Raw genomic sequence first — 144,179 nt, forward strand, 5'->3', positions numbered from 1 at the left:
CTTAAATACTATTTTCAGCTAAAGACAAAAGATGGTGGTGGGGCGGGGAGGAGGGATCAGTTATGGACAGTTACCAGGGAAAGCACAGTCAACAAATGTGAGGTTGTTATATAAATTTAAGTCCTCACCTTCTCTGAAAAGTTTCTAGAGATTGGGTCACGTTGCTCTTGGTACAGCAGAGAGACATTCTTACAATGGATCTCCCTTATAAACCCAAGTATCTCTTACATAAACATTAGCCTTTACTCCGTTTTCAGAGCTTCACCTGTGCCTTGCAATTTCTTAAAAATAACCAACTTAAGTTAGCAAATTCTACTCTCCCAGCAACAGCCATTTTTATTGGATCTTACATGCACAGCACTTGAGTATGTCCTACTCATCCTTAATTATTACTTCTAAAAGCAATGGACCACTTTTTTCTTTGTATGGCCACATCTGCAGCACATGGAAGTTCCCAGACTAGGGGTCAAATAAATCAGAGCTGCAGCTGCTGGGGCTACACCACAGCCACAGCAACACAGGATCCTTAACCCACGAGTGAGGCCAGGGATGGAAGGAGCATCCTCAGAGACGATGCTGGCGTGTCACTCCGCTGAGCCACAACAGTAACTCCACTCTTTTCAGACTGAGAACAAGTCAAACAGACCAGGATATTCCCTGTGAGGCTCTACACTTCCTCTATGAATGCTGCTTTGGTGCAAAACATTTTTACAACTTAAATTTGGAGCTGTCGTCAGAATGAACTTGGAGAGAATTACATCTCATTTTACCATCACCTCATGTTGGATGGAGGGACAGACCCCCACACACATTACCCACCTTCTGTATCAGCTGGGCTCCGGATGATGCCTTCGGCCATTTCCACAATATCAAGAGATAAGCAGCCACCCCGACAGAGGACCATTCTAAAGAATGTGCCAGAGGGATGCTTGCTAAAATCAGCTTCTTTACCTTATAGACATCTATTTTACATAGAGAGAAATTCTGCTTAGGCTACCTGTCAGTTAAAATTATGGGAGAAACACTACAATCACAAGCCCACATTGCCAATAAAATATTGCAACCTTTATTTAAAATAAAACACAAGTTGGCAAGCCTTGTGAGACAACAGGCAGAGAGCAGTCCCCTTTCAAGGGCCTCATTTATTTACATCAAGTTTAACACTGTTAGCAGTTCACAGTCAGACGACAGGGTGAAAGTATTAAATTAGAACAATAAAACACCGGAAAATATCCTACAATAACAATTAAGAACAAATACCTGACAACACTGGTAGTGTGACCCATAAGTGATGTGTTTTCAATTAAATCCCATACTGTCTCACTGTGTCCCCCTTAGTAACGCGCACAGGGCCAGGCCCCGCAGACCTCTCCGTTCTATGCACCCACCACACACACATCTGCAGAGCCTGACCTTTGGTATGAACAAACAAGTTTTAAGGAATCTGAATCATGTGTTTTAAGGTCAAAGTTCCATATCAACCACCATGAAACGTTCAAATTTATTTTTGCCAAGTGAACATAAAACTGGGGCTTCCCCACTGATAGTCATGACAAAATCAGATTGCAAAGAAGGAAAAGTGTGGGGTCTACCAGGAGACCGGGGGTGGGGTGGGTTATGAGCACATGCGAAGAGCTCAGCCGGCCTCCTGATGCCAAACCCGTTAACCAGGGCACAGCTGCCGTTCACCACAGGCAAAGATCGGAGTGACTCCTCTCACGCTCACTCCCCTCCTTTGCTAGCTCAACGACAATGTGTGTACATAACGTGGACACCACATGTACCCTCTACACAGATCAGAAATAGGAGGGTTTTCAAACATACACCCTTCAAGAACTATGAACACCTCATTGTTCCTTCTAGTTGCTGAATACTAATTTCTCTGAAGGACGAACAGCCTCATCAGGGTGACTCCTCAAGCTCTCAGCCAACCGCCCCCATAATGGAGTCCAAGAACAGAGACCACAGTGAAAAATGGCTTGTCAAAAGCGAGGAAGGCTGGTTATCCAGCCCTCGTTTACCAGAAATTATATGTCCCTTGGCATTCTTGCCACACACAACACATGGTATGGCACTTCTGAATTGTACACACAGCGCGGGCTTCTTCACCAATGACCCTAAAGCATCAGGATCCTGCAGTCTCTTCTGAATCAAGGATAATTTGGCATACCTGCATTATTATTGTGTTAGAACAGCTAAAACTTAAGTATTTTTATATGTGATAATTTTAATAACCTCAAGTCTCGTTCTTCAACTAGAATTTATTGTTGCTTAAATGATTTAAAACATCTATCCTGAGGCTCAGAAGCAAATCTAAGCAAGCTCCAACAATACAGACTCTGTACTTCCTTTCTTAAAGCCTGCTGGCATTTGATAGTCCACCTTCACCATGTCCAAAAGAGTTAACTAGAAAGATCCCAGATCTCAAGCCCTGTATAAGCTCAGCAGCTTGGAATGACATGTAGGACCCAGAAACTTGCTGCTTCAAGTACAATGATGAACAAAGATTCTCACAGAACAGACACAGTGTGTACGAGTGTGGTCTGAGGACAATGTTGGGCCCGGCCTTTCCACTTAAAAGGAGACATCCTTTCCCTTAGATGGCCTACAGGGTGGAAAATCTGCTCTTGCTCCTGTGTTCAGGTCACACAGCAACAGAGAGGGTAAAAAATGTAATTGTTCTAGGAAAGGCAGACAATTTCAAATTTGTAACTTACATAGTGCACTCAGAGGGAAGGCAGGGCCAGTTAGAGCGTCCGCCCCCCACCCCTCCGCTTGCCAGGTGGATGGAGGAAAGTACAGCCAGCAGTCCACTAAATCGGCACCCCGTGTGGAGAGAACACCTGACTGACTAGGGCTCGGAGCTATGGCTACCCAAAAAGCTCCTTTCCAGCCACTCTAGTTCCATCATCATGCAACATCAACCTAGCTGTCGTCTTTTCCTGCTCTGCAAAACTCACGAAACCCATCTCTGAAGGCACAGCCCTCTCGGAATGACCTCTACTACTGCAAGGCAGTTCAGAACCATGATGACGTGCGTGCCAAGGCCTCCTCACCGGGGAGAAACACTGGATCTGCTTACCTTGTCCATCATAGGTGGTGTCTTCCCTAACTTCTTGGTCCTTTCTATCTATCTAGGCTATTGGGTCAGAAGTGAAGGAAGTATCATCTTGCACATTTGTTATTCAAGACAGAACATACACCTCAGGTGGGTGGCATGAAAAGCAGCAGCCCCAGAGCAGAAACTCATCTTTTTGGACACTGCAGTAAGCTTCACAAAAGACAAGCTAGAGCTAAGACAGTCACCGGGGCAGATGCTCTGGAGCAGGATGCAGCCCATTCCCAAGCCCTGAAATCCACCCCCACCACCCTTGGTTCTGCAGGAGGGCAGGGGATGGCAGGTGATTTCTGACTGTAACAGCTGCAACAAAGCAGGTAACAGTAACTATTACTGTAGGCACTGCTGGCTTGCAAAAAAAAAAAAAAAAAAAGCTAGCCTTGTATTGGATTTTTATAAGTTTGGTAGTTGGAAAACTGCAACTTTACCCAAAGAATATAAATATCCTGACTGTTAAGAATGGGACAAGTTTTAGAATCAGCCCAAGGCTTTGCTCTCTGACCAGTGAGGCTATACTAGCAGCAAGTTCCCTGTGTTGTCACACAGAAGATACAGGCAGTCTTAGCACTGCCTTTCTCTATTTCTGTCCTGCTGCCACATATCCAGGACTGAAGCACGCATTTAAAAAAGAACTGAGATACTGACTTGACAGAAACTAAAACAGAGATACAGAGAGCTGAAGACTACCACTACATAAGAAGAAACTCATGTCCAGAGAAACTTACCTACATAAAAAGAACTGGTCACAACAGATGCTCAGGGCACAGAGTTGGACCCCAAATCCAGGTAGAACAAGTTAATGCAAGATAATGAGAGCCCCAAATCAAAGAATAAAAATGCAGACAACCCTGTCAGCCCAAAGTGAACACCTATGGGGGAGTCATCTGATGGTAATGATGACATCAGTAGCAGAAATGGAGGGGAGTGGGAGGGATCAAAATGCTGTAACTCAAAAGTGGCAACCAATGCAATTTAGTCTTGAGTATTTTTATAATTTAATAGATGAGTTATGTTCAGCTACTCTTCTTAGGAAAAACAAAATCCAAAACCCATGGATGATGAATGTCAAATCATTTCTAACTGGCAGGAAATCCTAGAAAAATAATTCCCAAAGTGCACTGGTCCTACAGCCATCCAATCTCTGCCCCTCTTTCCCCCGAGAAACCCAACAAAACCACCCAGGACAGAGGTTAAAAAAGACACTGTCAACATGAACCGGTAACAAGTCTGCACCCACTATATTTAGGGTACTAAATGGCTGAGCATCTGGTGAACAAATGTTCAAAGGTGAGAGGGCCTCATTCTTCTTGAGTCAAGGTCCCTGGAGAACTTCTTTGTTCTGGAGTACACATTACTACTTTTTAAAGACTAAAATTAAACCAAAACATTGGTCCCTAGTTTTCTGCAGTTATTCAGTGCTGAGCTAATAATTTTAGCAAAACACTTACTATACCAGCACGTATTCGTTTAGCAGTTCCATGTTAATAAGTGTTATAAATTACAGAGCTGATTGTTTATATATTTGCGTTTTCAGGTCCTCCATAGGCAAAAGCTTCTAAGTCAATCAGCAACTCATTAACTGCTTTATCTTCTAAATAGACCATAATAATACCACCTTATATTACATTTGATACTTTTCTCAAAGTGCTTTCTTATACATTATCTCAGTTATTAAAATGACATGGAACAATAAAGTTTTGTTTTTAAGAAAAAGGAATGCAGACTAGCTTTTTTAAAACTTAAGTTGTTATTTCTTTATTACAAAGTGCAGATTGCTATGTCGCTGAGGTCTGTCCAAAAGAATGACCCCATATAATTTTTTAAATTACTGAGTTCTACTGAATGCCTACTTTGCTAGTATTACCATTACTCAACATCCAAGGCTCTTAAGGTCAGAGAGTGCCGGGAACGTGTGCTTCAGAAAGTGTGCAGCACCATGCAGACTGATTGTCTATCTGAGGCACTTTTTTTTTTTTTTTTTTTCCAGCGTCTCACAAGAGGCAGCAGCAATGGTGGCAAGACCCCACAAGAAAATAAATAGACCTGATCTCTAGACTTGGCTCTGCTGCTAATTAACTGCTCTGAGATAACGGGCAAGTAACTTAACCATCTTCTCTCCCAATTTCTTAAGCTGTAAAGCAAAGCTTTGGGGTGTTGCTAGTGTTCACATAGTGCTGGGTGTCTGAAATACCTGGAGAGATTCTTGGAAAATACACTGGCTGAGATTCAACCCCACAGGGAATTCTGATCTGGGGTGACACCAATGTATCAGGGTTTTTTGGTGGGTTTTTTTTTTTTTTTTTTAAATACCAGAAAAATTTTTTGCATATCCCTAAGACTCATTGCAGTAAATGTTAATAGTAGTAGTAGTTAACATTTATGGAGTACTCATTATGTGCCAGGCACTCAAGCTAAGTATCTTACACACTTTATCTCCTTTTATCCTTTGAACAATCCTGAGGTAGTTACTATTATTATCCCTGTTTTCTAGTGAGGACACTAAGGCCCAGGAAGGTTAAGTGACTTGCCTTCTTGACTGACTTGAGTCTGAACCCTTAATCACTACCAATACTATATCCTTAAATCTCTGTAACTGTGTTAAATAAATATGGGTGGTGCCTTAGCAAAGTCAGCATTTTATGAACTGGGCACTACTTTACTAACCAAATTTCAATTGAATTGTAAGAAAATTCTAACTTAAACCCAAAAATTCAGCTAGGGAAGAGTCTCCCTACCCAAGGACCTCCATGTATAGAGGTCATCTGGAAAAACACTGAATGAATTTCTCAGGGCGGACTTTTTAAGGCTACGTCTCTGAAAATCACAATGGAGATCTCTAGGAAAATAGACACATTTTAATTTCACCCAAAGCCTTTTTAAGAAAATACTTCACATAAAGTACAATCAAGATGTAGTCTACATAAAACACTGCATTTTAAGGTAGCAAATCTAAGGTGAAATCATATTATCTGTACATGAAAAGATTCAAGCTGTGGTACCCCAGAAGTATGCATACATATAACTGCTTGAGAAAGTTTTCAACACCTTATAGAAAGGCTTTTGTTCCTGCTATCTGCTGTTTTAAACCAGGTCGCATTAAACTACAATTTTAGTTTCTAAAAGCAGAAATTTTTCTCTGCTTTAAATTCAAACTTTTAAATTACATACGGTTATTTTAAAAATCTGGTCCTTTTCAAGTAGAAAAAGGAAAAACCCATATTATACTTTTATACATAAGTTGACAGTGCCTCTTTAACCTGAACCCTGAGCCCTCAACTCCTGAAGTTACACAGTTAAAGCATCATGTGGATGGGGCATGTGCTACAACAGTCAGCTACTCCTGACAGCGTTGAAAGAAAATCAATTCAGTTCATGAACATACTGTGCACCTACTGCAGACGAGACAGAGCCAGGTGCTGCCCCTGAGTAAGCCCCAGTCCCCACCCTCAAGGACTGTTCTATGGTGAGAAAACCAGGCAGCTTAAATACACTCAGTAGTGTTCCTCCAAGGCTTATTTTCAGAGCTCTCAAGGAAAGATCCCTTGTTTTTAAAAAAAAAAAAAAAAAAAAAAAACCTGAAAAACAATTATAATCCCTCAACTTGCATCCACAATGACAGGGATAAACTTAAAAAGCAGCATAATCATATCCTAAAGTATTAGCTTTCCCTGCCCCACCCTTAACAGGTTAATTGCTAAAAAGAGTTCCTGCTGTGGCGCAGTGGGTTAAGAACCTGACTGCAGCAGTGCAGATCACAGGTTCAATCCCTGGCCCATTGTAGTGGGTTAATGGATCTGGTGTTGCCACAACTGCAATGTAGGTTGCAACTGCAGCTCAGATCTGCCTCCCAGCCCAAGAACTCCATATACCGCGCACGGGTGGTCAAAAAAGAAAACAATTTCAAGTTTATGGAAATATATGAAGGAAAGTGGCAAAGAAGAAGGTAGGAGGAGGCCTGTTGGTTTTTAATTCCAAGTTAAAGGGAATTCTGTCTTCTCTTCCACCCATTACAAGGAGATTAGCCAGATCACTCACTGCCTGCGCTAATAGACAGCAATCACCCAACCCCTGAAGGGAATGCCCGTACTGTCTCCTCCCCCTTTGTATTCTTCTGCTGGCCTGGGACTCCTTTGGAACACGCAAGATAGGAATCAAGGTCTCCTTTCTTTCTAATGAAAACCTAATTTCCTCCTTGGTCAAAGATGCCAAACTGTGTCCAAAACAGTTTCCCCCCTTGGTATTCTAGCCCCATCAATATAATCTCAGCAGTCTTCATTTTCATTATCTGCAACTGAGCCAAAAAAAAAAGAAAAACTTGTATTCAACATAATACTGTACTAAAGAGCTTTCCCGAGAGGCTCTCAAAGGGATAACTATACACTTATTTGCAAAACACCCTTGAGAATATGTATCATTACCTCCACTTAATAGATTAAGAGATGGGGCTAAGGCCTGACAGTGGATCGATGACAGAGCCAGGAAGAAAGCTCACTGTTCATCAATGTTGAATTCTTATCTTCCTAACTTAATACTCCTTTGGGAGGAAAAAAATAATTTATTTTTTTAAACTGGGTACTCCTTGGACAGGGGGATGGAGGGGACAAAGTTTTAACAAAAGGAATGAAGTGGTCATTGGAATTAGACCTGATATCAAAAGTATTAGTATTTAACCAGTAAGATTTGGTTCCAAATTAGGAAACAATCCTAATTAGCTTCCATAATTACTAAACAGGGAAGGAAAAGGAATCATCAGGTTTTCAAAATCTGATGTCCCCTGAAAGTGACCTGCTCCTTTAATTATTCATTCTTAAAAGAGAGGTGAAATAATAAAATAAATATCAAAGAATATTCCCAAAGTGATCTTTACACACAAGCACAACAATTGGGGGCGAGGGGGGGACACGTGAGAGGAGAAAAGCATGTGAAGATAATTTAGAGGGATTCATTTGAATCCATAAAGAGTGAGTGAAGGATTCTCCCTACTCTTTGCCTAGACTGGGTCTGAGGTGATATGGGAGGGGAAAGGTTACAGAGGAACAGCCGTGAGAACTCAGCCAGCCTCTCCTCTCAGTCACGGACCCCTAGGCCGACCGCTGGGTTTCGAGAAGAGACCCTCTCCCTAGTATTTTAGTTGATAAAGAAATAGCCAGCTGCTCAAGTCCTTGGCCAGTATGTCGATGTGCAGGGCCACTGTATCAGAAAAGGATTTTCCTGTGAGACCTGTACATGACTGTTATTTTCAAATCAATGTTGGTTAATGCCCTGAATGCTGCCAGGAACAAAAGAAGACACCTGCCCAGCAAGGAGTACAGAAGAACCACCAAGGAGATCCTATGCCTATGGTTTACAGATAGGCATCAACAAGCAGAAAGCCAATCCTGATCCATTAGAATAGACTGGGAGAACTAACTTCTAAGCAACGTTTAAGATCTTAGGAGGAGATTCCAACCTCTCTGAAAATACTTCCTAGCATTCTTTACTTCCTGCACCAATTAACACACCAATGGAAAATAGGACAGGAGCATACAACTAAAGCCAGGTTTCCCAGTTTGGTATATATGGCCATCTGATTTGCAGTTCTTACTGCAGCAGTGACCTTGTGGAAATCAAGGTTAACAGCACTTCTGACAGCCTTGAAAGAAACGTCTCTTGGCACATTCCCAGCTTTCTTCTGTCCCACCCAGTACGTCAGATGAGTTGGAGCATAATCACAAGGACCTACTGGAGCCCCAAGTTAATTCCCTTCTGTCTGGTGCAGAATGAGTGCCACAGCCTATGCACTGTCTAGATAGAGTCCCTGTGGCCTTGCTGGGACAGCCCTGTCTAAACAGCTCACATCACTCCTGGTAAGAATGGGCTGGCTTTGGCCCTGATGTTCCAGTGCAGCTTCCAATCCTGCCCACAACTGCCCTGGCCCCACCTATTTTCCCTCTCCTATGTGTTTTGCTTTTTGTTACTTTTGAGATGAACCTGTAAACGTGAGAACTCAGAGATCTGAGGTACTTCACAGAAACACACTCAAATACCAGTCTTCCATTTTTTGAAAATGAGAACACAGGAAAACAAGTCACTTTCCCTCTTCCCTCAGAAATGTGTGCATCTTCCCCCTCGGCTAACAGTGGCTACCTCTGCACCACATCACTGATTTCCTGTACGCACGACAGTAGGTTGTTAAGGACGGGGTTTGCCCCGGGCACACCAGCAGCTGCAGAAGACACCTGCAGCTCCTGCAGGCTGAGTTCCAGTTTGCTCACGGCCTCTCGGAAGGCAAATTTGTTGCGAGTCTGGGGGATGCAGTCCACATAGCCTGAGCAGTAGTCGAGCAGCTGGTGTCCAGTGTCCACCAGCTGGCTGTTGGGCACAGGTTCCGTGATTGCACTCGACAGTAGGTCAGCACATTCCAGCAGGGCCTCCTTGCTGATCTTGTCAGCTGAGATTTTCTCAGCTGCCTGTTTGGTTTTTCTCAGAGCCACTTTAGTACCTGCTGTGCCGTTGGCCATCTTGGCTGGCGAGATGGAAGATGTGGGCAGAGGCACTTGAGGTGGAGGCATTGCAGGCCTCCCAGCTTTCCCACTGATGGGCACTGCCCCTGGAGCTGCCTTTTTTCCTCCTTCCTGTGTTTCTGACATGGGCTGTCCTGCAGTCGGGGCAGTCGACTCTTCCGTCGGGTCCGAGCACATGGACGGATGCGGCAGTAGTCTCATCACTGGTGGTGGGGGTGGGGCACACTTTGGTTTTACCCGGCGGGGTCGGTCCTTGTCTCCAGAGGAAGTGACCTGATGCTCCGATAAGAGCTTGAATTTATTCCCCTGAGAGTCTGTGCCAATGAGCTGCACATCAGCTGGAGTGTGCTTTAGAGTGGGTGAGATAAGGACTGGCACTTTGTGGTTGTGAGTGGTTGGAAGGACCACTGCAGCCTTGGCTGGAGAGGACCAGCCTGTCTGTTCGCCATCCTCTGGGACTCCAGCCATGCCAAGCCGTGCCCCACCATTTCTCTCCTTGCTCTTTGGGGCAGCTGTCACTCCAGCTACCCCCACCCCGGGAGAGTCCTTCTCTGTGATGGCTGGATCCCCAGAGGGGGTTTTGAGAGGAAGAGCTGTGGCTCCTCTGGGCAAAAGTTTGGCTTTTGGTCTCTCCCTGGTTGGAGCAGCACCTTCCTCTGATTTTTTTGGAAGAGTGTCATTGGCCCTGTCCCCATTCTCTTCTGGCTGAGAAGAGGTGGACACTGTCCTTTCCAGCTGGAGTTTGGACTTCTGGCAGTTCCTGGGAAGGGTCATTGCCATCCTATCCTGTTCTGGAAGCCCTGAGGACATGGAAGATGTAGAGTTTGACCTTGGAAAAGGCTTGGAAGTGTCATCACTGGCTGTTGGTTTACCCGCTCGTAAGCCCAGTGTCTTTTTGATTAAACGTGGTGTAAAGAAGCCTGTGATGCCAGACCACCCACCCCCACCACTGTCGTCATCACAGAGGTTCCTCTGTGCAAAGCTCCCCCCATAGCACTTGGGTGGCACCAGATTCGCCTCTTGCTGGGCAGAAGTGAAAGAGAACCCATCAGCATGCTGCAGAGAAGCAACAGATGAGAAGTTACCCGTGAGTTCATATTTCTTGTGGGGCTGATTCTCCATTTCTCGGAAGGAGCTGCTGCGTTTGGGGGGTGTGGGAGCATTTCTCTTTTTCATGAAGGAGCTGAAGAAGCCTCCCTTCCTATCTCTGGTGAAGCAAGTCTCTTTGGCATCTTCCAAGAGGCTGCTGGGTGACTTGTCTCTTTGCTTTCGAGGCAGTGCCGGGGACCCACTGGGGGCCTGTGCACTTCTAATGAACCCTGATGAAAAACAGCCAATCAGTAATGAGGAAGGTAAGAAATGACTCATTTGGGTTACTAAGGTTACACTGTAGGAGTTCTGTCAGCATCTATTAAATCTCAGGTATTAGCCGGACTCAGAAAACTAATAAACACTTTATCATTTCACACTGTTATTCCAACTTTGAGGAGGGATTTAAGTGAAAATAAATAACCCACAGTTTTTTACCGCGGCATTCATCTTTTTTTCTAGAAACTACAACACAACCTGGCCTCATTTATTAGGCTCAACAAAGGAATTTCTGCCGGAGCTGTAACGACAGTAACTACTTGGAAATGAGGAGCTTGGGGAAATGGGGTGGGAGGCAGAGCTCTATGCTGGCTGGGCAGATCAGGACCACTAACCCTGGCAGTGGAGAGTTGAGGACCGCAGTGGTGAATAAAGCAGGTGCCAGCCACACTGACCTCAGTGAAGATAGGCAGGAAAGTAGAAATAAAAACATCGTACCCCAAGGCTCCTTAAAGAAGGCAGTTTGGTTCTACTTGCCTAGGAACTCATACCTGGTGCCGAACTGGAAGCAGAATTTTCTGTGGCATCTTGTGCCCCTTCGATATTCTCCTTGTTCTCCCCCTGCTTCTTCAGCGTCCGGGTCTTGGAAGGAAGTGTAGGTAATCGAGGCAGATATGGAACAACAGATGAGGAGGAGGCTGCTCTCCCGAGCTCCTCAGCTACCTCTGTAAGTAAGACAAAGGGACCGGTAATAAGAACAATTTCATGACCAAAACGGGGGGAGGGGATTTTCTCTTTCAGAAAATGCATCCAGCTGAGAAGACTGGAGTCCTAAAATATGTTAGGTAAGTGGAGTCATAGAGTATGTGGTCTTTCTGTCTGGCTTCCTTTGCTCCACATGCTATCTGGAGATTCATCCAAGCTACTGTACATGGCATGGGTTTTTCTTGTTGCTTGCTCAAATGTGTGAATTTATCCATTCTCATCCTGGTGAATATTTAAGTTGTTTCCACTTGTTGGCTATCATGAACATACTGCTAATAACATCCTACTATGTGCCTTTTGCTTCACAATGGTATGTGCATCTGCTGGGTGTGCACATCTGCTAGGAAGTGGACTGGTGGGTTACAGGGAACACACAAGTTCAGCTTTGTTGGGTCTTACCAAACTGCCTCCCAAACAGGCTGTACCAGTCTACATCCCAACTAGCACTGCATGCAAATTCTGGTTACTCTGGATGCCTGCCCGAGTTTGAAGTTAGGGGTTTTTGTATCTTAGTTTTAGCCATTCTGAGTGTGTAGTGGTGTGTAGTGGCCATCTCACTGTTTTATTCTGTACTTCTTCATATGCTCATTGGTCATTTGGATATCCTTGTTTACTAAGCGTTTACTCATGGTTTGAACAAAGCAACCAGATGTCAAGCAACCAGATATTTTTATTTTCAGGTTGTGCTTTGCAAAAAAAAGAAAAGTGGATATGATCCATTCCATTTCATGACAATGAAGCAAATGAGGCTCCTGAAAATGTGTTCACCCCATTAGTAAGCCTCAACTGATCAAATTCGGCCATGGATTTTGTGGCTTTTACTAAAAAGGCAAAGACATGCTTTGCTACTCATTCCTGAACAAAAATCAAGTATGGATCAATTAAAGTGTGAAATTTTGTAACTATTTTACAACTTTTTTTGTATTTACTTTTCAAACCTGAACCCCCCCACACACACGCAAGAGGGGGTATATGGCACAAAACCCGAGCTCGCCAATGAGATTCCTTTTTTTTTTTTTTTGGTCTTTTTGCCTTTTCCAGGGCTGCTCCCGCAGCATATGGAGGTTCCCAGGCTAGGGGTCCAGTCAGAGCTGTAGCCACTGGCCTACGCCAGAGCCACAGCAACGTGGGATCTGAGCCGCGTCTGCAACCTACACCACAGCTCCCGGCAACACTGGATCCTTAACCCACTGAGAAAGGCCAGGGATTGAACCCACAACCTCATGGTTTCTAGTCGGATTCATTAACCACTGCGCCACGACAGGAACTCCTGAGATTCCTTTCTTATAATGCTTGCTATATCAGCTCCTAGAAGACAGATATGAACTATAAAGATACGGTCTCAAGGATGCTGACAACTGTGTTTCATGCCACTTGGAGGATTGATTTGGAGGATAAGAACAACGCAGAAACAAAAGTAAAGAGATATTAGGTGGGAGAAAGTGCGGGAAGGAGGAAGAGAGAAAGGAGACTTGAAGCTATTGGAGCCTGTGGCTTCGAATGACCCTAAGGTTAGCTCCATCCCTGCTTTTCCATGGTCTGGCTATGATGCAATAAATCCTCCTCTTAACTGCTTCAGAAAAATTTTGAGTTAGTTTCTTTCAGTTACAACTAATAAATACATCTTTGTAAGGTATGAACTGTATCTTATCTCTATGTCCTCAGTAGAGTGCTTACCACAGATTAAATACTTAATAAAATGTGGATTGAATAATACTGAATTTCTTGCTTAACAATTCTGAGTTGAAATTAGCTATGAAAATTTTAAGAGTTGGTTTTCTAAAAGGATATAAACATTTTCAAGAGAAGCAGAAATACTTAGCTAAGGATTCAACAGAAGTTAAAAGTTTACATAGAAGTACCGAAGAAATGGAACCTATCCTTTGACTGATATCCATGACTTCTACCACTTTGACTCCACTGGTAATAGAGCCACAGAGGAAAGAAGAATGCTGTGACAGACAGCTGCTCAATCTGTCCCAAAGGGTGAGCTGTGCCCTCCCCAACCTGCAGGCATTTCATAGATCAAATGACTAAGATGCAAATACTTTGCATTAAACCATGGTGCTGTACTTTTCCCTTTCTTCTTACCTAGACATGATAAATCATTCAGGGAAGCACACAAAACTAACTTGCCTGATTTCCTCTTCTAACATCTTTTGACTATGTTCAATTATGTTCTATGTTCAATTATGAAGGAAAAGGAAGATTTGAAAAATATGTATACAATTCTGGGAAGATTAACAAAATGTCTAAAAGACAGTATAATCAAGAATCCTGTGTTTTCAGCTTTCTAGGAATAATCTCTCTTTATTTGACAAGTTTATTGCTTGACTTTTGCAGATAATTTCAAAGAGGCAGTCTACACAAAAGTAGAAAACTGCCTCTATGTATCCATACCTAAGAGAAAGGTTCTCACTGTTCATAGCTTAACATCCGCATTTTAAATTCCTTTCTGTGGAGTTCCTGTCATGGCTCAGTGGTTGGTGAATCCAACTGGGAACCATGAGGTTGCGGGTTCGATCCCTGGCCTTGCTCAGTGGGTTGGGGATCCAGCGTTGCCGTGGGCTGTGGTGTGGGTTGCAGACGTGACTCGGATCCGGCATTGCTGTGGCTCTGGCGTAGGCTGGTGGCTGTGGCTCCAATTTGACTCCTAGCCTGGGAACCTCCATATGCCGCGGGAGCAGCCAAAGAAATGGCAAAACAAACAAACAAACAAATAAATTCCTTTCCGTGTCAATATAAACATATTGTTAAACATAACATATGTGTTAAACAACACGGCTCGGATCCCACATTGCTGTGGCTCTGGCATAGGCCAGCAGCTATAGCTCTGATTAAATCCCTAGCCTGAGAACCCCCATATGCCATGGGTGTGGCCCTAGAAAAGACAAAAAAAAAGAAAAAAAATCATTTTAACTACTCAGTTATATGGATATAATAATTAGCACATAAGATATTTAAGTTGTTCTTAATTTTTCAACATGATGTAACATCCTTACAGCTAAATTTTTGTTCATAAGATCTATTTCCAGAGATGGAATTTTTGGATCCTCCTTTTATGACTTGGTTCTGCTTTTGTAGGTATGGTTCAGGGACTTGAAATGTTTTTCACTCTCATTTTTTCCTCTTCTCTTTCCTTCATTGTGTTACTGCTTAACCACTGAACTTACTTTTCCTGAAAAGACTGAATTAATTTCTAATTAAAATATTTCAATATTAAAAATAAATATGGGAGCTCCCTTTGTTGGCTCAGCGGAAACAAATCAGACTAGTATCCATGAGGACACAGGTTTGATCCCTGTCCTCACTCAGTGGGTTAAGGATCCGCCATTGACATGAACTGTGGTATAGGTCACAGACGCGGCTCAGATCTGGCACTGCTGTGGCTATGGTGTAGACCAGCGGCGACAGCTCCAATTCAATCCCTAGACTGGAAACCTCCATATGCCCCAGGTGTGGCCCTAAAAAAGACCAAGAAAAAAAAAAAAAAAAAGAACCTAGAGATACAAAGATACACTTTAAAAGAGCAAAAAAGGTGAAACAAAAATAAAGGCCAAGAGTTCATTCAACATCCTGAAATGGAGTCCCAAATCACAAGCAAGAATCTATCATTTTTGAAATGTTATTACCATCACCAGCACCCAGAATTAGCCACCACCAACAGCAAATCGCCAAATCCTCACCTTCAGAAATGCTGGAGTCATGAAACATGGTTTCAAAAGCTTGATGTGTTTCAGCAAAAGAGGGCCTGTCAGCAGGGCTCCACTTCCAGCCTATATGACAAAAGACAGCATTAAAAGCTCTTCGGAGGAAATAAATATCCAGGGGCACACTTTGATGGTGAGTTTCATGCATCAGGACATGTACTTGTTGAAGAAGAGTTTACAGCAAGTTTGCAAATAATAGTGAAGCAGCTGCATCTTAGTTCAGACTCAGAGGTGTAATGAACCTACCCCCCTAGGGCCAGTCCTATGTAGGTACAGCTCCTATTCCCTCTACAATAGGGATGTGGGGGTGGGCGGGGTGTTAGAAAATGACAAGTTTTCTTCCATCTGGAAAGATGAAAGTAGTAAAAGCTATCTTCACACTCACTCTTATATAATCAGCTGTACACATTCAGAAACCTAACAGGACACTGGAAAGGAGGAGCTTGGAATTCACATTTGACAAAGACAGGGCAGTAGGTAACACCAATGTACAATGAGAAAGTCACAGGACTTACACTCAAACACACTGCAATTTAATCCACTAATCACCTTCCTACTTTCTCATCTTTAAGAACTCAGATGCTTGTGTTTATTCACGATCACATTCTCCATAGTCTTTACCATTTTATGTAGTTGAAAAGAGCCCTCCCCCTACCTAATCTTCAAAGTCAATGTCTTACTCTCCTATTAAATATGCAAATAGTTCAGGGAAATTGAGTATTTGTGCCACTGACAGTGATACTTAGGGTTCCAATAAGACTAATGTAGAGCATATGATATTCCAACTGGCTGATCAGTGACCGACTCTATGTCATGAGGTCGGACTCAATCTTACAACATTAAGAGGAAAATGCTGCAAGAGAAAATTGCTCACTCAAACTTGCACAATTAAAATACACAAAAATACTCACATGCTCTCATAAGTTCATACACCTTAGGAGGACATCCTTCAGGTTGTTCCATTCGATATCCTTTTTCCAGTAGATCATAGACCTGAGACAGGTCAATACCTGGATATGGTGACATTCCATATGTAGCAATTTCCCACAAGAGAACCCCAAAAGCTGCAGAAGGGATGAAAAAAGGAGTTTTATGTTTCTTCTTTCTCATTTACTTTATACCATTAGGTAACCACTCTTTCAAATTTTAAGTAACATTCTGTTATAACATTAGTATACTCCTGTAATTCTTTTTCTTTCTTTTCTTTTGGCCGCACCTGGGGTATGTGGAAGTTCCAGGGCCAGGGATCAAACTTGCGCCACAGCAGCTACCCGAGCCACAGCAGTTGATAACGCCAGATGCTTAACCTGCTGAGCCATGAGGGAACTTCTACTCTTCTAGATCTTATAACATAACTTGTTTTTCTAAGATATCTGCCATAAGAACATTTCAGATACAATCTCAATGGTTTTCTTTAAATTTCCCAATTTTTATTGGGATTTCCTTTACTACAATGAGGGAAAAGTAAACTATGATAATATAAGAAGCCTGGGGCATAATCATCTATTCTTAGAGCAATTTATGATCTATTTCATAAGTTTCACAATTTTTAAGTCAGCTAATACTAGAGGAGTAATATAAAAATGGACGCAACTTAAAATCAGATAAAAATCACACTTGTAAAAAGAATTTCTTGATTTTGTCACAAGTTATTCCTGAATTTGAGATTTCTGATAAACAAGACCAAGAAAAAACAAAAAACAAGACCAAGAATTCTACAAGTATTTCTATTGGTCCACAATCCAAACTTCCTGACTTGTTCTATTCCCTGAGCCTCTGCTAAATCACATTGCTTTTCAGGGCAACAAAAACAAGATCAGTTACACAGACAAATTCTAGATGAAACTTCATCATGCCTTCCTTGAAAAGAGTTTGCTACTCTGTATCACAGTGCTCTAGAAACAAGCAATAAAGCCTAATGTGGACAACAGGGAGCTTCATAGAGAGAGGATCATTGTTACTCCAGTGCAGTATAATACCTAGATTGTGAGTGCTCTGGAGGCAGAGACTTTTTTCTTTAACTTTCTTCTTTATAATTTCTTTCTATGGTAAGTGCCTAGCAGATACTAAGTATTTAATAAGTGCTTGCTGAATGACTAAAAGAAGGATGAATGTAAAGACAGAAGACATGATTATATAAAAGATAAGCTCTAAAGAATTTAGTATTTATTTATAAAGAAAATAGCACACAGGAAAATGTTCCTTTCACTCTTACCCCAGACATCAGATTTAATTGAGAAGGTATTGTAGGCAAGACTCTCTGGTGCTGTCCATTTAATAGGAAATTTGGCTCCAGCATGAGCAGTATAGGTGTCTCCAGTCATCAGTCTACTTAAGCCAAAGTCAGCCACTTTTACCACATGGTTTTCTCCCACGAGGCAGTTACGAGCTGCAAGATCTCTGTGGGAAAGAGAACTCTAAAATGTGATTCCATACAGGTGGTTGTAGAAAAAGATCATGAATGCTCTATTATCAGTTCCCTTACAGTTTGATAAGTGCTGACAGATATGGTAGTATTTTATGAAAATTACTAAGATGGTAGAAAGCCACTAATTATACATCACTTGTAGAATCCTCATCAAGAGGGAGTTACGTGATGCCAGAATAAAGCAGGCTTCAGAAAGGGGGTTCCTATTCACAAATACTTGGGATGGGCTTCAGAAGTGAGCAACAGATGCTTTTCTACACAGTTGTAAGTTCATTACTAGGACAGAAAGCTATTTTTAAAATTAAGCCACTAGATGGGGCAAAAGGATCTTGGATATAGTCCTGGGCAAAGTAAAGAGCTTTCTCTTCTGAGAATAACAAAGGCCTCGCATCAATACTTTAATCAGAGAACAGGAGGGTTTATAAATTGGCAATGTCATTACAATGGTGCCTGTAAAAGAGAAAATTCCTGAGTCATCTGAACATTGTTCCTAAAATTCTCACATTCTTTTATTTGCATGTCAATCAAGGGAGCTTCATGGTTAATCATAAGCAATAACCAGGTTTTACACACCTATGGATGAAATTCTTCTTTTCTAAATACTCCATTGCAGAAGAGATCTGAGTGGCCATGTAAAGCAGTACAACTGCAGTTACCTCTTCTCGGTTGCATTCTCGGAGATAATCAAGCAGGTTCCCATAAGGCATGTACTCAGTCACAATGTAAAATGGTGGCTCCAAAGTACATACACCTGATAGTTCAAATAGAGCTTGTTTTATTAGTATATATTCACACACTGCAAACCACTTCGGCAAGAAAAACTGACAATTTTTTAATGGCTGCATCCATGGCATATGGACTGAATCTGCACCACAGCTGCAGCAACTCTAGATCCTTTAACCCACTGCGCAATGCCAGGAGCAGACTCTCACCTCCTCGGTGACCTGAGCTGCTGCAATCAGATTCCTAACCCACTGTGCCACAGCAGGAACTTCAAGAATAATTGACAATTTTTAAAGTCTAGTTCAGCAGTAATCTTTTCCCGTCTTGCCATCATATTCCCTAAAAATGATATAAGCTAGTTGATAAGGGACTCTGTTCTCATTCTATCATTCTCTGGAAATTCATATCCATTTTGAGTAAGTGCCTATTTGGCAAAAGCAGAGTTGCTTGTACTAATTCCACACGGGGTCAGGACTACCAACACATCTAGAGTGCTGTACATGCCTACATAATCCCCATCCTCAACTGCATGCTGCCCATGTTTACCTAAAAGTAACAGCAACTGTGCATGTGGTAAAGCCTATATGTGAGCACGGTCTGTAATAATACTTTCTTTGTAAAAAGATTTTGACTATTTCCACAATCAAGGATTCCACTAACACATGGCAGATAACTTATCAAGAACCAAAAGAATCTATTTGAACATCCAAAGAAACTGACCCTATTTTTAAAAAAGCAATGGTTTTAGTCAACGGTTTTTCTGTGACCCAAACACATAAGATAGCAGTCTATTGATGGCACTTTCTGCTTGTAAAGGCAAACTGATGGATGGTCACAATTTTTAATCTGTTTATTTTCAGCAGTCCTTTGCTTAGTATCTCTTTATTTTGTAAAACTATTTTGTGACTGTTTTTGGTTTAGTATCACTTGGAATGATTCTGAACTTTGGATCCGGGGCAATTACCACAGGCTGTGCAGTTTCATATACTGCAATCAATCCAGGTTACTGCTTCTTGGGTAATTTTTAAATACAGAGATTGCTGATTAAAGTCATTTAAAGAAGTAGATTTGTACTGGGAGCTTCCACCCACAGTGATTCAAAAGAAGGATTTGGAGTTAATAGGGGGTTGGGGGACAAGCATCTTTGAGGAAAGCTATGGTTCAGGAAAGCTCCCTTACCTAATAGTTGTACCAGATTAGGATGCTTGATTTCTTTCATCACTGCAGCTTCTTTTAGGAATTCCTCCACCTCCATAGTATCCTCCTAGAAAGGTGGAAAGATAAGAAAGAAAAAGAGGGCAGGGACAAGCCCCCATCTTAATCATTTGAGTCAACTCACAATCCTAAAATTTCAGAAAAGGGAGTATCTTTTGACTATTTCAGCATTTACTTCAAGAAGTTTTATCATAACATAATATCCTCCAAGAAAAATGTCTACTTCAATTTATTATTTTAAACTATACAAAATTTTGTGGGGTGGAGTAAAATTCATCAATCATGTCCTATCACAACTGAAAGGTACAGAACAGTCAGCTGTCTTCCTAACAAATTCCTTAAGGAGCAAGGCATGTTTGCAAGACTATGAATATTGTTTCACACACTCAGAAAAAGCACTCAATAAATACTTGCTAAAAAAACAAAAACAGACTACTATTGATAGGTGAAGAACAGTCCTTACAAGTGACATGACAAAGCTATTGAGGCATATGAAAGAATCTTGAGAGAATGGAATGAGTGACAAAACGTATAACTTGATACCAGGATGCTTAAAGGAGAGAAAGGGTAGCATCAGGAAAAAGATATCTGTGAACATTAAGAACAAGAAGTGGTCGGAGTTCCCGTGGTGGCTCAGCGGTTAATGAACCTGACTAGGTATCTATGAGGACGCGGCTCGTGATCCCTGGCCTCGCTCAGTGGGTTAAGGATCCAGCATTGCCATGAGCTGTGGTGTAGGTTGCAGACGAAGCTCAGATCCCGCGTTGCTGTGGCGTAGGCCGGTGGCTTCAGCTCTGACTGGACCCCTAGCCTGGGAACTTCCATATGCCGCAGGTGCAGCCCTGAAGAGACAAAAAAATAAGAACAACAACAAAAAAACAACAACCAAGAAGTGGTCTAATCTCAGGGATAAGGGAGGAAATAGCAGCAGAGAGAAAAAGGACAGAAGAAGAAAGAGAGAACCCATCATTCTCTCACAGTGCATGAAGAATTGTGTCCAGCAGGGGTTGTTCTGAGGAAGTAAAACAGTTTGTTCTGTTTTTACAACTTACAACATGCATCTAACCTCCCACTAAGATCTACATCAACAGCCTCCAGAGACAAACCTTCTCCATCTGTGGGTTTCACTGCATTGCAGTGAGTAAGTTGCCCCCGCATTGTCAGCAACAGCACCCGTGGTTAATCATCACAATTTGCTGATGTGCTTGGCACCCGTGGGTGGAAAGCTCCGGAGTTAAAGAAAGGCATGCTGCTATTTCCACGTGATTCAGCACACAAGAAAAAGATGCCTGAGAACTGTAATTCTCAGCAACCCACCTTCAGCGTTTTCACAGCAACAGTAAGGCTGTATTTCTTCCAGACGCCAACGTAAACCTCTCCATACTGACCACCCCCAAGTTTGTGCTTCATGGTAATATCTGTTCGTTCCATTTCCCATTTGTCATGGATGGGGGACACACCATACACGGTAGGCTTATTACACTTGGGTGCTGGGTAGTGTAGTGTTGTCACGAGCCCATCAGCCACTGTTGAGTGATGGTGAACAAGCTCGGCCAAGGTGCTAAAGCGGCTCTCAGCAGTTACATAAACCTGATGAGGAGAATAGAGAAAAGCTACACCAACCAAAAAGGAGTCATTATTTCACTGATCTCAAGATAAGAAAATAAGGCATTATCTTCTTGAGGTAAATTTAGGAATTAAACCATGATGGCAAAGGGAAACAGAACTCCAGTTTAATCTCATTTAAACCACTCTTCCTATGATTCCTAAAGCAGTTCTAGTCTTGAGGGTGGGCAGGGGGAGTGAAGCTTCCAAAACCTCTCTCTTGATCATCAAGATCACTGGTCTTCAAATATTTTTAAGCAAAAAAGGACTAAAAAACCTGAATATATAAGATAAAAGAAGAGACGCATTGATTAAAATAGCTAAGAGGGGACTGGCTTCCTATAAAAGTTTATGAAATACCACCTCAGAATCTGTCTTAGAACATAATTTGAAAACCATCGATTTCCTTTTTTTTTTTGATAGTGCAAGGGTATTCAAACATTTTCTCATTTTTCTTTCATTAAGATATGCTTTTGCGTGTCTAGGTCATTAAAAAAAAAGGCCACAATTTTATTTCAGAGAGTTGCTAACAAAACAGTTAATTTATGATAGGCAGTAAGAAGTATAAAATTAGATAGCAAGCACCCTTTGGGCCTTATCTCCTAAGTGAGTTTATTTTTTCACAAAAGGAACTTCTAGTATATACAGAAGAGTATACAATAAACAGAGAATTGATGATTTTTTATTAAGTGAACTTACCCAAGTAAACAGCTCCCACACAGAGGATTATAGTATTACCAGCACCCCAGAAGGCTCCCTTGTGCCCTCCCCCCTGCTATTTACCCCATGTGCTGACTTCTAACACCTTAGATTAGCTCTGTCTGCTTGTGAACCCCACCTATACAAATGATATGGTTTGTATAGGTATGCTACACAATCAGAAAAAACTATGACCCACCAACTGCCTGCTTTTGTTAATAAAACTTTATTGGGATACAGACACACTCATTTGTTAATGCATTTTCTGTGGCTGCTTTCTCATTATTGCAGTTCATCTGAGTAATGACAGAGAAGGTATGGCTATGAGCCTCAAGTATTTACTGTCTGGCCCTCTAGAAAAACTTGCTGACCCCTGCCATAGGTGAATCTATGGAAGGGGTTAGTGATTGTCAGGGGATGAGGGGAGGGTAAATTACTGCTAATGGGTATAGGTTTCTTTGTGGGCTCATTAAAATGCGGAGTTCCCATCGTGGCGCAGTGGTTAATGAATCCGACTAGGAACCATGAGGTTGAGAGTTCGGTCCCTGCCCTTGCTCAGTGGGTTAACGATCCGGCGTTGCCGTGAGCTGTGGTGGAGGTTGCAGACGCGGCTCGGATCCTGCGTTGCTGTGGCTCTGGCGTAGGCCGGTGGCTACAGCTCCGATTCAACCCCTAGCCTGGGAACCTCCATATGCCGCGGGAGCAGCCCAAGAAATAGCAAAAAGACAAAAAAAAAAAATGTTCTGTAGTTAGACAGTGGTAGTAGTTGGACAACCAGTGAATATGTTAAAAACCACTGAATTGTCCACTTGAAATTGTGAATTTTGTGGTATGATATATGAACTTTATCACAATTTTAAACAGTTGAGTGAGGAGTTCCTGTCATGGCACAACATGAATGAATCCAACTAGGAAACATGAGGTTTCGCGTTCTATCCCTGGCCTCACTCAGTGGGTTAAGGATCCGGCATTGCTGTGAGCTATGGGGTATGTCACAGATGCACCTCTAATCTGTTTTGCTGTGGCAAAGGCCAACAGCTACAGCTCTGATTGGACCCCTAGTCTGGGAACCTTCATAAGCCGCGGATGCAGCCCTAGAAAGAAAAATAAATTAATACATAATAAAAAGTTGAGTGAAAGAAAGCTGACACAAAACAATACCTATGGTGTGATTCCATTTGTTGCTGTCTCTGATGCCATTTTGTGAATATACCACAATTTATTAGTTCACTCTACTGCTGTTGACAGCTGGGTGCTTCTAGTTTCTGGCCACTGCAAACAGTACTGATATGAATATTCTACTTTTTTGGCCACAACTGCAGCATGTGGAAGTTCCCAGGCCACGTATCAAACCCACACCATAGCAGTGACCCAAACCATAGCAGTAACAATGCTGGATCCTTAACCACTAGGCCACCAGGGAACTCCTGATATAACATTCTCATACTTGTCTTCTGTACACATAAGCACTTGTTTCTATTGGGTGTACAACCAGGAGTCGATCTGCTGAGTCTCTTACACATCATCACTTATCTGATTCTATTTGGTTTCATCAAAAGACAACATGTCTGTAAGGTGATGCAAAAGAAAAAGAAAATTAATAATTTACTATTTCCTACTTTTTATCAGCCATTATGTTTTACGGAAATTATCTCACTTGATCCTCACAAGAATCCAATAAAATGGGATGGGAAGCCAAGGCCTAAGTAAGGTCACAATGTTAATAAATGATGGAGTTACCCAGCACACTGGATTTAATTGCTCTAGAGCCTGTGCTTTTCCCTACTACACACATCACAAAGAGGGAAAGAATGGAAGAATGGATTCAATCTACATTTACTGTTCAAAAGAACTGACATGAGCCTATGCTTTACCAATTACAAAGTAAAACAGTTCTATTCTTATACAGCCATTCTTATAATGGCTAGTCTTTCCAACATGTAAACTGCTAGGTGACTAAATGATCTATATATTTGAACATACATTTAATGAACAACATCAGTCTCAGAAGCCTGATTTCTTACCCTGTAAACTTTCTGGTAGAGATTATTATAATTCTCAAAGGCACAAGGTTTAACTTATAAAATCTACACAATGTATCAGATGTCTACGTGCACATTTGTGTACTGGTGATGATGAGAACAGCTAACTCATACCCCTCTTTCTCTTTCCTTCATTCTTTATGTTCAAACACAGCTCACCATTGAACTATTAACAGTACTGTTTTTCATTTCCATTACCATATTCTTTTGAAAACAGTTAAGCTCTCTAACATGCCAAATTCACATCAGTGATTATTTTATTTCATGTCAGACATAAAAACTATTTTCTTGGAGTTCCCGTCGTGGCTCAGTGGTTAACGAATCCAACTAGGAACCATGGGGTTGGGGGTTCGATCCCTGGCCTTGCTCAGTGGGTTAAGGATCCAGAGTTGCCGTGAGCTGTGGTGTGGTTTGCAGATGCGGTTTGGATCCCGCGTTGCTGTGGCTCTGGTGTAGGCCGGTGGCTACAGCTCTGATTCAACCCCTAGCCTGGGAACCTCCATATGCCGCAGAAGTGGCCCAAGAAATGGCAAAAAGACCAAAAAAAAAATTTTTTTTCTTTAGTCATTCTGAATATTGTTTCCAAAGAATGGCCAGTCCATACTAGAGGTGGCTGCCAGCCAGTCTTACCTTGCCATCTGTGGTGGTATTGATCCTGTAGTGATATACACGCCCCTCGTACCTGAGCGAGATTGATAGCTGCCCGGGGCTGCTCTCACTTTCTCGCACCAGGAAGCTGCCATTGATCAGACTGCTGAGTAGGTACTCTGCTGCACTGCGGGACACAGGCCCATGGTACCAGGAATGTTTTTCCAGGCTGTTCACTGGGGTGATGTAATTGCTTGGCACCCAGCCTTGGCCATTCTTAGAGCGAACTTCACTCCACTCACCATTCTGGTTGTAACCAAGGACTCGTAGCTTTTCTCCTGGCCAAGAGGTCATCACAGAGTGAAAGAGATGTTAAGATTTTATTTCAACAGAAGCAATCTACCATCAAACTTTAAACTCACTAAAAAATGAATCAAGGAGTTCCTGTTGTGGCTCAGCAGTAACAATCCTGACTAGTACCCAAGAGGACCCAGGTTTAATCCCTGGCTTGGTAGGTTAAGGATCCAGCATTGCCGTGAGCTGTGGTATAGGTCACAGATTCGGTTCAGATATGGCGTTGCTGTGGCTGTGGTATAGGCCAGCAGCTAGAGCTGATTCGACCCCTAGCCTGGGAACTTTCCTATGCCACACCTAAGGCCCTAAAAAAAAATAAAGAATCAAGAACTTCTATGCCAACAAAATTTTTAAAAATAATGAAAACAAACTTGGCTGTCATCATAGCCTGGTTGGTATCTTTAGTTTGCTGCTTAAACAAAAGAAGCATAGTTAGTTACCTACAGGTTTTCACACCATGGGAACCTCCATGTATGTAACTAAGGTAGCAAAGATAGAAAGATTACTCAAATGTCTGGAAAACGACACAGTCTCACCCTTCAAAAAATAAAACTCATTTTTTCCTCAAAATAGTCTGTCAAGGAATGAATCTTATATATGGTTCAATGAGTAGCAAGAATCAAGGATCAGGGATAAGACATGTGAAATACAAAGTTACCTCTAAATTTTAGTTGGCATCAAGGTTACAAAATCATCAATGTAAAAAAAACAGACAGGAGTTGCTGTCGTGGTTCAGCAGAAATGAATCTGACTAGCATCCATAAGAACGCAGGTGCAACCACTGGCCTCGCTCAGTGGGTTAAGGATCTGGTGTTGCCGTGAGCTGTGGTGTAGGTCACAGTCGCAACTTCGAATCTGGCACTGGTGTAGGCCAGCAGCTGCAGCTCCAGTTTGACCCCTGGCCTGGGAACTGCCATATGCCGCAGGTGTGGCCCTAAAAAGATAGATAAGTAAATAAATAAAGTTGCACACATCGACTTTAGATTCCCTTAAACGTACATCCTGCCCCTATACTTGCAGCGCAAACAAGACAGGGGAGATAAAAGAGATATCACTTGTAATAAATGCTAATTTAAAGAATCCTAAGGCCTTAGGCCCCCATATCTGAGAGAGACAAGCTCCCTAGAGCGTTCACATCCACTTCTGAGTGGCAGGAGGAGGAAGAAAACCAGATCAATCAAAAGCACATGGCCCAGTATTTATCAGGCAAAGACTGTTGAGGAAAAACTCAAATATTATTCTGGCAGCCATCTAACTTTTTTCAGTGGTCTACAGAAATGTTTACCATGGGATAACTTTGAATTAGCCCCAACTATCTCACCCAAGACCCCTGGATGTGAGACATTCAATGAGCAAAAACGTAAGTACATGCACATGCGTATGTGTGTGCATGTGTGTGAGTGTCTGTGTGTACAGGTAGATAGGAGTGTCTGTGCAAGTGTGTTGATAAATGCTCCCAATCATACCTGCAGGGAAAAAAATCTTAGTGCTACTAGAAAAGCTAAGACATGTTGGTCTAATCCTCCAAGAGAATGGGAAGTAGTGGCTAAGTTCCTTACTAAATACATCATTATTGCTTCCTTACAAAGAACTAAAAAGGACAGGTCATCATAATCTGGATAAAACTAAACACCCTAGATTTTCAGTTATTTGTCTTTCCCTTTTTGGCAGGAGGAGAATTTTCCACTCTAGAAGTTTTGAGTACCATGGAAACTGAAAATACTCTATTGCCAGAGGAATCCTGGGACGACTTTGCCTTTTTAATTCAAACAAAATAGCATCTTCGAAGAAGGAACTAAAATAAGTGCTGCTGCTTTATTTTTAATATATTTTCTCATCTTTTAAAATAAAAGTTTTATCATGATATCATTTTATATCATTAAGACCTGGATTAAAAACCTGGCATTTCATAGGTTTTGAGAGAAATCACTGCTGGCCTTAAGATAAAGGGAATCCCACTTCTTGAGCTGCATACTAGTGGTTGCCATAACTGATAAATGATGAATATAGAGCCTCTATCAATGTTTCCTTAGTGACTGAGTTACCCTGGAAAATACTGACATGAAAGTTACCTCTAGGAAAGAATATTCTGAGTCATCACTTCCCAACTCCTCTACTGAAGCATCTAAAGGTAAAACAGTGTGTTGTAGCCCAGAGACTATCTACCACTGAAGACTATCTGCCTCTAAGTCCCTTATTTTATCCTAAAACTGTGTGTAAAATTTTACCTCCAATGCATAGAACACACTCTTCCACATACATGCAAACACCATCACCATTCTGCCACCTGCACCTCTCCCCCACCCCCACAACTACCCAAAATCGTTAAGTAAATTGACACCAGAAGATAATTTTACTTTTCCTGCACCTCTGAAATCTCCTGGCACATGTATACACACCATTAAACCCACGCTGGGATGCCCTATACCCCAGTTTGAGAAATTCAGTTTTAAGGATTTCTGCTTTTGCTGAATCTGGCTGGATTTTAAAAAATGATATATATAAAAATTTTATTTAAGGGTAACATTGCTTGAGTAGAGACCTGTCTTCTGGTATATCTACTCCCATTTTAATAACTTATTCTGAACCTTACAAATAAAAAATATGTCTGACAAATAATCACCTATGTTACATTTTCATTTAGTAAAAATTATGCTGAAACATGTTATTTCCCAGTAGAAAGTTTTCATGAGTTCGAAAGAAAAGCTTAAGCAAATCAGCAATCCAACTGACGTATACAATGAGAATGTTCCACACTCCTATTTCCTTCTCATGAAAGTTCCACATTTTCTGTCCTTGTTCAAAAAACCAATAATGGGAGTTCCCTTCATGGCTCAGCAGAAAGCAATCTGACTAGTATCCATGAGGACGCAGGTACAATCCCTGGCCTCACTCAGTGGGTTAAGGATCTGGTGTTGCTGTGAGCTGTGGTGTAGGTCGCAGATGAGGCTTGCATCTGGCATTGTTGTGGCTGTGGTGTAGGCCGGCAGCTACAGCACTGATTCGATCCCTAGCCTGGGACTCTCCATATGCCATGGGTGTGGCCCTAAAACAAGACCAAAAAAAAAGGATGATTTTACCTGGTCATGCTCTTAATGTTCCCTCTGACAAGAATTTACTACTGAAATGAACTACTTACTCTCCTAAGAGTGTAACTATAATAGATACCCTTCCTACTAGAGCTTTCACTGACCCAAATAAACACAAATGAGAGATAAGTTGTCTAAGGCCAGTGCCACTCAAAAGCAGGTCCACAAAAAGGTAAGAATGTGCCAGAATGTGAATCAGTGGACTACTTTCTCCAGGCTCAAAGTCTTGTTCCAAAAAAGAAAATGTCAGCTTAAGTAAATAATAGTGTACTTGGCAATGCAGTTTGGGGTGCAAGTTTTTTGTTTTTTGTTTGTTTTAGGGGTAGGGGTCAAACTGGAACTGCAGCTGCTGGCCTACACCACAGCAACACCAGACCTGAGCCGTGTCCGTGACCTACATCACAGCTCATAGCAACAACAGATCCTTAACCAACTGAGCAAGGCCAGGGATCAAACCTGCATCCTCCTGGATACGAGTTGGGTTCGTTACCACTGAGCCACAACAGAACTCCTGGGTACAAGTTCTTAATCTCAGCACAGACTAGTAACCAACAGTTCTCAGACAGGCAGGCAGTACAGGAACAACACTCTGAGTATCACTGGGGTCTGGCAACACGACTCCTCTTAGTTAGCAGGAGCTGAGTGAGAAGAGGGGTACATGGAGTTCTCCTGCAGCACAGCCAGTTAAGGATCTGGCACTGCCCCTGCAGTGGCTTGGGTCACTACTATGGCACAGGTTTGATCCCTGGCTGGGGGACTTCCACTTGCTGAGAGCGCAGCAAAAAAAAAAAAAAAAAAAAAAAGGAGAATTAGACGTGAACAGTGAGCCTTACCTTGTGGCAGATGAATACTGGCATATTACACAATTCTGAGAATGAGTAAACTTTATATATTGGGTGGTGTTTTTTCTAAAGCAATTTATCTCATTTTATCTTTAATAAAGACCCTATAAAGTAGATTAACCCATGCACAGGTTAAAAAAGAAAAAGACAATGAACCAAAAGTATCTGGGCCCAAATTGCCTGGCTAATTTTAGTCAGAAGCAGAATCTAGACTAGAACTCTTTATTTCTTAACCACTAATAAAAAGTCAAGTGAGAGGATGTTACACAGAAGCTCACCTTTAGTGATACTAAGTGTGTTATCACCACTTGCTACAAAATCATAAAGTGCAACAAAGAGATTGGGGTCACTCTCAGTGGCTCCAAGCAAATTCTCCTTAGAGCTCCACCTGATGGCTTCGTTCAGGGCTTGGGGTTCAACATCACAACCATAGGGGCGGTGCAAGGCTTCTGAAAGACATTAAAAAAAAAAAAAAAACAGTTCACAGTAAGTCCAAGAGTTGGAAATTCATTTGAATTCAGTGGCATACACAATATTTCAGCTGCCTGCAGTTACTGATGCCTCCAGGGTGGAACAAAACTGTACACACAGTTGTAGAGTCATGAAGAATGAGCAAATGGCACTATCTCTTAGGCAGGAAAGAAGTCTACTTGTTGAAAATACAAGATAGAGAAAAGAACACAAAATGAGCATTTAGTTGTGATTTACATGCATTAATCAAAATCAGAAATAAATAGGAAAAGCAGTTTCCTCAAAATGAAAAAAGAAATCTCAAAAAGAAATGGCAGTTTGTTTTATAAAACACACAAGATATTTGTCTAGGTGATGGTGATTTTAAGAAGGGATAGTTCTATTTTATAAGTCCTCCCAAGATAATCTTCTTTCCTTACTCTCTCCATATATAACAAACTGTAGCAAAGAACAGATTTTAAGGAATATGTTCAGATTGCATTAATCCAGACCCTCCATTTAGATTAGAAATTATAGAAATGTTTTTATTTTTATTTTGCAGACACCACCCCCACCCCCACAGCATATGGAAGTTCCTGGGCCAGGGATCTCCAGAAATAGTGCTTTTAGGGAAAAAAAAATCCCAAAATTACCTATTTATCCATGGTTTAATACAAAATATTCTTGGCATCCCAAAATGCCTTTGTGTTATCATGCACTGTCTGACATAACAGCTTTCAATTGTTAATTATTTTAATGAAAAAAGACTTTTACTTTTTTTTCCTAGATGGTATATTTTTGTAAAATATCTGTAACTTAATTAGGGCTCTAGACAATACCAAAAGCAACAGATATGATTTATTGAGTTTCTATCATATGTAATGGTTGAAGCCTTGGAAGACCCAGATTCTTCCTCAAGGCTTTATGGTTCCTAAATTTAGTCATACTACATAAACATGTGATCCCTATACCAACCTAGTTAAAGATCACCTGCTTCTCATAGCTCTGGAGGTTTATACAAAAAAATACAATGCTCTTCCAGCAGCTATTTTCTTTCTTTCTTTCTTTCTTTTTTTTTTTTTTTTTTTTTTTTTGCTAGGGGTTTAGGGCTACCCACGGTATATGGAGGTTCCCAGGCTAGGGGTCCAATCGGAGCTCTAGCTGCCGGCCCACACCACAGCCACAGCAACACCAGATCCGAGCCACACCTGCAACCCACACCACAGCTCATGGCAACGCTGGATCCCCTACCCACTGAGCGAGGCCAGGGATCAAAGCCAAAACCTCGTGGTTCCTAGTCTGATTTGATTCTGCTGCACCAAGATGGGAACTCCAGCAGCAATTTTCTTAATCACCAAAAACTTTTTAGTGGCTATCTGCCACTATTCAACTGCCTATGTCATATAACAATATTTTCCTAGTATGTCTCTCTCTTCCTCCACTCACTTTAAGTTTAAACTTGGTTTTATCATATACGAAGAAAAAAACCTTGAACTGGGGATTCATTTCTTTCCCAATCCATTCCCTTCTCTCCATTTCTACTGCCAATGCCTTAGTTCAGATGCCCATCGTCTCTCACCTGGACTACTGCCTCCAGTCTTGTCTCCCTCAAATCCATCCTCCACACAGCTGGCAAAGTGATCTATTTTAAAACAAAAATTTAACCATGTCACTCTTCTTAAGATTCTTCAACAGTCACCATCAAGCTAAAATCTCTTCAATATGGCCTTCGAGGTCTCCAGTGTCACCTCTTCCGAACACCACACCTCCAATTTTAAGCCTGAATATATAATATACAATGATGCTTCCTAGGTTTTTACCTTTGTTGCGGAGTCCTGCCTACCTCAAATGTGAGTTTTTTTGGACTGGCTGACTTCTATTCACTTTATAACACTTGACTCCAATATAACCTCCCCTTGGAAGCCTCACATGCTCCCCCTCTCTGTGCTCTCAAAAGCATTTCATTTTCTGCATTAATACCTCCTACCTTTATCTTTATGATACACTTATTTTGTTTCCTCAACGTCACAATGTGCTCCTTGACATAAGAACTGTGTCTTTTTTCTAGCAGGAGTCACAGAGTATTATTCAATAATTGCTGACTGAATGAATGACCAAATTACACAAAAATGTAGGTGAGAGGAAACATGTCTTTTAAATTTAAAATAGCATTAACCAATGTTTTTTAAATGGCCTCAAAATTATCTACGTGATAAAGACAGAAATTCCTTTTGTAGGTTGGATGTTCTCCTAACAGTTTACTTCATCACATTCCTTCTATCTACCTTTTTAAAAGAATACATTTTTTAAATTTCACAGCTAATTAAATTATTGTACATTAAGAATGTTAGAACAAACCTAAACACATATCCAGATGTCCTGAAGAGCTAATCTGAAACAGATATCTTGCTCCTTGCTTAAATACAGAATTGTAGCAAATAGGAACAGTTTATTATAAACTGAGGTAACGAATTAGCATCACCAAAATACTGGTCACATGTATTATGTTTTTCTTTGTTCTAATGAAAAATCTTCTGCTCTAGCAGAATTTGCATTGGGCTACTTCCTTAAATGAAAAGAACTGCCAAAAAGAAGTACAGAGGGAGTTCCCGTTGTGGCGCAGAGGTTGACGAATCCGACTAGGAACCATGAGGTTGTGGGTTCGGTCCCTGCCCTTGCTCAGTGAGTTAAGGATCCGGCGTTGCCGTGAGCTGTGGTGTAGGTTGCAGACACGGCTCAGATCCAGCGTTGCTGTGGCTCTGGTGTAGGCTGGAGGCTAAAGCTCCGATTAGACCCCTAGCCTGGGAACCTCCATATGCCACGGGAGCAGTCCAAAGAAATAGCAAAAAGCCAAAAAAAAAAAAAAAGAAGTACAGAGAGTATTCTAAATTTTTTTTTAGATCTATATTGAATATCACATGATCCACAATGATAAATGTTTCTTGCCAGTGATACTGTTCATACACTACAATGTTTTATAATTATTACTCAGCTTAATGATTATCAAACAGTTTAAGTATATTTCCTTCTTTTTAGGTAAAAGAAAGTCCCCCTTGTTTGAAATTAGAAGAGGAACAAAAATCAACAACAACAACAACAAAAAAATCAAGGATAACAAGAACTCTTGTGCTACAAAGTCAGAAACAGTAATTAAGCAGACACTGAAGCCAACTCTTAAACCCTATCAGGCCCCCAAACGGCAAACAACATACATTTCTACCTTACTTGTGACACCCAGTATATTAAACATTCAAGATTTACAAAACTAATAATTTCAGTGAACATCTACTAAACACTAGGCACCACATTGGGCTTCAGAATACAAAGATTAAAAAAATCACTAAAATATCATTACTTAGACTTACTATCAAAAAAAAAAAAAAAAAAAAAAACTAGTCTCAGAGTTCCCGTTGTGGCGGAGCAGAAACGAATGAGACTAAGAACCATGACATTGTGGGTTCGATCTCTGGCCTCGCTCAGTGGTTTGAGCATCTGTCGTTGCTGTGAGCTGTGGTGTAGGCCGGCTGCTGCAGCTCCAGTTAGACCCCTAGCCTGTGAACCTCCATATGCCACGGTGCGGCCCTTAAAAAAGACAAAAAAAACCAAAAACAACAATAAAAAAAAAAAAACACAAAAAAACCTAGTCTCCATTCTTGCCCCTAAATCTGCTTCTCCCACAGAATTTTCCACCTCTGTTAATGGCAATTTCATCTTTTCAGTTGCCCAGACCAAAAACCTTGAAAGTTTTTAAGTACAAGTGATAAATAAGTTCTGGTGATCCAGTATATAACTGACTGATTATAGTTAATAACATTGTATTATAAATTTTAAAGTCACTAAGAGACTGGATGGAAACTGGTCTCACCACAAAAAAAATGGTAATTATGTGACATGATGCAGGTATTAGCTGATGCTACAGTGGTAATCATCTTGCAATATGACCATGCACCAAAGAAACGCATGTACCATTATACCTTAAATTATACAATGTTATATGTCAATTCCATCAATACAGGTGGTGGGAAAGAGACCAAAAAAACCTGAGAATCATTCACAACTCCTTTTTTGCTTTCAAATACAATATCCAATCCATCAGGAAGGCCTATTGGCGCTGTGTCCAAAAATCCATCTGGAATCTATCATTCTGTCACCCCCTCTGATACTACTACCCGGTCACCACCATCATCGCTCACCTAGATTAAATTTTCACTAGCTTCTTAACTGATCTCCATGCTTCTATCTTTGCTTCTATTGTCCATTCTCAACACATGAGGCAGCTTTTAAAGCATAAATCAGATTGCTTTACTCCTCTGCTCAAAATTCTCTGACAGTTCCCTAGCTTAGAGTAACAGCTAAAGTTCTTGTGAGGTCCTTACTGTAAGGCCAGTTGCAACCTGCCTTGCCCAATTCTTCTTCCTACTAATCCTCCCCTACTTTACCTCTTTCTGAGGACTCGCTTCCTTGCTGTTACTTGAACAAGGCAGGCACACTCCTACGACCTCAGGACCTTTGGACTGGCTTTTCCGTCCACCTAAAACATTCTTCCCCAAGATATTCACATGAGGAAGATTTCTTGTGGTGCAGCAGGTTAAGGATCCAGTGTTGTCACTGCTTGGGTTACTGCTGTGGCACGGGTTTGATCTCTGGCCCAGAAACTTACACATGCTGCAGGTGCTGCCAAATAAAAGAACAAAGATATCCACATGACACCTCACTCAAATGTTATCCTCTTGGTATGCATGTCCTGGCCATCCTATTTTAAAATTCATCTATTCCTGACAATACTTCCACATTCCCATGTCTTCTTTCCTAATTTATTTCTCTGCACCATTCTTATTACCACAAAATATAAAATACTTAATTATTATAATCACACAAGTTATTACCTCATTTGCCCCACCAGGGTATTAGTTTTATAAGGATAGGGAGTTTTGTTTGTTTGTTTTCCAGCCCTTCCCAGGCCAGGGATTGAATCCAAGCTGGAACTGCAACCTACACCACAGCTACAGCCAACACTGGATCCTTAACCCACTGCACCAGGCTGGGGATCAAACCAGCTACTCCATAAAGACAAGCCCAATCGTTAACCCACTATGCCTCACTGGGAATTCTGAGAACAGGCACTTTTTTTTTTTTTTTGGTCTTTTTAGGGCTACACCCACAGTATAAAGTTCCCAGGTCAGGGGTCAAACCAGAGCTGCCAGCCTACACCACGGCCATGCCAGATCCAAGCTGCATCTGTAACCTACACTGCAGCTCACAGCAACACCAAGCCCTTACCCTACTGGAGCAAGGCCAGGAATCAAACTCAAATCCTCTGGGATACTAGTCAGGTTCTTACCACTGAGCCACAAAAGGAAGTCTTGAGCACAGGCACTTTTTCTTTTTTGTCTTTTAGGGCCACACCTGCACCATATGGACGTTCCCAGGCTAGGGGTCAAATTGGAGCTGTAGCTGCCGGCCTACACCACAACCACAGCAACGACAATCTGAGCCGCGTCTGCAAACTACACCACAGTTCATGGCAATTTAACGAAAGATACTTAACCCAAGCGAGGCCAGGGATCAAACCTGTGTCCTCATGGATGCTAGCTGGGTTTGTTAACCACTGAGCCACAAGAGGCACTCCCAAGAACAGGTACTTTTGTCCACTCTCTTCACTGATAAATTCCAAGCACCCAGTACAGTTAAGAGGCTCTCAAAAATGATTTGTTGAGTAAATGAATCAAGCATGCTGCTGTACTCACAGAGGATACTATGAGAGCAACAGAACAGAAAACAAAACTCTAGAGTCAGAAAAAGTCTCAGAGAATAGAAAGCATTTAAAGTGGATGAGCAGGAATTCGGCATTGATGAAAGTACACTCACAGAGGTCAAAATGCAAGGACATGTCTATGACGTGATTCACCTACACTGGAGAGGAACTCCATCAACGTCAAAGGCGGATTTTTAGAACCACAACTTGGAAAAAATCCTTTTTACTCCCAAATCCCCTTCTGCCCGACTCTGATTTTACAGTCTTTTTGGTCAAGTCAAAAGACTGTATTTCCGTCCTTTCTTCTGTCTTCCCACTCATTCTTTTGTTCTCGCAGAACTAAGGGTCAATTTCCTGTACAATCCGCCTGCACAGGATATCCACTAACAACACCATCCTACCCACCAGCACCTAACAATAGGGGAAATTTTTCAAAGACAAGAAACAAACATCCTAACATTTTTCTGAGGCCAAGAAACAACATGCATTAAGTTATAAAGAGTTAAAGAACTAAATGAGGGAGAACAAGTTAAGGAATGAAGACAAAAAGAGGGAGTGGGAAGCAGAGAGGAAGGAAATGCCACACTGTCACCAGTGGGTCTAGTTTATGCCACTTTCCTCATCAGCTTAAGACAAATCTGGATGATTCAGATGTACTGCACCCGCCCAAATGCAAGTGTGTAGGTTGGGAATGATTTATTTTTGAACAATGTGAAGTGACTGCTATATATAAACTACCTTAGACAGCAAGTTATCATTCATTAACTCCTATTACAGAGATAGATCATGGATTTAAGATGAGACAACAGAAGACTCTAGTTTTTACTTATAGAATAGGACCCAGGTAGCAGAAATACATTATGACTATTAAATACTAGTCTTAATACTTTTTTCTACAGATACACTTGTAGGATACACTAGGAGAGTAAGGTAAAACACAGAAATAGCAGCTTGTACAAAATCATCAGGATTAAAGTTAAAATCCAGAATAAAACTCAAACTCAAATTCAGAGATAATTCCTCAAGTTAAAGCTTAATTTTATTGAAAATACTTTTCACTAGTCATTCAGTAATTCTGATCAGTTTAAGTAGAAAATTTTCAGGTAATAATTGGAAAAATTAATATACAAAATTTCAGCTTAGGCATTTCAAAGTATTTTTACTTATCTTGCCAGAATTCTACTTTATCTGACTGCATGTTCTCTAAGAAGTTAATACTTTTTAATACCTCTTTTTAAAACTATGTAAGGATAAATCATTCAATTGTTCTTAATACCGAGCCATCTGTATCTTAATACTACAAAATATTACACATTATTTATGTTTTCATTCCAGAGCTACTTACTAAGGCCCTAGAAAGAAACACAAGGGGGAAAAAAAAAATGAAGAAGAAAAAAAGCTTGAAACTTCACTGGCCAAGAATAAAGGTAATGACAGTAGGTTAGACTGATTTTTGTGAGCTCTCCATTCATGCTTGATTGCTCTGATTATCTCCCCTCCCCCAAACTATCCCCTCTATACCATACCTGTCAAGTTGGGCAGAGCAGCTTCTGAGGCCTCACCGTACAGGCAGCAAAGGGATGTGTCCTGATCTCTGCCATAATTATTAGGTGGAAGCAGAACTGTCCCAAGGACCATTCCTCTGCCCAGAAGCACCAAAGTCTAACTGTTCTATGTCAAGAGGAAGTCCTGGAATTCCTCTCCCTGACAAGCAATACCACATGCATATGACACTTACTCATGTACTCAGTGGCCGAAGGGAACCAATGGAAGGGAAAGCGTTTGCAAGTCCCAAAGTGGGTGGAGAGTTACCTAAACAAAACATCTAGTAATTAGCAAAATACTGAGTCAGAATGGAGTTACTTCAAAACCTCTGGAATACTTTGAAAAAATAAACAAGTGAAAACCAACACACATGAGTGACAAATAGTAAAATATGTAGAGTTCAGGACATGCAGATGGGAGTTCATTCCTAAGTAATGATGAAGTGAGACTGTAGGAAAAAGTTTCCTTGGAGAAAATCTGTTTATAATAAAACACCAAACACGCTTTTAAAAAATAGGAAACGCCTAACAAGACTCATCTTTTATGTGACTTAATTTATTTCAAGAAACCACAAATCTAAAGTCCAATAAATAGTTACAATCTGATTCATAAACACAGAAGCCAGGAGATGACAGGCTTCAGTACAATTTTGGCTATATAGCTTAAAAAGGTTAAAAACATGGCATGATAGTGTGGAAAAACTTTTGAATGTTAGAACTTTTAAAAATGAAGGGCTAATCTTCATTAATATATAGGAACAAAGATAAATTTAAGAATCTGAAAATGAGAGTAATATAAGAATTAAGCTAGTAAAATTTATAAATGACTTTAGTGGTAAAGCTACTACAATAATGCAAGAATATTTGTTACTGTATAGGTAATAAAACTCATTGATTCAATAATTATTAAGTACATACTATATACCAGCCAGGTCCCAGATCAATAAAGGTAACAGGGTAAAATTATAGAAAGCAGGACTGAAATAGCCTTCAATAAAGATGTTACGAAATTTAATGTAACCTTTAAAAAAAATCACTTTGATGTAGATAATTATTAACAGCTTTTTTAAAAAAAGAAAGCTTATATAAGTTCCCCTGTGGCTCAGTGGGTTAAGGACCTAGCATGGCCCAAGTCTGATCCCTGGCCTGGGAACTTCCAGATGCTGCAGGTATGGCAAAAAACAAAACAAACAAAGCTTATGCACTCAAAGAAATAGACTTTCATGAAGCCCGCACTCTTGATATCATGGGGAAAGAGTTAAGTTAAATGACTAATGAGTTAATTCAATTAATGACTCAGAATTTCAAGTACCGGTTGAATTTCTCCCTCCCTAAATTATAAAAACATAAAAGGGGACAGAGGAGTTCCCATCGTGGCTCAGTGGTTAACGAGTCCAACTAGGAACCAGGAGGTTAAGGTTCGATCCCTGGCCTCGATCAGTGAGTTAAGGATCCGGCATTGCCGTGAGCTGCGGTGTAGGTCACAGACGTGGCTCAGATCCCACGTTGCTGTGGCTGTGGCATAGGCCATCAGCTACAGCTCCAATTAGACCCCTAGCTTGGGAACCTCCCTATGCCACCGGTGTAGGCCTAGAAAAGACAAAAATAAAAATAAAAAATAAAAATAAAAGGGGACAGAGCTCCATAATTCATATTCTATACACGTCTATATTCTATACCATATGATTTTAATTTACATTACTATTTAATCAGTAAATCTGCTATTTATATTACCAATTATTAGTAACTACATTTGCAGGTGTTTTTTGTTTTTTTTACTGTGCCCACAGCACACAGAGCTTCCTCAACCAGGGACTGAACCCAAGCCACAGCAGAGACAACTCCGAATATTTAACTATTAGGTCACCAGGAACTCCAATACTTACATTTTCACATGCTCCTATACTACAATCAGGAGCACAGAGGGGATGAACAAGTGAACAGACTGTGGTTACAGACATACGAGTGAGTATTTTTCAACCATACTAAGGAATGAAATTTTGATATATACTACTACATAGATGGGTTTTGAAAACATTATGCTAAGTGAAATAAGTTAGACAGATAAATATTGTACAGTTTCATTTACAAGAAATATTTAGGAGTTCCCGTCGTGGCACAGTGGCTAACGAATTCAACTAGGAACCATGAGGTTGCAGGTTCGATCCCTGGCCTTGCTCAGTGGGTTAAGGATCTGGCGTTGCTGCGAGCTGTGGTGGAGGTCGCAGACTCGGCTTGGATCCCTCGTTGCTGTGGCTCTGGCATAGGCCAGTGGCTACAGCTCCGACTAGACCCCTAGCCTGGGAACCTCCAGATGCCATGGCAAGCGGCCCTAGAAAAGGCAAAAAGATCAAAAAAGAAAAAAAGAAAGAAATATTTAGAGGTTCTTACAGTTCTGGAATTCTAGTTCAACAAATGGGTGGTTACACACCATTATGAATGTACTTAAGGCTACCAAACTATATACTTTAAAATAGTTTAAAAGATGTTACAAATATTTTACCATAAAAAAAATATTATTTTTAAAATAAAAATATCTCCAAAAAACTCTGTTACATGGTTACATCTATCACTATTTACCATATTTGAAATTAAAGCTGAGAAATTGTAATAATATTAATTTTAAAACAATAAAGTCGTATGTTAGCACATTTTTCTTTTTAATTACTACTCTTGGGAGTTTCCTGGTGGCACAGTGGATTAAGGATCTGGTATTGTCACTGCTGTGGCTTGGGCCACTGCTGTGGCACAGGTTCACTCCCTGGCCCAGGAACTTCTGCATGCTGTGGGCATGCACGCGCACACACACACAATCTTGAAAAGAGAACTTTTAAAAATTTTAAAAGAAAAAGAATTAAGAAATAAGAGTAACACTTTCATTTTTTGCAAACCTCTTTAATATCTGGCTTACAACAAGATAGTTGAATCTTCATTCTGCATTTCATTTGCTGTGATGTTATTCATGTTGAAGTACACGAAAATCTTATTTCACATAGATATGCAGATATAAAAGGAAGGGATTTTTTAAAATTTTATTATAGTTGGAGTTCCCATCGTGGCTCAGTGGTTAACGAATCCGACTAGGAACCATGAGGTTGTGGGTTTGATCCCTGGCCTTGCTCAGTGGGTTAAGGATCTGGCATTGCCGTGAGCTGTGGTGTAGGCTGCAGACGCGGCTCGGATCCTGAGTTGCTGTGGCTCTGGCGTAGGCCAGTGGCTACAGCTCCAATTCGACCCCTAGCCTGGGAACTTCCATATGCCACAGGAGCAACCCTAGAAATGGCAAAAAGGACCAAAAAAAAAAAAAGTTATTATAGTCGATTTACAGTGTTCTGTCAATTTCTGCTGTACAGCGAAGTGACCCAGTCATACATACATATATTATAAATGTTCCATCACAAGTGACTAGATATAGCTCCCTCTGCTATACAATAGGATCCCATTGTTTATGCACTTCAAAGGCAATAGTTTGCATCTACTAACCCCAGACTCCCAGTCTATTCCACTCCCTCCCTCTCCCCCTTGGCGACCATAAGTCTGTTCCTCATGTCCATGAGTTTGTTTCTTTTCTGTAGACAGATTCATTTGTGCCATATATTAGATTCCAGATACAAGTGCTATCATATGATATTTGTCTTTCTCTTTTTGACTTACTTCAATTAGTTCATGAGAGTCTCTAGTTCCATCCATGTTGCTGCAAATGGCATTATTTTCTTTTTTATGGCTGAATAGTATTCTTTGTGTATATATACCACATCTTCTTAAAGGAAGGGTTATTTTAACATTCTTTCAGGTTATTAGGGATATTCTTCTTTGGTACCATACCAAAAGTCAACAAGCAGTGGTTTTTTAAAGGTTAACTATAAAGTGAAATCTAAAACCACACAGATAAAATTTCATAATCTGTCAAAATAAACTCTGTTGGTTTATCCTGAACTTGGAAAGAGTTTATCTTGTACTTTGAATTTCGTTAACATGTATTGTTGTGTGTGTTTTTTCTGTTTTGTTTTGTTTTTTGTCTTTTTGCCTTTTCTAGGGCTGCTCCCACGGCATATGGAGATTCCCAGGCTAGGGGTCAAATCGGAGCTGTAGCCACCGGCCTACACCAGAGCCACAGCAACGCATGATCCGAGCCGTGTCTGCGACCTCCACCACAGCTCACAGCAGTGCCGGATCCTTAACCCCTGAGCAAGGCCATGGATCGAACCTGCAACCTCATGGTTCCTAGTCAGATTTGTTAACCACTGCGCCACGATGGGAACTCCAACATGTATTGTTTTTTTAAGTTATCTAGAAATACAGATTCATTAAATGTTGATATAATTCATTATATAATTTTGACACATCATATTCATCACTATCAACCTTATCTGCAAAGTATTAAGTACTAGGAAGTTGTCATGTTCACAATCATGGTTATTAATTTTAAGAAATTCTAATTTTTGCTTAAGAGCTCAAATTTTATCATTTCTAGCAATTATTGTTCTTTCAAGTAGCAAACTTATTTCATTTGTTTTGAAGAAAATGTCTGCCAAATCCCAATTCTGAGGAATCTGACATTCAATCTTTCAAGTAAAAATAGTGCTCCTCTGAAAAAAGCTGCCAGTTGAGCTCAAAACACAAAACACACATAAGCTCTCTCTAAAAACCACATTGTTTTGATAAAAGCAGAAATGCTTTATGCATATTTCCTATTTTGTCACATGGAATACTAAAAAGTTATGTATCTAAGAACCAAGATTTTTATGAACTTAATTATTTTTACTGCTTTATCAAGGAAATTCTTAAGTAAAACTGACTTTTTTTTTTTTTTTGGACTTTTTAGGGTCACACTTGTAGCATATGGAAGTTCCCAGACTAGGGATTGAATCGGAGCTGCAGCTGCTGGCCTGTGCCACAGTCACAGCCACACAGGATCTGAACCACGTACGCTATCTACACCACAGCTCATGGTAAGGCTGGATCCTTAGTCCATTGAACGAGGCCAGGGATCAAAGTCACATCCTCAAGATACTAGTCAGGTTCTTAATCCACCGAGCCACAATGCAACTCCAAAACTGACCTTTTTTTTTTTTTTTTTTAAGTTAAAGTATGTGCAGTGACAAATCCAAAAACTACTAGGTACAATTTGGTGCCACTACCTTGATTTCTATTAAAGGCAGAAACAGTTTTACCAACAGTGCTTTGGTGTCGTAAGTGTAAATAACAACACAGGGGCTTGTTGAACACTATCAAATTTTGAGAACTACTGATACTAGGGTATGCCCTGAAGTTAATCTCTTTTATTTTCAATCTTTAAGCTTTGCTTTTTAAATTTTACTTCATTACATAAAACAGTTACATGGTTCCAAAACTAAACCCAGAACAAGGCATACTCTCTTCTTTACCCTATTCACTCTTTTCTTAGAGGTAATCTAAATTTCTATGATTTACTCTTACATTGTTTTAATATAAATGGACACATACCCTCTCCCTTGTTCTTAAGCAGGATATTTCACACTCTTTCTCCACTTCGCTCTTCTCATTTAACATATACCTGTAAGATCACTCCACCAGAGCACAAAGAAATACTTCTCTTTCTATGTACAGCTGCATAGTATTTCATGTCATCAAGACATTCTTAAACAAGGACAATTTAGAATAAATAGTAAGACTTTATTCTAGACCATGAATGTGAAAAAATGTCAATTAAATTTAAATTGTCCATTCAAGTTAGAGAAAAACTAATCAGTGCTGTTTCTGTGTTCAAGTCCTATTTAGGCAAACAGACATTTCCACTTATGTAATAAACTTACACCAACAAATCAACATAAACTTTTTGTTAAAGCATGCTGACCTCCCCCTGAATTACACTGTACAGAACTGAGTAAAACATCCCTAAAAAAGTCCTCAATAACTCAACATTTCTCTACAAAACCAAATTCAGACAATAATTAAATTTCTATTTATAATTTGTGGGTAAGAAAAGAACAGTTACAATAATGATAGGACATTCAGAAGCACCCTTACATTAAGTACTGCTTGCCTGTAAGTCACACAGCTCAAAGGAAAATGTAGAAGGAAAAAACCTATACAACTCCCACAGTACAAATCAGGCAAGGTTCAGAAAAGTCAAAGTCATTAAAGGCAGAGAAAGGATGTACAAAACAGCTCTGTGGGAAATGAAATTAAAATGATGAATGATGACAGTACCTGAATTAGAAAACTACAAAAATCAAGACACTATAAAAGTAGAATACAAAAAAACACTTTTGTGATTTTACATTGCTTTAAATTATCTAAACCATCTAATACTACCTTTAGAGAATAATAAAATGAAAAAGTACACATGAAAAACTAAAACCAAAAAGTGATGAAAGCCAAAGACTAAACTCAACAAAATTATTAGTATGACATGTTTTCTTTTTAAATTGTTTTCAGATTATAAAAGCAATATATACTCATTACAGAAAATCTGGGAACTATGTATAAATAGACAACAACAACACACTACCCACTTCTACATCCTCACTAAATTATTAAAATAATATTGGCCCTTTCTATCTGCATCATGTTTCATTCACTCAGCCAATATTTACTGAGTGGCTACCATGTGCAAAGCACTTTTCCAAGCAGGATATATCAGGTACTAGGCAAGAAATAAAGTCTCTTAAGAGATAAAGATAACAAGCTCAAGTAGGGTGGAGAATTTCACTATTTCACTGTAGGACTACACTTACAAGGGAATAATGACTAAAATACTGCAGATTTCACATCTGAAACCTTGAAGGCTAGAAAGAAATGAAAAACACTATCCTAAGTGCTGAGAGAAACAGTCATCCCAAAATTCCCTATCCACAGAAAACATCCTTCTCCGCTGAAGGGAAGAACTCATTGACAGCAGACCTGCTCTAAAATTGTTAAAAGGAAGTTCTTCAGACAGAATGGAAAAACCAGAAGGAAACCTGATTCATCAGGAATAAAGAAAAAGAAACAAAAACAGTAAATAGAAAGGACTTCTCTTCTTGAGGTCTTTATGTTTGATGGTTGGAAGCAAAAAGTGTAACATCATCTGTAGGGACTCTTCACTGTATGCAGACATAATATATAACAACTATAATATAAAGAGGGAAAGGAAACCATATGACGGTAAGGTTTCCATGTTTCACTTGAAATGCTAAAATAGCTTATCTAAGCAGAGATCGAAAAGTTCAATATGTGTATTGAAACCTCTGGAGTGGCCACAAGAAAACAAAGAGATACAGCCATAAACACAACAGCTAAATTAAAATGCAATACTGAAAAAAAAAAAAAAGTTAATAGTCCAAGAGAAAGCAGAAGGGGGGAAAGAGAGGAACAAACAGGAAAAAAACCTAAAATGGCAGTCCAAAATTCAAACATATCAGTAAGTATACTAAATGACAATAGTCTAAACACAATTAAATGGCAGAATGCTATATATAATATGATCCAACAATAGGTTACCTAACAAACATTCATTTCAAATATAATCATATAAGCAGGTTAAAAAAAGGATGAAAACTTATGTCCAAATAACTTGCAATTGAATGTTCACAGCCATTAATCATAATAGCCAAAAACAGAAACAACCAAAATGTCCCAAATGAAAGCCAAAGGGGAAACAACCAAAATGAATGGAGTTACTCAGCAATAAAAATGAAATATTAAAACATGCTATAACATAGATGAAACTTGAAAACATTATGCCAAGTGAAAGAAACCAGTCAAAATAAACACATGTGGGTCCATTAATTTTTTTTTTTTTTGCTTTGCTTTTGAGTGCCGGACCCATGGCATATAGAAGTCCCCAGGCTCGGGGTCTAATCGGAGCTACAGCTGCTGACCTTAAACCATTGCCACAGGAACACCAGATCCTAGCCACATCTGCGACCTACACCACAGTTCATAGTAGATTAGTGGTAGGCCAGACCTGGGATTGTGGGGAGGAATATGGAATGGCTGCTAATGGCTACAGGGTTTCTTTGGAGAGTAATAAAAATGGTGTAAGATTAAACTGTACTGATGGTTGATAAATTCTGTGAATATACTAAAACCAGTGAATTATATACTTTAAATGGGTAGATTTTATGACATATGGATTTTTATCCCCATGAATCATTAAAAGCATTATGCTATATGAAAGAAGCCAAAATAGGAGTTCCCATCGTGGCGCAGCAGAAATGAATCCAACTAGGAACCATGACGTTGCGGGTTCCATCCCTGGCCTCACTCAGTGGGTTAAGGATCTGGTGTTGCCATAAGCTGTGGTGTAGGTCACAGATGTGGCTTGGATCTGGCATTGCTGTGGCTGTGGTGTAGGCCAGCTGCTGTAGCTCCGATTAGACCCCTAGCCTGGGAACCTCCGTATGCCACAAGTGAGGCCCTAAAAAAGACAAAAGACAAAAAAAAGAAAGATGCCAAACTAAAAGTCTACATATTGCATGATTCCATTCATCCAAAAAGAGTACATACAGAGACAAAGCAGATTAGTGGTTACCCAGGACTGGGAAAGGAATGCTGACTAACTACAAACTATTTAGTATAAGGGACTTTCTGGATGATGGAAATGTTCTAAAACCATATTGTGGTGAGGGTTACACAACTATGTACACATCTTTCTAAAAATCAATGAATTGTACATCTTTTGAAATTTTTTAAAGTTTCACAGAATGTAAATCCTAACTTAATAAAGTTGTTTCAGTAAGGCATGAAAAGGTTAAAAAAAAAAAAAAAGCAAAACCAGAATTTTGTTCTCTAAAAGATACTTGTAGAAGCATGAAAAGATAAGCTATAGGGAGGTCCCATTGTGGCTCAGTGGAAAAGAATCTGACTAGTATCCATGTAGACGCATGTTTGATCCCTGGCCTCACTCAGTGGGTTAAGGATCTGGCATGGCTGTAAGCTGTGGTGTGGGTCACAGATGCAGCTCAGATCTGGCATGGCTGTGGTGCTCCGATTCAACCCTTAGCCCGGGAATTTCCACGTGCTACGGGTGCAGCCCTAAAAAGACCGGAAAAAAAAAAAGAGAGAGAGAGAGAAAAAGAAAGAAAAGCTATAAATAGAAGAAAACATTTGCAAATTATATATCTGGCAAATGATATGCATCAGAATACAGAAATTCTGAATTCAATAAAATGAAAACCTACCATCCAACTTTGAAAATGGATAAAAATTTCCTTCACCAAAGAGGATTTAGGAATGACAAAGATGTTCAACATCAGCAGCCATTAAAGAAATGCAAATTAAAACCACAATGAGGAGTTCCCATTGTGGCACAGCGAAAATGAACCCAACTAGGAACCATGAGATTGCGGGTTTGATCCCTGGCCTCGCTCAGTGGGTTAAGGATCCGGCATTGCCCTGAGCTGTGGTGTAGGCTGCAAACGCAGCTCAGACCTGGTGTTGCTGTGGCTTGGTGTAAGCTAGCAGCTGTAACTCCAATTCGATCCCTAGCCTGGGAACCTCCAAATGCCGTGGGTGTGGCCCTAAAAAAACAAAAAGATTAAAAAAAAAACCCACAATAAGATGCTATTACCTGCCTGTTAGAGTAACTAACATAAAACTACTAACAACAATACCAAGTGCTAACTAGGATGTGAATCAAGAGTAACTTCCATACATCACTGGGTGGATAGCAAAAGATATACATTCTAGAAAGCAATTTGGCAATTTCTTGTAAAGTAAAACTGACACGATTATAACCCAGTATCCCACTCCCTAAGTATTTATCCAGGAGAAATGAAAATTTACGTCATAAAAAAAAAACTTGCATATAAATGCTTTTTGGCAGTTCTATTCATAACCGCCCCAAACTGGAAACAACTTAAGTGTCCTTTTTCTTTTTCTTTTTTTGTCTTTTGTCTTTTGTTGTTGTTGTTGTTGTTATTTCTTGGGCCGCTCCCGCGGCATATGGAGGTTCCCAGGCTAGGGGTTGAATCGGAGCTGGAGCCACCGGCCTACGCCAGAGCCACAGCAACGCAGGATCCGAGCCGCGTCTGCCACCTACACCACAGCTCATGCCAACGCCGGATCGTTAACCCACTGAGCAAGGGCAGGGACCGAAGCCGCAACCTCATGGTTCCTAGTCGGATTCGTTAACCACTGCGCCATGACGGGAACTCCAAGTGTCCTTTTTCAACAAATAAATGGATAAACTGTGGTACATGCATACAATGAAATACTCTTTGGCATTAAGAAACAAATTAACTACTGATACACACAACTTGGATGGATCTCAAAGGCATTATGCTGAGTTTCCCAAAGAAGTCAGTATCACAAGATTACATTCTCCAAAAGACAAAACCATTGTAGTTGCCAGAGGTTATACGTGGGGAAGATGTGACTACAAAGTGAGTACAAGGAAATTATTTTGAAGGGTAATGTAACTATTCAGCATCATGATTGTAGTGGTGGTTACATAAAACCTACACGAGTTAAAATTCCTACAACTATACTTCCCCTAAAAGTCAATTTCACTGTGTTTATTTATTCTTTTTTTTTTTTTTTTTGGCTGTACCCATGGCATGAGGAAGTTCCCAGGCCAGAGATCAAACCGGAGCCACTTCAGCGGTAATGGTGGACTCTTAACCCAATAAGCCACCAGGAAACTCCTGTTAATTTTTTCTTTTTTCTGTTTTGGCCGCCTCACCAGCATATATAGTTTCTGGGCCAGGGATCAGATTCGAGCTGCAGTTATGAACCACACCAAAGCTGCACCAACACCCGAGCTTTTTTTTTTTTTTTTGGTCTTTTTGCCATTTCTTGGGCCGCTCCTGCGGCATATGGAGGTTCCCAGGCTAGGGGTCGAATCGGAGCTGTAGCCACCGGCCTACGCCAGAGCCACAGCAACGCAGGATCCGAGCCACGTCTGCAACCTACACCACAGCTCACGGCAACGCCAGATCGTTAACCCACTGAGCAAGGGCAGGGACCAAAGCCGCAACCTCATGGTTCCTAGTCGGATTCGTTAACCACTGCACCACGACGGGAACTCCCTGATTCTGATTCTTAATGTTAAAACACAATGACTCAGAGGAGTTTTAAAATTTGGTGTATGCCACGCCAGAACTTCAAATGCATCCAAAAAATATAACCCTTTCTCTAATTTTTAAAATTTTTTATAATGATTTTTATTTTTTTTTCATTATAGCTGGTTTACAGTGTTCTGTCAATTTTCTACTATGCAGCAAGGTGACCCAGTTACACATACATGTATAGATTCTTTTTTCTCACATTACCATGCTCTATCTTAAGTGACTAGATGTAGTTCCCATTGCTACACACCAAGGACCTCATTGCTTATCCCCTTTCTCTAAATAATTGGACAACTTTCAGTTTTTCTTTGAAGAATCTTACCAAAACAGAATAGACTTTTGTTTTGTTTTGTTTTGTTTAATTTTATGTCCACACTCACAGCACATGGAAGTTCCCAGGCCATGGGTGAAATCCAAGCCACAGCTGCAACCTATGCCACAGGTGTGGCAATGCCAGAACCTATAACCCACTGCACCAGGGATCGAACCTGCACCTCAGCAGTGACCCAAGCCGGTGCAGTTGGATTCTTAACCCACTGCACCAGATCAGACCTGGTGTGGTTTTTGATGTGCACCACATCAAACCTGATGTGGTTTTACTTTAGATTTGTCCTCAAATGAGCTGAACAAAAGCCTCCCCTTAAGCCTTCCCTCATCTCACAAATATCTAAAACAAAAAAACACTGTCTATGTGTGTATTCATTAGGAAATATTTCTTATAGTTCAAGAGCTCCTCTAACCTTACCCTTTAAGGACACCTGCCACTGACCTGCAGATAACTTAGTAACATAGCAATCCTTTCATGTGATACTTAAAATAAAAAAAAAGCTGGGTTTTCCTGTTTCAATCTGGTGGAGCTAGTTTTCTAATGTCTATGAAGAGGCATGTCTATGTATATATAAAACACTCCCTTTACTTGGTTTCTGACTGCAAGCTATTTCCTGCTGGCTAAATTCAGGTTTTTCCAATGGCCTTAACTAAAAGAAACAAAGACTTCATTCATTACCCTTATTTCAGCAGCACTGGCTGTCCAAAGCAATAGAACCCTTCCTACAACAGGAGAGCTAAGAAGGGGAAAAACATACTTCAAATTACAAAATTTTTTGGTTTAGGGCTCATATTAATATATATTTGCTGTTCAAATCTATAAAAACACGTGCAGAATTCAAACTCTATGATTTCACTACTGAACTCTATATATCTCTCCAGCTTAAAACAAGACTATCAGGGAAATTAGAAAATTACTGGAAAGTTTTAATGCTATATCTTAGTTAATAAAGCTCTCTAGGGAGTTCCCACTGTAGCTCAGCAGCAATGAACCCGACTAATACCCATGAGGTTGCAGTTTTGATCCCCAGTCTCACTCAGTGGGTTAAGGATCTGGCACTGCCATGAGCTGTGGTGTAGGCTGTAGACGTGGCTCAGACCCTGTGGCTGTGGCGTGGCTGTGGCCAGCAGCTGCAGCTCTGATTCGAACCCTAGCCTGGGAACTTCCATATGCCACAGTTACAGCCCTAAAAAGCAAAAAACAAATGAATAAATAAAAAGCAAAATAAAGCTAAGTTATTTTTACTAGAAGATCTGTTGTGAATGCACAATATGGTAAGAACTAATATGCAATACTATGTATTATGATTGAGTTACTATGACTTATAGTTGAAATTCACTATTACCACTGGCTTAAATTATGATATGGGGTAAAATCATATAGGGCAGCAAAAAATTCTGCTCTAACACCACCACCACTTCCCAGGCCACTAGTTCAAATATCGAGTGAGACTGGGAGCAGTTAAGCTAAGAATACTTTAGAGGTATCCAAAAGATTAAAACAAGAGCAGAAGGTAGTAGAGTTTCTTCACCAGGACAGCTGGGCCCAAGTCAAGAGAGTAGTCGTAGTGGCTTTGTGTATTTAAATTAACCTAAGTCACTTATGATGGAGCATGATAATGTGCGAGAACAGAATGTGTACGTATATGCGTAACTGGGTCACCATGCTATACACTAGGAAAAAATTGTGTTGGGGAAATAACTATTAAAAATAATAATAATAATAATTAACCTAAGTGTAACTAATTTCAATTTTCCTTTTCAGTTCTGCTAGATTTCCCAATTCCATCTTGATGGTAGAAGGGAAGAATATTGTGCTCATTAACAACATTTACAGGACAGAGTGTAGATCAGCTATCAAAACTCTTCCTGAATGCTGAGCCACACTGTGAGGAAAAGAAATAAAGGACAGGGAAGAATAAGTAAAAGGTTGAAAAAAACAATGTTATACTAACACCACAGGAGCAAAACTTAAATTATGGACCTTTGAGCACCACATGACTTAGGAACAATATAGAAGATAGAGAATGGGAAAAATTTAACATCTAACAGTTGTTGACTACTTGCTTATATAAGGAAAGCACTCATATCCATTACCACTAATTCTCATCTTAACACTGATAGAGGGGTTCCCATCGTGGCTCATCGGAAACAAACCTGACTAGTATCCATGAGGACCCAGGTTCAATCCCTGGCCCCGCTCAGTGGGTTAAGGATCTGGCACTGCCGTGAGCTGTGGTGAAGGTCACAGACGCGGCTCAGATCTGGCATTGCTGTGGTTGTGGTGTAGGCCAGAGGCTACAGCTCAACTGAACTCCTAGCCTGGGAACCTCCATATGGCATGGGCGTAGCCCTAAAAAGACAAACAATCACTGATAGAAATATACTATTATCCCATTTCTCAGATAAACAGACTACATAAGGAAACTGTATTTTTATTTTATTTATTTATTTATTGCCCATGCCTGCAGCACGCAGATGTTCCCATTCCAGGGACTGAACCTATAACACAGCAGTGACAACACTAGGCCTTAACCACTGGACCACCAGGAAACTTATTTATTTATTTATTTGGTCTTTTCAGGGCCACACCCATGGCATATGGAGGTTCCCAGGCTAGGGGTCAAACTTAAGCTGTAGATGCTGGCCTACACCATAGCCACAGCAATGCCAGATCCGAGCCACATCTGTGACCTACACCACAGCTCATGGCAGCACTGGATCCTTAATCCACTGAGCGAGGCCAGGGATCGAACTTGCATCCTCATGGCTGCTAGTCAGATTTGTTTCCACTGAGCCATGATGGGACCTCCTGGAACTCCTTTAATTTTTTACTATAACGCAGAGAGCCAATTTTGGAGTAATATTTGACATTCTGCCCCTGGTACTTAGGAGCCTTGAAATTATGAGCAATTAGTAACTCTGAAAACAAATAAAACCATTCTATTAACATAATAATATTACTAAAGTATACAAACTTATTAAGGAGTCCTCTTCTACTGGGGGTCACTTACCCTGAACTGCCAAAACCAGTATGTTTTATGGACCCCCCACAATTACCTGACTGTTTGGCTTTCTGCATGTATGCAGTAAAATAGACCTCTGACCTAAGGCTAGAAATAGGTGAGTTAAAACAAGCCTTTTTCCATGATGAAGGAAGAGAATGACTTTAAGAAATGATAAAACCAGAAAAAGTTATCACAAGAAAACCACAGATGAATACATCACATAAATACAGACACTGGGTTCCCAGTGAAGAACCCAACTAGTATCCATGAGGATATGGGTTTGATCCCTGGCCTCGCTCAGGGAGTTACGGATCTGGTGTTGTCATGAGCTGTGGTGTAGGTCGCAGATGCGACTTGGATCTGGTGTTGCTGTGGCTGTGGCTGTGGCGTAGGCTGGCAGCTGCAGCTGATTTGATCGCTAGCCTGGGAACTTCCATATCCCTCAGGTGTGGCCCTAAATAGATAAATAAATAAATATGCACAAATTTTCCATAAATTAGTAGCACACTAAATTCAGGGGCATGTTAAAAAGACTACACACCATACCAAGTGTGACTTATCCCAGGAATATAAGGCTGATTCAACACACAAAAATCAACCAAGCAATACACCAAGTCAATAAACTAAAGGGAAAAAAAATATCATCATTTCAATATAACAACCATTCTGAGTATGTGGGAAATTTTTTTAAAGCATTCTTTATTTAGATATGTACTTTTTTGGGTTTTTTTTAAGATGTTTTATTTAAAGCCGTGCTTTGCAGAATTCTTTCTAGTTGTTGTTTAACAAAAACATATGACATGTCTCACGTACTAACTTACATATGTGAAGTGTTACGTGCATGAAATTTGATTTAATGAAAACTGTCCTGCAAGGCGGCTGTCATGAGCATAAACAGGCAGTAGAGCCCAGGAGTAAGAGCAGACTCTAAAGCCAGATTCACTGTTTAAATCCTAGTTCTGGAGTTCCCATCGTGGCGCAGTGGTTAACGAATCCAACTAGGAACTATGAGGTTTCGGGTTTGATCCCTGGCCTTGGTCCGTGGGATAAGGATCCAGCGTTGCCGTGAGCTGTGGTGTAGGTCGCAGACGCGGCTCGGGTCCCGTGTTGCTGTGGCTCTGGCGTAGGCTGGCAGCTACAGCTCCGATTAGATCCCTAACCTAGGAACCTCTATATGCCGTGGGAGCGGCCCAAGAAATGGCAAAAAGACCAAAATCAATCAATCAATCCTAGTTCTACCACTTACTGGTTAACCTTCCTCAAGTTAACTTTTCTGTGCCTCAGTTTCTCCATCCAAAAAAGGACAGTGTAATAGCACTTGCTATTATAGAAGTGGGATAAGAATTAAATGTTACTGTACATAATAATGTTAGTGTCTGATGCAAAATAAGAACTATATAAAATGTGTTATTTGGTGGATGAAGATGAAAAGGCTGATTAGAAGAAATGTATACAAAGCCCTATCTTCATACCTTAGCAATGCAGTTTTCATTTTTTCTATCAGACTGTACTGGATGCCTGAATACTGCTTTCAATATTTTTTTGTTTGTGTGTGTGTGTGTGTTTAGGGCCGCACCGGAGGTGTAAGGAAGCTCCCAGGCTGAGGGCTGAATCAGAGCTATAGCTGCCAGCCTATACCACAGCAACATCAGATCTGAACCTAACCCTCAGTTCACAGCAACACTGGATCCTTAACCCACTGAGTGAAGCCAGGGATCAAACTCACGTCCTTATGGATGCTAATCAGGTTTGTTACCACTGAGCCACAATGGGAATTCCGACACCTTGTTTCAGTTTAATGTGGGTAAAATGCATACTCTAAGGACAGATAACCCCTTTAATAACTGGAATCCTTAGAACATGATATCCAAGATTAATTCTCCAATTCAAAGAAAGGGTTTATGCTAACCCTTTCCTTCTAACAACTAAGGTAATGAATGGTATAACAGTCACAGACCAAATGAAAATCATCCCATCTTGCTGGTGAAGAAGTGCTAAGTAGACCTAGACAAGTTAGTGGCTCAAATGTAATGATAGATTATTTCATAAATTATCAGCAATAGTTGTCTATGACTGGATTTCTGATTTAGGCGATTTCTTGATTTTTTGACTACAAATTTAAGAGTTTAAGAAAGAGGGTAAACTTCCCCCCAAAATGTGGAATAAAACATGGGTTCCCACTCTTACTATTTCTATTCGAAAAAGTATTGGAAATCCTAGCCACAGCAATCAGGCAAGAAAAAGGAATAAAAGATATTCAAGTTGGAAGGGACAAGGCAAAATTGTCATTATATGCAAAAGACATGATACTTTATCTAGAAAATCCTAAAGACTACACAAAAACTACTAGAACTGATAAAAGAATTCTGCAAGGTAACAGGATACAAGAGTAACATATAGAAATCTATTGCATTTCTTTACATTAAGAATAAAATGTCAGAAAAGTAAAAAAAAAAAAAAAAACTTTTAAAATCACATCAAAAAAATAAAATAATGGAGTTCCTGCTGTGGCACAACAGGACCAGCAGCATCTCTGCAGTGCCAGAACACAGGTTCAATCCCCAGGCCAGCACAAATATTAAAGGATCCGGCACTGCCACAGTTGCAACATAGGTCACAACTGAGGCTTGGATCTGATCCCTGGCCCTGGAACTCCATATGCCATGGATGACCAAAAAAGAAAAAAATAAAATACCTAGCAATAAACCTCACCAAGGAGGTAAAAAAATTACATGATGATGGAGTTCCTGTCGTGGTGCAGTGGTTAACGAATTTGACTAGGAACCATGAGGTTGCAGGTTCAATCCCTGGCCTTGCTCAGTGGGTTAAGGATCTGGCATTGCCGTAAGCTGTGGGGTAGTAGGTCACAGACGCGGCTTGGATTTCCAGTTGCTGTGGCTCTGGTGTAGGCTGGTGGCTACGGCTTCGAATAGCCCCCTAACCTGGGAATCTCCATATGCCGAGGGAGCAGTCCTAGAAAAAGCAAAAAGACAAAAAAAAAATTATATGATGAGAACTATAAAGCATTAATAAAAGAAACTAAAGAGGATGCAAAGAAATGGAAAAACATTCCAAACTCTTGACTGGAAGAATTGCATTATTAAAACGGCCATACTACCCAAAGCAATCTACAGATTTAATGCAATCTCTATGACATTTTTCTCAGAACTAGAACAAAAAAAAAAACCCTAAAATTTATATGGAACCACAAAAGACCCAGAACTGCCAAAGCAATCCTGAGGAAAAGAACAAAGCTGGAAGCATAACCCCGCCTAGACTTCAGACAGTACTACAAAGCTACAGTAATCAAAACAGCATAATACTGGCACAAAAACAGACCTAAGTATCAACAGAACAGAAGAGGGAGCCTAGAAATAAACCCACATACCTACAGTCAATTAATCTGCAACAAAAGAGGCAAAAATATACAATGGAGAAAAGACACCCTCTTCAACAAGTGGTATTGAGAAAGCTGGGCAGCCACATGTAAATCAATGAGGCTAGAACACTCCCTCACACCATATACAAAAACAAACTCAAAATGGCTTAAAGACTTAAAGGTAAGACATGATACCAGGAGTTCCCGTTGTAATGAACCCAACTAGTATCCATGAGGATGCGGGTTTGATGGGTTAATGATCCAGGATTGCCATGAGCTGCAGTGTAGGCTACAGATGTGGCTTGGATCTAGCATTGCTGTGGCTGTGGTATAGGCCAGCTCTGATTTAACCCCTAGCCTGGGAACTTCCATATACCACGGGTGAGGCCCTGAAAAGAAAAAAAAAGATATGACACCGTGAAGCTCCTAGAAGGGAACACAGCAAACATTCTCTATATATCATACACCAATGTTTTCTTAGGTCAGTCTCCCACAGCAAAAGTAAAAGCAAAAATAAACAAATGGGACCTAATCAAACTTGGAAGCTTTTGCACAGCAAAGGAAACCATAAACAAAACCAAAAGACAACAGATTGGGAGAAAATATTTGCAAATGATGTAACCAAGAGCAGCTCAACTTTCAAAGTACTCAAAGCACTCATACAACTTAATAAACCACCTCCCCCCCAAAAAAACAATCAAAAAGTTGGCAGAAGACCTAAATAGATATTTCTCCAAAGATATACAAATGAGCGATAGGCACATGGAAAGATGCTCAACATCACTAATTCTAGAAAAATGTAAATCAAAACCGCAATGAGGGGAGTTAATCTGCCGCTCAGCAGATCAAGGATCCAGCACCGTCACTTCAGTGGCTTGGGTCACTACTGTGGCAGCGTTCAACCCCTTGCTGAGGAACTTTCACATGCCATAGGCACAGCGGAAAAACAACACCACAAGGAGGTATCACCTCACACCAGTCATAATAGCTACCATAAAAAGATCTATAAATAATAAATGCTGGAGAGGGTGTGGAGAAAAGAGAACCCTCGCCGACACTGTTGGTGCAGTCACAAAGAAAAACAATACAGAGGTTGCCTAAAGGACTAATAATAGAGTTACCATATAATCCAGCAATCCCACTCCTGGGCATAAATCCAGAGAAAACCAATTCAAAAAGATACATGTACCCCAATGTTCATAGCAGCACTACCTAGAATACCCAAGACATGGAAGCAACCTTAAGTGTTCATCAACAGATGAACGGATAAAGACGACAGAGTACACATTTTATATATTAGCCATAAAAAAGAATGAAATATTATCATTTGCAGAGATTATCAAAGTCAGATAAAGACAAATACCATACCATATCATTTACATGTAGAATCTAAACAGTAATACAAATTAATCTTTTGTATAAAACAGAAACAGATTCAGACATAGAAATAAAAAACTTAGGGCTACCAAAGTAGAAAGCAGTAGGGGGCAGGGGGGTATATTAGGAACGTGGGATTAACATATATCACACTACCATATATAAAATAACAAGGTCCTACTGTAGAGCACAGAGAACTATAATATATACACATACATACATACATGTATACACATGCGGCTGCCCAGAATCACTTTGCTGTACATCAGAAATTAACACATTGTAAATCAACTATACTTCAGTAATTCAAAAAGGGAAAAAAAGAGGACTTCCTTCCCCCATGGCTCACAACGTAACTACTTGGCCTTGTCTCTACAAGGGCTCTGGTTCAATCCCTGGCCCTGGAAGTTCCATAGGCTGCCCAAGAGAGCAGCCACATGTTCTTTAAAAAAAAAAAAAAAAAAAAGGAAAGAGGCTAGAAAATATGGCAGGAACTATGCCTATCTCTTCAAAATCTGCCATTTCTGGTTGTTTTTATAAGTAAATCCCACATGCCCCAACAACCCCATCAAAAAACGTGCAGAAGACTAAACAGACAATTCTCAAAGAAGACATACAGGTGGCCAAAAAACACATGAAAAGGTGTTCAACACCACCTATTAGAGAAATGCAAATCAAAACTATGAGGTAGCATCTTATACCAGCCAGAAAGATATACACACACATACTCATAATACATACATACATACACACACATATATACACAATGGAATACTACTAGCCCATAAAAAAAGAATGAAATAATGCCATCTGCAGAGTTCCTTTGTGGCTCAGCAGGTTAACGATCTGGCATTGTAACTGCTGTGGCTCTGGTTATGGCTGTGGCACAGGTTCAATCACTGGCTTTAGGAACTTCTACACACCACCGGCATAGCCAATAAATAAATAAATAATGCCATTTGCATTCATGTGGATAGACCTAGAGATTATCACACTTAGTGGAGAAAGATGAATATTATATGATATCACATATGTGGAATCTAAAATATGACACAAATGAACTTATATATGAAACAGACTGACAGATGTAGAGAAAAGACTTGTGGTTTGCCACAGGGGAGGGGTGCGGTGGAAGGAGGAATGGATTGGGAGTTTGGGATTAACAGATGCAAACTATTATATACAGAATGGATAAAACAGCGAGGTCCTACTATACAGCACAGGAAACTACAAACCATGTTTAAACCATGATGGGAAAAGAATATGAAAAAGAATGTATGTGTGTGTGTGTGTGTATATATATATATATATATGTATAAGTGAATTGCTTTGCTGTACAGCAGAAATTAACATTGTAAATCAAATGTATTTCAGTAAATTGTTTTAAAGTGATGCCATAAGTATCATATCACAGAACGCTAAATTTTATGAATACCTACAGATGAGAATTGGCAGTTTAACTTGAGAATGTAAAATTTCCACAACTTATTTTAGATATAAATAAATACATTTCTGCTCAGAATTATGACAGAAGTTGAGAGGAAAGTTAAGATCTTCCCTAAACACATAAAATTTGTGGAACTCGGCATTCCAAAAATCTTCACATCTTAGCAGAAACACATCGTTGCTTGTTAGGGAGAAGATAATGAAATATCTAAGAGACGAAAGGAATGTGCCAATCCTCTTTCTCTCTTGGAATTCTCAAAGCCAATGTAAGAAGCACCTGGTACAATGACTTCAATTCAAACTCTAGAGCTAACATTCCTATAGAGGGACTCACAAACCTAGATCATTCCTAAAGATCTGTAATACAATCCTCTGTAATCCAAGCAGTCAGCTGTTTCACTGAGACCAGGGAAGCACGCAGCAACTGCTTGTATAACACACACATACACACTCACACACACATTTCTGCATGGAATGTATACGATGTGTCTTTGCCCACATAAAGAAACAAAATAACACAATCCACAGAAAATTCTAAAATGCCTAACCCTCAATATTAACACATCGATATACTATTCAAGTACTTATCAAGCAGCCACTTTGTGCCAAGCACTGTAACAAGTACCTGGGATATATCAATAAACTGGAAAGATGAAATCTGGCCATCAACTATCACCTCCAATTCAAACACATGCAAGTCATTTTTATATCAACCATCGGAAGTAAAGTGAGTGAGGATGGAGGCATTTCAAGTAAAGGGTGATTAATGATAGCAAATTGCATAGCACATGATGGAAACTGAAAAAAAAAATTTAGTTGGCCTTGGGACTTCTGTTTGTTCTTTGTGCAGAGGGAAGTATGTTAGTGAAATAAAATCCTGAATTAAGAAAATTTAAGTAAAACAGGTAAGCAAGAACCAAAGCTGAGAGAACCTTTAATACCACACCAAGAACTCAGATTTATCTTGCTGGCAATTAGAAACCTTTAATAGCAGGAACAGGAATTCGCGTCATGGCTCAGTGGTAACAAACTTGACTAGTATCCATGAGGATGCAGGTTCGATCCCTGGCCTCATTCAATGAGTTAAGGATCTGGTGTTGCTGCGAGCTGTGGTTGGGCGGCTTGGATCGGGCATTGCTGTGGGCCCACAGCTATACCTCCGGTTTGACTCCTAGCCTGGGAACCTCCATATGCCATGGGAGCTGCCCTAGAAAAGGCAAAAAGACAAAAAAAAAGTATAATACAAATAAGAATAAACACTTTTGCATACAGAAGGTTTTAACTAGTCTCTTAAAATACCAAGTATACCAAGAGAAGCATCAAAAGTCAAAACTAACGGTCTTTAAGTAATTACCAAAAAAAGTAAGCAAGGAGTTCCCATTGTGGCGCAGTGGTTAACGAATCCGACTAGGAACCATGAGGTTGCGGGTTCAGTCCCTGCCCTTGCTCAGTAGGTTAATGATCCGGCGTTGCCGTGAGCTGTGATGTAGGTTGCAGACGCGGCTCGGATCCCGCGTTGCTGTGGCTCTGGTGTAGGCCGGTGGCTACAGCTCTGATTCGACCCCTAGCCTGGGAACCTCCATATGCCGCGGGAGCGGCCCAAAGAAATAGCAAAAAAAAAAAAGTAAGCAAGGAAAGTCAATTATAGGAAGTAACCTAAAGTAGTTCTTATTGAATTACTTAAGAACACTGTTTCAAATGCTATAGAAAAACCTGGTAACAGAGGTGGATTATTTTAATCATTAAGACCAAACACTTAATAATACCTCTCCAAAAAAAAATATACACAATGCAAATCCCCAACACAGTTGTATTTGAGAATAACAAAGAATTAAATGGAAAGTGGAAACTTCAGTAATTGTGTTGGCATTAATTAATACATACAGGAGTTTCCATTGTGCTCAGTGGCTAATGAACCTGACTAGGATCCATGAGGACTGGGGTTCAATCCCTGACCTCACTCAGTGGATTAAGGATCCGGCATTACCATGAGCTGTGGTGTAGGTTGCTACAGCTCCAATTCGACCGACCCCTAGCCTGGGAACCTCCACATGCTGTGGGTGTGGCCCTAAAAAGATAAAAAAATAAAAACAAAATAAAATTAATACATACAGAAATCCTCATTCGCTCAAAAACTTCTGCACTTCTCACTACTCTGTTCAAGGGACTATAGTAGTGAAATAACATGACTGGGTATTGGCTCTATGACTACTGGCCATTCTGTATAGAACCTTATTGATAATTCTACTAACCTCTTAAATAACACATCTTGAACTCAGAGCAGGGTTTTACTATTAGCAAAACACTACAAGAGATTCAAAGATCAAAGACTGCTCTCTAAGTTAGAAATCTGGTTAAAATAGGTTCATTTTAACCCTGGTTATAAAATAAAGTACAACATGTACTTAATAATGCTACACCTAAATACAAAGAAATAAACCTAAAATTCTGTGAGGAGTTCCATGAAATTTCAAAGGCTGAGTTTTCATGTTCATATTTTCATGTATCCAGAGAAAGAAAAAAATCATCAAACCTAACTACTACTGGTCACACATGTTCCTCGTTGACTGCTATGAAATTTTCTCCAAGTGAGGGAAATCCCAATAGAGACCACATATAAATACCTTTCTCCTCAATAAAACTAATCACAGAGCAAGAACTTAAAATAATTCACGGCAAAGTAAAAAGAAAATTAATTCAACTTAAAAATAATAATAGGTTGTCAGCATTTTCAAATAGTCGACAAAGACTAGAATTAAAAGTTGGTATATGATACACTTCAAGAAAAAGTAACTCCTTAATCAGGTCTTGTCCTAGGGAAGATCATAAAGGAGACCTTAGTGGGCAGGTACCCTCTTTTCCTGACCTCTCAAGAATTTTTCCTCTTACTTCCCAATGACTTCAACCTCTCGTGATACTCCTACTACTCTCTATATGCACACACACATAAATTCACAGAGACTGGCCCAGGTCTGTCTCTTTATATCTGAAGCACTGATGTGATTTTCCCTTTGATTAGAGAGTGGTATTATGGGGAAAAGAATGAATTACAGCTCTTTTCACTATACAGGAGCTAAGGGTGTTTACTCCTCCAGGCAAGGTTTCTAGAGAATTATACTCTGGAGCCTTGGAATTTAAAGATAATGTAAGTAACTTCTACTAAGATGCTAATGTACAAATAATGGCATTGAATTCTACCACCCAATTATATAGTAATCGTTGCATTTTAATAGGTTACACACTTAAAAATTAAATAAATTCCCCCAAAGAAAGAATCATAGCCATTAACTAGCAAACAGACACTGCTGGTATTCCTAAAATTATGTCTTAAAGCCTATTCTTTTATATCTTTTGGAAAGACACATGGGATAGCTCTGTTTTAACTCTGGCCAAAAAGCAAGGAAATTTCCTCTAAAAACACTAAACTAAAAGGGTCAAAATGTCCACTCAGAACATGGTGGGGAACTCTGCACTGTAAAATATGTATATAAGCTTCATCTGGATATTGAGAAACTAGTATAAAAATCGTAAGTTATAAAGAAAAGTTGCAGTTAAAAAAAAAATCTTCCATATCCATTCTTCTAAAACTATCAAAAATATTTTGAAATCATGTTCTAGGAAATAGTTTACATAATTAGAATAACATAGCAACAAATTTTAAAGCTACGAAGGCCTTTACTGGCTTTTTAGAAACAGGAATTCTTGTTGTGGCTCAGCAGAAAAGAATCTGACTAGTATTCATGAGGCACAGGTTCGATCCCCGGCCTCTCTGTGTGGGTTAAGGATCCAGGGCTGCCATGAGCTGTGGTGTAGGTCACAGACATGGCTCAGATCTGGCATTGCTGTGGCTGTGGCTAGGGCAATTTGACTCCTACCCTGGGAACTTCCATATGCCTCGAGTGTGGCCCTAAAAAAAATAAATAAAAAACACTGACAGAGGTTAAAAAACAAACAAAAACACTAAAAAAAAAAGTTAAAAAATGGTTGCAAGCTGGGCTTACACTAAGCATCTTGAGTATTCCAAAGATGCCCTTGAGCTCCAACCCAACCCTCTGGCTAATGCCAAAGCAGCTCAGCAACAGCCAAGTCAAGTTCCAAGAATAGTCATGACATACCAATCCCTTCCAACTACCGTCATTCTCGGGGAGACTGCCAGTCTTTGGGAGTATCTTGCCCTGGGACTAAAGGCACTATTCAGAAAGGCGCTGAGTTGTTGTTACCACTACTTCCATCCTTATCCACCAAAACCCATACAGGAAAATAAGTAACCTTGGATTTAATACAAATTAATTCATTTAATTTAACAGCAATTACTTCATGTAATTCATTGGGGGCAGAATAGATTAAAACTGTTACTTCTTTCACAAACCTTGCTTCCTGGGGCTATCTGAAAAATACCAGGGGCTAAAATCAACTTTTAAAATGCTTAAGAAATGAGTTCCTGCTGTGGCTTAGCGGGTTACCAACCTGACCAGCATCCATGAGGATTCGGGTTCAATGCTCGAACCTGCTCAGCGGGTTAAGGATTTGGCACTGCCACAAGCTTCGGCATAGGGCACAGCTAGGCTCGGGTCTGGTGTTGTGGCTGTGGTGTAGGTTGGTAGCTGCAGCTCCAATTCAACCCCTGGCCTGGGAACTTCCCTAATATGCTGTAGAATATGGCCCTAAAACAAACAAAAAAGCTTAAGAGGGTCCTTTATCTACAAAGTTGGGGTAAAGTGCATTAGCAGGTTACATGATCAGTTTAAAGTGAGGTTTTTGTCAGGGAATAAGAATTCACACTGTTCTCCTTGTTTAGTCATCAGTAGCCAAGAGGAAAATTCTTATTAAAAACCTCTTTACCTTTTAAAAACAAAAATTTCTTTATCTTAACCCACCATGGCCTATGGGGGTGTTAACCCACTTCTAACAGAATGCCCATTAACATGAGGCCCAAGATTTCTGGCCTCCCTTACTCATTACATGTGTAATACAGTCTGGTATGTAATTGAGGTGTTATGTAAATATATTTTGTATGTATACATATACATACATACACATGTGTATCATCAGGGATGTAGTTATATAGAATGGAATAAACAAATTTTGGTAATAAAAGGTTCACGTTCCAATATGCCAAAATGCTACTGCAAGTCACAACTATATTAAAGCTTTTACTGACTTAAGTTCTAGCTCTTATTCAGCAAAATAATTTCTATTTCAAAATATCCATTTTTTGTTATTAAAACTACTCTTCTTTCAGGTTTTAAATTTGCAGTTATCCTTGATGGCTTTCTCCCCTTGATTTTCACTTTCATTAAGCATGTAGACATAATTTCCTTTGTGCAACTGACATTACCCTCTTAAAAATAGCTTGCTTTCTCATAAGTGCTAAGTATTATATAACACTATATATGACATGTAACATGTAAATACTCTATATATCACTAACGTAGAATGTTGTGTAGCAAACCTCTTTTTTGACATAAATGGTTCAAAAAGTAAATTTCTGCCCAAGTACTATTATTATTTCTGCCTTTTTGTCTTTTTAGGGCTGCACCCTCAGCATATAGAAATTTCCAGGCTAGAGGTTGAATCGGAGCTGTAGCCACCGGCCTACACCACAGTAACGATGGATCCAAGGCGTGTCTGCAACCTACACCACAGCTCACAGCAATGCCAGATCCTTAACCCACTGAGCAAGGTCAGGGATCGAATCTGCAACCTCATGGTTCCTAGTCAGGTTCGTTAACCACTGAGCCACGACGGGCACTCCCCAAGTTATTATTTTTACATCTACAGAGTACAATTCAATAAAAGTTTATGATATTTCAATGTAGATGTGCCTGAAAAAAGTTTTCAAAAACTTTTTTTTTTTTTTAAACTAACTTTTTGAAGTGGTTCATATCTAATAAGAATTTAAAAGTATTTGGAGACTTGAATATATTTCTATCACCAGACACATAGAGGTTCTATCTCCCACTGTACAGTCAAACTGCCCTTTTCTTTTAAAGGGCAAGAGAGGACAAAGAACTGCAAAGGTAAAAATCATAGAAATTCATTGTAATGTCAGTCGTGGAATTTTAGAGACAGGAGAAACTTTATCGATTCTCTAATTCAAGCTTTTTTTTTTGGCTGCACCCACAGTATGAGGAAGTTCTCCAGCCATGGACTGAACCCATGCCACACCAGCAACTCGAGCCACCACAATGACAACACCAGATCCTTAACTTGCTGTGCCACCAGGGAACTCCTCAAGCTCTTTTTTTTTTTTTGCTTTTTAGGGCCGCACCTGCAGCATATGGAGGTTCCCAGGCTAAGGGTTGAAATGGAGCTACAACCGCCGGCTATGCCACATCCACAGCAACTCCAGATCTGAGCCGTGTCAGATTCCCAACTCCTCCAGCTCCATTTTTAACTGAAATACAAAGAGGGGTTTATAGACTCTATATATATAACTGAAGACCCTGTAGGTAGAATTATCTCCTAAGAATGAATCCACTGCAAACAGGGATGTAAAAGGGCCAGATTCTATGGAAAAAACAGTTTGGTGAATTATCATTTGACCCAGCAATTCCACTCTCAGGCCTAAATGCAAAAGAAGTGAAAACAGGGACTCAGATAATGATAATGCCTATGTTCATTGCAGCATTATTCCCAATAATCAAAAGGTGAACTATAAGAAATGTAGTACAACCCAAGTGTCCATCAAGAAATGATTGGATAGGGAGTTCCCTGGTGGCTCAGTGGATTAAGAATCAGGGTTTGTCATTGCTATGACACAGGTTCGATCCCTAGCCCAAGAACTTGTGCATGCTGCAGGTACAGCCATAAAATTAAAAAAAATTAAATGAATGGATAAACAAAAGTGGCGTGTGTGTCTGTGTAACTATATAGACACAATAGAATATTATCCAGCCATAAAGAGGAATAAAGTTCTGATACATACTACAATATGGTGAACCCTGAAAACATTATAGTAATTGAAATAAACTAGACACAGAAAGAAAAACACTCTATGGTTCCATTTACATGAAATATCTAGAATAGGCAAATTCATAGAGACAGAAAGTAGATTAGAGGTTACTAGGAGCTGTGAGGTGGGAGGAATGGGGAGTTATTGCTTATTGGTGATATTTTCTAGAAACATTTGGAAATTGTGGTAATAGTTTCAATACATTGTCAATGTAATAAATACCAATGAACTGTACACTCAAAACTGGTTACAATGGCAAACTTTATGTTAAATGTAATTTACAGCAAAACAAAAAAATTCAAGAGTAAATCCCATAAAAGATGATGTGCTATATACAGGCAGGCAGCTCTGACATGGAAGAGCTGGCCTACACCAGGGGGAAAAACACAATAGAGATGTTTTCAATCTCACACTTTAATTTTTTTGAATTTTTTAAATTATTTACTTAAATCAAAATAAATTTGGGTTTTCATACAATTGCCATTTTTCATACAACTGCTGTAATAAATATTTATGATACCTATATTCAAGTCCCCCAAATCTAAGACATTTTTAGTATGCTTATAGTTTCCCTGAATATTGTTTCACCTAATGATTTCACAACTAAATTTAGGAACAGAGAGTCAAAGCTTAACGGTAAAATGATTAAGCTTCTGGATTCTAAAAAGGAAGAACATCTAAAATAAAACCTTCTTGTAAGAACAAATAATGTATCACCCACTGACTTAGTCATTAATTCTAGGGAATACTTAGATGACACAACCTCTGACGTCAAGAAGAGAAAGGAAAGCAACACTGATAAAACGGAATGGAAATTAGGAAACACGAACACATCAACAATGGTTACATTTTAAGTGGAAACAATTTTATGAATCATCAATTTAAATTGTGCAAACTCAAATATACTGGTCTAGAAGGGTAAGGCTTACACAATCTTATTCAATGATTTAAAGACCTCAAATGATTCCTCCACATGAAGATGAAATCTACAATTCTAATCTTCCTAACATCCCAATCCCAGAATAAGCAATCGTATTATACTAATTTTAACTTATGTTATATACTCATTCGAATACTGATTATTTCACAAGCCAAGTGTCTAAGCAATTTTCACTCTGGGTAGGCAAAGAAATAAAACTTAAAAGCCAGGAATATTCACTATATAATGCTACATCATGTAAATATTTGGAAACAAGCAGGTATATTAAAGGCTTTTTGTAATAGAAAATGCCTGTGAAAATAAGCCATGAGCTAAGGAATACTAAGTATGACATGGTCCCTGGTCCTCAAGAACCTCACATACTAATGGGAAAAATAAAAAATCAGCTACTGCATAAAGAAATGTGGCCTGAATGATTGGTATTATAGAGCAAGAGTGCCAGCCAGTAGAGTCAAAAGCAGAGAAAGCCTCTTAAAAGAGGATTCCTGGCCTGAGTCTCAAAGGAAAAGTCAAGAATTAGCCATAAAATAAAGTTGTTAGCATGTATAAAAGTACAACTGCTATATATATATATATATATATATATATATATATACACACACACACACACACACACATACAAATGTGGGTTTCTTTTGATTCGTTCAAGAAATATCTCTGTGGACTGCCTACTATTTGCTAGGCACAGACCATGTTTAGAGAACTACATGTATTTTAGCATGGCTGAAGCCTAGAGAGCATGCATGAGACTAGGCAGGGAATGGACTATGAAAGCCTTGGATGCTCTCACCCTGAAGATGGTTAAGAAATCAATGAAAGCTGTTAAGGAAATGACCAGATCAGAGCTGGATACACTCTGATTCAGGCTTTCCTATACAATCTCTAAGAGGAGCTGGCAGGAAGGCTTCCAACAGAAAGGAAAGAAGGGGATATATGACCTAAATTTTGTAGATAATATATGAAGGAACATCAGCAACTAAGGTCTACCACTTCTCTTGTTCTGTCATCAGACTCTACCCCAGAAGGATAAAAAGTTTCCATACCAGTGGCAGACAGAAAAGTAGTAACACTGAAGAAAGAACAGTTCCCCTGCTCAAAGAGCGTTCAGGTCATCCACAAGGAACCACTCATTTTAAACAGTATTATATCAACAAAATAAAACTAGAACATTACCTGTTAGGATGGTGAGAACTAGTTATGACCAAAAGTTCTCACTTTTTGAGCATCTACCTACCAGGCACATTTCCGGCATTCTCCTTTGTTCTTTTCCTACCACATGGGTAATATGCAATCCTTTCAATCTATGACTATTTTTTGCTACAAATGTTAATAGTATTATTTTTACATTTTATTGGAGTATAGTTAACTAACAATGTTGCATTAGTTTCAGGTACACTGCAAAGTGAATCAGTTATACATATACATATAACCGTTCTTTTTCAGATTCTTTTCCCACATAACTTATTACACAATATTGAGATCTCCCTGTGCTGTACAGTAGGTCTTTGTCACTTACCTATTTTACATATAGTAGTGTGTGTATGTTAATCCCAACTTCCTGATTTATCCCTCCCCACAATCTTTCCCCTTTGGTTTCAAAAAGATGGTGTATTTTATGTTTTATGTACTTTACCACAATTAAAAACAACTTTTAAAAAAAGAGTTGCCGTTGTGGCTCAGTGGAAACAAAGCCAACTAGTATAAATGAAGATGCAGGTTCAATCCCTGCATCCTCGATCAGTGGGTTAAGGATCCAGCATTGCCGTGAGCTGTGATGTGGGTCGCAGATGCAGCTCAGATCTGGCACTGCTGTGGCGTAGGCCGGCAGCTTCAGCTCTGATTCAACCCCTAGCCTGTGAAATTCCACATGCCACAGGTTCATGGACACCCTATTTTTCCTACGCTGGTAAACATTTTACAAAAACGGAAACTATCAGATCATATTATATTTAATTATGTTTCCTTCATTCTTCCTTCACATTTAAAGAATTATTCCGGCTGCCCCGCCACCACCACAAAGCTCAATGTTTAAGAACATAAAGAAAAAGTATGACAATTACTATCTTATGAGGGGAGAGAGGAGAATCATATCCCAAATGGACATCATCCAAAAGCCATGAGAGGAGTTCCCATTGTGGTGCAGTGGTTAACGAATCCGACTAGGAACCATGAGGTTGCGGGTTCGGTCCCTGCCCTTGCTCAGTGGGTTAACGATCCGGCGTTGCCGTGAGCTGTGGTGTAGGTTGCAGACGTGGCTCGGATCCCGCGTTGCTGTGGCTCTGGTGTAGGCCAGTGGCTACAGTTCCGATTTGACCCCTAGCCTGGGAACCTCCATATGCCGCAGGAGCGACCCAAAGAAATAGCAAAAAGACGGGAAAAAAAAAAAAAAAGCCATGAGAGACTTGCCGTGGTGCAAACTGCCACCATAAAGAATGCACGTGGATTTGGGCAGACACATTCTAAGAGCCCAGCTGTCGGTCCAGGCATGCTGCTCAAAGAATAGTACACTCCTACTTGTCCGACTGTCCTCCACCCACCTTAAGCTCCCTTACAAAAGCAAGTTTAAACAAAACTGTCTTATTTAAGCCTCTAATACATGTGTGTTTATGTGTACGTTTTGATAAGATCAGGTTGGTAATAAACAGTAGCAATGAACCCCTCTAACATCATCTTTACTCCTAAATTAGTCTCTGAAGATTCCTAAAGAACAAAATAATTATTTTCATGTCTATTTCTCAAAAGTCTTGGCTTGAGACTGCCATTTAAGTTCAAAAAGAGGCTAAGAAGGCACCAACTTTCAGAAAACTGACACGGTACGGCAGAGGAGGGAGTACTGAGGGTGGTAATAGAGTATGAGTCCTAGGCAACTTACGAGCTTTGTGACTTTGGGCAAATTGTCCAATTCCTCTGAGCTTCAGTTTGTTCATCTCTAAAACATGAATAATGATGCTTACACTATCTCTATCACAGGGTTGCTGTAAGAACTATATGCAATCCTACCTCAGCCACACACTGTAATGCACCCTCCTCAATAATCTCAATTTCATGCAACCCCTTTTCAATGCATATTCTATCTGACTCATTCCTTCTGGTACATGAATTCTTATAATCATTTGATCCCACAAGGACCTCAACACTACTGACCCAAACCTACTGACCCAATTTTTTCATTGCCCCTCACCCCCTGAAGTCCTTTCTTTTCTATACCTAGTTTAAGTTCCATAATCTATTAATAAAATGACTTGCTCTTTTCTCACTTGGACATATTCACTTTGCAAAATCACATGCCTGATTGAATAAAATTCTCTATTATCCTACTGCTAAAATCAATGTGGCTGGAGGGAAAGAAAACACACAACGAAGCTTACTGGTCTCACTTTATTTTGGGGGGAGGAGGGAGTGGCAAAAGAAATGCAGCTATAGGAGTTCCCATCGTGGCTCAGTGGTTAACAAATCTGACTGGTAACCATGAAGCTGAAGGTTCGATACCTGGCCTCACTCAGTGGGATAAGGATTCGGGCATTGCCATGAGCTGTGGTGTAGGTCAAAGACACGGTTTGGATCCCGAGTTGCTGTGGCTCTGGCGTAGGCTGGTGGCTACAGCTCTGATTAGACCCCTAGCCTGCAACCTCCATATGCCGCAGGTGTGGCCCTAAAAAGACAAAAGACAAAAAAAATGCAGCTATGGCATGTAGAAGCTGCTGGGCCAGGGACTGAACCTGGGCCACAGCAGTGACCCAAGCCACAGCAGTGACAACGCTGGATCTTTAACCAGTAGGCCCAAGGAACTCCAGGTCTCATTCTAAACTCATGCCCTTTACCTTCAAATGAACCCTTAATTATACCTGGGAATCACACTCTATTCCCCTAGTATATTTCACTCTCCCACTTCTCCAAATGACAATTACATGCTCTCTCCTCTGTTCTCAACCTTTTTTTTTTAACTTTTTTAATTTTTAACAGCAGCACCTGCAGCATATTGAAGTTCCCAGGGTAGGCGTTGAATTGGAGCTGCAGCTGAGGCCTAGGCCATTGCCACAGCAACACCAGATCAGATCCAAATGTGCAAGCTAGGCTTCAGCTTGCAACAACAAGGGATATTTATCCCACTGAGCGGGGCCAGGAATTGAAACCACATTCTCAGAGACAATGTCAGATCCTTAACCTGCTGAGCCACAACAGGAACTCTTCTTCTCAAAATTCTAATGCATTCTTCCACACCTTTCTTTGTCCTCAGCAGATAACGTTGCTGAGAAAATTAAAGCAACCAGAATTTCGCAAATTACCACCATATCCACATACCCACCCACAGTATCAGCACCTATCTGCACCTAAATGCTCTGCTTTCCCTTCCTATTATAATAAATGAACAGCTGTCTATTCTCTTTCCTTGCCAATCCCTTCTCTTGTGCATGAGCTCCAATCCGTACCATCAGCTAAATGATAACACTCCAGCAATTCCCTCCTCTCTTCTCTATCACCAATATCTTACTCTCCATCTATCTATTAGATCACTTTCATCAGTATATAAAATCCATTTGAGGGAGTTCCCATTGTGGTTCAGCGGAAAAAAATCTGACTAGTATCAATGAAGATTCAGGTTTGATTCCTGGCCTTGCTCAGTGGGTTAAAGATCAGGTGTTGCTGTGAGCTATGGTGTAGGTCGCAGACACAGCTCAAATCTGGCATTGCTGTGGCTGTGACCTAGGCTGGCGACTACAGCTCCGATTTTTTGAGCTCTAGCCTGGGAACCTCCACATGTTGTGGATGAGGCCCTAAAAAGATTAAAAAAAAAAAAAAAGCTACTTAAAACATTCATAGCTATTTGTTAAATCAGATGTCCTGATGATTCTTATGAGCAGAATCATTTAATCTACCTGAAGTTACTTCTACCTCAAATATAACAATGAATGTCCCAAAATATTCCATAAATTAGACAGCCTATGAAGCCAAACTTGTCCTTATTAAATTGCAAGGCTTTATGAGCTTTTAACTTACAAAAATTTTAGCTTATAAAAATCTCCAGAGAGGCTGTAATCATGATGGAGAGGAGTAGGATGTGGAGTATGGAGCTCACCTTCTCCCATAAATACATTCCCCCGACCAAAAAAAAATATCTACAGGTAGAATGATTCTCACAGAACAACTACTGAACACTGGCAGAAGATATCAGACTTCCAAAAAGGACAAGAAAACTTTCACATAAATGGGTAAGACACAAGGGAAAAAGAGAAGAGAGAAAAAGGAATCAGGATAGGACTAGCACTCCTGGGAGGAAGCTGTGAAAGAAGAAAGGAATCCATGCACTGGGAGGCCCCCTGACTGGTGGGGAGATGAGCTGGGATGGAGGGGGAGCCTCGAAGCCTTGGAGAAAAGCACAGTAGCTGGTCTGAGGAAGGAAAAGCAAAGGGAGAGCTGCACAGGTGATTGCCTGATGCACCCCAGCCTCAGACACTCAGACTCTGGACGTCAGTCCTGAGGAGAGGACTACGGTTGGCTGGGTGCAAACAGTCTGATGGGGCTAGAGAGTGTTGTGCCACAGCTGAGGGAGTGCAGGAGTAGGCCTAGGCCTGCCAGAGAACCAAGGCACCATAACTGGGGAGTGCGAAAGGGGGTGCACAGAAACGCCATAGGAACTTTGTTCTCTGAGTGTGCATGAGAGGGCTCTCAGACAGCAGAGCACTTCTTGCTCGGGCTATGGGGATAGGCACAAGCCACCAAGGCCATCTCAGACTCCAGAGGTGGGTGTGGCCACAATGACTGCCCTCCCACCACCTTAGGGACTGATGCTGCTATAGAGGACCCTGCAACCATGTGTCACCTGTTGTCCCCATCTCCCTGCATGCACAAACCATTGCCCTCACCTCCCTACAAGCATCTGTGGAGCATGTACCTGCACACACTGAAGAAAGAGACAGCAAGCATCCAATCCAAAAGCAGCCCTCAAGCCAAAAAAATAGTAAAACCCACATAAGCTACTCAGGGACGCTCCAGTAGGTAAACAGCCCTCCAAGACTACAGTGGATAATAGTTTTCCCTAAATTCACAGATTAAAAAAAAATATTTAAGCAAAATGAAAAACAGGAACCATTCACAGTTAAAAGAACAGGAGAATTCCCCTGAAGGAACAAACAATGAAACAGACCTCTGCAGTCTAACAGACACCAAGTTCAAAAAGGAGGTAAAGAAAATACCAAAGAAGGAGTTCCCGTCGTGGCGCAGTGGTTAACGAATCCGACTAGGAACCATGAGGTTGTGGGTTCGATCCCTGGCCTTGCTCAGTGGGTTAAGATTCAGCGTTGCTGTGAGCTTTGGTGTAGGTCACCGACTCGGCTAGGATCCCGAGTTGCTGTGGCTCTGGCGTAGGCCGACAGCTACAACTCCGATTAGACCCCTAGCCTAGGAACCTCCATATGCTGTGGGAGCGGCCCTAGAAAAGGCAAAAAAAAGAGAAAATACCAAAGAAGTTAAGAATGGCTACCGAAAGTTGCAGATCACTATAAAAAAGAACTAAAAACTTTAAGAAGGAACCATGAAAAATTAGAAAATTCATTTGCTGAGATGAAAACTGAGCTCAAGGCATAATGTAGAGGAACGAATAAATGACTTGGAAGATAGAATTAATGGAAATCACCCCATCAGGAGAGCCGACAGAAAGACCAATGAAAAAAAATGGAAGCAATATAAGAGGTCTACGGGATAGTATAAAGCATGTCGTTCTGTGCATAAAAGGCATCCCAGAAGGAGAAGAAACAGAAAAGGGGATTGAAAGTGTATTTGAAGAAATTATGGCTGAATACTTCCCAAATCTAAAGAAGGAAACAGATACCCAGACATAGGAAGCACAAAGGGTTTCCAAACAAGAGAAACCCAAACAGACCTACACCAAGACATAACAAAAATGGCCAAAGTTAGATATAAGAAGAGGATTCTAAAGGCAGCAAGAGGAAAAAAAGTCTTAATTACAAGGGAATTCTCCATAACGCTGTCAGTTGATTTCTATACAGAAATGCTACAGGCCAGAAGGGAGTGGCAAGATATTTTCAAAGTTTTTTTGTTTTTTGGTTGGGTTTTTTTTTGCATTTTAGGGCCGTATTTGCAGTATATGGAAGTTTCCAGGCTAGGAGACCAATTGGAGCTGTAGCTACCAGTCTATGCAACAGCAACTCAGGATCTGAGCCACATCTACAACCTACAACATAGCTCATGGCAACACCAAATCCTTAACCCACTGAGAGAGGCCAGGGATTGAACCCGCATCCTCATGGATCCTAGTTGGGTTCCTTAACTGTGGAGCCACGAAGGGAACTCCTATTCAAAGTTCTAAAAGGGAAAAATTCGCAACACAAAATACTCTACTCGGCAAGATTATCATTTAAAATAGAAAAGGAAATAAAGAAATTCTCAGACAAATAAAAACTAAAAGAATACAGCAATACAAAACTTATCCTAAAAGAAATACTGAAAGTTCTCCTCTAAATAGGAAAGAAGTAAGAAGATACAGGATGGAGGAAATCATAATTAGAAAGTAGTCACTTAAATAAGCCAATATACAGATTAAAAAAAAAATACCTATTTGTGAAAGTGATGATGATAAACACAAGGAATAGCAAAAAGGATAAATATGAAGATGTAAAAAAGGACATCAAAATCATAAAATGCTGCCATATAGCATTAGGAACTATATCTAGTCACTTATGATGGAGCATTACGGAGGGTAATGCGAGAAAAAGAATGTATATATATATGTGTGACTGGGTCATTTTGCTGTACAGCAAAAAATTGACAGAACACTGTAAACCAATGATAATGGAAAAAATAAAAATCACTAAAACACAACACACACAAAATAAAAGATTCTACATCAAAAAAATCATAAAATGTAGAGGAAAATAAGACATCTAGACTTTTAGAATGCATTTGAGCCTGTATGACTATAAATTTATTTATTTTTGTCTTCTTAGGGCTGCACCTGCAGCATATGGAGATTCCCAGGCTAGGAGTCTAATCAGAGCTACAGCTGCCAGCCTATGCCACAGCCACAGCAACGCCAGATCCGAGCTGCATCTCATTTCTATTTCAGAGAGCAATCAAAAGCTTTACAGACATATAAAAGTTAAGAAAATTCAGCACCTTAGTTCAGCTTTACAACAAATAATAAAGAAACTTCTCTAGAGAGTTCCCATTGTGGCACAGTGGCAATGAATCTGACTAGTAACCATGAGGTTGCAAGTTCCATCCCTGGCCCTGCTCAGTGGGTTAAGGATCTGGCATTGCCATGAGCTGTGGTGTAAGTCTCAGATGCAGCTCAGATCTAGAGTTGCTGTGGCTGTTGTGTAGGCCAGCAGCTGTAGCTCCCATTAGACCCTAGACTGGGAACTCCCACATGCCGCCAGTGCAGCCCTAAAAAAAAAGAAAGAAAGAAAGAAAGGGACTTCTCTAGGTGGAAAAGAAAAGACCATGACAAGAAACAAGAACACTACAAATGAGAAGGCTCAATGGTAAAAGCAAACATAGAGTAAAGGTAGTAAGCATCCACACACAAATATGTTATCAAAACCAGCAATCTTGGGAGTTCCCGTCAGCGGTAACAAACCCAACTGGTAACCATTAAGGACACAGGTTCAATCCTTGGCCTTGCTCAGTGGGTTATTGATCCAGCATTACCGTAAGCTACAGTGTAGGTCATACATACACACTGCTCAGATCTGGTGTTGCCGTGGCTGTGGCAATAGGCTGGCGGCTACAGCTCCAATTCAACCCCTAGCCTGGGAACTTCTATATGCTGCACGTGCAGCCCTAAAAAGGCAAAAAAAAAAAAAATTAAAAAAAAAAACAACAACAAAAACAGCAATCATGAGGAGAGTACAGACGCACAATACTGGAGATCCATTTGCAATTAAAGACCAGCAACTGAAAACAAGTGAGAGAGTGTGGAGTGTGTGTGGAGTGTGTGTGGAGTGTGTGTGGAGTGTGTGTGTGTGTGTGTGTGTGATCCTATACCAAAGACTCATGGTAACTGCAAACCAAAAATCTACAATAGATACATACACAAATAAGAAAAAGCAATCCAAATGCAGCACTAAAGATAGTTATCAAACCACAAAAGAACAGAACAAATGAGGAAGGGAAGGAAAAAGACCAACAAATATAAACCCAAAACCTTAACAAAATCGCAATAAGAACATGCATATCAATAATTACCTTAAATGTAAATAGATTAAATGCTCCAATCAAAAGACATAGAATGCATATTTCTGTATGACTGAGTCACTTTGCTGTACAGCAGAAATTGGCAGAGCATCGTGAATAAATCATAATTTAAAATATTTTTAAAAACCTATTGAAAAAAATAGAATAGTGCCTGATTCTTATTGTGATTTGGAAGATTTTTTAAGACAATCTACATAAAGCACTCAGCTCTGTTTTCAATTTAAAAAATTAAAAATAAATAAAAATAATCTCCATATATACTTTTCATACTTTACTCTTCTAATTTAACTATGCAAAGTTTAATTCAAATCAAAATAAATAAGCAATATGCACAACCATAAAGCTGGCAATTAAAACGTTTAAAAGGGAAGAGGAATGGAAATCTGAAACCACAATGATAAAAATTTTTTGAACTTGAAGAAATTTATTGGTAATTTGAAGGAACATTATTAAAGTGACTAAACTTAAAGATAAATTTTATTACTATATCAAGGGTCATTTACATTTTCCAGAGAATTTCTCACTCTGATTTGTGGTGAAAGATTATTAACAAACCCCATCATTTACAAGTATCTTAAGTTGTAAAAATTATTTGGGAAGGAACTAAACCTGAATAAAGATTTTATGCTATTTAAAAAATAATAAAATATTAAAAGGTTTAGATAATGTATTCCTAGAAGTTACAAATTCACTTTCACTTGAAGGAAGATTATCAAAGCTATTATCTTCTCAATATAAATAGAGAATCTTTGTAGTTCCCATTACGGCTCAGTGGGTTACAAACCTAGCTAGTGTCCATAAGGATGAGGGTTCAATCCCTGGCCTTGCTCAGTGGGTTAAGGATCCAACATTAATGTGAGCTGTGGTGGACGTTGCAGATGAGGCTCAGATCCTGCATAGTTGTGGCTATAGCATAGGCTGGCAACTGCAGCTCCAATTCGATCCCTAGCCTAGGAACTTCCATATGCTATGGGTGCAGCCCTAAAAAGAAAAAAAAGGAGAAAAAAAGAGAGCATCTTATATGTATGCATAAAGTACAGGATAATCCTAAGACAGTAATTTAACAAAAAAAGAGAATTCCTATGTTTATAAAGTACAACTGAAATAGTCAAAAAATCACAATACAAACCAAATATAAGGCAAACGTTATAAAAGAGCAGTGAATCAGAAATCAGAAGACCGAAGTTATAATCTTTCCTCCACCGTAATTATATTTGAGAATTTACTGCTTCCATTTCCTAATGTGTAAAATTAGGGGACAGGGAAGAAATCATTCCAAGGTTATTTTCAGCTCAAACCTTATGATTCCATAAATCAGAGTTTCTGGCTTCTTTTGTTTTCTTAAGTAGAAATAAAAATAAGGAGTTCCCATCTTGGCGCAGTGATTAACGAATCTGACTAGGAACCATGAGGTTGCAGGTTCGGTCCCTGGCCTTGCTCAGTGAGTTAAGGATCCAGCGTTGCCGTGAGCTGTGGTGTAGGTCACAGACGTGGCTCGGACCCCGCGTTGCTGTGGCATAGGCCAGTGACTACAGCTCCGATTAGACCCCTAGCCTGGGAACCTCCATATGCCGCGGGAAGTGGCCCTCGAAAAGGCAAAAAGGCAAAAATAAATAAATAAATAAATCACATAATTGGAGCTAAAAGTAGCATTATACTCTCTGACTAAAAAGGTAACAATTATAGATAAAGACTACAGCAAGGGAGTTCTCTGATGGCCTAGCAGGCTGAAGCTCCTGCACTCTCACCCCTGTGGCTCTGGTTACTGCTGTGTAGCAGAGGTTCAATCCCTGGCTCAGGAATTCCCACATACTACCTGTGTGGCAAAAAAAAAAAAAAAAAAAAAAAAAAAAAACAGGAGAGAACCTGAAATAAATGTTGCAACTCTCTTTAAAAAAAAAAAAAAAAATGCAGAAAAAGCCTTTGACAAAATCCAACACCATTTCTGATAAAAACCCTTCAGAAAGTGGGCATAGAGGGAACCTACCTCAACATTATAAAGACCACATATCACAAACCCACAGCGAACATCATTCTCAATGGTGAAAAGCTGAAAGAATTCCCGCTGAGATCAGGAACAAGACAAGGATGTCCACTCTTGCCACTACTCTTCAACATAGTTTTGGAAGTCCTAGCCACAGCAATCAGAGAAGTAAAAGAAATAAAAAGAATCCAAATTGGAAAGGAAGAAGTAAAACTATCACTATTTGCAGATGACATGATATGATACCTACAGAATCCTAAAGACTCCACAATACAGAAAACTGATAGAGCTCATCCATGAATTTGGCAAAGTTGCAGGATACAAAATTAATACACAGAAATTGACAGCATTTCTATAAACTAACAATGAAAGATCAGAAAGAGAAATTAGGGAAGCAATCCCGTTTACCATCGCATCCAAAAGAATAAAATACCTAGGAGTAAACCTACTTAAAGAGACAAAAGACCTGTACTCTGAAAACTGTAAGCCACTGATGAAAGAAATCAAAGATGACACAAATAAATGGAAAGACATACCATGCTCATGGATTAGAAGAGTTAATATTACCAAAATAACTATACTGGAGTTCCCGTCATGGCACAGTGGTTAACGAATCCGACTAGGAACCATGAGGTTGCGGGTCCGGTCCCTGCCCTTGCTCAGTGGGTTAAGGGTCCGGCGTTGCCGTGAGCTGTGATGTAGGTCGCAGACGCAGCTCGGATCCCGCGTTGCTGTGGCCCTGGTGTGGGCCGGTGGCTACAGCTCCGATTCGACCCCTAGCCTGGGAACCTCCATATGCCGTGGGAGCGGCCCAAAGAAATAGCAAAGAGACAAAATAAATAAATAAATAAATAACTATACTACCCAAGGCAATCTACAGATTCAATGCAATCCCTATCAAATTACCAAGGACATTTTTCACAAAACCAGAACAAAATATTTTAAAGTTTGTTTGGAAGCACAAAAGACCCAGAATAGCCAAAGATATCCTGAAAAAGAAAAACGGAGCTGGAGGAATCAGGCTCCCGGACTTCAGACTATACTACAAAGCAATAATCATCAAAACTGTATGGTACTGGCACAAAGACAGAAATATAGATCAGTGGAACAGGATAGAAAGCCAAGAATTAAACCCACACACCTACAGCCAACTAATCTATGACAAAGGAGGCAAGAATATACAATGGAGAATACAGCCTGTTCAGTAAGTGGTGCTGGGGAAAAGTGGTGCTGGGAAAACTGGACAGCCACATATGAAAGAATGAAATTAGAACACTCCCTAATGCCATACACAAAAATAAACTCAAAATGGATTAAACACCTAGATATAAGACAAGACACTGTAAAACTCTTAGAGGAAAACATAGGCCAAACACTCTCTGACATAAACCACAGCCAACATCTTTTCAGATCCACCTCTTAGAGTAATGACAATAAAAAGAAAAATAAACAAATGGGACCTAATCAAACTAAAAGTTTCTGCACAGCAAAAGAAACCCTAAACAAAACGAAAAGACAACCCACAAAATGGGAGAAAATCTTTGCAAATGAAGCGACTGACAAGGGATTCATCTCCAAAATTTATAAACATCTTCTCTGCAGCTCAATACCAAAAAAACAAACAACCACATCCAAAAATGGGCAGAAGATCTAAATAGACAATTCTTCAAAGAAGACATATGGATGGGCAAAAAACACATGAAAAGATGTTCAACATCACTCATTATTAGAGAAGTGCAAATCAAAACCACTATGAGGTAGCACCTTACACCAGCCAGAATAGCCATCATCCAAAAGTCTACAAACAGTAAGTGTTGGAAAGGGTATGGAGAAAAAGGAACCCTATTACACTGTTGGTGGGACCATAAGTTGTGTGACCACTGTGGAAAACAGTATGGAGATTCCTCAGAAAACTAAAAATAGAACTACCATTTGATCTAGCAATCCCACTCCTGGGCATCTATCCAGAGAAAACCATGACTCGCAAAGATACATGTACTCTGATGTTCACTGCAGTGCTATTTTCAATAGCCAAGACATGGAAACAACCTAAATGTCCATCAACAGAGGAATGGATTAAGAATATGTGGTATATATACACAATGGAATATTACTCAGCCATTAAAAGGAATGGAATACCAGCATTTTTAGCAACATGGATGGACCTAGAAATCATCATGCTAAGTGAAGTCAGCCATACAATGAGACACCAACATCCAATGCTTTCACTGACATGTGGAATCTGAAAAAAGGACAGAATGAACTTCTTTGCAGAACAGATACTGACTCACAGACTTTGAAAAACTTGCCTCCAAAGGAGACGGTTTGGGGGGTTGGGGGGATGCACTGGGGTTGTGGGATGGAAATCTTTTAAAACTGGATTGTGATGATCATTGTACAACTATAAATATAATAAATTCATTGATTAATATAAATAAATAAATAGATGTTTGCTGGCTAAAAAAATAAAAATTTAAAAAAGACTACAGCAAAAATTTAAAAAATTTTTAAAAGACTACAGCAAAAATAAAAAACCATGAAAAGGTATAAGAATTTATTAATAAAAATATGAGTTGCCACTGTGGCACAATAAGATTGGCAGCATCTCTGGAGCACTGGGTCCCTGGCCCAGCACAAGGGGTTAAGTATCCACATTGCCTCAGATCCCTGGACTGGGAACTCCATATGCCACAGTCGGGGGCGGGGGAGAAGGGAGCTACAAATGGGAAATAAATGGATACATAGAAAAGACTTTACTATATATAACTTCTCTGGATAAAGTTCCTTCTGTAAAAACGAAAAAAAATTTAAAGTGATTTTTCTAAACTATGAACTTGAAACTCTTAATAAACGATTACAAGCAAATGAAATTAACAGAAAGAGTAGAGAAAATTATCCATGCCCTTGTGAGCTATAACTATATAATATGTAATATAATAGTTTGGGAATTCCTTTTCATAGTTCTTTTTTGAGTGTGTTTGTGTGTAACTATGTTATTTAGCCCTTTCAATGTAGTCCCTAAACCTGACTGGATCCAGCAATTCCTTACTTAAAAATTTTCATAAATTCTCAACATTCTAGACTTTAGCTTTCATTTTCTATTCCTCTTCTCCTTTCAACACTATGTTTAAGTATGCTTCACTGAGTCTGGTTTTTTTTTTTTTTTTTTTTTTTAAGGCCACACCTGCCGCATATGAAGGTTCCCAGGCTAGGGGTCTAATTGGAGCTACAGCTGCTGGCCTACACCACAGCCACAGTAACGCCAGATGTGAGCAGCGTCTGCAACCTACACCACAGCTCAGGGCAACGCCAGATCCTTAACCCACTGAGCAGGCCCTGGGATCCAACCCAAAACCTCATGGTTCCCAGTAGGATTCATTTCCACTGCGTCAGGACAGCAACTTCTGTTTTGCTTTTCTATTTCCTACATCATTACCATGTCTGATCTTATCCATGATTTCATTTTTGATTCAAAGTGCCTCTATTCACCCAGTTAGATATTAAGAGTTCCAAGATCCTCAAATTTTATATTTATTTCCTTTGATGCAACTCCTTTCCACAATATCAGACACAGCAGGTTTGCTAACAAATTTAGATATATTATTCAATCACCCAAAAGTTTAAATTTTGCATGTTGACATTTTTATATGCCATGTATTTTCATCACTAGCAACCTACTTAAAGTTTAAGAATTTTGACTTTCAAATATTTTTTAGCATACTGATACACACTGGAGAAAGCAAAGCAGTTTCAAATTTCAAATGTCACATATTCAAATTTGAGATTGAAAAAAAAAAAACAGCACTCAATATTTGTCAGAACGTTGCAACATAGCCTTTTTGGGGGAGGCCTAAGAAAAAAACGTTTACTACATACTATAATTATAAAAGGTAATGGAGGTTGCTTTGGGAACCTTATCATGTTTCTTCACGATGCAAGTGATGCTTGGGGGTTCTATACAAATATACTTTAATCATTTCAGAGTGTAACTGTAATTCCTCAAGTTTCCTTTTAAAAATAAATATTCATTATGAACTCACTTTTATTTCTTGCCCCATCCTTCCACAGCAGAAACCAAATTCTAGACAAATGACACCTAAGTAAATTTGATAAAGCTCACTGTATCTAGCAGTTTCCATTGTGATTCAGCAGAAACGAATCCGACTAGGAACCATGATGTTGCAGGTTCGATCCTTGGCCTCCCTCAGTGGGTTAAGGATCCGGCGTTGCCATGAGCTGTGGTACAGAGCAGCTCAGATCCCACGTTGCTGTGGCTATGGTGTGGGCCAGCAGCTATAGCTCCAATTTGACCCCTAGCCTGGGAACCTCCATATGCCACAAGTGAAGCCCTAAAAAACAAACAAACAAACTCACTGTATATAGTACACTGTTGCATATGCTATGGCTACTTCAGACATTTGCATAACTAGTGCTTTTAACTCTGCCCCAAGAGTTTATTCTCCACAAGCAGCCAGACTGAACCTTTTAAAATCTAACCTCCCCTATCTCAATACATCCTCATCCTGCATATAATTTTTACCTTTTTTCCCCCCCTCTGTATTAATGTCTTAGCATTCTCCCCTTAGGCCAGTCCTCTCTAGCCAGTCTAGCCTTCTCCGTTCGTCTATAAGGATGAAAATCTCTGCTTTACAAATATTCTCCAGAATTTTGCCCTTGATGGTCCCCTTCCTGGAATACGTCTCTCCTAAAAGTCCGAAGTCTCACTCCTTCTTATCATTCAATTCCCTACTGAAACGTCACCCCACCAGAGACTTTCCCTGACCTTTCTAATCAAAACAGCATCTCCCCTAGCACTCTGTCCTTTTACCTAGGTTTACTTTTCTCCTAGAACTCACCATCACATGATATTTAGTGCATGTCTCTACAATATAATCTCCATGTAGGTGGTCTCATTTGTTCAATGTCATATTCCCAGTGCCAAGAAAAGTGTGACTATTAAATATCATTGGCCCACTGTATCCATGGGTTCCACAGTCAGACTGAAATCAACCATGAATAGAAAATATTCAAGGAAAAAAAAAGAAAAACCAGACAGTTCCAAAAAGCAAATTTTGAATTTGCAGCATGCCAGTCCTTATTTACATAACATTTACACCCTATTTACAGGTTCTAGGTATTTTCAGCATGTGACTCTTTGCTGCAAGCAGGTTTGCCAAGCTAAGTGGCTTTTGCATAAAAGATAAAGTACTGATCAAAGAGTTGGGTTTCATTACACTAGAAAATGTTATATCAGTTTTTGCAAACCTTTGATGAGCACAGTCATCTTTCCCATCCCTCAAAACCAGTTCACCAAGCTCTGGCAAAAACAAAAGAGGTGCTAGCAATTCACAAGAGTCTTTAAGAGCATTAATTATTGACTCTAGCTAATTTAGATGTAGCAGCTTGTACTCTAATGCCATCTTTACCAATTTTTATCACTTACTATTAGAAGCTGAAAGCAAAAGAACAATCAAGCTCCTCCTACCACCAAATAAAGAAATGGTTGGTTGTATGATTCTTGATGAGTATAAATAAGTTTCTTGAAAATTGTGAAAAATGTTTTGCTACTTGGCAGTGAAGATCCAGACAGATTCTCATACATGGCATGACTGGATGATGTGCTGAAATCTAAGGACTAGACATGTGATAAAACACTTAACTGCGGTCCAAATGGGTACTATCCATTATTGGTATTACACATACTGATAAGAAACAGCAGCATTACTTATCTGCTCATTTTACTTCCAGGGATACCTGAAGAGACTTAATGGCAAAGTTTTTGTATCATAAAGAACTTACATCTGGGAGTTTCCACCTCGGTGCAGCAGAAACGAATCTGACCAGGAACCATGAGGTTGCGGGTTCGATCCCTGGCCTTGCTCAGTGGGTTAAGGATCTGGCATTGCCATGAGCTGTGGTATACGTCAAAGACGCATCTCGGATCTGGCATTGCTGTGGCTCTGGCATAGGCCACCAACAACAGCTTCAATTAGATCCCTAGCCTGGGAACCTCCATATGCCATGGGGTGCAGCCCTAAAAAGAAAAAAAAAAACTTAAATCCATTAGATTCTGGATCCTTAATGATCAACTTTGAGAAAGAAGTATAGCTTCCTTCCCAATATATCCCAATACAACTATAACCATGAATCTCCACACATTTTAAATACAATCAAGTGTTTATTTTCATTTTTCACAATATGGTGTGTGTGTGTCTGTGTCTGCCTGCCTGTCTTTTTAGGGTCACACCCACAGCACATGGAAGGTCCCAAGCTAGGGGTCAAATCAGAGCTGTAGCTGCCAGCCTACACCAAAGCCACAGCAACACAGGATCTGAGTCACATCTTTGACCTATGCCACAGCTCATGGCAAAGGCATATCCTTAACCCAATGATCGAGGCCAGGGATCGAACCTGCATCCTCACAGATACTAGTCAGGTTTGTTACCACTGAGTTACGACAGGAACTCCTCTTTTTGAATTTTTGTGATTTTACTTATCATGTTTCGTTAAGTCCTCTTTAATGTCCCTCTTGTATTTTTGTCAAATTATCTTTTAAGACAAAATTGTCTTGCAGTCAAGTAACTGTGCAATGAAACTGTTTGCAGCAAAACCTCTTGTGGTAAAATTCTTAGGATGGAAATGCCAAACAGTATTTACAACTATTTACAGAGCATCTAATTGTTATTAAATATAAATAATTGAGATGATTTAAAGTAAGCCAAAGATGTGCATAAGTTATATGCAAACACTATGTATCATTTTATATGAGACTTGAGCATCCTTGGATTTTGGCAACTGCAGAGGGTCCTGAAACCAATACCCTCAAGATACCAAGGGACAACTACAAATGAAAAATTTAAATGTCTGACTCTAGAATCATGCTATTGACTTTAATTATTCATGCATACCAAAGAAGTCCTTTAAATAATAAATGTTAAGAGTATATTTAAACTGGGAATATTGATTGCCTCTAGACAAGAGAATTGGATGGCTAAAGGGAGAAAAACACAGGACAATTAAATGTATACCCCTTAAATCTCTATATTACCATGTTGACACTCGAACTATATTAATGTGTTAACTTTTCACTAATTAATGTGTTAACGCCAATCTTGCACTATACTGTGTTAACTTTGTTTTGTCTTTTTAGGGCCACACCCACAGAATATGGAGGTTCCCAGGCTAAGGGTCCAATAGGAGCTACAGCTGCCAGCCTACACCACAGCTCACAGCAACGCCAGATCCTTAGCCCACGGAGCGAGGCCGGGGATCAAACCCACATCCTCATGGATCCTAGTCAGGTTCGTTAACCACTGAATCACGAAGGGAATTCCGACCACTGTACTTCTTAACTTTCAAATTCAGATAATGCTGAATACTTTTCCAACTCTTTTTTTTTTTTTTCCTTCTTTTTAGGGCTGCACGCTCAGCGTATGGAGGTTCCCAGGCTAGAGGCTGAATCAGAGCTACAGCTGCTGGCCTACGCCACAGCCACATCAGATCTGAGCCACATCTGCAACCTACACCACAGCTCACAGCAATGCCAGATCCTTAATCCTTAGCCACTGAGAGAGGCCAGGGACCATACCTGCTTCCTCACAGATCCTAGTCAGATTCGTCTCCACTGCACCACAGCGGGAACTCCTCCAACTCTTAATAAAATATTAGGTGTTGTATGACAATCTTTCCATATGCAAATAATTCTTTATGAAATCACTTTACATACACAAGTCCTCCATCATTTAAATAATCCCTACTTACTAAAATGCTAAAAAAAAAAAAAAACATGTTTTCTCCCCAAATTACCAAGAAACAATCCATATAGAGTTATATAAAGATGGAATAATTACTCCTTCGATTGAAATCAGAGAAAATAAATGACAATCAAGCGGAACCTATCAAATAAAAATTATGTTTGGGCCTAAGTAAAAGCACTAAGAAACAAAAGATAGACTATTCATTCAATTATTTCTTTTCTGTTTAAAAAAAAAATTATTGCAAACAAAGTATAAAAGCAAAAGAGGAGTTCCCGTCGTGGCGCAGTGGTTAACAAATCCGACTAGGAACCATGAGGTTGCGGGTTCGGTCCCTGCCCTTGCTCAGTGGGTTAACGATCCGGCGTTGCCGTGAGCTGTGGTGTAGGTTGCAGACGCGGCTCAGATCCCGCGTTGCTGTGCCTCTGGCGTAGGCCAGTGGCTACAGCTCCAATTCAACCCCTAGCCTGGGAACCTCCATATGCCGCGGGAGCAGCCCAAGAAATAGCAACAACAACAACAACAAAAAAAAAAGACAAAAAGAGAAAAAAAAAAGCAAAAGAGTCTAACAATGGAGTTCCCTCCATGGCACAGTGGGTTAAGAATCTGACTGCAGGAGTGTCCGTTGTAGCTCAGTAGTAATGAACTAGACTAGTATCCTGAAGGACATGGGTTCGGTCCCTGCCCTCGCTCAGTAGGTTAGGGATCCAGCACTGCCATGAGCTGTGGTGTAGGTCACAGATGCAGCTCAGATCCCCAAGTTGTTGTGGCTGTGGTGTAGTCCAGCAGCTACAGCTCTGATTCGATCCGTAGCCTGAGAACTTTCATACACCATGGAGACTGCCCTTTAAAAAAAAAAAAAAAAAAAAAAAAATAGAACCTGACTGCAGCATCTTATGTAACTGCAGAGGTGTGGGTTTGCTCCCCAGCCCAGCACAGTGGGTTAAAGCTGTGGCGAAGGTCACAGCTGTGGATCGGATTCAGTCCCTGGCCCAGGAACTTCCACATGATGTGGGTGTGGCCATTAAATAAATAAATAAATAGTCTAACAGTGACATTTTGCCTTTCCTCTAGTCAAAGTATAACACAGCATAACATTCCATTTGTTGATTATCATTGTATATAGCAGGGAACTTAACCATATTCAGTAGGTACAGAACTGGTTATGAAAAATCGTTCATAGGAATATTCTGACAGTAGCTCTGACAATCATTCTACCATAGATACATAGAGCTGGTATCCTGGTCATGCTGGTCAACCTAACCAGACATATGCATAGCTCAAAGACCTAATTATCCCAACATTCTCTAGCTCTTTCCTCATTTTGCTAGGGAAATAGAGATAAAACAAAAAGTACAATATGAGAATGCCCAATGCAATCCTTCTACCCAACACTGTTATCATTTATTAATATCCTATAAAATTATCACCCAAGTTCAAATTAGAAGAAACTCTTGGAATTCCCGTTATAACCCAGCAGGTTATGAATCCAACTAGTATCCATGAGGATGCAGGTTCGATTGCTGACCTGGCTCAGTGGGTTAAGGATCCGGCATTGCCATGAGCTGTGAGCTGTGGTGTAGGTAACAGATGTGGCTCAGATCCCCTGTTGCTGTGGCTGAAGCGTTAGGCTGGCAGCTGCAGCTACAATTCAATCCCTAGCCTGAGAACTTCCAAATGCCACACCTGAGGCCCTAAAAACAAACAAACAAACAAACAAAAAAAAATGGAGAAGAAACTCTCATTCCTATACCACATTTTTTTAAATTTTTTTATTTTCATTAAATATAGTTGATTTATAGTGTTGTATCAATTTCTGCTATACAGCATAGTGACCCAGTCATAAATATATACACACATTCTTTTTCTCATACTATCTTCCATCATGTTCTATCCCAAGAGTTTGGATATAGTTCCCTACCACCATTATTTTCAATGGACAAATATACATACTTGTTCTTATCCCAGACTAACTTCATTTTTCAAATCATGCTATCATGATGGCTAGATTTCACCCATTTACTGTACTTATAAGTAGCAGAAAATAGATGAATTGATGAGTTAAACATAAAGATCTGAAGTATAAAGATTTAAGTCACTTGAACCTTTTAAGAATCTATGTTCGAGGCATACAGGAATGAAATCTATGCTACATACAAAACTCAATCATATCATAGACAAAAATAAAAAAAATGGCTTAGGAAAAATCAATAAACAAGAACCATTATTTTCCTATACCAAAGAAGAAAAAGAATAACCAGTTTTTCTAAAGTGCTCAAAGTCTGAAGCAATACCACCAAAAAAAGAGGCCAATGAATCACACCATGAATTTCCACACCATAAAAAATGCAGCAAATTCCATAATCTCACATATATGTGGAATCTAAAATAGTCAAACTCAGAAGCAGAGAAAACAATGGTGGTTGTGGAGTTCCTGTCGTGGCTCAGTGGTTAATGAATCCGACTAGGAACCATGAGGTTGCGGATTCCTTCCCTGGCCTCACTCAGTGGGTTAACGATCCGGTGTTGCCATGAGCTGTGGCGTAGGTCAAAGACGAGGCTCAGATCCCACATTGCTGTGGCTCTGGTGTAGGCCTGAGGCTACAGCTCCAATTAGACCCCTAGCATGGAAACCTCCATATGCCACAGATGTGGCCCTAGAAAAGACCAAAAAAAGCCAAAAAAAAAAAATGGTGGTTGTTCAGGGAAAATTAAGGAAATAGGGAGATGCTGGTCAAAAGGTACAAAGTTTCAATTACTTAAGATGAATAAATTCTGGAAATCTAAAATGCAGCATGGTGACTGGAGTTAATAATAATGTAGTACTACATGCTTAAAATATGCTAAGAGTGGGTCTCAAGTGTTCTCACTACCAAAAAAAAAAAAAAAAAAAAACTTTGTGAGGTAATGGATATGTTTGCCGTGTTCAACTCAATGTATATATATGTATCAAAACATCATGCAGGAGTTCCCATCGTGGTGCAGTGGTTAATGAATCAGACTAGGAACCATGAGGTTGCAGGTTCAGTCCCTGCCCTTGCTCAGTGGGTTAAGGATCCAGCGTTGCCGTGAGCTGTGGTATAGGTTGCAGACGAGGCTCAGATCCCGTGTTGCTGTGGCTCTGGCGTAGGCCGGTGGCTACAGCTCCGATTGGACCCCTAGCCTGGGAACCTCCATATGCCTCGGGAGCGACCCAAAGAAATAGCAAAAAGACAAAAACAAAAAAACAAAAAACACACATGTCATATCATCAACATACATCAAAACATAACAAACAGCTTGATGTTTTAATTATGTACAATTCCCATTTATCAATTACACCTTAATAAAGCTGAAAAATGCTGCAAATTCTTCCATAGATTAATGTTGTAAAATAAATAACCCAAACCAGTCCTAAAAAGTATACTTTTTTATGTAAGCAAGCAGGAAAGTACTAATTTTATTAAGTAGGAGACAATTTTTAAACTATCATAGCAACTGGATTTTCTTTTCTTCTCAAGTACTGGAGTATCCCCTAGTGGACTGCTGAGGAACAGAGGGTTTTTTAGTTATTAAATTGAACTTTGTTAAGTATTTGATCATAACGAATTCATTAACAATCCTCCCTAAAAAGTACATGTTTTTCCCACGGTCAAAGCAAATTTAACATTTTTTGGGGGGGGTCATTATTTTGGAGTCAATAGAGGCCTTGCAAGACAGAACCAAATGTTTCCTGACAAAATATTGTTTCCAATGTTTCAAATATAATCTCGTCCAGAAAAATAAGCATGAATTTAGAAATTTAAAAATCAACTCTAACAGTTTCCAAATAATGTAATTTAAAGCAAAGGAAGTTATTTTAATATCTACTCAGAAGAAGGAGAGTACCAAGCCCATGGCCAAGCAGAGGTATATAAAGCCTCAGCCTCAGTGTCTGGCAGTATTCTGCAATGGTGATCCAAGATATGGCCCAAGTATTCTTGGGGCATTTCAACATGACAAACTTAATTCAAAATACCAGAAAGAGGACAGTAGCCAAAACAGCAGAGTAGAAGGACCCTAAGCTGACCTCCTCTCACGAGAACAACAAAGTCACAACTAACTGAGGAACGACCATTGCTAAGACTGGAACCTACCAAAAAAGATTTTCTGCAACTGAAGACAGAAAGAAGGAACTACAACAAGATGGTTAGGAGGGTAAACTCACAATTCCACAAATCCTACACACCCCAGGGTGGGTAACCCACAAGCTGGAGAGTCATTATATTACAGGAGTGAGAGTTATGAGCCCACATCAGGCACTCCAGCACACGAGTCCAGCAGCAGGAAGTGGAGCCCCAAGAGCATTTGGCTCTAAAGGCAGGCAGGGCTTGATCACAGGACTCCACAGAATTGACAGAAACGGAGGCTTCCCCCTTAAGGAGCACACACATAATCCCATGTGCACTGGGACCAAGCACAAAAGCAGCAATCTGATAGGAGCCTGGGCCAGCCCTATCTGCTAGTCTTGGAGGGTCTTCTGGGGAGGCAGGGCAGGGGGAGGACAGTTCCTCTAGCTCATCCTGAGGACACAGACCCTATGGTGAACTTATCAGTGAGCATTCATCTGTATGAGTTCTCCTGGAGGCTGACATCTTGGCACCAAGACCTAGCCCCATCCAACAGCCTGTAGGCTCCAGGGCTGGGACACCTGAGGCCAAAAAAACAAACAAAGCCACGTATCAACAGAGAGCCTGTCTAAAGACTTCCTGAGCCTATAGCTGCCCTTAAACTTGGCCCTGCCCTCTCGAGCACCAAGACCCAGATTCAACCACCAGTGCGCAAGCATCCACCCCTCTAGCAAGAAGCCTTCACAAACAAACCTCTAGACCATCCTTACCCATTAGGGGACAGAAACCAGAAGCAAGAAAAACAGAGCCCTTCAGTCTGCAGAATGAGCCCACAAACACAGGCCAGACATTGCTATCTAGGACCAGGTGACCCCTGGCCCATCAGTGACAGGAGGCAAATGCACTGCTCAGACACAGAGGATGCCTCCTACAAAGGACCACATCTCCAAGGTTGAGACACATAACTCACCTATCACATATATAAAAATACAAATAGGAATTCCCTGGTGGCCTAGCAGTTAAAAATCCAGCATTGTCACTGCTGTGGTGGGGATTCAATCCCTGGCCTGGGAACTTCTGCATGCTGTGCGCATGCCCAAAATATATATATACACACACACACACAAATAGGAATTTAGACAAAACAAGGCGAACGAGGAAACAGAACAAGAACTAAGTGACATGAAGACAGCAACCTACCCAAGAAAGAGTTCTGAGTAATGATCGTGAAGATGATCAGAGAACTTAGGAGAAGAATGGATGCACACAGCAAGAAATTAGAAGTTTTTAACAAAGAATTAGAAAATATAAAAAACAACCAAACAGAATTGAATACAACAACTGAAATGAAAAGTCCACTAGAAGGAATCAATAGTAGACTAAGTGAGGCAGAAGAACACATCAGTGAGCTGGTAGCGTAATGGAAATCACCGTCACCAAATAGAAAAAAGAACAAAAAGAAATGAGGACCATTTAAAAGACCTCTGGGACAACATCGAGCCCATTCATATTCACATTATAGAGGTCCCAGAAGGAGAAGAGAGATGGAGCCTGAAAAAACATACACCTGAAAACTTCACTTAACCCGGGAAAGGAAACAGTCACCCAAGTCCAGAGCATCTCATACACAGAGGCACACACCAAGCCACATGGTAATCAAAGTGACAAACAATAAAGAAAGAATATTAAAACAAAATTACTCAAATTACCTCACTGATCTAAATGTGAACAAATTATGACTACAAAGCAGAATACTTTCTAAAGAGCCAGTGGTTATAAAAGATGAATTTGAGAAACTACTGATAAAGGATTGAAAATAATGTTTTTACATATCATCTAATTTCTGATAATAAATAGAATGACTAAAAAAATTATTTTTAAGACACTCTAAATACATAAAAACTAAATGATGACTGTTTCATCTTTTTGCAAGTAATAAAATAAAATCTAATGAAGAATATTGAGTATGCAAAGCCTTTTCTATCAGACTTGAACACGCTGAAAATAATGCCACCATGCTTCCTCCAATGACATGGTCTTTATACATTCTGTTCCCTCTACTGGAAATACTCTTTCCCACTCATATCGACTAGTATATTTAATCACCACTCATTCTTCAAATTTCAACTAAATCAACACTATCTCGCTGACCAGGCAAAATTCTATTAGTGCTTCTCATAGCACTATGTAGCTCACATTTATTGACTTATTTAAGCAATGGCTGCTCGTTTTATTAGGTTACTTAGAGAGTTCTATTATTTTACAAGGTTGCAAAGTGACACATGTGTAAACCACCTAGAACAAGGCCAGTCACATGTAAATACCATTAGTATTGGCCCCATTAAACCTGTCAGAGATAAAATTTGCTTCTGTTATCTAAGATGATCCTTCAGAGTTTTAGTTTGTTGTTAAAAAAAAAAAAAAAAAAAAACATTTCAGGCACAGTGGGTTAAGATCTGACTGTAGCAGCTTAGGTCACTGCATAGGCCTGGGTTCAATTGCTGGCCCAGGAGAAAGGGTTAAAGGATCCGCCACAGCTATGGCACAGGCTGCAGCTCGGATTCAGTCCCTGTCCCAGGAACTTCCATAGGCTACAGGTGCAGCCATTAAAACAAACAAACAAACAAAAAACATGAAGTTCCTGTTGTGGTGCAGTGGGTTACAAATCAGACTGTAGCCCCTCGGGCCTCTGTGGAGGTACAGGTTCAATCCCCCACACAATGCAGTAGGTTCAAGGATCTGGCATTGCCATAGCTGCCTCCAGAAGCTGCAGCTATAGCTTGGATTCAATTCCTGGCCTAGAAACATCCATATGCCACAGATGAGGCCATTAAAAAAAAAAAAAAAATCCATTATTAGCATTAACAGAGTACTAAAGTTGCTCTAATCTTTTCCTTGACCAATTGTCTAATACCCCTCTCTTCAAGAGGAAGAGTTTAATTCCCTATTCTTTGAGGAGAATTAGGGGTTCACTTCTAAGAAACGGAATAAGATGAAAGTAAAATTGTGTGACTCAGGGACTAGGTCATAAAAGGTACTAGGGAATTCTGTTCACTCTCCCTAGGATGAAGTCTCTCACCAGCAGCCATGTACATGAGCCATTCTGGAAACAGATCCTCCAGCCCCAGGTAAGCCTTCATATGACTATAGCTTCAGCTGGCTGCTTGACTGACACCTCACAAGACATGCTGAGCCAAAACCACCAAGCTAAGACACTGAGAAATCATTGAGTTCATAAATATGGGTAGTTTTAAGCTGTTAAACTCTGGAATAACTGGTTACTCAGCAATAAATATAAACAATGTATTGTGCACATTTAAAGAAAAAAGAGAATAATGATAGCAGATGAAAAAAAAGACACTATAAAGAAAGACCAACTCAATAAAAAAATAAACCTGATTTTTAAATGGGCAAAATTTTTTTCTTTTTACAACCACACCTAGAAGTTTCCCGGCTAGGGGTTGAATCAGAGCTATAGCTTCAGGCCTATGCCATAGCCATAGCCACACCAGATCCAAGCCACATCTGTGACCTATGCCACAGCTTGCATCAATGCTGGATCTTTAACCCACTGAGCGAGGCCAGGGATCAAACCCACATCCTCATGGACAATATGTCAGGTTCTTAACCCTCTGAGGCACAAACAGAATTCCAAAAATGGGCACAAGTGAAGTACTATTCACCAAGAGCCAAGACATGGAAAGAACCTAAATGTACATCAACAGACAAATAGATTAAGAAGATGTACTATACGCATACAATGGAATAAAACCATAAAAAAGAATGAAATAATGCCACTTGCAGCAACACAGATGGACCTAGAGATTCTGATACCAAGTGAAATAAGAAAGAGAATGACAAATACCATATGATATCACTAACATGTGAAATCTAAAATGTGGCACAAATTGGGAGTTTCCGTCATGGCGCAGTGGAAATGAATCCGACTAGGAACCATGAGGTTGCGGGTTCAATCCCTGGCCTAGCTCAGTGGGTTAAGGACCTGGCATTGCTGTAAGCTGCAGTGTAGGCCACAGATGTGGCTCAATCTAGCATCGCTGTGGCACAGGCCTGCAGCTGCAGGTCTGATTCAACTCCTAGACCAAGAACTTCCATATGCCACAGGCGCAGCCATAAAAAGAAAAAAATAATAATAAAAGTAAAATAAAATAAATAAAAATAGGCAAAGACGTGAATAGACTTTCTCCAAAGAAAAGATATGTAAGTGGCCAACAAGCACATGAAAAGATGCTGAACATCACTAATCCTTAAGGAAGTGCAGTCTGAAACCAAAACGATATACAATGTCACACTCATTAGGATGGCTACTACCAAAATAATAGAAAATAAGTGTTAACAAAGATGAGGCAGGAATCCCCCTGCAGTGCTCTAAGTTAGGGATCCAGTACTGTCGCTGCTGTGGCTCGGGTTTGACCCCTGGCCTAGGAACTTCCACATGCCAGCAATATGGCCAAAAAAAATTTTTAAATGAGTTCCCATCCATAGTGGCTCAGTGGTTAATGAATCCAACTAGGAACCATGAGGCTGTGGGTTCAATCCCTGGCCTTGCTCAGTGGGTTAAAGATACAGCATTGCCATGAGCTGTGGTGTAGGTCGCAGACAAGGCTCAGATCCCGAGTTGCTGTGGCTGTGGCGTAGGCCCGCAACTACAGCTCCAATTAGACCCCAAGCCTGGGAACCTCCATATGCCTCGGAAGTGGCCTGAGAAATGGCAAAAAAAAAAAAAAAAAAAAAAAAGTTTTGAAAGATGTGGCTATTCTGGAACCCTTGTGTACTCTTGGTGGGAATGTACAATGGTACAGCTACTATGGAAAACAGTATGGCAGCTTCTCAAAAAATTAAATATAGATTTGCCATGTGATCCAAAAATTCCACTTCAGGATATATGCCCCAAAGAAATTAAAGCAGGGTCTCAAAGACCTATTTGTTCACCAGTGTTCATAGCAGTGTTATTCACAACAGTCAAAAGGTAGAAACAACCCAACTGGTCCATCAATAGATGAACAAAATGTGGAACACGCAGAGAGTGGATTATCATGGCATATGCTACAACATGGAGAAACCCTAAGGACGTTATGTTAAATAGGCTAATCACAAAAGGACCAATGTTGTATGATTCTATTTCTATGATGTACTTAAAGCAATCAAAGTCATGGAGACAAAATAGAATGGTGGTGGCCAAGGGCTGGAGGAAGGGGAAATGAGTTATTGTTTAATAGGTACAGAGTTTCAGTTGTGCAGAATGAAAAAAATTCTGGACATGGATACTGGTGATAGTTACACAAAATTGTTAAACTGGTAAATTTGGAGTTCCTGTCGTGGCGCAGTGGTTAACGAATCCGACTAGGAACCATGAGGTTGCGGGTTTGGTCCCTGCCCTTGCTCAGTGGGTTAACGATCCGGCGTTGCCGTGAGCTGTGGTGTAGGTTGCAGACGCGGCTCAGATCCCGCGTTGCTGTGCCTCTGGCGTAGGCCAGTGGCTACAGTTCCGATTCAACCCCTAGCCTGGGAACCTCCATATGCCGCGGGAGCGGCCCAAGAAATAGCAACAACAACAACAACAACAACAACAAAAGACAAAAAAAAAAAAAGGTAAATTTTATGTGTATTTTACCACTTAAAAAAAAAAAAAAAAGACATTCTAAAGAGAATCAGGGAGTACCCATCGTGGCTCAGCAGTAACGAACCTGACTAGTATCCATGAGGACCCAGATTTGATCCTTGGCCTCGAGCAGTGGGTTAAGGATCCAGTGTTGCCGTGAGCTGTAGTATATTTCACAGACGTGACTCAGATCCCACACTGCTATGGCTGTGGTGTAGGCTGTAGGCCAGAAACTACAGCTCTGATTCGACCCCTAGTCTGGGAACTTCCATATGCCCCAGGTGCGACCCTAAAAAGACAAAAAAAAAAAAAAAAGAGAGAGAGAGAGAAAGAGAATCAAACAGAACTTGCAGAATTGGAATACATAATCTCTAAACTAGAAGTTCAATGAATGGTTTAAATAGCTCATTAGATCAGGTAAAGAGCACTTTGAATACACAAAATCTAGCACAGTGATACAATAATTGAAAATACAAAACAGAGATAAAGCAACATGAGGCAGAACAAAAGGTCCAGCATGTAACTAAGCAATGTTTAAAAAGAAAACGGTAGAGAAAATTAGAAAGAGGCAATATGTGAAGATGTAATTGCTGAGACTTTTCCAGAATGCTAAAGTTTCAGAAAGCCCATGGAGTTCCCGTCGTGGCACACTGGAAACGAATCCGACTAGGAACCATGAGGTTGCGGGTTCAATCCCTGGCCTCGCTAGTGGGTTAAGGATCCAGCATTGCCATGAGCTGTGGTGTACGTCGCAGATGCGGTTCGGATCTGGCGTTGCTGTGGCTCTGGCGTAGGCTGGCAGCTATAGCTCCAATTAGACCCCTAGCCTGGGAACCTCCATACACTTCAGGTGCAGCCTTAAAAGGACAAAAAGAGACCAAAAACAAAACAAAACAAAAAAAAAGCCCAAAGAATCACTAACAGGATAAATAATAAGAAACCTATATCTAGTAGTTACTTTATAGTGAAAATGCAAATTACTAGAGACCAAAAGATTTATAAAACTACAAGAAATGACAGACTGAGTCCAGGAAGGATAACTACAATGACAGCTAACTTTTCAATAGCAATAATATAAACCAGGGGATAACAATATATTTAGAAAAGTGAACACTAAAGCATACATATTCTCAGGCCATACGATTTAGCCTAGGCCCCTCTGCAGTGCAGGCCTTTCTAAAGAAATAAACTCTCATTATCCTACTACAGTGAACTAATTCTTAATCTGATGTGTCTATCCAAATCCCCAGGGAGAGTTTTTAGTTTTCTTCTCCAGAATGCCCCTACTTGGTTCAGCAGGAACACACTTTTTTTTAATATCCTACAGGTGATTTGTGATACATACTCCTGGTAAAGGAGGAAAAGGTAGAGGGAGAGGGAGGAAATATAATAAAAACGAAGTGCTTTCTACATCACAGTGCTCTGAGTTACAGAACCTTAGCAGATAGCGTGACACCAAGACCCAGTCTCACAAAAATAGAACCTTGGACAGAAGTTTCTCAGTCACAACTTAAGAGCCTTTTTTTCCTTTCCTACAGACCCCAAAGTTTTGGGTTTTTCTTTTCTTTTTTGCGCTTTTGAGGGCTGCACCGAGGCATATGGAGGTTTCCAGGTTAGGGGTCGAATTGCAGCTACAGCTGCCAGCCTACACCACAGCTGCAGCAACGCCAGATCTGAGACACGTCTGGGACCTACACAACAGCTCATGGCAACACCAGATCCTTAACCCACTGATCGAGGCCAGGGATCGAACCCACAACCTCATGGTTCCTAGGCGAATTCATTTCCACTGAGCCACAAAGGAACTCCCCAAACTTATTTTTTTTAGTTTCTCTCTGCTACTCTATTTAGATTATAGCTTAAACCAAAAGAATGACACCTACCTATTGGATACTTCCAGGTAGAGGCTTTATAGGAGCATGGTAGACTCCAGTTATAAATTTACTGGATCCACTGTTGTGTCAGGGGTCCCCAAGATCACTCCCAGGTTCAGTGACTCACTGGGAGGATTCAGCACATAGTTGTATTCATAGTAACGACTAACTAAAGTAAAAGGATACAAAGCAAAATCAGCAAAGGGAAAGAGTAGATGGAGCAAAATCAGCAAAGGGAAAGAGTAGATGGAGCAAAATCCGCAGGAAAACAGGTACAAGTTTCCAAGAGTCTTCTCCCAGGGAAGTCGCAGAAACACACTTCTCCAGTATTGAGTTTTAAGATGTGTAAAGTGTTGTCTACAGGGAAGCTCCTTAGAGATTTGGTCTAGGAATCTCCTTAGAGATTCTTGGGGGCTGGTCACACAGGCACCCTCTACCTCTCCCACAAAATTCTCAACTCCCAGAAGGAAAGCAGGTGCTCTGCATAAACCTCATTATTTGTGCTAACAGTTTAGATACAGTGAACCACTTTTCTCAGTTCTGGGAATGGTGGAAAGCCTCCCCAAATTCAGGTTCCAAGACACCAGCCATGGGCCAACCTTGTAAGCAAAGGGTTCTAAGGATTATCAGTCTCAAGCTGGTTATGTTCAGTTTTTTCCACACCACTAAGATGTTACTTTGCAAATATCTTGTTTCATTTTTGGAGATGCCTGTTTTCTATAAAATGTGTCCCCATTTCTTGTCATTTTAACTAAAATTTTCGTTTCTGAGATTTGTTTTTTTCTAACTTATTAGCTACTTATGCTCAACTTTTTTTTTTTTTTTTTTTTTTGTCTTTTTGCCATGTCTTGGGCCGCTCCTGTGGCATATGGAGGTTCCCAGGCTAGGGGTCGAATCGGAGCTGTAGCTGCCAGCCTATGCCAGAGCCACAGCAACGCAGGGATCCGAGCCACGTCTGCAGCCTACACCACAGCTCACGGCAACGCCGGATCGTTAACCCACTGAGCAAGGGCAGAGATCGAACCCACAACCTCATGGTTCCTAGTGGGATTCATTAACCACTGCGCCACGACGGGAACTCCTCAACTTTTAAAAATCTTTTTTACGAGCCACAAATACACTAGATACATGATGTTAGGATTAAATTCTGTATCTTTAAGGAGAATACCTGTAAGAAAAATCTTTCTAAGATTTAAAAACAGGAGTCCCCACTGTGGCACGGTGGGTTAAAGAACCGGGCATTGCCATGACTATGGCAAAGGTCACAGCTGCAGCTTGGGGTTCAATCCTTGGCCCAGGAACTTCTATATGCTATGAGTGCAGCCATTAAAAAAAGATTTAAAAGAGTTCCCGTCGTGGTGCAGTAGTTAACAAATCCAACTAGGAACTATGAGGTTATGGGTTTGGTTCCCAGCCTTGCTCAGTGAGTTAAGGATCTGGTGTTGCCGTGAGCTGTGGTGTAGGTCACAGACGTAGCTCGGGTCCCGCATTGCTGTGGCTCTGGCATAGGCCGGTGGCTACAGTTCCAATTCGACCCCTAGCCTGGGAACCTCCATATGCCGAGGGAGTGGCCCAAGAAAAGGCAAAAAGACAAAAAATAAATAAATAAATAAGTAAATAAATTTGTACTTTCTTAGTTTGAGGTTTTATCAGCAAATTAAGCAATGATGGACTATAAAGGAACTAGTGATTGATCTGTACCCTGAAATAATTGCTGAAATGTCTTCTGCTTTTTTCCCCTACAATCTCTTCCATTAATGTATCCTGGCCTTAAATTTAGTATGAGCTCAGAAGAATGAAGGATACAAGCCTTCAATGAGGAATTTATCTAAGGAAACAGGAATAACAATAAAAAGTGTAGGACAAAAGTGTGGATGTTAAATAGTGTGAGGAGGAATAAATGCAAAAGTTCTAAAGAGAGGAAGAAAACTTTCTCTCTGAAGATTTACAACTTTCAAAACACATAAAGTGAAAAAAGGAGAGTTAACAAAAAACCGCACGTAAGTTTTACATGCTTTTTGGTTAACAACACAAAGTACATTCACAAAAGAGGGTTTAAAAGGATACACACCAGAATTTTAATAATTTCTGTCTCCAAACAGCAAGGTGGTTTTTTGGTTTGTTTTACTTTTTGCTTATGTTCTTCTTTTCCTATAGTTAATTATACCATGTTTATAATAAGAAAAAAATAACTTTTCCCTTCCCCTTAAAGAAACAAAAGAAAATAGTAAATAAATGGCTTTTTTGTCCTCTTTTTCTAAAGATGAAAGTCTTTATAATAAATAAACATTTTATATTTATATGAATAATAGAAAATACAAACATTTCACACTTTGCGATTCTTCTGTTGCCTTTCTAAGGTGTCCCCTTAAAACTCAGTGACCAAAAATAAATACAAAAGGGGCGGGGGAGTTACCTTGTGACGAAGTGGATTAAGGCTGCAGCACTGTTACTGCAGCAGCCTGAGCGGCTGTTGTGGCTCAGGTTCTATCCCTGGCCCGGAACTTCCACAAGCCATGGGAGTGACCAAAAATAAAATTAAATAAATAGATAAATAAAACTACTCCAGGAAAGATCAAGTTAAAAACCAGTTACTATGTATCATTACCCTCCCATTAGTATAAATTAGCTCCTCCTCTCTAGGTAACGGTCTTAGATCACTCTTCACTTTCATTACTTTCCCAAAAATCATCCTCCTACAAGTAAATTGCCCTTTTTTTAACTTCTATTTACTTATTTATTTTGCTCTTTTTGTCTTTTTAGGGCCGCATCCGCAGCACATGGAGGTTCCCAGGCTAGGGGTCCAATTGGAACTGTAGCCGCCAGCCTACGCCAGAGCCACAGCAACACTGGATCCAAGCTGCGTCTGCGACCTACACCACAGCTCACAGCAACGCTGGATCCTTAAACCACTGAGTAAGGCCAGGGATCAAACCTGCAACCTCATGGATGCTAATCAGGTTTGCTAACTGCTGAGCCACAATGGGATCTCTGTAAATTGCTTTTAACTCTCTATATTCATTGCAAATAACAACAACAACAAAAAATTACCTTTATATTACTGTTAGAAAGCTGTAACACAGAGGCCCATGCATTATAAGAGGCCACTTGGTATACTGGAAAACACAGTGGGCTAGAGTAAGTCTTACATCACAGTCTAACTCTGGCTACGCCACTCATCACACGTTATTTAATTTAGTATAAATAGGAGATAAGAAGTTTCTTTTGAGCCAAGTTTAGTTCAGATACTTCTCAACAGCTGCTCACTGTAAAATATACATATATTCAAATAATATAGATAGGAATTCCCACTGTGGCTCAGTGGCAATGAACCCGAGTAGTATCCATGAGGATGTAGGTTCAATCCCTGGCCTTGCTCCAACATTGCAGTGAGCTGTAGTGTAGGTCCCAGACACAGCTCAGATACCAAATTGCTGCAGCTGTGGTGCAGGCCAGCATATGCAGCTGCAATTCAACCCCTAGCATGGGAACTTCCATATGCTGCACATGCAGCCCTACAAAGCAAGTAATAATAATAATGACATATACAGAGAGTTAAAAGTGGGTATTTCTTGGGAGTTCCCGTCGTGGCTCAGTGGTTAATGAATCCAACTAGGAACCAGGAGGTTGAGGTTCAATCCCTGGCCTCGCTCAGTGGGTTAAGGATCTGGCGTTGCCGTGAGCTGTGGTGTAGGTCGCAGATGTGGCTCAGATCCCAAGTTGCTGTGGCTCTGGTGTAGGCCTGTGGCTACAGCTCCAATTCGATCCCTAGCCTGGGAACCTCCATATGCCGCAGGAGCAGCCCAAGAAATGGCAAAAAAGACCAAAAAAAAAAAAAAAGTGGACGTTTCTTATGTACCTCCAGTCCCACAACCACCAAGGAGCAAGACAAAATACTAACAGAATGCATTTTTTCTTTTTCTTTTTTCCCTTGGTCTTTTTAGGGCACACCCACACATATGGAAGTTCTCAGGTTAGGGGTTGAATCGGAGCTGTGGCCACTGGCCTACACCACGGCCACAATGACAGCAAAGCGAGATCCAAGCAGTGTCTGTGACCTACACCACTGCTCATGGCAATACCAAATCCTTAACCTACTGAGAGAGGCCAGGGATTGAATCTGTGTCCTCATGGATACTAGTCAGATTCGTTTCTGCTGAGCCATGATGGGAACTCCTAGGATGCTTTTTTTTTTTTTTTTGTCTTTTTGCCATTTCTAGGGCCTCTCCCACGGCATATGGAGGTTCCCAGGCTAGGGGTCCAATCAGAGATGTAGCCTCCGGCCTACACCAGAGCCACAGCAACTCGGAATCCGAGCTGCGTCTGCAACCTACACCACAACTCACAGCAACGCCGGATCATTAACCCACTGAGCAAGGGCAGAGACCGAACCCGCAACCTCATGGTTCCTAGTCGGATTCGTTAACCACTGCGCCACAACGGGAACTCCCTAGGATGCTTTTTTAATAGACCAGCTATTATCTTACCTGTTTCATTCACAGCTATCTAGACAAAAAGGAACCTTCTCTGAATCTAATAGACTCTGAGTATCACTCAAGAGATTCCAGAGTTTGAGCTCAACACAGTTTCTGACAGAAATCTGGGCTCTCTAAGAGAAGGGGTTAGTATGTTGTATATAACACAAAGAGTGACCCATACTTAGCAACCAGCAGAGCAAGCTTAGGTGGTCCTTACTGCTCCCTACCAAATATTTCTAGCTGCCCTCCGAGACACAGAGCAAAACTGCACCCTCCCTATCCCCTGACATGATGTGAAGCCCAACAACTTGCTTTGGCCAATGAAATCTAAGAGTAAGGGACTCATGTCTCTTCTATTTTTTAGTTTCCTCTAGTACTTGATTCACCATTCTCTTTCCCTCTGATATGCAACTGTCAGCATTCTAGAATGATGATATAAGACTTTGTCAGCCTGGATGTCTGGGTGACAAAAGATAGACAGAATCCCTCTCTCATCTCTGCCAAGGCTCCTTCCCCCAACACACACACTGATCTACAGTGAACAGGTATTGTGAGTGACAAACTTTGATGTGTTAATCTACTAAGACTAGGGTGGGGAGGAGCTGTTGTTATCAACCCATAACCTAGTCTATCCTAACTAGACAAACTATTAGATAGGTATTATCATCTCTATTTTACACATAAGGACACTGAATTAAAGGGATGTCAGGTAACTTGCCCAAGATCACACAGCTAAGGAAGTGAAGATTCCAAGCAAGGCAGTTTACGAGTTCCCGTTGTGGCTCAGTGGCAACGAACCAGAATAGTATCCATGAGGATTCGGGTTGGATCCCTGGCCTTGCTCAGTGGGTTATGGATCTGGCACTGCTGTGAGTTGTGGTGTAGGTCGCAGAAGTGGCTCAGATCCCTCACTCTTGTGGCTGTAGGGTAGACTGACAGCTGTAGCTCCATTTTGACCCCTAACCTGGGAACTTCCATATGCCACAGGTGTAGCCCTCAAAAGACAAAAATAAATAAGTAAATAAATAAGGCAGTTTAGCACACACAAAAAAATTATTTATTTATTTATTTTTTGGTCTTTTTAGGGCAGCACCTGCAGCATAGGGAGATTCCCAGGATAGGGGTCCATTCGGAGCTATAGCTGCCGGCCTACACCAGAGCCACAGCAACGCCAGATCTTAACCCACTGAGCAAGGCCAGGGATCAAACCCGAAACCTCATGGCTCATAGCTGGTTCCTAGTTCCTGCTGCACCACAACAGGAACTCCACAAGATATTATGTATCTTTAACTGCCATGGTATACTGCACATTATAAAAATACAATAATTAAAACAGTGTGATACTGGCACGTAATTAAGCAAAACAGAAAATAACAGAAAATCCAGATATAGAATCAAATGCACATACGATTTTAGTGCACACAAAGAGGATTCAAATGCACACAAAAATGTGAGTGAAGACAATTTATTCAATATGCAGTTATTTTAAAATCCTTGGACCCGTTCTGTCAGCAATTTCAATTCAAGGCATTTATTCTATAGCTACACCTAGCGCATGTTTAAAATGATACATATAAGACTACACTGTTTAGGGGAGTTCCCTTCGGGCTCCGCAGTTAGCAAATCTGACTAGCATCCATGAGGACACAGGTTCAATCCCTGGCTTTGCTCAGTGGGTTAAGGATCCGGCATTGCCGTGAGCTGTAGCGTAGGCCGCAGACACGGCTCAGATCCTGCGCTGCTATGGCTATGATGTAGGCCGGCAGCTGTAGCTCTGATTAGACCCCTAGCCTGGGAACTTCCATAAGCTGTGGGTGTGGCCCTAAAGAAAGCAAAAAAAGGTAAAAGGGAAAAAAAAAAAAGACTGCACTGTTAGAAAACAATCTTAACTATATAATTCATCTATACAAGGAAATGTCATGTACTTTCCTAAAGCAAGTTCTTTTTATTTACAAACATTAAAGAATCTTCAAGATAAATTAAGTAAAAAAAAACAAGGTGTAAAACAAGATATATGATTCCGGTGATCTCAAAAAAAAAAAAAAAGGATTGGAGAATACACATGCATACAAACATGCATATACGTATATACACCTATCTCTGGAAGTATATACACAAGGAACTGGTGATTTGGATTGCCAAACTTGAGTGGCCAAGGAAAAGAAGGTAGCAGAAACATTTCTGTACTATTTGATTTTTGAACCATGGAAAGGTAATGAGCATTCAATAAATAAATGATTTAAATTTTACAAGAGAAAAAGACTGAGCCATTTACTAGCAGGGATAAATGCCAAAAGAATATATTGAGAGTTGTCATGATAAAGAGAAGCTGAGCAGCCTTTACACTCCATATACTACAAGATGAAATCAAGAAAACCAGCTGGAAGAAAGGAAAACTGAACAGACGTACAGAGCAAAAAAGATGCCAAAACCCTGCAGCTCCTGAAAGAGAAAGATGGAGTATGCAGTCTTAATTTCTAATGGCTTACCAGCTCCAATTTCCATGAGGCCCAGCTATACAATGATTCCTATCGATGCAGTGTCCCAATCCCAGTGCACCCACATACGACACACGCTTCCACTGGAGTCAGTGCCACTAGTTCACCATCCTCCCCACTTTTTTCCCCTAAGGCTCCTACCACTAGCTTTTCTATTCATATGAGTGAGAAGGTATTTTAGGATAATTTTAAAGTGCCCTTTGTGAAAGAGAAGACAAAGACTGTGATTCACCTAAGTGAAATGCTGGAAATATCCAATCAGAACACTGCCAACTGTACCAAGATTACTTACCTATATATCCAGAAGAACAGAAATCTAGGAATTAAACCTAGGCACAGAAGAAGCCTAAATACAATACATTATCTTGTCTGAAGGTCTCAAAATTATCTCAGCCTTAACATGACCATAACTGTTAAGTATATTGACTAATAACATTGTTACAAAGGCAATTTTAAAAAAACATTAATAGGTACCAGTTTTTGAATATCTACGATTCATCACATATCCTCTAGAAATTTTACACCTAGTAATTTTCAGAACTCTATGAGGCAGTTAGTTACCATTAGCATGAGTATTTTACAGACGAGGAAACAGAAACACAAAAAATTTGGATCTCTAAGTGACGTTAGTAATTGTGTATTCCTGAGCAAGTTATTTTCTACCTATGTCAAGATCCTGGTGGGTTAAATCATAAATTTAATCCAGGATCTAAACCCACAGTCTAACACCAGAGTCCATGCTATTAACAACATGCTTACAAATGGATGCGGCACTGACTGATCTTATCATTGAAAGCACTTAACTAAGCACTCAAAACCTAAAAGCTTCAAGAATTGCAGGGGTAGGAGTTCCAGTTGTGGCTCAGCAAAAACAAACCTTACTAGTACCCATGAGGATGTGGGTTCGATCCCTGGCCTTGCTCAGTGGGTTAAGTATCCGGTGTTGCTGTGACCTGTGGTGTAGGTCAAAGACCCAGCTCAGATCTTGTATTGCTGTGGCAGCTGTGGCTCCAATTTGACCCCTAGCCTAGGAATTTCCTATGCCACACCGTTTGGCCCTTAAAAAGCAAAAAAAAAAAAAAAAGAGAGAGAGAGAGAATTGAAAATGTTGAAAGTCTATTTACATCAAGATGAAGGAGCAAACACAAAGTCATTCCTGGTAGATCAGTATATCTTAAATATAATTTTTTAGAGAAATATTTTCCTGGTAATAGCACTATCTAGTTTTTGGGGGGGGTTGTTTTTTGCTTTTGAGGGGTGCACCTGCAGCACATGGAAATTCCCAGGCTAGGGGTTAAATCGCAGCTGCAGCTGCCAGCCTACACCACAGCCACAACAATGCAGGATCCGAGCCAAGGCACATCTGTGCCTACACCACAGCTCACAGCAACACTAGATACTTAACCCAGTAAGCAAGGCCAGGGATCAAACCCAAATCTTCATGGATACTAGTTGGGTTCATTACCGCTGACCCATAAAGGGAACTCCTCTAGCTTTCTTTTATTAATATTTCTTTTAAATTCAATTCTAAAAAAAAAATCTAAGAAGGCACAAAACTCGTATGAAGGCTAATCTCAAGATGAAGAAAACAGTAATATTAATCCTTAACAAGGTGAATTGTTTATGCTATATTCTATTTTCCCTTCTATTTTATCATCATGAAAGCTCTGGAAAGACAGTGAAGTATCAGTACAGAACACGTCCCCCTAGGTACAGCACAGAATTGGAAAAACCATGAAATTTATGTCAAGCTCTGCTTCCTACTAGTTATGTGGCCTTAAGGCAGGAGACTTTTTTTTTTTTTTTTGCTTTTTGGGGCCACACCCACGGCATATGAAGGTTCCCAGGCTAGGGGTCCAATTGGAGCTACAGCTGCCGGCCTACACCACAGCTCACGGCAACGCCAGATCCTTAACTCACTGAGCGAGGCCAGAGATCAAACCTGCAACCTCATGGTTCCTAGTCAGATTCGTTAACTGCTATGCCAGGTCGAGAACTCCAAGGCAGGAGACTTTAATCTCTTTCAGCTAAATGTCTTCACCTGCAAAACTAGGAAATATGTATAGCTTCCAGGGTTGTGTTGAGCATTAAGTGATACAGAATAAAGAACAGAACACAAGCACCCAATCATTTCCCAATGCTATTATGCTACTATTAAAACATAATGGTTACTAGCATAACTTTTAGATACGCCTTATTTTGAGACTCTTTTTATCATCCGTTTGCAGAAAACTAAGTGATATAACACTGAAAGAACAGTTTGGCACATTAATGCTGAATAAATATCAGTATATAAGTAATACTGCCAAAAGCAAAAAAAGAAAAAAAAAAAAGAGCACGAAAAGTAAGTAGGAACTAAAACTAGAAAATAAAAGTTAGATTATATTCTTTCTGTGCTCTACCAATGAACCCTGTGTCCATGATCAATTTGTTTCATCTAAGCTTTAGTTTATCAACCTGTAAATCAAATTTATCAGAACACATAATTTCTAAGGTCTCTTCCGGATCTAAATTTGTATAACTTCAGTTAAAGATTTTAATAAGAAACATGTTACCATGAAATACTTAAATGAGAAAAAATTATTTCACACAAAGGAACAGCTAAAATAATTTTTTGAAGTGTTCAATTTATAGTTGCTACAAAAAACTGAATATACTTATCAGGCATTTTGAGTAACTGTCTGGCTCACACAGACTCTCCTGCAATGTCCTTCTCACACAGTGGTGGGTCCAGAGTAGCCAAATACATTCTAGATCAGTATGGGTGATTTCACCCCACAGGTGATTTTGGCACTAGCTAAAGATTTTTTTTTTTCTTCCAGTTGTTACTGTTAGAAGGTGAGTGCTACTAGCATTTAGTTGACAGGGGCCAGAGATGTCGCTAAACACCTTACAATGCACAGGACAACCCCTACAACCAAGAAGCATTCAGCCCAAAATGTCAGTATTACAGAGTTGATCTGACCACCAATCACAGTCACTCTCCTGGGAATTTGGAACTGAGACTAACAAACTAAAATTTACTATAGACTGTGTTTCTGAACAAAGAAGAGATTATCAAAAAATGGAAAGTATGGCATGAATTGAGCATCTAATAATAGAGAGAAATTAAAGTAAGCAAACAGAAGCCAAAACAGGAGACAGAAATAAATAATGCCCTGAATTTTTAGCAGCCTTTCCCTTCCTGTTTCTGGGCTGGACTAGCTGCATTCCTGCGCTTGAGCCTCTACTATCTCCACATAAATTTTCTAGGTATTGCATAATCTGGAACTGGTCTCTATTACTTGTAACCAAGAGTCCTCCTCATACGTTTTACCTTCTGCCAAGATAGAACAATCGACTATAGTGGGACATACAATAGTTCAACACAAGTCAATCAGAAATAAATTTGATGAAACTTCATAATAATGAAAAACCAATGGTGAGGTATAGAAAAAAGATCAATGAGAACTAATCTGTAAGGACAACAGATAAAACAGAAAAGTCAAAGAATGTGAAACCAGGAGGGAAAGTCAAAATTTCCTAAACTAGAAGGACAACCAAAATCCAAAGATAGGTAGTACGTCATGTACAGACTCAAAAATAATCATTTAAGACAGACTTCTCCTCAAACATCGACATAACCAAGCTCTTACGTTGTAAGAGGAAGAATCTTATATAAATCAATAACACAAAAACAATTCAATTGAAAAATGAGCAGAGAATCTGAATAGACATTTTTTCCAAAGACATACAAATGGCAAACAGGTACAAGAAGAGGTGCTCAACATCACTAATCACCAGGGAAATGCAAATCAAAACCACAATGAGGTATCACCCCATACTGATTGGAATGGCTATAATTTAAAAAGAAAAAAGAGAGATAACAAGCTTTGGCAAAGGCATGAAGAAAAGGGTGCCCTTCTGCACTGCTGGGGGTAATATAAATCGGTAGGCTACTATAAACCTAGTATGGAAGTTCCCCAAAAAATTAAAAACACAACTATCATATGATCCAGTGATCCCACTTCTGGGTTTATATCCAAAGAAACAAAATCAAGATCTTGAAGGTATCTGCACTTCCATGTTTACTAAGCATTATTCACAATAGCCAAGATGTGGACACAACCTAAGTAACCATCAACAGAATAAATAAAGAATGGAGTGCCTGCTGTAGCTCAGCAGATTAAGAATCTGACTAGTATCCATAAGGATGCAGGTTCAATCCCTGGCCTCACTCAGTGGGTTAAAGGATCCAGCACTGCCAAGCACTGTGGTCTAAGCCGCAGATGCCACTCAGATCTGGCATTGCTGTGGCTGTGGTGTAGGTCAGCAGCTACAGCTCCAATTCAACCCCTAGGCCTAGGAAACTTCCATGTGCTTCTGGTGCAGCCCTGTGGGGGGGGGGGGATGAATGGATAAAGAAAATGTGGGATACACACACAAACACAACAGAGTATTATTCAGCCGTGAAAAGAAGAAAATCCTGCTATTTGCAATAACTTAACTGAACCTTAAGGACATTATGCTAAATGAAACAGAAGACAGAAAAAGGCAAATACTATATGATATCAGTTAAATATGGCATCTTAAAAAGCTGAACTCAGATAAGCAAGAGAGGAGGGTGGTGGTTAACAGTGGCTAAGATGGCAACAATTTAAATGTCCATCAACAGAGGAGTGGATCAAGAAGATGTGGTACATATACACAATGGAATGTTGCTCAGCCATCGAAAGGAAAGAAATAATGGCATTTGCAGCAACATGGATGGACCTAGAAATCTCATGCTAAATAAAGTTTAGTCAGACGGCAAGACACCATAATATGCTATCACTGACATGTGGAATCTAAAAAAAAGGACACAATGAACTTCTCTGCAGAACAGATACTGACTCACAGACTTTGAAAAACGGTTTCCGAATGAGACAAGTTGAGAGGTGGGGGATGGGCTGGCAGTTTGGGATGGAAATGCTGTAAAACTGGATTGTGATGAACACTGTACAACTATAAACGTAATCAAATTCATAAAAGAAAAAAAAATAGGGGCTAAGAAGCACAGGAAATCGGGAAATATTGGTCGAAGGGTATAAACTTCCAGTTATAAGATTATACAAGTTTAGGGAGTTCCCGCTGAGGCTCAGTGGGTTATGAACCTGACTAGTATCCACGAGAATGCAAGTTCGATCCCTGGCTTCGCACACTGGGTTAAGCATCCAGCATTGCCATGAGCTGTGGTGTAGGCTGCAGACATGGCTCAGATCTGGCATTGCTGTGGCATAAGCCTGCAGCTGCAGCTCCATTTCAACCCCCAGCCTGGAAACTTCCATAAGCCACAGGCAAGGACTTAAAAAGCAAAAAAAAAAAAAAAAAAAAAAAAAAAAACCTAACAAGTTTTGAAGATCTAATGTACAGCATGGTGATTTTAACTTTTTCTACCATATTACATATTTGAAAGCTGTTAAAAGAAACCTTACATGTACCCACCACAAAAAGGAAATGGTGGCGTCCCCGTCGTGGCTCAGTGGTTAACACATCTGACTAGGAACCATAAGGTTGCAGGTTCGATCCCTGGCCTTGCTCAGTGGGTTAAAGATCCAGCACTGTCATGAGCTGTGGTGTAGGTCACAGATGTGGCTGGGATCTGGCATTGCTGTGGCGTAGGAGGGCGGCTACAGCTCCGATTGGACCTCTAGCCTCAGAACCTCCATATGCTGCACGTGCGGCCCTAGAAAGACAAAAAGACAAAAAAAGAAAGAAAAAAGAAAGAAAGGAAGAAATGGTAGTTATAATGACTTGATGGAGGTGTTAGTTAATGCTATTGCTGGTAATCACACTGCAGTAGATAAATGTGTCACATCAGTAGTTGTATACCATAAACAACAGTATATGTTAATTATATCCCACTAAAGCTAAAAAGAAAAAAAGAGGGAGAATTTTTTTTTTTTAAAGATTTCACATGCTGCCAAGAAGAAAGAATATAAAATGATAACCAAGACCTAAGAACTGAAAAAGGAACAGCTTGGTAGAAAATCTGCCAGAGCTAAAGCCATCTTGACACAGCTCATGCCCAAAATGACTTTTTTTTTTTTTTTTTTGCTCTTTAGGGCCGCACCTGCCACACATAGAGGTTTTCAGGCTAGGGGTCAAATCAGAGCTACAGCTGTGGGCCTACACCACAGCCACAGCAATGCCAGATTCAAGCCACATCCTACACCACAGCTCACACCAACAACAGATCTTTAACCCACAGAGTGAGGCCAGGGATCAAACCCGCAACATCACGGTTCCTAGTCAGATTCATTTCCACTGCACCACAAGGGGAACTCCTGACTTTCCTCTTTGAAGACACCTAATAATTTCAAGGAACAGATAACTTGAAATAATTTGATCAAATACTTACAAATCCATTAGAATTTTTCTAAACAGGGAGTTCCCGTCGTGGCGCAGTGGTTAACGAATTCGACTAGGAACCATGAGGTTGCGGCTTCGGTCCCTGCCCTTGCTCAGTGGGTTAACGATCCGGCGTTGCCGTGAGCTGTGGTGTAGGCTGCAGACGTGGCTCAGATCCTGAGTTGCTGTGGCTCTGGCATAGGCCGGTGGCTGCAGCTCCAATTAGACCCCTAGCCTGGGAACCTCTATATGCCGCAGGAGCGGCCCAAGAAATAGCAAAAGGACCAAAAAAAAAAAAAAAAAAAAGAATTTTTCTAAATAGCAGGATTAATAACAGAAAAAAAATGAAATATATAATGATAAATACAGAAGGAAAACTTACAAAATCCTAAGACTTAAAAGTGCAGGTGAGCTAAATATATGTAGTGACCAAAGGAAAAACACACTGGATGATAAAGCCAAATTTAAAGTAACTTTTTACCAATCAGTAACTGTAAAGAAAACTCAGGTTAATTCAAAGCACCTCATGGACTGAACTCTTAATTGCAACATGTCAGATAAAACATCCCTATGTGAACAATGAAGAAAATGCCGTCTCAGAGTTTCCACTGTGGCACCATAGCATCAGTGTCTCTGTAGCCCCAAAACCCAGGTTCAATCCATAGCCTAGCACAGTGTGTTTTAAAGAATCTACTAGCATTGCTGCAGCTGCACCATACGGCAGCTTGGATCCGATCCCTGGCCCAGGAACTCCATATGCCCCAGGGCAAACGAAAAAGAAAAATAAAAAATTCTCTCTACTTGCTCAATATAGCAATTCATTTAAGTAATTATTGAGTGTTAACTCTGTACCTTTCACTGTTAAAGGTATAGATAGGCTCCAGTACTGAATAAGATCAAGTTCCTGCTCTCTTAGAGCCTACCATTTAAAGATCTTTCCAGGAGCTCCCATCGTGGCTCAGTGGGCTAAGACTCAATGTTGTCTCTGTAAGGATGTGAATTTGATCCCTGGCCTCACTCAGTGGGTTAAGGATCCATCACTGCCATGAGCTGTGGTATAGTTTGCCAACAAGGCCCAGATCTGGTGTTGCTGTGGCTTTGGCTATGGCTGCAGGTCCAATTCAACCCCTGGGCTAAGAACTTCCATATGCCACAAGTGCAGCACTAAAAAGCAATCAAACAAAGAAAGCAACTTTCCAACATAAATGCAAGCAAAATGTTCTGTCATTTTACATATTCTAGTAGTTGGTATGTTAAATTCTTTAATCTGTAAAATTAATTTTAATAACCTATTGTATTTAATCTGATACATCTAAAACATCATGTCAGAGTTCCCATTGTGGCGCAGAAGAAACGAATCTGACTGGGAACCATGAGGTTGCAGGTTCGATCCCTGGCCTCACTCAGTAGGTTAAGGATCTGGCATTGCTGTGGCTATAGCGTAGGCCGGCAGCTACAGCTCCGATTAGACCCCTAGCCTGGGAACCTTCATATGCTGTGAGTGCAGCACTAAAAAGGGAAGAAAAGGAGTTCCCGTCGTGGCGCAGTGGTTAACGAATCCGACTAGGAACCATGAGGTTGCGGGTTCGGTCCCTGCCCTTGCTCAGTGGGTTAACGATCCGGCGTTGCCGTGAGCTGTGGTGTAGGTTGCAGACGCGGCTTGGATCCCACGTTGCTGTGGCTCTGGTGTAGGCCGGTGGCTACGGCTCCGATTCAACCCCTAGCCTGGGAACCTCCATATGCCGCGGGAGCGGCCCAAGACATAGCAACAACAACAACAATAACAACAACAACAAAAGACAAAAAAATTTTTAAAAAAAAGGAAGAAAAAAAATATATATATATGTCAATATGTATTCAATATAAAAGGTATGAATGCGATATTTTATTTTTTTCAAACTGAGTGTGAAAAATAGTGTATATTTTAACATAGCTCTTCTCAATTAGTACAAAAGACATTTGCTCAACAGTGACATGTGGCAAGGAGCTGCCATACTGGATAGTGCCAACCTAGAGAGATGCAGCGGCTATTATTTTACCTCAAACTTGTCCTATCCTTTGACTATTTATAAATTGTCTACAGGTATTTCTCTGATAAAAATAACTAAAAAGAGTTTTCTGGTCAGAGCACATAGCAACTTCAAGCACCTACTTTATGCAAAACTGGAAACATCCTAGTATCAATATGAAAAACTCTGAATAAACTATTGTATAGTTATACAATGGTATACTGAACTCTATTAATTCAACATGGATATATGTCAACACACAGGACATAATACACAGGATAGAAAAAAAGTTCCATGGAGTTCCCATCGTGGCTCAGTGGTTAACAAATCTGACTAGGAACCATGAGGTTTCAGGTTTGATCCCTCACCTCGCTCAGTGGGTTAAGGATGCGGCATTGCCATGAGCTGTAGCCGTTGCAGACACAGCTCAGATCCCACATTGCTGTGGCTCTGGTGTAGGCTGGCAGCTACAGCTCCAATTAGACCCCTAGCCTAGGAACATCCATATGCCGTGGGTGCGGCCCTGCGAAAGACAAAAAGACAAAATAAATAATAAAATAAAAATAATAAATTAAAAAAGGATACAATGAACTTATGTGCACAACAGAAACTAACTCACAGACTTTGATGAATTTGATCTTAGAGTTAGCTAATGGATTATCAGCTGAGATAGATAGATATGGATTTAGAAGTTAAACACAAGTCCAGATGCGATCTGGAAAGAATCCAGATCCCCTCCATAGTATCCACAGAATACATCTTTTCTTCATAGATAAAAGGTTTACATTTTCCAAAAATCAATAATCACAGATCTCAACTACTAACATAGCTCTGTGATTATGAATTGTCCACACTGGGAATGTATTTACAAACTTAGTATTTTCCTCAGTGCAAAACCCCTAAATTATATACTTTATTCTAGATGTGAGCCACCAATAATGACACTTAATATGTAAAATGTAGAGAAATAACAATTCCTCTAGCTGCCCTATTCAAATATACCAGGGAATTTTGAGGATACACTTATATATATAATATTTATGGGTATACATACATATTTCTGATAATATATATACTTTAGATATGTTTACTATATTATTTTCTAGAAAGTAAATGGATAAAACATGGATTACTACCAATAATCATAGCCAGATTCATTAATAAATATAGATGGTCTCTCTCTCTGCAACCCAGCCCTGCTTCCACCATGCCTCCTCCAACTAAATGCCTTAAGAGTATATTATGTATCACAGAAGAGTGATAAAGGATAAGCAGTAAAATAGCTTAAAACTCTTCTGAAATAGTACTTATTTAAGAAAAAAAAAAACTCTCTGGGAGTATCATTTTTAAGGAAATAAAAATGTTGGTACAAAGTTACTACTAAAGAAAACCTGGCTGCCCACCTAGGAAGAGAATTGAAGGGAAAATGCTTAGGTGTAATATGAGTACAGTAAGGCAATCACACCCAAGACTGACAAACAAAAACCACCAGTTGCCTTATATACTAGCAATAAACAATTAGGAAATATTTAATACTGAAGAATTAACACTTATGACTACAATCAAAATTATAAGATGCCCACAAATAAGCCTAGAAATGTCCAAAAACAATGGAAAATCTTTTACTACAGGACGCAAAAGATGACCTACACTGGCAAAGGGACTTTTTTTTTTTTTTTTTACTTCTTAGGGCCGAACCAGCAGCATATGGAGGTTTCCAGGCTAGGGGTCCAATTAGAGCTGTAGCTGCTGGCCTACACCACAGCCACTCCAACACCAGATCAGAGCCACATCTGCAACCTACACCACAGCTCACAGCAAAGCTGGATCCTTAACCCACTGAGCAAGGCCAGGGATCGAACCTGTGCCCTCATGGATGCTAGTCAGATTCATTTCTGCTAAGCTACGAGAGGAACTCCCTCAAAGGGACATTCTTTTAGTTTTGTTTTTTTTGCTTTTTTTTTGTCTTTTTGTCTTATTAGTGCCAAAACCGCGGCATATGGAGGTTCCCAGGCTAGGGTCCAATTGGAGCTATAGCTGCCAGCCTACACCACAGCAACGCCAGATCCAAGCCTCATCTGCAACCTACACCACAGCTCATGGCAACTCCAGATCCTTAACCCACTGAGGGAGGCCAGGGATCGAACCTGCAACCTCATGGCTCCTAGTCTGGTTTGTTGACCACTGAGCCACGACGGGAACTCCACATTTGAGAATTTAATATATGAGAAATATGGCTCTTCAAAGCAGTGGAAATTGATGAACTCTTCAATAATTAGTACAACAGAAAAATACTAAGTTGGTTCCAACCTCAAATAAATCTATATAAATTTCAGGAGTTCCCATCATGGCGCAGTGGTTAACGAATCCGACTAGGAACCATGAGGTTGCGGGTTTGATCCCTGGCCTTGCTCAGTGGGTTGGGAATCTGGCGTTGCCTTGAGCTGTGGTGTAGGTCGCAGACACAGCTCGGATCCCGCGTTGCTGTGGCTCTGGAGTAGGCTGGTGGCTATGGCTCTGATTCAACCCGTAGCCTGGGAACCTCCATATGCCCCAGAAGCGGCCCTAGAAGAGGCTAAAAAATAAAAATTTCAGATAGGTCCAGGTTGGTAATATAAGGAAAAAAATAAGAAGCAGTTGTGTGAGGCTCAGAAGGTTTAGTATCCGGTGTTGTCACTGCAGTGGCTCAGGTCACTGCTGTGGCACAGGTTCAGTCCCTGGTCAGGGAACTTCCACATGCAGGTGAGGCCAAGAGAAAATACATATTTCTTTTTTTATATATAAAAGATATATATATTATCTGAGAAGAAAAACACACCTTTAATAATCTTGTAAACAAATATGCATCAATAAGAAAGTGGTTAATATCTAAACAAAATGGTTTAAATACATATCTAAAGTATAGAACATTATAAAGCTATTGGCAAGAATCAGAAATGTACACATACTGGCATGGTAAGGTCTTCCAGACATATTAACTGCAAAAAACAAATCTGGGAAGAAAAAATCCATACAGTAAAGGTATTAACTTGCATTTGTGAAATGGCAAGAGAAGTATTAGTATGTACACGTACATAAATGTAAATACAGGAGCTCCCACTGTGGTGCAACGGGACCAGCAGCATTTTGGGAGCGCTGGGACAAAGGCTCAATCCCCAGCCCAGCACAGTGGGTTAAAAATCTAGCATTGCCGCAGCTGTGACTTAAGTCAAGACTGCGGCTCAGATCTCATCCCTGGCCCAGGAACCTCTACATGCCATGGGCACAACCGAAAAAAAAAAAAAAAAGAAAGAAATAGCAAAGAGTACTTTCATATCTAGTATCTTTGCCTCTGTATTCATTATTTTTATTACATCGAGATACCTCTTTACATATTTGTACACAACTAAAAAGTGCAATTTTCAGAGTTAATTAAAGAAAACTATAATAAAAACATTCAAGTATCAACCTTTCTTTCCTCTAAGAAACAGATGGGTGATTACAAACTGTTCCAGTTTGTACTGCTAGTTTTAAGAAAATGTTTTCTTAGTAATTATCTGGAACCACAAAATGCTAAGTAGTAATCTTTAGTCCTAACTTGTATTGTTATTTTAATTTGCTGGAATTAGCACACAGAGGAACACGTTAACAAAACTGTCCATGTACATACTGTACACTGTATTAAGCCACATAACATTTTCTTTGATCCTGACCACATCAAGTGAAAGGTTTCTAAACGTTCCCTCTCCATGGAAAGCAAACCAGGGAATATAAATTGCCCAGGCCTGCTGAGCTTTGTGTTCCCATTGGATCAAAAGCCAATACTTGCAGAGTTCACTACAGAGAAGCCTGCAGTACCACCACCGACAGACTCAGCACATTTATGGCATGAAGTAAAGGGGCGGGGGGGGGGGGGGGGGGGGGGGGAGCCCAATATAGTTATTTTTTTAAGAAACTAAAATTCAATTTGGCATAGTATTATATTTTATGTGTACTGATCTTTCATTTGAGTGAAAGTTCATTTGAAAACAATACTGAGAAATTATTCCAATTAGTATAATGACCACAAATTTACATACTGAAATTACGCCCTCAACCCCCAAAGGCAGAGATTAGTAACTAAGGCTTCCCCACACATAGACACACAAACCAAGACTAGTTTTCTAGCTTATGACAATGCTCATCAATATCTACATAAGCAGCATCATTCTTTGGACAGCAGTTCTAAATTATACCTGAAAACTCTAACATTACAATAGCCAATTACTGTAAAATAACTGAATAAAAAAAAATACTCTGGAGCATTAAACTCATTTGTTAAAACTTCTGTCATGTTACCTAAAAAGGAAAAAGAAAGGTCCTTATAAGTTGCATACTGCAGTAATACACTAAATACATCACTTTAAGTGGCTACATAAATTCCAAATCAAGAAAAGGAGAGCTGTAATCAATGAGGGGGTGGGGTTATACGTCTTTAAATAAAAAATATAATAGGAGTTCCTGTCGTGGCGCAGTGGTTAACGAATCCGACTAGGAACCATGAGGTTGTGGGTTTGATCCCTGGCCTTGCTCAGTGGGTTAAGGATCTGGCATTGCCATGAGCTGTGGTATAGGTCAAAGACGCGGCTCAGATCCCGCATTGCTGTGGCTCTGGCGTAGGCTGGTGACTATGGCTCTGATTCGACCTATTGCCTGGGAACCTCCATATAATGCGGGAGTGGCCCAAGAAATGGCAAAAAGACAAAAAACAAACAAACAAAAAAAAACAGTAACACTAAGTTCAGAAATTAAGCCAATAATTCAACATTACCATAAGACTTCAAATTGAATTGTGAGTGCCTACTGCTCCCTTTGTTGGACCATCATATCTATGCCTCAATCCACAGGCACAGAGAATATAGACCTAACCCTGGCCTACCATTCTGAAAACCTCACCAGTGGTCTCAAGAGAGGAGTAAAAAAGACTAAAAATCTTCCCACATACACACATATACATACACACAAACCCGAAAAAGGTACAAGGCACCATTGCCACTCTAAAATCCCAAATAGGTGTTCAAATGTCTTTGGTCTCTAATCTTTTTCAGTTTGAGCAAGTAGGATTCTATGGGGTTTAAATGAGAGGGAAAAACAAAAAAACCTGCTATCAAGTACTTAGAACATGCCAGGCACACAGTACTCAGTAAATGGCAAATTATTTCTTCACAGCTTCTTCCAGAGACCAAAGAGCACTCTAGTTGTCAGCAGAACACTATGCATCTGACCTCCCTTCTCCTTGATACTCAAGATTCTTTCAAAAGTGCATCTCTTGGAGTTCTCATCGGGCACAGCAGAAATGAATCTGACTAGGAACCATGAGGTTGCAGGTTTGATCCTTGGCCTTGCTCAGTGGGTTAAGGATCCGGCATCGCCGTGTGCTGTGGGGTAGGTTGCAGACTCAGCTCAGATCTGGCGTTGCTGTGGCTCTGGCGTAGGCCGGCGGCAACAGATCCTATTAGACCCCTAGCCTGGGAACCTCCATATGCTGCGGGTGCGGCCCTAAAAAAATAAGCAAAATTTTTTAAAAGTCCATCTCTTAGCAGACCCTCAACATTAGAACTTTTAGAGGTTAAAAAGAGATTATTCTAATCTTTACAACTTAAGGTTAATTTCTAATAGCATTTTCAGGAAAAGAATGCGAGAAGGAAGTAAAGTTGAAATGAAATCACTCAACTGTTGTGAGGTACCTCGGCTATTAAAAAGACAAGTAAGTATTCAACCCTAGACTACTAGTCACAAGACATCAGCTCACCAAAAAAAGTTCAAAAGCAAAGTTCAGAAAAGTCACAGAACCCCTTTGGTATAAACCAAAAACAGCCCAATTATTTTTATTCTTTCTAAATTACATTGACAAAAAGCATTTTTGGCAAGGCAAATTCCTGTAACAACTTGCCCACTTGTTAATTAAAAAATACCATTTTCTCATTTTTAATAGTATTTGCAATGAGAAAATACTATTTTTCTACAGAAGAAAAAAAATCACAGACTTTGATATGCTAATAACTCAACACTGAAACTCAAGACAATGATTACTACACTAGTTACAGAATCCAGGGTTTTTTGTGTAAGCGTCAAACAACAGGTCTACTGAGAAGCTTTTGATTCTAATTCAATTTACTCATTCAGTTGATAATCTACCATGAGTTTCCAAGCAACAGTTCTCACCTAGAAGCAATTTTGCCCACCAGAGGACATCTAGCAATATCTGGAAACATTTCTGATTGTCACACCTGGTGGGTGGGGTCGCCCGAAAGGGGCCCTACTGGCATCTAATGAGTAGAGGCCAGGGATGCTGCTGAACATTTTACAAAGCACAGGACAGCCCCCACAACAAAGAATTATCCCCCCAAAATGTCAATACTGTCAAGGTTGAGAAACGCATCTACAGAAGTTTATGAACACCTGTCTAAAAACAGTACTCCACTTTTGTTTCCAGTATTGTTTGCCAATTAATATTAAAGAACTAGTATTAAAAGAACTAGTTTAAAAAGAACTAGTATTCTTTTCATACTAGTCTTTAGCAACAAACTTACCCTATGCCCATCCTTTCAATCAACTTCTAACTTCAAACTTGTCAATATAGCCAACTTCAAAACTTAGTCTTTAAAAATCATTATTTAAAAAAAAAAAAAAATTACAGAAGTTCCCATCATGGCACAGTGGAAATGAATCCGACTAGGAACCATGAGGTTTCGGCTTTGATCCCTGGCCTAACTCAGTGCGTTAAGGATCCAGTGTTGCCATGAGCTGTGGTGTAGGTCACAGACGCAGCTCGGATCTGGCGTTGCTTCGGCTGTGGTGTAGGCCAGCGGCTACAGCTCCAATTAGACCCCTAGCCTGAGAACCTCCATATGCCACAGGTACGGCCCTCAAAAAGACAAAAAATAAAAATAAAAAATTACAGTCTTTGACGCATACCTTTTTTTTTAATGGCCATAACTACAGCATGTAGAAGTTCCAGGTCAGGGATTGAATCCGAGCCAGCCAAAGGGCAGCAATGACAGATCTTTTAACCCACTGCACCCGGTGCGGGAATCAAACCCGCACCTCTACAACAACCCAACCCAAGCTGCTATAGTTGGATTCTTAACCAACTGCACCACAGCAGGAACTCCTACTCTTCCCTATTTTTAACAATAGTAGTAGTAATGGCTGGAGCCAGCACATATTTAATCCTAATTACATGAGAGGCACTATTCTAAGTGCCTTGCATATATTAACTTATTTAATCTAAATACCATTATTACCAGGTATTCCCATTATTCCCATTTTACAGAGAAAATCCAAGGCACAAAAAGGTTAAATAACTTGTCCAGGGTCATGCATAGAATAAGCAGCCAAGCCAGGTTCCAAATTTAGGCAGAATGGCTCCTCAGTTCATGCCTGTAAGTATTCCAAAGTGATCTCTCTTCTTTCATCCTCTAATATCAAATCATATAGTCCTTAAATTCCGTAAGGACAGGGACCTTGTTATACTCACAGCCAACATCCCCTGAGCTCAGTACATAGTAGGTACTCAAAACACTTTTTCTTCACTGAATGAGTGAAATCTCTCTCAAACTTACTATTTCCATTGCCTCCACTCAAGGCCAAGTCTTTCAGCACCTCATCCTTGGGTTTATCTATATATCCTATAAACTAGCCAGTCAGGTACACTGATATAAACTCCTCTGCCACATTTTTGATAAGCCAGCCCATAACTCAACATATTCAAAGTCTTCTTCCCACTGCATTGCAGTTAGAATCACTAAGTCTTAGAGTCACAAAATATCTTAGAGATCATCCAGTCCAAGTAACTGTTCTTTATTTAACAGATAAAAAAAACCTGAGGATGGTTAAGTGACAAAATCACCCAGTCAGGTACAGCCAGGTCCAAAACTTGTTTCTTGCAATTTTTGCTCTAGGATTCACTCCTGGAGGATTTGCTTCACTCATGACAGATGTCTCCTCATCATTCCATCAGCAAATTATGTTCATTCCAATTGTTCATGCTTAAGCTGTTTCTGTTGCACAGAAACAACCCTTTTTCTTGCTCTACATATCCAAATCCTATCCATCCTTCAAAATCTCTTCCTCTTTCACTCTTCATGACTTCCTCCTTCTCTGAAAATCTCATGTACTGAATAAGACACTAGAGAAAAAGGCTCACCAGTGCCTACTGGGCCAAGAGTAACTCATACTAATGCTTCCCACAAAGCATTGCTACTTGGATCATTTCTTCCCTGAAAATTATTCACCCATTCTTTCCTCCTGTGTTTCAGGAAGTTATTTCAATAAAGACTAACTTATATGGCGCCTTCATAAAATGTTCAAATACCTGGAAGGAAAGCTCACTCACATCTTCAATAGTAGACACGTAACACGTGAATGGCCGCAAATGACCTGTATCTCTTCTATTAAGAAACTCAGCTTATTCACAAAGTCCAAACCTAGAACTCTGAAACAACTCACCTAGTAGCCTCAGCATCTAGAGTTCATCTCTTTTTCTGCATACTACCATTTGTCTCAACTACCTCCAAAACTCCTTTTTCTTTCTCTTCTTCCCTACACGACACAGTATAGAACACCTTGTCTCTTAGAGTATGTTCCACATGCCTCTTCAGTGGAACTCCAGTGTGCTACCTCTCATCCAACTTCAACTATCCAGTCCTTTCTGTATTAAGTCACATCTGTATCCTCAGCCCCTCTCAGGTCTTAGGGTATCTCCTATCTCAACCTGGTGAAGGTTAATTTTGTTTTTTCCCCCTTCTCCACTCTTCCTTCCTCTAGACAAGTGGCCTCGGTAGTGATATGGGTACAGCTCAGAGGAAGTGCACAAAGATCCATCCCAAGGGCAGCAGGAAGAACTCTTGCTACATTTTTTCATCTTATCCTTTCTTAAATTCTGTCTCGGTGTACATTCATTAGTTACATAGTAGTACAAGAGGACAAATACATAATTAGCAGAGATACATAAATTCTTGGAGTACATGATCAACTATTCTAAAAACACCTTGATAACAAGGCCAAAGCAATAGGTTCCAGACTATATAGAGAATATACGTATGTATTTATATAAGCACACATGGTAGAAAGAAAAACTCTTGTTGGTATCCAAAGTCCTAATCATGCCCCACAACCTCTAACCGCTGCCAGCTATCTCAGAATTGTATCCTTCTCAAAAGAGCAGAAAAGGGCACGGTTTGGCAAAGCCCTTATCAATTCGAAAAAAAAAAAAAATTCAGAAGTGTTGAGATACTGTCCTTATCTTTCAGGACACTGTTCACAATCCTGACACTGCTCATTACCTGACTTATACATGTACTTCATACGCCAACCTCCTGAGATTCAGTTCCTATTTCCCAATCCCTCGAGGCACAAACTCATGCTCCCTTCGCTAACAACCGATTTATAAATACTAACACCTGGATTGAGCTCCCACCTCCCTTCATCTTTCTCTCCCCTGGGGATACTATCCACCGTCCTCCCCGCGCCACACTGTCCCGTCCCGGTGTAGAGGACAGTCCATCCAAGGTCCCTAAAACCACTTCTCTTTCCTTCTCCGCCCCCGGGAGCTGCCAGCCAGGCTGGAGACGGGAGGGGGGAGGGGTGTGACTCGCCTCCCGTGACTGGCCCAGATGGTAGCAGATTCCGCCCCCACTCTCAGGCACCCCTCCACCCCTCGACCCCCTGGAGCTGCCCGTCTGCCTCCCACCCCGCCCCAACCCCACCCCCGGCCTCCCCGACGCCCTCACGCCGGCTCCCGGACACACTCACCATGCTGGGTGAAGATATTGAAGCCGGCCTCTGTGGTGCGCCCCGCCAGGTCCCGCCTGCGGCCGGAGGGCCTGGCTGCACTGCTACCCCGGATCCCCCGGGGTTGTGACTGCTGAAGCCCCGGAGCCTCCCCAACGCGGCCCACCTGCTGCCCCATCCCTGCGCTCGCGTACTCCCGCGCCCCCGCCGACCCCTGGTCACATTCCTCCTATCCTCGGCTCCGGCCTCGGGCTCCAGGCGCTGGTCCGGCCTCTCCTTCCCAGTCCAGGCCCCAGCCCTGAGCCGTGGGACCGCCGGCGGCTCTGCACCCGGACTCCTCACAGCAGCCACTGCGCTGCCTCTGGGCACCTCACAAATTCTCCTTTTCCCTCCCCATCCCGCGGCTCCGCGCCCCCAACGTTGCTGCCGCCGCCGTCGCCGCCATCTTTAAACCACCGAGCACTGGGAGAGCGTGGGACAGAGCGTCTCCCGCCCCCCCGCCCGACCAGTCACCTCCGCTCTTCAGGGGGAGGGCTCCCCGGAGGCCCCGCCCCGGCCCCGCCTCGCCCCGCCTCCTCACATAGTGGGTGCCCCCCAGTACCCACCTCATTGGAAACTCCACAGCTGTTTCAGGTCTTTCCACCCACCCTGTTTCTTAGCTCTGGGGCTCCCACATCTGAATCTGCCTAAGCCGGACCCCTCCCACGTTTGGCTCTACAAACGACCGTCTTTTTTTTGGGGGGGGGGTCAGTCTAAAGCCTTCCTCTCCCACCTCCACCTGTCAAATCAATCAGCCTCATTGAGAGCCCCAGGTGCACAGCTCTTTAGCGGGCGCAGCTGGGACAGAAAAGCCGTTTCGTGCTTGCCATCCAGGTGAGGCTCCCTAAAATGCCCAGAATTCCTTTAAACACCCTTGTCAGCAGCAGGCCTACAGTAAAAATTCATGATAGAAAATGTACATGAAGGCAATAAAAAGGTACATTATTATTCCACTGGAATTTTGTGAAATTATGTCGTGATGTTAAATTGCACTCGCCTTGGTTGTCGGCACCCTACGGTCTCATTGGAGAAGCAGTTATGACCCCATTCCTCATATTATATTACCATGAATCCTCTTGAGCTCCTTTACCGTCTAACCACATGTGTGTTTCTGTTTTCCTTACATTGCTTGACAGTAAAGCTAACCTTCCCTCTGGCGTGCTTTATATACCGTGCACGTGATCAGGTCTTCTTTTGATGACAAAGGAGAAAAATAAAACTACCTTTGACCCTGTTTCTGAGTCAGAACTTACTCATCTTTAACTTATGCTGTCTAAAGAGACTCAGGCAGAAGTGTTTTTAATGTGCACATACACACGCAAAGAGAGTATATTCACTTATCATTTCCCCTCTACTGTGCATTCTTGTCCCTTAATATTGATCCAGTTTTTCACATTCTCAGAGAACTTGATAATTATTCTTTAGCTATTCAATTAGCTTCCCTATTTCCTTTATAAAAAGTATCCATCTTGGAGGTACAACAGCTGAAAATTTGCTTTAAATTAAAGCAGAGAGTATGGGAGCCATTGCAAAAAAGCAGCAGAACAATTAGGAAGACAGGTTTTGGGGGAAAGGTAGATGCCGCTGTCCTTTACATGTCTTTCGTAGAATCAGGCTGACCTTAGATGAACCATCTACTGACATTGATACTCACCCCTATAAAAGTAGTATGAAATTATTCCATTGCCATGCAGGATATGACCAGAAATAACTGAAAATGCTCACCAAATGGGAACAGAAACACTATGCTTTAGCATCGGGTGCAATATAAATTTTCCATTCAGATCAAAGTTTTCCTATGTTTAAAATACTGCTTTCTGGGAGTTCCCGTCGTGGCGCAGTGGTTAACGAATCCGACTAGGAACCATGAGGTTGCGGGTTCGGTCCCTGCCCTTGCTCAGTGGGTTAACGATCCGGCGTTGCCGTGAGCTGTGGTGTAGGTTGCAGACGCGGCTCGGATCCCGCGTTGCTGTGGCTCTGGCGTAGGCGGGTGGCTACAGCTCGATTCAACCCCTAGCCTGGGAACCTCCATATGCCATGGGAGCGGCCCAAGAAATAGCAACAACCAAAAAAAAAAAAAAAATGCTGTTTTCTCCTTTTAATTACCAAAGTGTTTGTAACTACCCCAAAAAAATCACTGATGAGGGCTAAAGTTGACCATAGAACCAGAATTTGATTTGTTGGGTTTTATTATCTGAGAGAATTTAATTTGGGGCTTATGGTCTGGTGTCTCTGCTAATTCAAGCATAGCATAAAATGGATGAGTATAGTATAGCACAGTGGTTAAGGGCAGGGACTTGAAGCCAGACTGCTTGAGTTCAAAACTGAGCTGCAGTACTTATTAACCACTTGCTCTTCAGCAAATACGCAACCTCTTTGTGCATCACCTCCTCGTCTGTGAAGTGATAAGAATACCTACTTTATAAGGCTGTTGCAAGAACTAAATAGGTTAATGTAAATCAAGCACTTAAAACAGTATTTGGCATACAATAAGGGTCATACAAGCACTTACTACTAGTGCAAAAAAAAAGAAAGGTTTTTTCAGAAATCCATCAACATTTCCAGGCCTCATTTTTTCAAGTGGTATATGCTTAGATCATGGAACAAATTCTACAGAATTTATTCAGGTGATTCCCCTCCACCACCTGTCACCTTGTATTTAACCAAAAACACCAATCAACCAATAAAAATACTTGTAATCATATACCGCTTTATTAGTCATTCCTACCTGGTCATCACCAGTTACCTGCACATGTAAACTTTTTTTTTTTTTTTTAAGGGCTGAACCCCACGGCATATGAAAGTTCCCAGGCTAGGGGTCAAATTGGAACGTCAGCTGCCAGCCTACCCACAGCCACAGCAGTGCAGGATCTGAGCTGCGTCTGCAATCTGCACCGCAGCTCCTACGTGTATGAACTATTACATGTGAAATGTTACCTCTCTTTAGCATCTGATGATTCCTCTACCGCAGTTCCTTAAAATTCTGCCTAAAACAAATATCCTGTAAGTGAAGACTTCGGATACACGCATTATCTTATAGAGGTTTTTCAAAGTGAAGTGGGAATTTTCAGAATGGGGACAGAAAGTGGTAGACCCAGGAGAACCTACTTAATTAGATGTGGGACACCTTCTTTCATGTCAATATAACCAAGCCAAAGTGACTCACCTGATTATTACAATTAAACATTAAAACAGTCCCAAGTAGGAAGGGCTCATTGAGTTAAGGATCAATCAATCAATCCCAAGTAGTACTAGCTCAAACTGAATTGAGGGCAGCTATGAGCTCCAGGCAGGTGCAGAAACCAGATGAGAAAAAAAGGAGCAGGGATGGTGCCCAGTAACATGGGGTCAGTCTCATCTGAGTAACGGCCTGTGAATGGCATGAAAAATCAAACATGTTATCAACACTAACAAGACACATTGAAGACATAGATGCCCATCCTCTTTACTTTCCCTATAATATCAGCAATATCACTATTTCCCAAAGCAAGGAGCCCATAAGCAATGCTTCGCTGATCCCCATCTTTACTGACCTGGATTTCCAAGCTATTGCCATATTCTTACCTCATCTCCTAGCTTGACTTCCTTCTCTACATCTAAATGGATATGCTGTTCATTTAGACTCAGGTCACCTCTCGGCCAATTCCCTGGCAACTAACCTTTTCTTTCCAGGCTCCTCACCTTTCACAACAAGCCGTTCAGTAAAGTAAAAATACTTCTTCCTCTTGTTGCTTTGACTGTGCTTCCCCTCCCATTCATTATGTACAATGTCTACATTTTTCACCTAATGTTCCAAAATTATTTTCCAGGATACCCTGGGTGGTAACTGCCTAGTGTTCATCAGCTCCTGTGCCTCCAAACCCCAGCCCTTCTATGGCGAGCATAAACATAGACTTTTATCCAATAAGCCTAGGTCTAGGATGTCTTCTTTTTTAGCTCTGACTTTTGCAATACTCAGATTCTCCCCAATATGGTTCCCAAATGACTCACTTTACAGTATTTGACTCAGATCCCGCTTCTTAGGAAAATCTCAGACTTATCCGTAGAGACACAATAGTTTCCCTGTACTCCACTTGGTCCAAACCTAAAACAACCACAGCTCGCAACAATTCTTTGCTTATAAAATTCAATTGCCTTCCTCTATAGCCCACAAATGTGATTAATTTTGACTTATGGCTCAATGTCATAGGATTGGAAAGAACCTTAGAGGTCATCTAGGATAAGCTTTTGGAATTCCCTCTACAATAACTCTAGTGAGGGAGCTCATTTATTTTGAAGGGTTCTAATTGTTAGAAAGTCCTTCCTAGGAGTTCCCGTTGTGGCTCAGTGATAACAAACCTGACTGGTATCCATGAAGATGCAGGTTCGATCCCTGGTCTCACTCCCTGGGTTAAAGGATCCAGCCTTGCCATGAGCTGTGGTGCAGATTGCAGATAAGTCTCGGATCCCTCGTTGCTGTGGTGTAGGCCAGCAGCTACGGCTCCAATTCAACCCCTAGCCTGGGAACTTCCATATGTTGTGGGTACAGCCCTAAAAAGACCAAAAAAAAAAAAAAATTCTTCCTAACCATAAACTGACACATGCCACCCTATAACTTGCACATGTTTCACCTCTGGTCCTAGTTTTACCGAGTAGCGACAAAGAACAAATCTCACTTTTCTTCTACACAACCCCCTTCAAGTATTTGGGAGCTGTCATGTTTCTTCAAATATATTTTTTTAGCTCTGTAATGCATATGCTTGTATACTTTTATTAACCTCTGTCTATATTATCTACATGGACTCAAAATGTTTATGTCGATAAATTGAGAGAAAAAGTAATTTTATATGTAGCATTTTTCCTTCTTTTTTTAGCTTTACTGAGATTTAATTGGTATATCATTAAGGCGTACACCTTGATGATTTGATACACTTAGGTTTTTTTTTGTTGTTTTTGTTTTTTTGGTTTTTGTTTTTGTCTTTTTACCATTTCTTGGGTCGCTCCCACGGCATATGGAGGTTCCCAGGCTAGGGGTCAAATCGGAGCTGTAGCCACCAGCCTACGCCAGAGCCACAGCAACGCGGGATCCGAGCTGCATCTGCAACCAACACCACAGCTCACAGCAAGGCCAGGTCCTTAACCCACTGAGCGAGGCCAGGGATTGAACCCGCAACCTCATGGTTCCTAGTCAGGTTTGTTAACCACTGTGCCACGATGGGAACACCGATACACTTAGATATTGCAAAATGGTTACCACCATAGAGTTACCTAACACTTCCAGCAGGTCACATAATTACCTTTTCTTTTTTATGGTAAGAGTTCAGGATCTATTGTCTTGGCAACATTCAAGTATGTAATTCAGTATCATTAGCTGTAATCACGATGGTGTACATTACATCCCCAAAATTTATTCACCTTGTAAGCAGAAGTTTGTACCATTTACCCAATACCAATTCCTCTCCCCACCCCTCTGGCCCCTGCTAACCATCATTCTAGTCTCTGTTTTTATGAAGATTCCATACATAGGGAGTTCCCATCGTGGCGCAGCAGAAACGAATTTGACTAGGAACCATGAGGTTGCAGGTTCGATCCCTGGCTTAACTCAGTGGGTTAAGGATCCGGCGTTGCCGTGAGCTGTGGTGTAGGTCACAGACATGGCTTGGATCTGGCATTGCTGTGGCTCTGGCGTTGGCCGGCAGCAGCAGCTCTGATTAGACCCCTAGCCTGGGAACCTCCATATGCCACAGGTGTAGCCCTATAAAGACAAAAATAAATAAATAAATAGGGAGTTCCCGTCATGGCTCAGTGGTTGGCGAATCCGACTAGGAACCATGAGGTTGCGGGTTTGATCCCTGGCCTTGCTCAGTGGGTTAAGGATCCGGTGTTGCCATGAGCTGTGTGTAGGTTGCAGAAGCAGCTGGGAACCCGAATTGCTGTGGCTCTGGTGTAGGGTGGTGGCTACAGCTCCGATTCGACCCCTAGCCTGGGAACTTCCATATGCCGTGAGAGCGACCCAAGAAATGGCAAAAAGACAAAAAATAAATAAATAAGTAAAAGGATTCCATACATAAGTGATATCATACCATAATTTTCTTTTTCTGGCTGACTTATTTCACTTAACACAGTTCCCTCAAGGTCAATTTATGTTATTGCATATGGCAAGACATCTTGCCATTTCCTTCTTTCTCATGGTTGAATAAATTTCCATTGTACAGATAGGCAAACTTCATTTTATTGCACATGCCTTTATTGCAATTCACAGACATTGCGTTTTTATAAATGAAAGGTTTGTGGCAACTCTACAACACACAAAACTGTTGGCGCCATTTTCCCAACAGCATTTGCTCACGTTGGGTCTGTGTATCACATTTCTGTAATTCTGGCAACATTTCAACTTTTTTCATTACTATTATATGTGTAATGATGATCTGTGATCAGTGGTCATTCGTGTTTCTACTGTGACACTGAAGGCTCAGGTGATGCTTAACATTTTTAGCAACAAAATATGTTTAAACTAAGGCATGTACATTGTGGCATTTTTTAGATAAAGTGCTATTGCACAGTTAAAGGACACTGGAGTATAAACATAACTTTTCATATGTACTGGGAAAACAAAATAACTGACTCTCTCTTTTGCAATATTTGCTTTATTGCCGAGGTCTGAAAGGAACCCATAATACCTCTGAGATATGCCTAATTATACCACATCTTTTTTATCCATTCTTTTTAAGCTGTTTGTGCATGCAGTACTTTGGGGTTTGTTTATGTATGGTTTGTCTCCACATTGTTGCATTAAATTTTTAAAGGCTTATAGTGTGCCAAATATAGTTCCATTTACAGATTGACATTTTAAAAGTTTTTTTGGATGACAATGAGGAGGAGGATTCTTATCTGGCTGGAATAGAATGTCATTCTCTTTGAAGATAGGGAGATGGATTGCATAAGCTCTTGCTGTTCCTTTTAGCCCCAAGGGTCTATGATTCAATATTTCTTTGATTTAAAAACTTCATAAATTATGAAGAGACTATTTCAAATAATTGGTAAAGTGCTGTATAAATGTTAGTAGTAGCAATAATATCTATTCATTTTAAATTAATAAATTAGAGATTTTCTCATGTGGCACAGAGGGTTTAGGAATCCATGTTGTCTTTATGCAGGTTCAATCCCCTGCCCAGGGCGGTGGGTTAAGGACCCAACATTGCTGCAGCTGCAGCTGTGGCTTGAATTTGATCCCTGGCCCTGGGAACTTCCGTATGACATGGGTGCTGTCGCCCCAAAAGTAAGTAATCAATTAGCATTCCTTTTTTTTTTCTTGTCTTCCCTTTTGCTTTTTTTTTTTTTTTTTTTTTTTCCGCTTTGTAGGGCCACACTTGCAGCATATGGAAATTCCAAGGCTAGGGGGCTAGGGGTTGAATTTTGTAGCTACAACTTCGAGCCAACATCACAGCAGAATCCAAGCCACATCTGTGATCTACAGTGCAGCTCACATCCCTGACCTACTGAGCAAGGCAAGGGATCAAACCCACATCCTCATGGATACTAGTTGGATTCGTTTCCACTGCACCACAGTGGGAACGTCCTCACTCCTTTTCTATAGTAACAATGAAATCGCTCACTAAACCATCCATTTAACATGTAGCCTATCACTACCTAGTGTGGTGGAACTAAGCCTGCTTTATAATTTATGTGAAATGGGTTTTTTTTTTTTTTTCAGTTAGCAATTGCTGAATAAGAAACTATCCCAAAACCTAGTGGCTTAAAACAACAGTGATTTATCAGTCCTTGCAATCTTACGGATTGTTTGAATAGTTCTGCTGCTGTTTTCGTCTGGGTTCACTCATGTAACAGCATTCAACTGGAGGCTCAGTTGAGCTGGAAAGTTAGCAATGGCCTCATTCTCATATCTGGCAGTTGGCGCCACTGTCTCAGTTCTCCTCCACTGTCTTCTTGTTGTGGGCTGAATGTTGCCCCCCTCCCCATTCACATGTTAACACCCTAAGCACTAGTACCTCACTAGTGACTGTGTTTGACTTCGGGGACCTATAAAGAAGTAAATAAGTTGAAACGAGGCCCTTAGGATGGATCCTAATTCAATACAACTGGTGTCCTTCTAAGAGGAAGTTTGGATTTCACACTGTGGTGCAACAGGATCAGCAGCTTCTCTGGAGCACTGGGACACAGGCACAGTGGGTTAAAGGATCCAGTGTTGTCACAGCTGCAGTGTAGGTCACAACTGTGGCTTGGATCTGATCCCTGGCCTGGGAATTCCATATGCCAAAAAAAAAAAAAAAAGAAGTTGTGAAGACACAAGGAGAAGACAACCATTTACAAATCCAGAAGCCTCAGAAGAAACCCACAGTGCTGACACCTGGGTCTCAGACTTCCAGCCTCCAGAACACCGAGAAAATAAATTTCTCTTAACTCACCCAGTCTGTGGTACTTTGTTATGGCAGCCCTAGCAAACAAATGAAAACAATTTGCCCTATTGGATAATGAGAGATGTATTAGGTTGCTAGGACTACTGCACCAAAGTACTATAGACAGAGTGACTGAAACAACAGAAATATATTTTCTCACAGTTCTGGAGGCTAGAAGTCCAAGACCAAGGTGTCAGCAGGGTTGGTTCCTTGTGAGGGCTATGAAGGCAAATCTGTTTTCTGCTTCTCTCCTAGCTTTTGGTGATTTCCTGGTAATCCTTGGTGTTTCTTGGTGCATAAAAGCATCATCTATCTCCTGCACCACAAGGGGAACTCCGACACCATCTTAAGCGATCAAAATAAATAACATCAGGAAGTCCCGTCTTGGCTCAGTGGTTAACGAATCCAACTAGGAACCACGAGGTTGTGGGTTCAATCCCCGGCCTTGCTCAGTGGGTTAAGAATCCGACATTGCCGTGAGCTGTGGTGTAGGTTGCAGACACGGCTCGGATCCCATGTTACTGTGGCTATGGGGTAGGCCAGTGGCTATAGCTCCGATTGGACCCCTACCCTGGGAACCTCCATTATGCCAACGGAGCAGTCCAAGAAATGGCAAAAAGACCAAAAAAATAAATAAATAAAATAAAATAACATCATAATGACTAATCAAAATCATGCTTCCACTGGAATTCCCTTTATGGCGCAGCAGTTAATGAACCTGACTAGGATCCATGAGGATGTGGGTTTGATTCCCGGCCTTGCTCAGTGGGTTAAGGATCCAGCATTGCCATGAGCTGTGGTGTAGGCTACAGACATGGCTTGGATCCCAAGTTGTTGTGGCTATGGTGTAGGCCAGCAGCTGTAGCTCCACTTCCACCCCTAGCCTGGGAACTTCCATGTGCCAGTGGGTGCAACCCTAAAAAGCAAAAACTAAAAAAGAAAGTCAAAGGAAGACTGGGGAACTATTTCAGAATGAGAGAGACTAAAGAGGCATTACAACCAAAAGATGACACAGGTGTGTAATAGGGTGTTGAAGTAGAAGGTACCTATGTTAATTTTCTGTTGTTGATGGTTGTATTGTAATTATCCAGGAGAATGTTTCTAGGAAAGGCATACTAATGTGCAAGGACTAATGGCACATTGCATGGGCAACTTACTCTCCAAGAGTTCTGAGGGCAAAGAATGTCCCCTGTCTTTTCAGTAAAGAAAGAATGTTGCAGCCATAAAGCCCTCAGCCACTGTATCCACCCCTGCTCTCCGCCCTCGGGGCACACAGAGGGGAATTCAGGATGGCCCTAGAGAGTTAAGATGCATATCAAAGGAATACTTTTAACAAGCCCAGACTCTTGCAACTTCCCATACATAGAAAAGCTCTAAAATCATTAACTTGAGATGTCTGTTTCTTGTGTATGATTAACAGTAATCTTTGGATGTTCCACTACTTTTTTTTTTTTTTTTTCAGCAAAAATTCTGCTCTATCCTGGCTCCCCCCTTACCTCTTTGGAACTGTCACTCAGAGCTGTCTGAGGTCTTCCAGAGCTATAGTCCTTGGTAATGTCCTCAAATAAAAGCTACTTCTCAACTTTTAGGCTGTGCGTTTTTTCCCCCCAGTGGACAGTTTAAATGCCTTACCCCCAGCATCCCAAAAATCAAGATATATAGATCTATGAAACTGCCCTCATTGACTAATCTAATAACCTTATCAAGAAAAGAAACAAGGGCAGTTTAAAATGAACAATGATACATTAGAATTGTTTGAATGAAAATTGGCTGTTGGAGTTCCCATGTCTCAGTGATTAACGAATCCGACTAGGAACCATGAGGTTGCGGGGTGAATTCCTGGCCTTGCTCAGTGGGTTAAGGATCCGGCGTTGCTGTGAGCTGTGCTGTAGGTGGCAGATGCGTCTTGGATCCTGCATTGCAGTGACTGTGGCATAGGCCAGTGGCTACAGCTCCAATTAGACCCCTAGCCTGGGAACCTCCATATGTTTCGGGAAGCAGCCCTGGAAAAGGGAAAAAAAAATTGGCTGTCTTCAGTGGTTACTGCTTTATTTGATATATGCTGACAAGTTATCTATTAATTAGGGTTTTTTAAGAGATTGATATTACGGTCTCAGAGGAACACATTTCTGAAAATTGATCATTGTCAGTCTTTTTACTTATGTCTCTCTGACATTTTAGGAAATGCTACCCGTGGAGAGGGATCACTTTTCCCAGTTTGCAGGGGCTCATCCCCATTCTAGCACAGAAAATCCCCCTTGATGGGACACCCCTCCCCAAGACATGAAGTTTCCACACTGGTGCAAAGTAAAAGCCTGCAAAAATAGAGGCTAAAAGCAACACTGTTTTTAGTGTCAAATAGCTCTGACACAAATTACCCCACTAGTGTGGTTGCCGGCTGCTGTTTTCACACCTGAAGGTGATGTTGGCAAATTTGATTAGCAGTTCGCAATAACAGGTTATCCATTAATGCCTTAATCTGAGTGGGCAATGCAAATACCTTGTAATAATCCACTTTCGGCTTTGCCTGTTAACTATTATGCTTTATATCAAGAGAGTATTAGTTTAACTTTTAGAACTGTGAATTGTGGCCATATTTTCTAAAAATTCCGATAATGAAAAAGAATAATTAGTTTTAATTTTTTTTTTTGGTCTTTTTGTCTTTTTAGGGCCACACTCGTGGCATATGGAGGTTCCCAGGCTAGGGGTCTAATCAGAGCTGCAGCCTCCGGCCTACACCAGAGTGACATCAATGGGGGATCTGAGCCACATCTGTAACCTACACCACAGCTCATGGCAACGCCAGATCCTTAACCCACTGAGCAAAGCCAGGGATCGAACCCGCAATCTCTTGGTTCCTAGTAGGATTCGTTAACCACTGAGCCACGACAGGAACTACGAAAAAGAATAATTATAATACCTACACCAGCATGACCTAAACATCACTGAAAAAAAAGAAAAGCTAAACAACTGTGTTATTTTAATGGAGGTAGTAGAAGGACCCATATAATAGGATTAAGAAGGTAAATAACCAAAACAGAACATAATGCAAAATTTGCAGAAGTTGGGATTGAACATGGTAAAATGGAAGTGAAAGTTCTGATTTTGAGAGTCTCACAAATCCTGAAAGAGAAAGGCAAGTACTTCTAAAGCACCAAAAGATTTCTTATCTCCCCCAATACATCAATACTCAAGATAAAATGGGCTGCGCTGAAAGAACTTGGCCATCCCAAAACAGCTCACATAGATTAACAAGCTTTATTGTATCTTTTCCTTGATTGCTCTGTGAAACTGAGCAAGTTATATTTCCTAATTCAGAAATGTCTTGGCAAACAGAGAAAATTTTGATAACTGATACATTGGTCTGTACAGGGTAGAGCTGATTCTGACAGGGGCTACCAAAGTCATCCTGTCTAGAGTATATCAAGTGATGCCTTAACAGTCACAAGAGCAACAATAACCGAAAATGTTCTCCCCGGCTCTTAAGAATTTTGAAGTTTTTTTTCTTTTGTTTTTCTTTTTTTTTCTTTTTTTTTGCCTTTTCTAGGGCCGCTCCTGCGGCATATGGAAGTTCCCAGGCTAGGGGTCCAGTCAGAGCTGTAGCTGCTGCCCTAAACCACAGCTCACGGCAATGCTAGATCCTTAACCCACTGAGCAAGGCCAGGGACTGAACCCGAAACCTCATGGTTCCTAGTTGGATTCGTTAACCGCGACGGGAACTCCAAAGTTTTTTTATCTTTTTTTTTCTTTTTTTTCTTTTTAGGGCTGCAGGTGTGGCATATGGAAGTTCCCAGGCTAGGGTCGAATCAGAGGTACAGCTGCCGGCCTATGCCACAGCAACATAGGATCCAAGTTGTGTCTGCAACTTATACCACAGCTCATGGCAATGTCAGATTCTTCAACCACTGAGTGAGGCCAGGGATCAAACTCTCTTCCTCATGAATACTAGTCAGATTCATTTCTGCTGCACCACAATAGGAACTCCCAGGAATTTTGATTTTTAAATAGGACTTTCGAGTGCTACCCACCCACCAGCATGGCTACAATGAAATATGACAAAACCAAGGGTTAGCCAAGGTGTGGAGCGGCTGGAACTCTCAGGCACTGCTGGTGAGAATGTAAATTAGTGCAACTGCTTTGGAAAACTGTTTGGCAGTGTCTGCGGGAGCTAAACATATGCATATTCTATGAAATAATTCTACTCCTGGGCATATTCCCAGCAGAAAAGTATACATTTATCAACTGAAAGACACGCCTAAGAATTTTCATAATAGTCCATAAGCTGGAAAAGACCCAAATGCCCCTCAACAGTGGATAAACTGCATGACTATACAGCAAAGGAAATAAATGAACTGCTGTGAACCACTGTGACATACTACACACATACACACACACACACACACATGGGTTTCAAGTCATCTTCCTGATTTGGATAAAGATTTTAATGGGGTGGGAGGATATATATACATATAAAAAGATTATGTCTTATCCAAATAAAAATTATTTCTGATAATCCTATCTGCATGTTCAGCAGATAGTATAAATGTATATATTGGCAAATTCCAGTCTATAAACTTCTTGCCAAAGAAAATTAAAAAAAAAAGTTACCTGCTAAGTATCCTGCACTGTGTATCTTGCACATGGCACTGCTTTTTCTTTTAAGTGTGATTTGTATACCTGTGATATTGAGGCTTTTGGGGGGCGGGGTGAGCACAGCAGGTCGAAGTTCCCAGGCTAGGGGTCGAATCAGAGCTATAGCTGCCAGCCTACAGCCCAGCCATAGCAACACAGGATCTGAGCTGCTACTGCGACCTATAGCACAGCTCATGGAAACACCTGATCCTTAACTCACTAAGTGAGGCCAGGGATCAAACTGGCAGCCTCATGGATATTAGTCGGGTTAATTGCTGCTGAGCCATAGCAGGAACTCCCCTTGAGGATTTTTTAATACAAGTATTTTGTGATTTTTCAGTGTCTTTAAAACATGCAGAAGCAATTAATGAGATATTAGACAAGGAAAGAGACAGTGCCTTAGACATAGGCTTTCAAGATGACTGTCATTGATGCCTGCCCTAGAAAAGATGTTGGCCTGCTATAATACATTTTCAAAATTTAGGACAAGAAGAATGTCCTCTAGTTTGCAAATTCATTAAGGATGAGAATGGAGAAAAGGATTATACTAAAACAGAAATGTTTATGCTGTTTCTCCAAAAATGTTTGATGATCTTTATTTATTTTTGCCTTTTTAGGGCTGCAACCACGGCACATGGAGGTTCCCAGGCTAGGGGTCCAATTGGATCTATAGCTGCCGGCCTACGCCACAGCCACAGCAACATGGGATCCAAGCCACATCTGTGACCTACACCACAGCTCATGGCAATGCCAGATCCTTAACCCACTGAGCAAAGCCAGGGATCGAACATGCAACCTGATGGTTTGGATTTGTTTCCGCTGTGCTACAGCGGGAACTCCATGATGATCTTTAAATAAGCCATAAAGAGCTCTAAGAAAAGGATAAACTGACTACTCCTGAGTTGTTCACTGTTACGTGTAGGTTGCAACAATAACAACAAAAAATCACGCAGTATAAAAAGTGATTCTTTTTTGGAAATAAGACTGCTTCAGAACAATAAAAAAGTAAACAGAGGAGTTCCCGTCGTGGCACAGTGGTTAACGAATCCGACTAGGAACCATGATGTTTCGGGTTCGGTCCCTGCCCTTGCTTAGTGGGTTAACGATCCGGCATTGCCGTGACCTGTGGTGTAGGTTGCAGATGCTGCTCGGATCCCGAGCTCTGTTGCTGTGGCTCTGGCATAGGCTGGTGGCTACAGCTCCAATTAGACCCCTAGCCTGGGAACCTCCATATGCCGTGGGAGGAGCCCTAGAAAAGGCAAAAAGACAAAAATAAAAAAAAAATGTAACCAGAGAACAATAGCCAAGTGAAACACAAGTTTCTAAATTTCACTGCTAAAACCGTAATTTATTTGGAATTCCACTTTCATTTCCCAAATTACCTTATTTTAATTTTCTATTATAGTTGATTTACAATGTTGTGTTAATTTTTGCTGTATAGCAAAGTGATTCGGATATGTATTATACCCACACAAACACACACACACATTTTTTTCCGTAAGGTTCACCACAGGATACTGAATATCGTTCCCTGTGCTATACACTAGGACCTTGTTGTTTATGCATTCAAGGCATAATAGTTTGCATCTGCTAACCTCAAACTTCTACTCCTCTCCTTACCCTCTTCCCTCTCCCCATTGGTAACTACGAGTCTTTTCTCTATGTCTGTGAGTCTGTTTGTATTTCGTAATTAGTTCATTTTTGTCATATTTTAGATTCCACATGTAAATGGTATCGTATAGGATTTGTCTTTCTCTTGTTGACTTACTTCACTTAATATGATAATCTCTAGGTCGTCCATGTTGCTGCACTTGGCATTATTTCATTCTTTTTCATGCCTCAGTAGTATTCCATTGTATACGTACCAAATCTTCTTTATTCATTCATCTGCTCTGCTGATGGACAGTTATGTTGTTTCCATGTCTTGGCTATTGTAAACAGTGCTATGAATATTGGGGTGCATGTACCTTTTCAAATTATAGCTTTGTCCAGAGGTATGCCCAGGAGTGGGATTTCTGGATCATATGACAACTGTATTTTTAGTTTTTGGAGGAACCTCCATACTCTTCTCCATAGTGGCTGTCCAATTTACATTCCTACCAATAGTATAGGAGGGTTCCCTTTTCTACCTGTCCTCTCCAGCATTTATTATTTTTAGATAGCAATTAAAAGAACTCCTAGAATCATTTTTAAATTGTCTGATCTGTTGTTAATTAGCTTGATTGTGGTAATCATTTCACAATGTATACATATGTCAAAACATCATGTCAGAAGTTCCTTGGTAGCCAAGTGGATTAAGGATCCGTCATTGCCACTGCTGTGGCATGGGTTCTATCCCAGGCCCATGAACTTCTCCATGCAGGTGTGGTAAAAAAAAAATATTAATGCAGCAAGTTAAAAAGGCTAGATATAAGTAAGGGTACATAGGAGTTCCCATCGTGGTGCAGCGGAAACGAATCTGACTAGGAACCAGGAGGTTGTGCGGGTTCGATCCCTGGCCTTGCTCAGCTCAGCTCAGCAGGTCAAGGATCTGGCATTGCTGAGAACTGTGATGTAGGTTGCAGACGTGGCTCAGATCTGGCATTGCTGTGGCTGTAGCGTAGGCTGGTAGCTACAGCTCCGATTAGGCCCCTAGCCTGGGAATCTCCATATGCCATGGGCATGGCCCTAAAAAGACAAAAAGACCAAAAAAAAAAAAAGTAAGGGTACATAAACTTAGCAGCTTTCCTTTATGGGAGTGATAATGAGTTAGAAATAGAATTATTTCTAAATAAATAAGTACATACACACCCACATATATATGTATATAAAATAAGTTGATTAGAAATGTGTTAAATAGGAAACAAATATAAAGCTATAATAAAGAACACAAAGATTAACTTGATAAACAGTTCTTTTTGAGGAGGAAGACATTATTACAAGGTATATAACTTCTTTCTAAGAAAGTGTTTTACCCCAATTCTAATAGAAAAAGCCTTTGATGTAAAATAAACACCTATTTAAAGATGTTTTATATGAAATGAATAACACATATTTGCATAGCTTACACACACACACACACACACACACACACGCATTTGGGGAGGGGGCAGTCTGCCATAGCAGTGTTCCATTTTGACTCTCTAAAGAGCTGGTCACTCTAGCCATTCATTCACTAAATATTTATTAAGTTCTTACTATGTGCCAAATGCTGTATGAGGGTCTCAGTTTACAGCTGTCAAAGGCAATCAAAATTCCCTTCTCAAGAAAACTATAGTTGAATGGGGTATTCAGCTGAGATAACAGACACTATCATATACTGTGTGCTAAGTGCTAAGAGAGAGGAAATGGCCTAAGAGCACAGGGACAGGGCAAGGAAGGCTTCCCTGGGAATCTGGAGGATGACGATGAGTCAGACAGGGGTGCTAAGGGTTGGGGAAAGGGCAGAAAGAAGCATCCTCCACGCCCTAAATAAGGTCAGTGAGAGCAAGCACAAGCGGGAGCTGTGACGTTTTCTATCAGACTCCCCCCCTTGCATCAGCAAATATTTGTGTTTCCTGTGTCCCCTGTGAGAGATACAGAGAGCAGTGCATAATCATGTGAGTGATTATAACATCGTGGGAATCTGAGACCTAAAAAGTTGAATATCAACCCAGGAATAAATCAGCAGAAGAGATGTCACAGCTTGTTGAGTACAAATTCAGTTAACCTTTTAAGAGACATAGCTCAATGCTTTTATATTACAATTTGATTCTTTTTTAAATTTTTATTAAAAAAAAATTTTTTTTTGCTTTTTTAGGGCTTCACCTGCAGCATATGGAAGTTCTCAGGCTAGGGGTCAAATAAGAGCTGTAGCTGCTGGCCTATGCCACAGCTACAACATCTTCGACCTACACCACAGCTCACGGCAATGCTGAATTCATCAACCCACTGAGCAAGGCCAAGGATAGAACCCAAATCCTCATGGATACTCGTACTAGTCAGATTTGTTCCCGCCAAGCCACAACAGGAACTCCTACAATCTGATTCTTTTGAAAAGAAAAAATTAAATGTGCAAAGTGAAAAAACAACATAATGAAAATCCACATTCCTCCCCACTTAGATTCACCAACCGTTGACTTCTTGCTACACCTGCTTCATCTCTCTCCATGTGTTTCCCTTTTGCCTAAACATCTGAAACTAGGTTTCAGACATCCTCCTATATTACCCTTGAATATATCAGCCTGCACCTAAGAACAGAAACATTTATCTCCTACAAGAGCACAGGGCCCTAACTACACTGAGGAAAAGCATCGTGAACTGAATCCCATCACCCAACATCGACTCAGCACTCAAATATCCCCAGCCCCCAAATGCCCTTCATAACTGCCCCCACGACCTATCACATTTAAAAGTTCTTCCATTGGAAGTTTTCTTCTTGGCTCAGTGGTTGAGGATCCTGACTAGGATCCATGAGGATGTGGGTTTGATCCCTGGCCTCACTCAGTGGGTTAAGGATCTGGCGTTGGCATGAGCTGTGGTGTAGGTCACAGTCGAGGCTCGGATCCCGTGTTACTGTGGCTGTGGGATAGGCCGGCAGCTACAGCTCCGAAGAGAGCCCTAGCCTGGGAACCTCCTCCATATGCTGCAGGTGTGGCCCTAAAAAGCAAAAAAAAAAAAAAAAAAAAAGTTCTTCCGTACTTTGCAATGTACTTCTACTGTGTCTGGAAAACAAATGTAACCACTTTGGGTCTGTTTCCTCCCCCATAAAGATTAGTGACACATTAACATTTATTCATTTTGGATTTAGGGGATCTGTGATGAATGGTTTAGGATTGGATCTGTGAAGAAAACAATTTGGAAGGATTTCAGGATAGGGAATCACATCCCAAAAGCAGCCTCTAGGTGTCCTCCTTGGATAGAGGAAACCTGTAGCTATTTGCTTTCAAGGACTTTTGCAGAGCAGTTATTATTTGAAGAGATACATTTTCCTTTAGTCAACATAGATTAAAGAGTCTAATAATGCCTCCAAGTTTTATTTTATTTTATTTTATTTTATTTTGCTTTTTGCCTTTTTTAGGGCCGCTCCCCTGGCAAATGGAGGTTCCCAGGCTAGGGGTCTAATTGGAGCTGTAGCCACAGACCTGTGCTACAGCCACAGCAACGCGGGATCCCAGCCCAATCTGCGACCTACACCACAGCTCATGGCAATGCTGGATCCTTAACCCACTGAGCGAGGCCAGGGATCAAACTCACAACCTCGTGGTTCCTGGTCGGATTCGTTAACCACTGTGCCACGACGGGAACTCCTCCAAATTTTAAATAGAACATAAATAAGCTACCTTTATATGGTTCCACAAACATTTGGGACACAAACAAACTAGGTTGCAAATTGGGCAATGTGAGGATAATAAAAAAAGTCGCAGAACAAAAATAAACCAGTCTAAATATTCAGACTTGTTTCCCCCACTTCTGTCCCTTTTTAAAATGATTTTTTAATTGCTCAATATTGTGCTTTTGTTATAATTCCTCAGTTAAACGGGCAGATGAGAAAATGGAGGCAGAGAGAGATTAAATCGCCTGCCCAAAGGTCGCATACCTAGTAATTAACAGAGCTAAATTTGACTTTTTTTTTCTTTAGGGCCGCACCTGTGGCATATGGAGGTTCCCAGGCTATGGGTCCCATTGGAGCTACAGCCGCCAGCCTACGCCAGAGCCACAGCAACGCCAGATCCAAGCCATTTCTGCAATCTACACCACAGTTTATGGCAATGCTGGATCCTAAACCTACTGAGTGAGGCCAGGGATCGAACCTGCAACCTCATGGTTCCTAGTTGGATTAGTTTCCCCTATGTACGACGGGAACTCCGACAGAGCTAAATTTGAACTCAGGGAGTTTGGTTCTAGAGGTTCTAGATTTCTAGATTTCTGCTTGTAATGATGCTATCAAGCCATTACAAAGCGATGTGATCATCTTCAATTGTCCTCTTTTTCTTCAGAAATACTACAAAGTCATAATATAACACACGAATAAAACAGTGTGAGAAGTCATTTACTCTTCCTGTGTTAGATAAATCCAAAGCACTTGAGTGCATTTTAGGAACTTTTTTTCCTAATTTGCTAAAATTTCATGTCACTGTACCTGAGCTCGAACGTGAAGGTTCTTATTTATTTATTTAGTCTTTTGTCTTTTCAAGGTCGCACTCACGGCATATGGAGGGTCCCAGGCTAGGGGTGCAATCGGAGCTGTAGCTGCCAGCCTAGGCCACAGCCACAGCCATGCCAGATCTGAGTTGTGTCTGCGACCTACACCACAGTTCGCAGCAATGTTGGATCCTTGACCCACTGAGCGAGGTCAGGGATCAAACCTGCAACCTCATGGTTCCTAGTCAGATTCGTTTCCACTGTGCCATGACAGGCACTCCAAGGTTCTTATTAAAAATGGAGCTGGCCCCCAAATCCAAAGTTGGCCCTAGCAACCCCAGGTTTTTAATGAGTTTGAAGCAGGTAGGATTTACAAGCCAGTCAGAGCTCCTGCACTAGCTCATTGAGGGGAAGGACTCCAGGGAGTCGGAAAGAAGGGGCTTGGAAAGAGCAGAGTTGATTGAACTGTCATTTACCCATCTGGATTCTTTCCCCCACTGATAAAAATATTTTAAAGTCAGAAAGTAAAAGTTAAATTTACCAGAGTTCCCATTGTGGCTCAGTGGGTTAAGAACCAACACAGAGGTGGTGAGGATATGGGTTCAATCTCTGGCCTTGATCAGTGAGTTAAGGATCCAGGGAGTTCCCGTCGTGGCACGGTGGTTAACGAATCCGACTAGGAACCATGAGGTTGCGGGTTCGATCCCTGCCCTTGCTCAGTGGGTTAACGATCTGGCGTTGGCATGAGCTGTGGTGTAGGCTGCAGACGCGGCTCGGATCCTGCGTTGCTGTGGCTCTGGCGTAGGCTGGCAGCTACAGCTCCGATTCAACCCCTAGCCTGGGAACCTCCATATGCCGAGGGAGAGGCCCAAGAAATGGCAAAAAAAAAAAAAAAAAAAAAAAAGACAAAAAAAAGAAAAGAAAAGAGGCCTTTAGGACTGGATCAGCTCCAATTCTTATCGCTTACATCTCACATAGACTTTTTGTTCGTTTGTTTTTGTCTTTTTAGGGCCATACCTGCAGCACACGGAAGTTCCCAGGCTAGGGATCGAATCAGAGCTGTAGCTGCCAGCCTAAGCCACAGACAGCAATGCTGGATCCCAGCCGTATCTGTGACCTACACCACAGCTCACGGCAATGTTGGATCCTTAATCCACTGAGCAAGGCCAGGAATCAAATCCAGATCCTAATGGATACTAGTCAGTTTCGTTTCCGCTGAGCCACAATGGGGAACTGCTGACTATAGGGTTCTTTTTGGCTTATTTCTGGGACATTCTGAACATGACCGAGACAAGATCATCTTTTTCCTGGAGAAAGGACATCAGTATACTTACAAGGACCTGTACAGTCATATGGATTTTCCATCCACATTTAACACTAGCAATGCTTTCATTCATTTTTTCAACAAATATTTATTGTTTGGAGTTCCTGTCATGGCTCAGTGGTTGGTGAATCGACTAGGAACCATGAGGTTGTGGGTTCGATCCCTGGCCTCGCTCAGGGGGTTGGGGATCCAGCGTTGCTGTGAGCTGTGGTGTAGGTCGCAGACGAGGTTTGGATCCCACGCTGCTGTGGCTCTGGTGTAGGCCAGCGGCTATAGCTCTGATTGGACCCCTAGCCTGGAAACCTCCAAACGCCACAGGCAAAGCCCTAAAAAGGTAACAAAATTAAAAAAATAAAAATAAAAATAAAGTTGGGATACATATCATATCCTTTACTAGACTTAAATATGTAGGAGGTTTTTTTTTGTTTTTTTTTTGTCTTTTTGCCATTTCTTGGGCCACTCCTGTGGCATATGGAGGTTCCCAGGCTAGGGTTGAATCAGAGCTGTAGCCACCGGCCTACGCCAGAGCCACAGTAACATGGGATCCGAGCCGTGTCTGCAACCTACACCACAGTTCACGGCAACGCTGGATCCTTAACCCACTGAGTGAGGGCAGGGATTGAACCCTCAACCTCATGGTTCCTAGTTGGATTCGTTAACCACTGTGCCACGATGGGAACTCCTGTAGGAGATGTTTAATCAGTAAATGTGAGTTCCTGCCCCTCCTCCCTCACTTTAATGAGGTAAACACTTGAAAGTTATCTTGGTCACCTTTTCTAATTGACCTTGAAAGTGACCCCACCCAGCAATCACACATCCACCAAAGACAGTGTACAGAGACCCCAGGAGGCAATCAGGGCATCTGGCTTCAATGGTGAGTAGGTCAATAATCTAGAAAAGATAGTGTAATTAGGACTTTTGTGTTTAGGAGTTGAAAATAAAAATATTCCTGGCCTGGAGTTCCTGTCGTGGCGCATTGGAAATGAATCCGACTAGGAACCAAGAAGTTCGGGTTTGATCCTTGGCCTTGCTCAGTGGGTTAAGGATCCGGCATTGCTGTGAGCTGCGGTGCAGGCTGGCAGCTATAGCTCTGACTAGACCCCTAGCCTGGGAACCTCCATATGCTGTGGGTGTGGCCCTAAAAAGATAAAAGACAAAAAAAAAAAAAAATTTCTGGCCTGTTGAGCTATGGCTCACCCTTGCAAGAGAAAAGGCTCTGGGTCACAAGTGGTGAACATTTCAACCCACTCTGACTAAGGTGACCAAACATCCCAGGTGGTCTGGGACGGGGTGAGGTCCTAGGATGAGGGGTTTCCAGTACGAAAACCAGTCAAACTCCAGGCGAACCAGGACAAGTCAATCATCCGGACGCGGTGTCCTTGTGGTGTCTGGCCTATGAGGTCATGGATCTGGGAAAACCAGACACCAATGTAACTCTGTGTGTTTGTTTTGTCTTTTTGCCTTTTCTAGGGCCACACCCATGGCAAGTGGAGGGTCCCAAGCTAGGGGTCGAATCGGAGCTGTAGCCGCCGGCCTACACCAGAGCCACAGCAACTCGGGATCTGAGCCACGTCTGCGACCTACACCACAGCTCACAGCAACACTGGATCCTTAACCCACTGAGCAAGGCCAGGGATCAAACCCGCAACCTCATGGTTCCTAGTCGGATTCGTTAACCACTGCGCCACGACAGGAACTCCAGGCAATCTTAACTATTTTGAGATGCTCCATCTGTAAGCCATAGAGGCGCCATGGCCACACGAACACACAATGGTTACCTCACCTTACTTGCCAAATCACACCCTTGAGGGGGAATGAGGGGAGTGCTGCTCAAAGTCTCAGAGTGTGCGCGGTGGAGCAGAGGTCCTTCTTGAACCTGGATTACTTGCCTGTGTCCAGATGGTCATGGAAATTGAGAATGAGCGTGTAGAAAATTTTATAGCGGTTGGATAGAATAATTTGTGTTTGTTGAATTTAATAATAAAAATGTCAGCTTTGGAGTTCCCGTTGTGGCGCAGTGGTTAACGAATCCGACTAGGAACCATGAGGTTGCGGGTTCGATCCCTGCCCTTGCTCAGTGGGTTAACGATCCGGCGTTGCCGTGAGCTGTAGTGTAGGTTGCAGACGCGGCTCAGATCCCGCGTTGCTGTGGCTCTGGCGTAGGCCGGCGGCTACAGCTCCGATTCGACCCCTAGCCTGGGAACCTCCATATGTCGCAGAAGCGGCCCAAAGAAATAGCAAAAAAAAAAAAAAAAAGTCAGCTTGTAAAAAAAAATCAGGGACTGACCAATCCAATGTTCTATTAGTTAACACCAGTGGTTTTTTTTTTTTTTTTGCTTCTTAGGGCCACATCCACAGCATATGGAGAGTCCCAGGCTAGGGGTTGAATCAGAGCTGTAGCCTCTGGCCTAAGCCCCAGCTGTCAGATTCGTTTCCACTGCGCCACCATGGGAATTCCACCATCGGTTTTCTTTTTTTTCTTTTTTCTTTTCTTGGGCCGCTCCCGCGGCATATGGAGGTTCCCAGGCTAGGGGTCGAATCGGAGCTGTAGCCGCCAGCCTACGCCAGAGCCACAGCAACGCGGGATCCGAGCCGCGTCTGCAACCTACACCACAGCTCATGGCAACGCCAGATCGTTGACCCACTGAGCAAGGGCAGGGACCAAATCCACAACCTCATGGTTCCCAGTCAGATTCGTTAACCACTGCGCCACGACGGGAACTCCCCATCGGTTTTCTTATATGAGTTAAGACTAGCTATTTCCTTAGTAGTTTTCTAACTTCAGTGTATTTCAGGATCACCTGGAGGGCTTGTTGGGCCCCACTCCCGGTGTTCTGATC

General features: G+C 40.9%; 1 protein-coding gene across 6 annotated transcripts; it reads right to left on the reverse strand.

Moving 5' to 3' along the window:
* Positions 1-1,043: 1,043 nt before the first annotated feature.
* Positions 1,044-121,307, reverse strand: ABL2 (ABL proto-oncogene 2, non-receptor tyrosine kinase). Of its 6 annotated transcripts, none has more exons than XM_047753926.1 (13): positions 120,868-121,298; positions 31,019-31,081; positions 29,268-29,438; positions 24,747-25,042; positions 21,088-21,360; positions 19,735-19,819; positions 18,406-18,583; positions 17,620-17,804; positions 16,316-16,468; positions 15,381-15,470; positions 11,481-11,654; positions 10,707-10,940; positions 1,044-10,421 (listed from the first exon to the last, which is right to left on the reverse strand). In XM_047753926.1, the coding sequence occupies exons 1-13, from the start codon at positions 121,022-121,024 to the stop codon at positions 9,241-9,243; spliced, it is 3,240 nt and encodes a 1,079-aa protein (XP_047609882.1). In that variant the 5' UTR covers positions 121,025-121,298; the 3' UTR covers positions 1,044-9,240. The 6 variants fall into 6 exon arrangements, with proteins under 6 accessions (XP_047609882.1, XP_047609885.1, XP_047609883.1 ...); XM_047753929.1 differs by lacking the exon at positions 120,868-121,298 and adding an exon at positions 36,721-36,847; XM_047753927.1 differs by lacking the exon at positions 31,019-31,081.
* Between the last annotated feature and the right edge of the window lie 22,872 nt (positions 121,308-144,179).

This window comes from Phacochoerus africanus, chromosome 11 (genome assembly GCF_016906955.1).
Source record: "Phacochoerus africanus isolate WHEZ1 chromosome 11, ROS_Pafr_v1, whole genome shotgun sequence".
NCBI lineage: Eukaryota > Metazoa > Chordata > Mammalia > Artiodactyla > Suidae > Phacochoerus > Phacochoerus africanus.

What these genes read in the sequence shown, in the direction of transcription:
- ABL2 (XM_047753924.1), bottom strand. Translation starts at nt 121,024, where the DNA reads ATGGGGCAGCAGGTGGGCCGCGTTGGGGAGGCTCCGGGGCTTCAGCAG. An exon ending in CACACTTAGTATCACTAAAG is followed by an intron (nt 25,043 to 29,267) that starts GTGAGCTTCTGT and finishes CCTCTTGGCCAG; the next exon opens with GAGAAAAGCTACGAGTCCTT. An exon ending in AAGAAGAATTTCATCCATAG is followed by an intron (nt 17,805 to 18,405) that starts GTGTGTAAAACC and finishes TCTTTCCCACAG; the next exon opens with AGATCTTGCAGCTCGTAACT.